This window comes from Podarcis vaucheri, assembly GCF_965113315.1.
Source record: "Podarcis vaucheri genome assembly, chromosome: 14".
Taxonomy (NCBI): Eukaryota; Metazoa; Chordata; class Lepidosauria; order Squamata; family Lacertidae; genus Podarcis; species Podarcis vaucheri.
In genome coordinates, this window is record NC_138752.1 from 3468459 (window position 1) to 3588655 (window position 120197).

The 120197-nt window shown below is 43.6% G+C and overlaps 3 protein-coding genes across 7 annotated transcripts in view; 2 read left to right on the plus strand and 1 right to left on the minus strand.

The window, feature by feature from the left end:
* The window catches only part of MPHOSPH10 (M-phase phosphoprotein 10), an 11559-nt gene extending 3034 nt beyond the window's left edge, over positions 1-8525 (plus strand). Inside the window, exons 3-11 of one of the 2 annotated variants that reach the window (XM_082199461.1) lie at positions 43-191; positions 817-997; positions 1588-1729; positions 2540-2607; positions 3369-3506; positions 4467-4577; positions 5717-5824; positions 6840-7067; positions 8318-8525. In XM_082199461.1, coding sequence (XP_082055587.1) covers positions 43-191; positions 817-997; positions 1588-1729; positions 2540-2607; positions 3369-3506; positions 4467-4577; positions 5717-5824; positions 6840-7067; positions 8318-8464 — 1272 coding nt within the window. In that variant the 3' untranslated portion in view covers positions 8465-8525. The remainder of the gene's footprint in view (positions 1-42; positions 192-816; positions 998-1587; positions 1730-2539; positions 2608-3368; positions 3507-4466; positions 4578-5716; positions 5825-6839; positions 7068-8317) is intronic. The other variant, XM_082199462.1, reaches the window with a different exon arrangement.
* Positions 8526-20512: 11987 nt separating this feature from the next.
* On the plus strand, positions 20513-47348 carry FAN1 (FANCD2 and FANCI associated nuclease 1). Of its 2 annotated transcripts, XM_082198018.1 has the most exons (13): positions 20515-22430; positions 26927-27067; positions 28613-28808; positions 31106-31339; positions 32655-32786; positions 35915-36023; positions 36897-37016; positions 37215-37379; positions 40211-40379; positions 42348-42451; positions 44081-44275; positions 45033-45161; positions 46431-47348. In XM_082198018.1, exons 1-13 carry the CDS (start codon positions 21113-21115, stop codon positions 46566-46568), a joined length of 3150 nt encoding a protein of 1049 aa, XP_082054144.1. In that variant the 5' UTR covers positions 20515-21112; the 3' UTR covers positions 46569-47348. The 2 variants fall into 2 exon arrangements, with proteins under 2 accessions (XP_082054145.1, XP_082054144.1); XM_082198019.1 differs by lacking the exons at positions 45033-45161; positions 46431-47348 and having other exon boundaries at positions 20513-22430; positions 44016-44146.
* Positions 47349-50402: 3054 nt separating this feature from the next.
* On the minus strand, positions 50403-112167 carry MTMR10 (myotubularin related protein 10). 3 transcript variants are annotated; one of them, XM_082198039.1, is made up of 16 exons: positions 112029-112167; positions 104999-105059; positions 83921-84057; positions 80620-80692; positions 77982-78136; positions 70308-70398; positions 69137-69293; positions 68542-68629; positions 66675-66763; positions 65821-65951; positions 63237-63306; positions 62466-62536; positions 61411-61580; positions 58111-58281; positions 56579-56761; positions 50403-52527 (listed from the first exon to the last, which is right to left on the minus strand). In XM_082198039.1, exons 1-16 carry the CDS (start codon positions 112080-112082, stop codon positions 51928-51930), a joined length of 2301 nt encoding a protein of 766 aa, XP_082054165.1. In that variant the 5' UTR covers positions 112083-112167; the 3' UTR covers positions 50403-51927. The 3 variants fall into 3 exon arrangements, with proteins under 3 accessions (XP_082054165.1, XP_082054166.1, XP_082054167.1); XM_082198040.1 differs by having other exon boundaries at positions 77994-78136; positions 112029-112166; XM_082198041.1 differs by lacking the exon at positions 112029-112167 and adding an exon at positions 105874-105945.
* Positions 112168-120197: the final 8030 nt, after the last annotated feature.

Consider the following 120197-nt stretch of genomic DNA (forward strand, 5'->3'; position numbering starts at 1 on the left):
CTCTTTGTAACCTCTTGCTGGTTTCTCTCCTCTTCTTCCCAGCAGATCATCAGAAGTGCTCGTGATCTTAAATATCAGGACTACTTTGATCCTGTGGGTGATTATGAAGACTTCGCAAGTGAACACAAGGATAGTGACAGTGACCAGATTGGGGGAAAGGAAGAAGAGGAAGAAGGCGACATAGATGATGAGTATGTGGCTGATATTTTGAGGGCAGTGCTAAGTGGATAATAAAATGAAATGACCAGTGCATGTTTACTCAGATGTTAGTTTCTTTGTACTCAGTGTGGCTTTCTCTCTGGTAAGTGTGCATAGAATTGCATCCCAAAGTTTTTTGGGGAGCAGAGGTAATCTTCTGTGAGGAGATAAATATTGTTGTGTTGTCAATACAATAGCATATTTCCTATCTGGAGAGCTATACTGCTTGCAGAGTCATGTATGAATGGTAACAGGGTCATCAACATGGTGTCTGGAGACGTACTCATTAAGGCCTTCCCTGGTTCCCACATGGCTCTTCTTTCCTCACTCTGATCCCCAAATTAGGTTTGAAATAAGCCTTCTCTTGTAGCCAGCAGAATAGGCTTCTCTCTCTCTCTCTCTCTCTCTCTCTCTCTCTCTCTCTCTCTCTCGTGTGTGTGTAGAGTCCATGACAGGATTTCCACTTTGCAGACGTGTCCAGAATGTTTTGTGAATGGATACTTTCCTCAGGGCACTTTTGTGTGGTGTCCCAGCAGGCTCATGTGTTTATGAATGAATCAAAAGCCTAATGAAAGTCCTTTAAAGGTCTCTTTTTCATGTAATGCTGTCTAACTACAGAGCTGAGGAAATGGATGAAATCAAACAGAAAGGAAGGAATGAAAAAAGCAAAGATCCTTCTAAACGAGTGACGTTCAGCTTGCCAAATGACAGTGACACAGAAGAGGAGATAGATATGTTCCAGGCAAAGAGAAATAGTTCTGCTGAAACAAAGTCGTCCTTTGAGAAAAGACAGGAAAAGGTAAACTTTCTGTTGCATCCCACCAAACCAAATGCGTTTATCTCATGCCATCTGAAACTAGCCTGTTTATAGCAAAAAAATAAGAACTTCAAGCATGAAAAAACAGAAAAGAGAATAAGGCAGTGTTTGGGATCCTAAGATAAGTTGACTTAAGGAGGTTTACAGAAGGAAAGTTTCATGTTTCCTCTTGCCTCCGGCAGACTCCATGCATCCTAAAAAGCTTTTTGTAGGATTGGGGCTCCTGGACATTGGGGGATGGGGTGCAGGAGACTGATGGGGAGAGGGGATGGCATCACCCAAAATTGATCTTGGAGCCTAAGATAAGGAAGTTCACAGAATGGAAGTTTCTCTTTTCCTCCTTCCAACAGCAGCCCCCACCCCTCAATTCAACATTTTTAGGAGGTTCCCTAGACTCTAGAGAGTCATTTTCAAGTGAGTGGGTGGGGGGAAGGTCACAGGTGGGAGAAGGGGATATCAACTGTCCTCCTGTGAATGTCCTTAAGTAAACATGTAAGATTGAAGCCAAGGGAAATAAAGTGGGATTGAAGCCATGGGAAACAAAGTGCCTTAAGAACTTTTTTTTTTTGCAGATGAGCGAAAAAATTAAATCGCTAGAAAAGGAACTGCTGATGGAGAAGCCTTGGCAGCTGAGAGGTGAAGTGACAGGACAAAAGCGGCCTGAGAACAGCCTTCTGGAGGAAATGGTTATTTTTGACCATGCAGTCAAAATGGGTAAACATTGCACTTCCTAGCAGCGCTTTCACTTAAATGTTCCTTATAGGGCAGGGCTTGCAGCAGCAGCAGCAGGTGACCCCCTGCATGAAGAGCTGGGAACTATGTTGGGGGTGCTGATGAGCTCTGGGCCAGGAGAAGTCACTGATGTAGAGGCACTGGCAGTTCTTTGTGGCAGCTGTGCCACTTCCTTCTGCAGTCAAGCACATTCTGGTCACCTTTTATATAGCTGTAGCACGGGGGCACTAGCTCTTACAAACAGCGCTTCTGCATGAGCAAGGGTAGCGCCAGACCTTTGTCTTTTTCCTCTTCCTGGAATTTTTATAAGCCTCCAGGCTTATGTTTGATGTAGAGACACTGTAATTTTGTACCTTTAATAGCTGGAAATTATGAAATCAACCTTCTAAGGTGGGCACCCTCTTCCCAGTCCCTCTGCTTTCCATCCATGGTTCTTAGCATGATGCAGACTTCCTAGAATCGGTCAGGCCATGGCTAAGGGGGACATTAATTGTGTATGTCTCCCAGTCTCAAGCAGAGACTGATCCCAGTCTGTCCCAGGAGCTCCTCTGCATTTGCAGCCAGGATCATCTCTGGTTACACTGCTGCCCTCAAACAGCCGGACCTGTGTGCACCCAGTTCATTATGACCTTTAGGTTTGGGTGCTGCTGCTGCTGCTGAATTGATAATGGTTCCATGTCTTTTCAAGTGGCAGCTGGCAATAGAGAAAGGAGCCTGCTCTTAACCCATAAGGTTATTTACAAATGCATTTCATTAAAAAAAATCCTGAGTTTGCTGCTTTTGTATTCTCAGCTCCTGTGATCACAGAAGAAACAACTCTGGAGCTTGAAGAGATTATCAAGAGAAGGATAAAAGATCAGGTTAATAGATCTATTTTCATGTCTTCATTGCTATTGGAGGGAGAATGGGAAAGGGAACTCAGCAGATTGTACACTGAAAAAGAACAAGAGCACAACTAATGTTGCTTAAGCTTTAAACAATGCCCTTTCTGTATCCCCCACTTATTGAAGGGGTGATAAATGCTTGGGAGTTCCTTATTGTCTCCCTTACTATTGAATATCTGTATGAAGTCACTGTAGGTGATATCTCCTACAAAATGAAGAGTCTGCCATCTGCTTATTGTATTGTTATCAATTAGATTGAAGAGGCACCTCTTCAGTATATGATGAAAGCTACATAATGAAGGTTTCAGAGTCAGATCTGTGGGAAGGGAATTCTGCAGTTTAAGAGGTTGCCACACACACAAAAAAAGCCTTCTGTCACATAATGGGGTGCAGAGTCTTCACTAGTGTGGCTCCCATTTTATGAAATCTCCTCCCCAGGGAAGCCAGTCATTGCTTCAGGACTGCCATCAAAAACTTAAAACCTTTTTCTTTAAAGAGCCATCCATTTGTAAGATTTCGTATTCTGTGATGTGTCGATTTGCAACTGTTGAGTTCTTAAGCAGAATGCAATCTCATTGACTACCCTTCTCTAAAACAAAAGACAGAATAGAAATGTTAAGGCAAATGAATGTGAATGGCTAAATTCCTTGTTACCTACAGAAAAGTCTGCTCATGTTTCTGTATTGTTTTTAATATAGCTGTGGTGGTGTTTTTTTTTAAAAAAAACTTTGTTTTAGGCTTGGGACGATGTGGTTCGTAAAGAAAAACCGAAAGAAGACCCCTATGAATATAAGAAGCGGTTGACTCTGGATCACGAGAAAAGCAAGCTGAGTCTTGCAGAAATTTATGAGCAAGAATATTTGAAGCTTAATCAGGTGCCTTTTGAGGGAGGTTGTACTGTATTGGTTGTTAAGGGTGCTTGAGGGCCCAACTTTATCTGTGGCAGTGGGCAGATGTAGAAGTAATGAGCTTCCCTTGACATGGTTTGCATTTTGTGGCACTTGAGAGCTTCAGCCTTGTTTTCTCTGACCTGAAAGGAGCAGAAGCTTTTAGGACAGAAATGGGGAACATGATATCCTCCAGGTGTTGTGGGACATCAGTTCCCATCAGTCCCAGCTAGCGTGGCCAGGAGTCAGGGAAGATGAGGAGGAGAGTTGCTCTAGAGTGAATTTGCATGTGGCTTCCATCTCAACTTCTCAACTCATAACTGCAACTCTACTCTTCCAAGCCTTTCTAAATCAATTGTTTGTTTCTTTTATTTTTTAAAAAATGGGCTTTAGAAATTTTCTGTAATTCACATTCCATGGTAATCCCATTGTTGAAGGATCCTGCACCACAGTGCATCATTTAGGCCCTGCACGATGCTGCCAGGGAGCCATTTTGGTCCTGAGAAATAAGCAGAGGGAAAGGAAGTGCAAGTCATTTTGTGTTTTCTCCTTCCTCCCCTTCAATGCTGATTCCATTTGAAATAGTCTCTTGTTTCCTTTGCAGCTGAATTATGCAGATGAAACTTGTAATATCTGTTGTTCTGAAATATAAACCAGGACTTGAAAAACTCATCATTTGGCAATTAGGAATGTTTTGGGGGGAGATTTTTTTTTAACCTTGTGTATTTTGTGAAGTAAGCCCATAGCATCTGGGTTTAGGGAAGGGCAAGTGAGCCTATAAATTGGTAACTCTTAGGGACCCCAGAAAAGGGGGTGCATGTAAAAGTAAATAAATAAACTTCCCCTTTCCTGGCCTCTAAAAGGCCAAAGGTAGCATTTGCTTTCTTTTGAGTGAAAAATCTTGCTTGGAAGTTGCTCTTGTCTAATCCCACATTGCTCTTAATCCAGAAAAAAACGGAAGAGGAAGAAAAACCTGAGCATGCAGAAATACAGAAAATGATGGACTCGCTCTTCCTTAGACTTGATGCCCTTTCTAATTTCCACTTCACACCTAAACCAGTAAGTATGGTAATGCAACTTTGTTTGCAGGATTGTGCATAAGAAACCATCTTCGTAGAAAAGGGTTGAAAACTGTTTTTTTTGCGCTAGCTGGATGCTCCAGATATTTTCCCTTGTTATTACGTGTACATCCTATTTCCTGCAAGTATCTCAAGTGGCATACATGGTTCACTCTCTCCCTGTTTTGTCCTAATAACATAGTAACAGCAACAGAGAAGCTGTAACAAATAAAAAAAAAGATATTCCTGGCCATGCCTGTTTGTATTTCTGCTGCACATGTCCCTGTCTAAGTGGGTTGTCTTTCTGTCCAGGCTGGAATGCAAGTTTGGCTCTTTAACCTCTGTAACAGAATGCTGACTCTGCCATCTTCACATCTAGTTTCCATAGGTTATGGCTTACCTATAACATCTCAAACTGCTTTACATACACCTGTTAGAAAACTTGCTAGAAAGCTGATTGCAACCCAGTCAATGTCTAAATTGCGGGTAAACCTCTTTGTATATGAGCAAGTCTTTGGTTGGTTAGTGTCTAATCCTTGAGATTTTCCAGGCTATATTTATGAATTAGACCATCAGAAAGCAAACTATTTGGAGTTAATTATTTTGGCTTTGTGTATAGTTACTTTTACAAAATTAAGACTTGGTGTTATGCCCTCTTCCTTCCTGGATGGTCGCTGTTAGAAATTACCCAGCCTATTAAGCAACATAGGTTAGGCTAAGAGCCAATGGCTAACCCAGTGAATTTCATGGCGGAGTGGGGATTTGAATCCAGGTCCCCAGGCCCTAGTCCAGTCTTCTAACCACTATACCATTAGGAAGTCTAGGGAGCCTTGTCAAATCCATATACCCCCATTGACCTAAGTGGAACTGAATCACTTCTTAACTCTGGGATATGGAGCCTCTTGCCCTGCAAATGTTTTTTGACTCCCTCCTCTTCCAACAACATGGCCAATGCTCAGGGATGTTGGGAATTGTAGTCCACCAACAAAGCCACAACTTCCCCCTCCCTGGATTAATGGAATTCAAGACCAGGCTTTTAGGGTTAGGGTTTGTCTACTCCCAGGTATGTGTGTGTAAGATTGCAGTAGAAGTCATTTAACACTGTTATCTAACATGCATAGCTTTTTCTATTTCCCTTAGCCTGTCCCAGAGGTTAAAATTGTATCCAATCTCCCAGCAATAACCATGGAAGAAGTTGCACCAGTGAGTGTTAGTGATGCTGCCCTCCTTGCACCGGAAGAGATCAAGGTAAGGCACTAATTCACAGCTCCCAGTAGCTTTCCACTTGGCCCATCATTTGCTGGGCAGCAAAGTACACGCCATTCTTGGGAACCCAGTTTCATTCCAGGGTCTCTGAAATCGGAGGAAACAAATGCAGTTTGATTTGGCTTGGTTTATGTAGGTTTTTCTCAAAATCTGGTGCTTTCCCCCTCTTGTGCTCTTTCAAGAGAATCTTAATGTTTATTATTAATATTAGACACTTGTGACCTGTTTTTTTCACCTTACCTGAGTGTCCAAAGCAGCTGATAAAAAGCTAACTTACGCATTTTTATCAAATGCAATGAACATAATCACAACAGTGGAGCCAGAGCAGGAACATAATAAAACAAATGCACCCACACCTCAAGTCCCTCTGGAAGACAAGGGCAATCTTGTTTTTAAGCATTTTCATGGTAGCTGTAGGCAACAAATTGTGCACAGGTGAGAAGGAACTGCTTCTGTTGGCCACTTGCATGAGGCTAGCTGCCTAGTTCCCCCTTTTGTCCCGTTCCTGTAGTGTTGTGCCTGGCTGTGGTGGAGCTGGTGCCAACTTGGCTGCTGGTGACTTAACCATTTCCACCCAGGCATTAGTCCACTGAATAAAGTGAGACTGACTTCTGGGTAAACTGCCTGCAGTTTCATTCTGTCCATCAGCAGGCTAGTAAATGTTGTGGGCTTATTTACAAGGCTGGAGAAAGGGTAAAGAGTTAGGAGGGAGGGGCCAGGGAAACATACTGGGGACAGAGTACCAAAATTTGACTGCAGTGGTGCAAAAAGCCCTGGTGTGTACTCAGCCCCCTAATACTCATAGGCAGAAAGAGTGAGCTGCTGAGGACCTAAGACAGGGGTTGGGGGGAGTTGCAGGCCAGAGAATTGTGGAGTGGGGTGCCAGCTTGGGGAAAGCTGCAGCCAGATAGCTGGTACTTGGATTTTGTATATTTGTGTGAAAGAGAGTTTTCTATGTTGCTTTTGGATCCCACCCTCAGTCTGTTCTTATTTTTAGGAGAAGAACAAAGGTGGGGATGTGAAAACAAATGCTGAAAAAAACCCCACTGACAAAAAAAGGGAACGGAGGAAAAAGAAGCTTGTTAAACGCCTGAAGCTGAAGGAGAGGGAGAAGCGGCAAAAACTCCTGGAGAAGAATTTGGTGCCGGGGGCTAGACTGAGCAAAAAGGCTTCGGCTGAGAAACTGAAGAAGCTAACCAAGGAAGGTAGAACCTCCTTGCTCAAGGTAAGGTTACTAAAGAAAGAACTGGAGAAATCAATCTATTCTTCTATCTATAGAAGCAGACTTTAGTCCAAGGCCTTTGTGTGTTCTGCTCCTGAACTTGGGGTGTGTGTGTGTGTGTTTGTTTGCCTAGGCTATCCTGGTTCCCTTCAGATGTTTTGGACTTCAGGCATACAAAACGTCTGCAGGGAACTGGGGTGGGGGAGCAAAGGCTGATGTACTACAACTTGCTTATTAGGCATATTTGGTTTGCAGGATCAAGTTTGTTGTTTATTGTTTGTTTTTGCTAGAAATGCTGAGATCCACCCAGCGGAGCCAGGTGTAAAATAGTGCTTGAGGATGGGGTAGGGGTGGAATAGTTAAGAAACAGAGTGCCTCCGAGCACGTGCTTAGCCCAGGTCGGGTATTTGTTTTCAGTACCAAAACTGAGCTGACAATCCGGTCACACAAAAATCCACCCTTGATTCTCTATACATATATACACACACACAACTCAGCAGCCTTTTTTTTTAAATTAAAAAAATCCTGAAAAGCAGCATTATGGGTAAACTGGAGGTCGGGTAGTGAGGCTCGGGGGGGGGGGATACGTTTCAGTGCTGAGGTGATGAAAAGTGTTGGAGCAGGACCCAGGCAGGCAGGCAAGCCGATGCCAGAGAAGGCAGGTCCTTCACTCATCTGGGGGCTGCTGTGTTTCTGTTACAAGCATAATAGTATTCTGAATATGATATCCGAGATGGATTTCTGATCATTCTCTGCACCTTCAGCCCAGTGGAACCGCAAAACAACTTGGGCATTATTTAAATGAAGTATATTATGGCAAACAAACCTACCTTCTGCTATGCTTTGTTGGTGAAACATAAGACCCTTTTTAAAGGATAGAGTGATTATGGTGGAGTAACTTGAAGGAATAATGTTTAAAATTCCACTGGGGCTCCCATTGCTCTTAGTCCTCGATTATAAAGGGATGCTTTCCTAGTGCTGCATGCTTATCTCTCATTAACATGCATTAAGCATGAGAGTGTAGATAACGCCAAGCCTCCCTTCCGCTTTCTGGATTTATTATGCTGCCAGAAAAAGGGTATTGCATAACATAACAGCTGCTGTTTGCCATTTAGTTATCAATCGGAATACAAATAGGGTCTTTCTCTTATGCATTCTGCTGGAACAATTAATTGGCTGAAACTGTGGGGCATTATTTTACTTTACATGTGCATGTTTCCATTTGTTCTGAAATAAATGTTGCTCTGCTACAGGATGATGGCAAAGACAAGGCTTTGAAGTCCTCCCAAGCCTTCTTTTCTCAGCTGCAAGATCAAGTAAAAATGCAAATTAAGGATGCAAAGAAAATCCAGAAGAAACCTAAGAAACGAGAACTCTCTGCCCAGAAGCTGAAACTGTAATATATTATGCATGTTGTATTTTATATAAATTAAAAACCAGGGTTCTGTTTTTATATTTTAAGCCTGTTTTTATTCTCTGCTTTGCATAAAGCTGTTTAAAAGGACAAGTTACATTGAAAATAACTCTTCCATTACTCAAAGCAAACCCACTTAAAAGAGGCCATTGGGCATGGGTTACACAGGCACGCTGGTAATTATCAAACGGCGGGCTCCACTGTCACACAGGCACTTTCAGGTACAGTCATACCTCATGTTATGTTTGCTTCATGTTACGTTGTTTCAGGTTATGTCCTGCAGCAACCCGGAAGTACCGGAAAGGGCTACTTACGGGTTTCGCCACCCGCCCATGCACACAAGCACTAAATCGCACTTCGCGCATGTGCACAAGCGCCAAATCGCACCGCACACCTGTGCAGATACGGCGCCTCGGGTTGCGCTATTTTCATGTTGTGAATGGGCCTCCAGAATGGATCCTGTTCGCAACCAGAGGTACCACTGTAATCAATATTTTGGCTCATGTACACAGAGACGCATCTTTTACCTTTTTTAATGCCCACTATTTTTTAAGGGGACACTAACTGTGTTGACATGCAATTCCAAATTGTAGTTTCACATTACACAAACAAGCATTTGGGTACTTTAAATACTCCCTCAATTTATAACAAACCATAGTTTGCCATTATAGTCAGATATGTAAGCTATAGTTTGCACTTTCCTTCCATTCTGGAATTGTAAACACATGGAGGAGGGCCAAACCCCTGACATCATTTGCCCTTCTGACTCCACCGCCAAAATTTTCATGTAGGCAGGAATGTTGAGTAACGCCCCTACCCACACATGGCTGCAGATGCTCTACATATGTGGTCAGGAATCTTGCACAGTCAAGTGCTTTTTTTTCACGGCTTCTGGTTGAGACACCGGAGAGCAGGGCCAGCAGGGTTGTACTGTCTCCTGCTTCCATGTGTTGGCTTCATGGACAAGGCATGAAAGACAAATGAGCAACTTCGCCTACCAGAGAAGCTGATCGACTGCCGAGATTTTGATTCACGTGTAGTGTATAAATTACTATGGACAATATGATTTGATATAAAAATTGGAGTATAGATGAATATGCAGTTGTAGATGTTTGAAATGAGACCCCACGGAGGGGATGGGGGAAGTCCTGAGATTCAGAGAATCTCTTTATATAGATATGCTTTTATTAATTTGTGTTTATTTGCATTTTGTATTTCTAAAACCAATAAAAATGATAACAGACACTATGAAGGAACTGAGACGAGCAGGGAAATGAGACATGAAACATCTTTTCAGTTACTCAGGGCTGCCACATAAAAGAGGGCTGCTTCTTCTTTGGCAATCACTAGTTTCCGAGTATGATTGTTTTCCATAAACACGGTTTTAACAATGAGTCCGTAAGTGACTGTGGAGGCCAATTCTGGACCCACATGTCTTTCCACAGTGGGGACATTGGTTTGCAGGCAGGAGTTGATCACGGTGTGGATTTGCCAAGCGTGCTTTCCTCTTAGCACATTTCTCCCTTGCGTCCTGAGTTTGAATGTCTTCAAAGTCCATGACACCTTTGGTAAAGGCTGTTCTCCAACTGGAGCACTCGCAGGCCAGTGTTTCCCATTGTCAGTGTTTATACTACATTTTAAAAGATTTGCCTTGAGACAGTCTTTAAACCTCTTTTGTTGATCATTACGCTTCCCATTTTTAAGTTCGGAATAGAGTAGTTGCTTTGGAAGATGATCATCAGGCACAACATGACCAGTCCAATGAAGTTGATGGTGAAAAATCATTGCTTCAACACTGGCGATCTTTGCTTCTTCCAGTACACTGGTATTAGTTCCCCTGTCTTCCCAAGTAATGTGTAATTTTTTTCGGAGACACCGTTGATGGAATCTTTTAGTTGGATATGGCATTGATAAGTGGTCCATGATTCACAAGCATATAGTAAGGTTGGTAATACAATAGATTTGTAAACAAGCATTTTGGTTTCCCTGTGAATGTCCCGGTCCTCAAACACTCTGCACTTCAATCAGGAGAAAGCCGCACTCGCAGAGCTCAGGCGATGCTGGATTTCAGCATCAATTTCGGCCCTTGTGGAAAGATAACTGCCCAGGTAGGAAAAGTGATCAACATTTTCCAACGTTGCACCATTGAGTTGGATTTGTGGAGCTGCAGAGGGGTTATTTTGCACTTTGGTTTTTTGGATGTTGAGTGATAGGCCAAGCTGTTCATAAGCTTCTGGGAAGATATTTAGGATGGTTTGGAGGTCATCCTCTGAGCGTGCGCACACTACGTTGTCATCAGCATACTGAAGCTCTATGACAGAAGTTACGGTAACCTTGCTCTTTGCTTTCAGCCTGCGCAGATTGAAGAGTTTTCCATCTGTTCAATACATGATTTCTATTCCAGTAGGGAGTTTCCCTTCAACAAAGTGTAGGATCATGGCAATGAAAATAATAAATAGAGTTGGGGCAATAACACAACCCTGTTTAACTCCTAATCCCACTATGAATGGTTCATTTTGAGAGCCATTGTTATCTGTGATTGTTGCTGTCATATTATCATGGAGGAGCTGAATGATTACAAATTTATCTAGGCAGCCAATTTTCAGAAGGACAGTGCACAGGGCATTATGATTTAGTCAGGTCAATAAACACCATATACAGGGGTTGGTTTTGCTCTCTGCATTTTTCTTGAAGCTGTCGAGTGGTGAAAATCATGTCCACTATCCCCCTAGAAGGCTGAAAACCATTTTGGGATTCAGGAAGGGTCACCTCTGATATTGTTAAGAGACAGTTGGCTAAGATCCTTGCAATAATTTTGCCAGCCGCATCTAATAGAGAGATGCCTTGATAGTTTCCGCAATCAGTTCTGTCACCTTTTTAAAAGAGATAGATAATTTTGGCATCCCTAAAGTCTGCTGGGATTTCTTCTCCCTGATTTTTTTGATGAGCTTATGAAGTTGTTTAAATTCAATTCCACCCACTTTGAAGATTTTGGCAGGTATCCCATGGCTTTGTTGTTTTTCATTTGGCTAATAGCTGTACACAACTCTCCCAGATTTGGAGATACTGCAAGCTGATCTCTAACTTGGTTTTGTGGAATTTGAGAGAGGACCTCAGCAGCTACGGGGGAGTTGCGGTTATGGAGATGTTGGTAATGCTCTTTCCAGCGCAGTGCAATAGCTTCTTTATCTTTCAGAAGTGTGGTACCGCCTGCTGAGCATAGGGGGCATACGTCATGATTTATTGGCCCATAGATGGTCTTTGTGGCTTTAAAGAAACTCTGTACATCATGAGTGTCGGCTAAGTTCTGGATCTCTTGAGCTTTTTTCATCCACCAGGACTACTCATGCCACCGGAACAGAGCCTTACTTCAAAGACAGCATGGACTGATCTACACACATGAAACAAATTCACGCACAGGCATCATAGAAGAGGGCAGCAATACATTTGCTGCTGCCCCAGAGAGAAGGGCCAGATCTAATTGGCTTGACATACAGGAGATAAATTTACCTAGTGGGGTGGTGGGCTCTCCTCCCCTGCTTTCTAGTCTTGAGGCAGAGGCTGGACAACCATCTTTCAGGGATGCTAAACTTGGGACTTCCTGCACAGAGGAACAGACTAGATGTCACTCCACCCCCCTTTCAGTGCTGGGACACCATGAAGCACTTTCTTCAACTTTTTAAAAAGAAGTAGGCTGGTCTATGTTTTGCAATCTTAAGGGAAGTCTGGCACAGTTGGCTTTTTGGATATTGGGCATTGATTACTATATTCATTTCATCAGAGCCTCAGTCAGAGATGTCAGCAGATCCCTTTCCTAATGCTATAGCTGTGCTTTACATGCTTTTTATTGATTTCTCTGCCTGCCTTCATAGTATCCATATGCCCTTTTGTAGTCCTGCATATATAATATGTAATCCTTTTGATTTTTGGCCTAGCTGCTGCTGCTACTCTGACTCCTAGAGGACAGTTAAATTCCCTCTTGGTAAAACCTGATTCCAAACACTGCTGCTGTTTGAACTTTTGTGGTGCATGTGTAGCAAAGGTCCTTAGAAGTAAATACCTCAGCCTTCTTTTGAGTGCCTTTGCTTGTAGGCGGGCACTCCAGCTTGCTGTTTGAAGTAGGACGCTTCAAGAGGCCAGTGGGATGTGAACGCTCCTGACACTAAAACGAATAAAACCCTGAAGTCCCCACAAGCAAAGTGTAACCCCACATGGAAGCAGCCAGTTGTTCTGTGAATCCTCAGGATCCTTGCAATCTGTCAAAATCTGTTTTGGGTTCTGTGTAACCCTTGTCGAAAGCATACTGTACCACGAGCAGTGAAAAGGAATGTGCTTTGGCTATATGCATTTATCGGGCTGACCTGGGAATAAATTTGCATGGTGAGTGGAGTGAGATCTAGCTCAGAGTAATGACTTGCTTTATATGGTTGTTGAGAATTAGTTTACTGTAAAATGCAATGTTGTTCATAAGCAGACCCCTCCATTCCACGCTTTGAAAATTATAGGAGGCAGGGCCTGGCCAGGAGGGAGTAGAAGAAGAAGAAGAAGAAGAGTTTGGATTTGATATCCCGCCTTTCACTCCCTTTAAGGAGTCTCAAAGCGGCTAACAATCTCCTTTCCCTTCCTCCCCCACAACAAACACTCTGTGAGGTGAGTGGGGCTGAGAGACTTCACAGAAGTGTGACTGGCCCAAGGTCACCCAGCAGCTGCATGTGGAGGAGAGGAGACTCAAACCCGGTTCCCCAGATTATGAGACTACCGCTCTTAACCACTACACCACACTGGCTCTTTGTACACTGAGTACAAAGCTGACCAAGGTTTCAGGCAGGAGTCTTGCCCATCCCCACCCAGAGATGCTGGGGACTGAACCTAGCCCCTTCTCTAGCCCAATGGTTGCCATCAATTTGATTTGAATAAATTTTATAATGGAATGATTTTAGAATGTTGTATTATTTTATTGTTGTTAGCTGCCCTGAGCCTAGCTTCGGCTGAGGAGGGTGGGATATAAATAAAAATTATTATTATTATTATTCTGCATGTACAGGAGATGCTCTACCCCTGAGCGATGGCCCGTCTCCTGAAAACCTGTTTTCTTTCACAAGCCCTCTTGATTCCAGCAAATGTCTGGGAGAAACTGTGGCTGCTGCACCTCTGAGCAAAGAACTTCCCCCAAAGAGCCGTCCCATAATAGATATTTGATTAACCCTCACAGCTGGTGTTTCTATCTTGCTGTGATGGTTAAACCACTGTCATCCCACCTTAAGGTTGGAGTTCGGCAAAATTGCTTGGGAATTCATGGCACCCATTCCCTGCTTGCAAAATTACCTTTCAGATCTATAGTTTGCCTTAATTGCCCCTTTTAAGGTTCCCAAGAAATGTATGTACTCTAAATGCATTACTGCAGAGTGTTGGGAAAGATGGGGGTGGGCTGCCCATCAAATGATGCCATTAAGTACCTGAAACAAATGCCTGTTGGTTGATTTAATAGGGCACTAAATATTTCTTCTTCTCTGGCCTCATAAATTATGTGTTCTTTGCAAATGTGCTTTGGGCGGAATTTGTCACAGTTAATTAAAGTCACATAGAGGGGAGAACTGCATTCGTTCAAAAAAAGTTTCAAGCGAACGCAAGAGACCACAATTATGGCTAATAGAGAGAGGCCTTAAGGTCACTATCTGAAAAATAAATTAAAAGACTCTACTTAAGCGAGTGATCGAAGGCACGGTCACAACAGTTAATGGAAATAGAAGGTAAATTCAGTTGATTTAGTGTGACAGAGGAGCAGCTATTCAAAGATTTTCTCTTGCCCCCCTCCTCCAATCTTGCCTGCAGAACGCTGCATGGTGCCATGCATTAATAGCAAGAGAACAAAGAACAGCAATAGGATTTCAATCCTTGCTTAGAAACATCAGAAGAGTCCCGCTGCATCAGACCAAAGGATCATCCAGCATCGTGCTTCACACAGTGATCAACTAGATGCTTCTAGGCAGCCCACGGGCAGGGGGATATCCCAGTCCTGATATTCAAAGGTAGACTGCCTCTGAACAGGGAGGGTCCATCTAGCCATCATGGCTAAAAGCCATTGCTTAACCAAGTCTCCCCCATGATTTTTAAAATCCCTCTTAAAGCTGTCTAAGACAGCAATCACCATCACATCTTTTGGCAACATATGCCATCAATTTATATTAAAATGCATATGCTGCCTTTCTACCCAAAAGGCCACCAAGGCAGCATGTCACATAACTGTTTAAGAATGCCAGTGAACAGCTGTCCAGTGTGAAAGTCCTGCTGGAAGAAGGAGATATTACCTGGCTTTCTAATGGTCAACAAGGACCAGGACTCAAGGAAAGGTGCTCCAGAGTTTGGGTGCCATTATTGAGAAGGCCCTGTCATATCCATGATCTGAACCTCAGGTGGTAGTTCATTGGATTACTGGCATAGCTCAGTCGGTACAGCATGAGACTCTTGATCTCTGGGTTGTGGGTTTGACCTCCACGTTGGGCAAAATATTATTGCATTGCAGGGAGTTGTACTTGGTGAGCCTTGGGGTCCCTTCCAACTCTACAATTCAATGATTCTAAAACAGGGGTCAGCAAACTTTTTCAGCTGTGGGCCGGTCCACTGTCCCTCAGACCTTGTGAGGGCAGGACTATATTTTTTTGGGGGGGAAATATGAACAAATTCTTATTCCCAACAAATAACACAGAGATGCATTTTGAATAAAAGCACACATTCTACTCATGCAAAAACACGTTGGTTCCTGGACCGTCCGCAGGCCAGATTGAGAAGGCGATTGGGCCAGATCCAGCCCCTGGGCCTTAGGTTGCCTACTCATGCCCTACATGCAGTGGAACTGCCACTAATGAGCTCAATGGGCAGGTATGGGTGTGGGAGAGCAGGGATCCTTTCAGATCAGGGATCACCAATGTGGTGCCTTCCATAAGTTGTTGGGCAATTGGACTTGGAGAGCATCAACCTCTGGAGGGCACAACAGAACTATCCCTCCTTTAGATACTCTTATGGGCTAGTTGAAGTCTTATATTTTGTTTGGCCAGAGTCTACTGGCAGTAAATTTCATTGGATAACCTCGTTCCAGTGTTGTTTGAGAGGGGAGGAAAGTTTATGGGAAAGTGGAATTTAGAGGGATTTCACCAAGGTGAAAGGCCCATCTGGTCCACAAACACAATTGTGTAAGCTTCCCCATCCCGTGGTTCTTCTCCTGCTTATGCAGGCAAAAACAGCACCGCAAATGGGGCATGTCAAAGAGGTCAGGAATTCAACAGCACAGATCGGCATTCACCACTCAGATTATGTAATGGGAACTGCTTCCTTGGAACTGTGCGTAGGATTGTGCTGTGTAGCTGTCAAATGTGCACAGTAGCAGAACTGAACCACTTGTGCAATTATTTCCAGCTCACGGAGGGCAGTTGATCTGTCACTAGTTAGGGTGTGTGTGTTTGTGTGTATTCACTGCTGCCATCAGCACAGCACTGGAGAATGCATCAAGACTTCCCATTTGGTTCATGAGCATAACCACCAGCTATTGGGGGGTGGGGCGGTGGCAGCAACCTGACATTTTTTCAGGTATTCATTTTACGAGCACAAGAGATAAAATATAGCTTTGGGATTGACCACAAAGCAAGACAAACTCCTCTGTCCAGCTTCCATCCTAGTAAAAAGCTCACATGCAGAAAGTCTCCTGTGGCCTATAGTTCTTTTTCCTAGGATGACATGATGCCATCCAGCCAGGTGAGGTGGGAAAAGGTCCACTCCTCTCCTTCTGGAAGCATCCTCAGTGTCACTATGGCAGTACATCTCACTCCTTCGGATGCTGGCAAGTGTACAGAGAAGCTGGTCTGACCAGTTCAGCAGCTTCTTCTACTAGATTCCAAACCTGCCAAGCCTAGAAAAGACTCCCAGATGCCATCCAGACCAACCCTGCTCCCTGCCCACAAATCCTAGAATATGTTTACTTCACAACATTTAACAGTTTAATGTTGATTTGGGATATGTATTGAAGTACTATATTTATACACCACTTTTCAGGTGAAATGAAGTGGTCTCCAAAAATATTAAAACCTAGCTAAATATACTTACAGTGTGTGGGTTGGGTGCTAACATCCTGTGAGTAAATTTATTGGCATATCTACTCAGAAGTAAGCTCCATTTAGTTCAATGGGACTTACTCTCTGGTAAGTGCATGCAAATTCTTCAGCCTTAATTTAAAATGATGTACACATTGTATGATTACCTAATTTAACTGCTCTCACTAATGATACCATGTTTGGAAAAGGTACTATTGTTTCTACTAGGAATGGTAGTTGTCTTTATTTGCTTATGATGACGCTTCTAAGCCACTGTTATCATTGTCATTAAACGATGGAAACCTTCTCAATGAGGCTTTCAGCTAAAATATAATAAAATCTATAACCGCACAAGCACAGCTTGCACCCGATGCACACACAGAATCACAGACTCATAGATCTGGCATCACGCCGTTTGGAAATATAGAAATCAACATGAAGAACTGTTTTAAAAAGTGGAGAAAGAGGGCAGCCCTGCCTCGCACCTCACGACCTCGTGGCAGACGAGGAAAGGGGTCGCCTCCGTCTCTGCCTCCCACGCTCGTCCTCGCGGCAACTGGGAATGCCGGGCCGCGCTTCGATCCATGGCTCCGGCATCGGCCACGCAGGCCTGGCGCGGGGATGGATTGCACTTGCCTGGCGGTGGGGCGCGGAGCAAGAAGGGCGCGCGCGAGGAGGGCGGTGGGCGGGGCCTCTGCCGTGTCTCCTCTTCCCGCCGCCGCTCAGGTTTGGGGAGCAGCCGCTTCTCGCTTCCTAGCCTTGGGGAAGGAGGGCCGGAGGCCTGTATTTATTGAACTGGCGCTGAATTCCGCCCGCGGCTCGCAAGATAAGAAGACAAGACGGTTTCCTGCCGGTTGTTCAAGTGTTTGAATTCAGCAGCGCTCACTGTGGAGTGTTTACCCTTCCAAGTATTGGGGGCATATGTCATACTCTCTCCTCGTGTTTTATCTTCACAAGAGCCCTTTGAGGTAGATTAGGGAAAGGGAAAGGGACCCCTGACCATTAGGTCCAGTCGTGGCTGACTCTGGGGTTGCGGTGCTCATCTCGCTTTACTGGCCGAGGGAGCCGGCGTACAGCTTCTGGGTCATGTGGCCAGCATGACTAAGCCGCTTCTGGTGAGCCAGAGCAGCGCAAGGAAATGCCGTCTGCCTTCCCGCCGGAGCAGTACCTATTTATCTACTTGCACTTTGATGTGCTTTCGAACTGCTAGGTTGGCAGGAGCAGGGACCTAGCAATGGGAGCTCGCCCCCGTTGCAGGGATTTGAACCGCCGACCTTCTGATCGGCAAGCCCTAGGCTCTGTGGTTTAACCCACAGCGCCACCCGCGTCCCACTTGAGGTAGATCAGACTGAGCCTAATTCGTAGTCCTGTGCCATCCAGTGTGTGTCATGATTAAGCCAGAATCTGAACCTGGGTTCAAACCCTTCAGTGAATTGATTCGTGTCTCTTATTTAAAAAATCATGGCAGTCTGCATCTTTCCCTTCTGCCTCGCTTTGATTGAGTGTCTTGAATGCTGTGGTGCAGTAGTGTCCCCCTTTGAAATACAAGGATAAATAATTGGCTTATTATAAGCCACTAGTGGTGGGAGAGAATCCACTAATCTGGTGCACAGGCCCATCAATTGGTTTCTGAAATGGGGATTCTCAGGCCCTTTTTGCAACTAACTCATTGCAGGGCTGTAACAAATTGTGAGAGGTTAAAAAATGAAAAGGCAAATGTGAATGAATGTGCCCAGTTATGTTAAAATAAATCAGTTTACTCATTTTCCTCTTAATTATTGACATGAGTGGGAAATGGGATAGTACTGTAGTTCTTTTAAAAAAATAGTTCTAAGATTGATCACTTTCTTAATAGCATATTGAAAACTTAACATGTTTTCATCTGCTTATATTGGAATCATTAGGGCATCACTGAAGCATTTAAGAGGTCTTGTACTTTGTGCTTTACCGTAGGAGTGAGCAGAAAAGGTAGATCAGGTTCAGCTGATTTGCAGAAGAATGGCAAGGAAAGCTCAGTTACTTGACAAAGGCTGCAACAAAGAAACTTTACAGTGGTATCTCTGGTTATGTAATTTCGTTGCTGAAAGGAAAAATGCTTTTTGGGAAAACCAGGAGTGGACTTGTGCATGAAAGTGTAAAATTGCTTCTAATCCTGAAAACAAATTCCTGGGCAGGGCTTGTGCTCAGAGGCACCTGGCCCATAATTCTAAAGGTCTGCCTGACCCACCAGTTTGCATCTGGCCCTGACTGATGAATCTCAAGGTACTTTTGCAGAAGCCAAATAGATCCGTCAAGCCTGAAGTCTGTCCACCCATGTGTACTTTACAAAATGCTAACATGACTAAAAATATGGTTCCTCATCCCAAGATGCTTACAAATTATTTTTTTAGAGAGTGGAACAAGAAAAAAGAAGGCAACGGCAGCAGTGGAAGAATATGGAAGAAAGAATTGCATATTTCTGGTTTAGTATTGATGGGGAAACAACTAAGAGGTTGAGACAAAAATAAAAAGGCAGCTCAAGCAACCAAATATCATATTAAAAAAATTATTACTAACTTGATACTTGCTAATCTCCTTATTAAGTGTACTTGCTTTTACTAACTTGGACACTTTCTACATTAAATCCAGTTTGGAATAAAATCTGGAAGAAACTAATAGCCAAGTTTAAATTTTGCATCACTACTAGTCAGCATGGATTTCTGAAAAATAAGTCATGTCAGACTAACCTGATCTCGTTTTTTGACAGAATTACAAGCCTGGTAGATGAAGGGAACGCAGTGGATGTAGCCTACCTTGATTTCAGCAAGGCATTTGACAAGGTGCCCCATGATATTCTTGTAAAGAAGCTGGTAAAATGCGGTCTTGACTATGCTACCACTCAGTGGATTTGTAACTGGCTGACTGACCGAACCCAAAGGGTGCTCATCAATGGTTCCTCTTCATCCTGGAGAAGAGTGACTAGTGGGGTGCCACAGGGTTCTGTCTTGGGCCCGGTCTTATTCAACATCTTTATCAACGACTTGGATGATGGACTCAAGGGCATACTGATCAAATTTGCAGATGACACCAAACTGGGAGGGGTGGCTAACACCCCAGAGGACAGGATCACACTTCAAAACGACCTTGACAGATTAGAGAACTGGGCAAAAGCAAACAAGATGAATTTTAACAGGGAGAAATGTAAAGTATTGCACTTGGGCAAAAAAAATGAGAGGCACAAATACAAGATGGGGGACACCTGGCTTGAGAGCAGTACATGTGAAAAGGATCTAGGAGTCTTGGTTGACCACAAACTTGACATGAGCCAACAGTGTGACGCGGCAGCTAAAAAAGCCAATGCAATTCTGGGCTGCATCAATAGGAGTATAGCATCTAGATCAAGGGAAGTAATAGTGCCACTGTATTCTGCTCTGGTCAGACCACACCTGGAGTACTGTGTCCAGTTCTGGGCACCACAATTCAAGAGGGACACTGACAAACTGGAACGTGTCCAGAGGAGGGCAACCAAAATGGTCAAAGGCCTGGAAACGATGCCTTATGAGGAACGGCTAAGGGAGCTGGGCATGTTTAGCCTGCAGAAGAGGAGGTTAAGGGGTGATATGATACCCATGTTCAAATATATAAAAGGATGTCACATAGAGGAGGGAGAAAGGTTGTTTTCTGCTGCTCCAGAGAAGCGGACACGGAGCAATGGATCCAAACTACAAGAAAGAAGATTCCACCTAAACATTAGGAAGAACTTCCTGACAGTAAGAGCTGTTCGACAGTGGAATTTGCTGCCAAGGAGTGTGGTGGAGTCTCCTACTTTGGAGGTCTTTAAGCAGAGGCTTGACAACCATATGTCAGGAGTGCTCTGATGGTGTTTCCTGCTTGGCAGGGGGTTGGACTCGATGGCCCTTGTGGTCTCTTCCAACTCTATGATTCTATGATTCTATGATTCTACTAAATCCCTTAAGATACCCTAATATCAATAGTACTAATAGCTTCATTGGCAAATTGTTCCAGAATCTAGGTGATACCCAATGATAAGATACTCAGAGTAGTCCCATTGACTTCTTACTTAAGTAAGTTGATTGCATCTGGTTATGACTTACTTGGATATCACTCCATGTCCTTAAGTAGGTCCAAGTGTTGTGTAGTGGTTAGAATGTTTGATTAGGGAGACCTGGGTTCAATCCCCACTTGGTGATATAACTCACTTGTTGACCTTAGACCAATCAGCAGTTCTCAGCCAAGCTTGCCTCACAGGGTTGTTGTATTGATAAATTGGGGGGAAAGGACCGCATATGCCTCCTTGAGCTCCCAGGAGGAAATGTGAGGTGTGCATGTGATTGATAATTAAAATGACAAAACATTTTTACCTTTTTTCATAAGCCTACCACCTATGAATTTATTGTTGTTATTGTTGATGCAAAACTTAAGCCATCACTTCTGCTGTTTATTCATTGCAGGCAAGGCCATGAAAAATGCTTTTGATAACTTGACGTGAAGAGTTTTTTTTCCATTTGCATGAGGCGGCTCCTACATTCACCTTATCTTGGGTTCCTGCAATGGCAGAAGAAGAGCTCCCAGGAAATAAAAGGCCTTGTAGAAGCTCAGCCCTCAATAGGAAGAGGATAAAACCTGCCAGGAGGAAGCAAGGGACGGGTGTGGAAGGGACACTGCCTTTATCTGCATCCTCTTTCTCAATTGCTTCATTTTTCAATAATGTCCCCCCTGCCAGGGTTGCCTGTCCTTTGTGTGGGCAGATGGTAGCAAGATATGGAATCAACCAGCACATTGATGAAGTGTGTCAAAAGAGCCGGGATGATGATAGGATTCTGGTTGGTTCGGCGCCTGACGTGGGTGCAGGCCCTTCAGTTGAAAATGTGCCTGGTGGTTGCAGTCCGTACTTTGCAAATAATGCCTCGACTCCAGAGAAGTTAGTAGGTGACAACTCTGAAACAAAACCTGAGGTGGGAGGACAGGTGAGCCCATACTTTAAGAAGGGCAGCGGTCTCCTGCTGGGCAATGGTGAGCCAGAGGTTCAGGCAGTTGGGAAGGTCTCCCTGGGAAGGCTGTCAACCAAATTGTCCAGGAAGCATCGTGCTGAAGGTGGCAGCATCTTTTCTTGGGATGCTAAGTCTCGACCAGCTCAAGATGTGTGTGACAGCTCTAGAGAGGAGAATCCAGAAGGCACCACTTCTTCCCAGAAAGAAAACTGGTTGCCCTTTTCAAGGCTTCAGAGACAACCTAGTCCAAAGGAAGGATTCGAAGGCAAACGAGAAACCCTGGATCCCACATGGGAAGGTGGCGCACAAACACTCTTGGGTGCTGGTGATGCTTCTGCTCCTGGATTGTTTCCATCTGATCATCTTGCTTGCGGTGAAGTTGGGCTGCCAACAGAGGACAACAAGGAGCAAAATACTCCTAAGGAGGACTTGGATTCTGATATTTGCAAGCTTGCAGTATGTTCAACAGCTGATAGTAAAGAAGCACCGTCAGACTTGGAAACCACAGACCTCTCTTCTGGTGAACAGGCTCTTTTGCCCAATGTGAAAGGTATTTGTTGCAATCAGACACAAAATATCTCTTTTGTGGGGGGTGACATGGAAGTACTTCCTATGGAAGATCATACAGACTTAAAAAATGAAGTGGTTGATTGTGTTGGTTTGGGACCTTTGGAAAACATGAATTCTCAGAGTCCAAGCAGCAACATTTTAGAGGTGGTTCTCAGTGGACTCAGCCGTGGAGAAGACCCAGGAGGACAACCATATTATCTTCAGAATTTTCTGATGGTCCTGCAGGCTGTGCTAGAGAATGAGGATGATCAGAGGCTGTTTGATGAGAATGATTTGGACACCATTGTGAAGTTCTACCAACTCTCAGGTAGCTAATATTATATTCCATATTCTAATGTTGATCTCTATCAAGCCCTCAAGGGTTTCTGCCTATCTAGAATCAAAACCACACTGCACAAGAAAAGTAAGTCTCAGCAGACTTGAGGTAAACCCAGGATTTGCAGAAGTACAGTGGTGCCTCGCAAGACGAAAATAATGCGTTCCGCGAGTCTCTTCGTCTAGCGTTTTTTTCGTCTTGCGAAGCAAGCCCATTGACGGATTAGCGCTATTAGTGGTTTAGTGGATTAGCGACTATTAAAGGCTTAGCGGCTAAAAGGCTATTAGCGGCTTAGCGGCTTAGAAAAAGGGGGGAAAGGCAAAAAAAAATCGGAACACTCGCAAGACGTTTTCATCTTGCGAAGCAAGCCCATAGGGAAATTCGTCTTGCGAAGCAGCTCAAAAACGGAAAACCCTTTCGTCTAGCGGGTTTTCCGTCTTGTGGGGCACCACTGTATAAAAATCTCCAGGGGTGACCCTCACATATACAGTCATGGGAAAAAGAAAGTACACCCTATTTGAATTCTGTGGTTTTACATTTGAGGACATAACAATAACCTGTTCTTTAGCAGGTCTTAAAATTAGGTAAATACAACCTCAGATGAACAACAGCACATGACATATTACACCGTGTCATTATTTATTTAATCCTGGGCTAGATGGACAAACAATCTTGCCTGGTCTGAGGCAGCTACCTGTGCCCCACCTTTGGGTAGTTGGAGGTTGCAGCAGCTAACCTCTGAAGTAATATCGCGACAGGTGTTGACTATCCTCTTGGGTTGGGATGCGGGGAGATGACTACATGCACATAGAGTAATAAACAATAATATACACCATTTTGAAAAGCACCTGCTGTTTTCTAAGCTCTGCACATATGTTAAAGTGTGAGGCAGTTCTTTCTCACAGGTTCACAGTCTTAATAGGCAAAATGAAGAGGAGGAAGGAGGAAGCCAGTACCGGGGCACCTGCAGTTTTTGAAATTAGCCAGGCACATTTTGCACCTGGCTATCAGTCATTTGTGACCAAGTGAAGATGCTTAAGTGCCAGAATGGCACCTGACACACAGCAGCTTTTTTCTCTCTGCGGTGCTATGGCATGAGTCAGATTTTAGCTGGAGCTGACAATATACACAATTCATTTTCAGCTTTGTAATCTTACAAAAAAACAACAACCCAATCACACGCCTAGACAGGCACCTAAGCATTCTGTTAATGTACCTGACTGTAACCTAGGTTTAAGGGGCCATATGGCAAATAGCTTTTATATCTCAGTTTCTAACACTGGACCTGTCCCTCCCTAGCTGATCGATGGGGACAGGTTGGCCTCCCCACTTGTCCTAATTTTTTTTTTTTACTTGAGAGGGAAGAGGGGCGACCCTTCATGCCCTGCACATCTAGTGGGATTTGGATTTAAGACAGTAAGCAGAGCACATTAATTTGCCAAGCAGACAGCTTCTGTTTGGTTCCTGTATGCAGAGATGTTAAGCCGTGCCATTAGATGAGCTCTTTGCATAACTTACATGCTCCCCAATTGGTTGGCTTCTGCTAAGAGGCAGATACAATTTTTTACAGCTCTATGAGCCTTTGATGTTGGGCTGATGATAAGCACCTGGGAAAGAGGCTGCACCAGGGCATGATCACTCTGCTTGAGCAATAATTTCTGCTTTGCAAGTTGGGGCTACTGGGAAGCAGGGCTTCTGCGTGATCCACAGGGACCTATTTGAGCTATAGGAGAGTGAAGTTGATTTTGGATAAAATGGGCATCCAGTTCTCTCCCCCCGCCCCCATGAAATCTTTCCTCCTCATCAAGCCTAATCTTTGATAAACTGCTGGGCCACAACATTTTTCTCTTCTTAGCTCAAATTAGCCTTCTGTGGCCTAAAAATAAAGCTAAGTCTTCTCTATCTGATCCCCTGGAGGCGATCCTTGCTCTACTCAGGTGATAAAGCGAATGGCTGTTTTATAAGCCGTGTGTTTTGAAATGCAGTTGGAAGTGTTTCCCAACTCAGAACCGATTTGCCAATGTCTTTTGTTACCTGGCCCACATGGATTTTAGCAGCTGAAGGACTGAGCTCTCTCTGCAGGGTCCCTCATCTCTTGCGTCCATTGCCCACTTCCATCTTGATGTTTCAGCATTTTTAATGTACTTCATCTTTTTGACAGCCGCTTTGAACTTTTGGGAACCATGACCTGAAATGTTTTAAACAAAATCTCAGTGAGAGTTTGTAATTAGCCCTTCACCTAATAACCTTGCTATACTTTCATTTTGCCATAAAGATGCTGTTCCCAATCTTGGATGCCCGGATGTTATTGGACTGCAGCCCCCATCGTCACCCACCAGAGAGGCCAATTGGCAAGGATAATGGGAGTTGTAGTCCACCAATGTCCAGGGACCCAAGGTAGAAGGATGATGCTTTAGAGAGGAGCACTTCCCAAACTTAAGAAAAATCGCTTACTCCTTTGGAGAGTTGAGTCATATCCCTCCTCAGGTGATTATAATGTGGGGTACTTATAAGAAACACTGCTTTAGAGCTTTCAAAGCTGTTCATGATCACTGCCTGTCTTCCAATACTCCCTCTTAGGTATGCAAATAATATTTTCCCCATGTTACATATAAGGAAAACTGAGGCTCAGGGAGAAGGGATAATCTAAAAGCCATCTAAGTGAGTTCATGTCCCAAGGTGAGATCTGAGGAAAGGTGAAAGTGCATTTGCTTGGAATGCAGAAGGTTGCGGGCTCAATCCTGAAATCTCCAGGTAGGGCTGGGGAATACCCCAGTCTGGAATCCTGGAGAACCACAAAGAATCAGCGTAGATAATATAGAACTAGATGGTCTGCTCAGACTTAGCTTCCCAGGTTGTGGCCTTCCTAGAGGCACCTGGATGACTTTGGGAAGCAGGCCTGATCCTTGTAAGCTGGTGACTTTCTGTATGTTTTTTGGTATGTCTTCCTCTCAGGTAAGCATGTATCCTGATTGCCACTTCAGGTCTCCCGTGATGAGCAGGAATCTGCTCCAGCAGGGTTCTTTCGCAAATTAGAAAAGGATGTTTTGCTTTACTGTAATATTGGCACTGAGTTTGCTTTTTTAAAATAGCAGGACATAATGGTATATTAAATCTTAAGTGTCTCCCGCACCTATCCACCACCGCTGAAGGGAGAAGTAAGAAAGAGGGATGATGATCTGTAAAATCAGCATTATTTCTGGCTTTTTGACTTGGGAAGTATCAGAGGGAGAACATCAAAGGATCCTCATCCCCACTGGGAAAATGACAACCTGGGCTTTGAGTATATTTTTCCTCTTGGTAGAAGGTTGCATGAAATTCTCTTTATTGTAACACCCTGGGGTGAAGGAAAATGTTGGGGAAAAGTGAAGAAAGTTTAAGAACCCGAAGGGAAAATGAATTAGTAGTCATTTTCTGACTTAAACGCCCCCTCCCAACCTCATGTAAAACCAAGGAGCAGACGGATATGAATGGCAAGATATAACAAAACCCCAGGTGTAAGTGAATAAAGCAACCTAAATAAATCAGGGATGTGGAACAGGATGCAATGGCAGATTAGACCCTGAGCTCCTCACCCCTTGCTGGTCAGTTTGACAGATGGCAAGGGCCTCCCACTTGTCAGTTACAGATGTTCGCGTGATGTCAGATGACCTGGCTTGAAAGGCAATAATTGGGATCCCAATTCTTTTCTTTCTCCTGCTGCATCCTGGGCTGGAACCAGAAACCTCAGAGTGCACTCCTGGTTGTTGCTTTGCAAGCAGGGCTTGTATTGGGTGCCTTTTACATTTGGCGCCAGGTGCAGTCTCCACTAGGATAGGCTCCTCTCAGAAGCTCCCATTCAGAAGCTCTTGGTGTAGCCAATCAGGATTTGCAGCTGATCGGCAGTGATGCGATTCCCGCTTTCCGATCTCCTGAGCAGGGCCAATCCCAGTGTGCTTTGCAGCCACCCTTCTTCAGCATGTTTTTTAAAGTCACATATCAAAAGAGTTGGGGATGCGTTTGAACTTTGATCAGGGCCAGCTGATGTGCGTTTGACAGCAAAGCTGCCGTGTGTCTTCCAAGTATTTTGTAGTGGTTCCCAAAGTGGGTGGTGTCTCCCCTGGGGAAGTGGAATTACCTAGAGGGGCACTAAGAGGCAAGTGGATGTTAGGATAGCGGTGAAACTGTAAATGACTACCAGAAGAAGAGCTACGACCACTGCATCAAATTCATCTGTTTCATTGAATTAATTTAACTAAATAGTTTTGATTGGATTTTGACTAAATGTGCCATTGATTGTTACTGTTTTGAATTTTATTGAGCTATTCTATGTTCTGAATAATGCTTTCTGTAGGGTGGGAGGCATTGGGGATGAGTTTAAGGAACTAAGGGGGCAGGAGCCTGAAAAGCTTTGGGAACCACTGGTGTAGATGTGGATGCAATTCCAGACTTAGAAAGCACCTTTAGAATTTTCTCTGTCCTTCTCCTGGTTTATGATGCCACTGCAGCCAGCGCTCAGAAGTTATACGTCAGACTTTTCCAACGCAAGCTGAGTTGGATAAAAACGAACAAGATAGTCTACTCGGAGATTGCTGAGGATCTCTCATCATACATCAACGAGCTTGTTGGAACAGGATTCTTGCAGTCAGGTATGTCTGTTAAAAGTTTGCATGACAGTTATGTGGAATAAAATAATGCGATAGTTCCATTTCTGAACTGCACCACTGCAGGTGGGGGTTTTTTGGTGCGGGTGGGAGTAGATAAAAAAAGTAGCCCCGTATGAAAAGGAAAAACAAAATATTGATGTAAGTAGCATATCAGGGAGAGGGAGAGGTAATAATGCTTTCCGTAAGATAGGAGTTTTGGGGGTTGTTTTAAACATGGGCAGCATTCAAAAAGTTGACCTCCCTGCATACACTCTGGAATGGTACAATCCAGGAAGATCTCAGCCACTCCTGCTCACTTGTAGAGATAGCGTAGGCCTGGGATGATTTGTGCCTTCAGTTTTGTACTGCAGGTAACTTGCAACTTTGGGTGGTAAATAAATAAATAAATAATAAAAAATGGGGTGGAAAGGGAACAGACGTCTGGGGGAAAAAAGACTTTGGCAATCTCACCCACCACTGAACTCAGGGTGTTTTTGCTATATGCAATTTTTGCTTTAGGCGTGATCCAGAGAGCCAGTGTGGTGTAGTGGTTAAGAGCGGTAGTCACGTAATCTGGGAAACCGGGTTTGATTCCCCGCTCCTCCACTTGCAGCTGCTGGGTGACCTTGGGCCAGTCACACTTCTCTGAAGTCTCTCAGCCCCACTCACCTCACAGAGTGTTTGTTGTGGGGGAGGAAGGGAAAGGAGAATGTTAGCCGCTTTGAGACTCCTGAAGGGGAGTGAAAGGCGGGATATCAAATCCAAACTCTTCTTCTTCTTCTTCTTCATCCCTGGAACATAATCCCTGTGTAAGTTGAGAGTTTCCTGTATTTTCTCTCCTTGAGAAAATAGACCCTTCTCAGGGTCTTGTTACCTGCCCCAAATCTACAAGGTGGGAAGGACACGGACACAAGTAAATGTAAAATGCCCCTTTGCTGTTTGCTGGATTTCAGCTTAAATTTTAGGCAGGAGACTCTGCATACTTTGTGTGTATAGCATCTTGGGTTCAGTCCCTGGTATCTCCCACTGTAGGATCAGATAGCTGGGGAGAGGGGTTTGAGTACAACAGTAGCCCCGATGAAGAGGCAGATCTGCTGCCTGGTCCTTCCCATGTGGGATCTGCTAGCTTCAGAGCCTGCATCTCATTCCCTGCACACCAGTCAGGTGCCTCTGCCACCAGACTTGAATGACTGGGCCACAGCCTCCTCAGAGGATCAGGAGAGACCTTTAAAGCTCCCCCAAAACAGCCCCTGCAGCTTCTGCTCTGTCATTGTTAGCATCTCTTGGTCAACTTATCCTTTGTAAATTAGTCCCTCCCTGCCCCTCCACCACACGTAGCTTTTTAAATTTGTGGTATTCATAGCACAGTTTATAATATGTGTGGTGTGTGTGTAATAAGGCAGTAAAACCTCATGCTTTAAGCACAGGATGTGTCGTAACTTACACAATGACTGTGTGACATTCTTTGGAATTTCATGTAGCAAAGGACTTGGGTATCTATGGGGAGTCCCTTTCATTATTCTTGCATTTTTCCCTGTGTACCTGCAGAGGCAGAATTAAAAGATCTGTCTGAGGCTCTTGACTTGCTTTCTGCCCCTGAGCTGAAAACCTTAGCAAAGGTCTTCCACCTGCCAAACCCAAATGCACAGAAACAGCAGCTCCTGGAAGATTTCTTCCAGTTGTCAAAGCAGCGCTCAGTCTTCAGCAGGAACCAAGCTGGCATTGGGAATGTGATTCTGAAAAGGTAACTTAACTTTTGAGTGCCTTCCCTTCTAAAATGATGAAATAAAAACATCAGAATTCTGCATCAGGGCCACCCAGGCAAAGCTAGATTCTGCAACCTCAGTAAAAGATGCCAATTAACTACGTTGCAAAACTTTCTGTTGTTAAAGACTGATAGATGAAAATCTTGTCCTTTCAGTCGTTAGCAGAAAGTTTTGAGATTGATTCTCCAAGAAACAAGGAAATAAGGCATTTCTGTCCATAAGACAGTTGGTGTATTGCAGAAATAAAGAGCCCGTCCTTTCAAATGGCACCTGTGAGATATATCTCTTTCCTGCATTTCTGTTTTTGGTGCATTTTCTTTCAAAAAAAAGAAAGGAATGAGATTGCTACTTCTCAGGAAGTTGAATTCTGTTCCCAACAGAGACAGGAAACTTGCCAGTATTCTGTGTCTCCATGATTTGCTCCCACACTTTTTAAAGCCTCTAGAAAGGTGGAGGCTAGAGGATATTTGGTTTTGGCAAAGCCTCTGTTCTTTGCTTCAAGAAATGCTGTGCTTTCTGCTCCACTGTAATCCAGTTTTCAACAGCTGCCGTAAGCACAGCAGGCACCTTTCAGGAGACTCTCCTTTTTATAATTCACTCTTGAACTATGCACTGGTTTTTAAGCAGATGAATATCCTGGTTGATGTGTGTGTGATTTTGGAGGAGCATCTCAGCACTTCAGCTGCATTGTCATATCCATTTTTGCAGGTGGCAGGGGAAGAACGTAAAGCTCAGGGAAATTCTATTCCTGAGCTGATGTTGTTTAAACATATTCACTTCGCTTTCATACGCATAAAAAGGGTGAACATAAATGAAATGGAACTTTCTGATTGAAAATTACAAGAAATCAATATCACTGATGCATGGACAAGGCCATTGCAATACGATGGTACAAGGAGCAAAATAGACGGTAGTGCATTTAACCAAGAGTTGTTAGCCATAAATTGCCATGTGTTTGAGGAGATATAAAATTTTTGTTACATGCAAATTCAATGAAACGGTACCATAGCTCACCAAATTTGTCTGTTTGGTTTCCTTTTCTTAGCGCTTTCACCTTGTGTGTTAATTTTTTGCATCAGAGCAACAAACCAAATTTCTTGATAATTTATGTGTAGTAAATTTAGATGTGGTGTGTTCCATTGCCTTGCTGAATTTAGCCCAGCAGCTTCCAGTTGCATGATTTGAGATTATTATATTGTTGCTGAGTAAAGTTTGCAGAGCTGTTTGCTTTAGGAAAAGGACCACCTTCAATCCAAAGAACCTGTTTGCAAGGAGCATGCAGTAACTGTTCTAGAAGCGGGGGAACAGGGCAGTGACTCAAAAAATAGATAGTTAACTTGGTCCAGTTTCAGTTGGCATCAAGGCTTAAGGGATCAGGCAGTGGCTTCATAGAAATGGGGGGGGGGGAGGGTCCTGAGAGAGAGAAGGTTGTCCTATGTCACTTGGCATTTCCCAACCTTGGTGCCTTCTGGATAATTTGGACTGCAGCTCAACATTGCCCATTCCTGTTGCCTGGCTCTGATGTTCGTCTAGTGGGTTGAGGATGGCTGATGTTAGAATTCTTGGAAGAAGTTCACAGATCTCAGGGGCCACGGAGGGAAGGGAGGAGTCACTTGAGAAGGCAGGAGAACTTGGACATTTGGATTCACAGAATTGTAGAGTTGGATGTGTACCCCACAGGTCAACTAGTGCAGCTCCTGCAATCCCATGGGGCATGTGATGATGATGATGATGATGATGATGATGATGTTTTGTTTTGTCTACAAGTCTTTCTCAATTCTGTAAGAGGCACTAACGTTTTGGAAAGTGCTTGCTTCCTTTTATCCTTATGTATGCTTTGTGATAAATACATTTACACCCACATCCACATTCGCCCTCCCATCAATGGAATTAGACTAGAAAGAAGCATCCTGTTGCAAGCAAATAAATAAGGTGTGCTGTTTACTGGGTTGCAGACGGTGAGTTTGTGGGGTCCAGGACAATGCCTCCCATCTGCAAATGGACCCGTAGGCCCAGAACGGTTGGCAACCCCTGGCCTAAGCTGTGAATATCCCCAGCAGCCTAGTAATCTGCCAGAGAAACAGTTGAAAAAAAATGGTTTAGGGGCTAAAATCCTTTTAAAGAGCCTCGCCCTTACAAAAGAGTCGGCCCCATTGGACATTGTGGGACATAATTCTAAGCAAGTGTTGGACCATGTGTCTCTGTAGAAGACCTGAGGGTGTTTAGTTCATTTTGACTTTTCTTTTCCTTCTTCTTGTTGTTGCGTACTCCTCAGAGCAAAAGATGTGGCTGGCAGATCTGTCAGGGTTCATAAAGTTCCCCGGACAGTCTTCTCACGGGTGCTGCTGCTCTTTTCCCTGACTGACCCAGTGGAGGATGAAGAAGCTGGAAGTGGCGGCCAAGGACAACTTTCCACAGTCCTCATGGTGAACATGGGCCGCATGATCTTCCCCAGTTACACAGTCAACAGGAAAACCCAGATATTCCAGGATCGGGATGATTTCATCCGGTAGGGAGGCATCCAGAAGGCCCTGGATACTGTTTTCCCCCTTCTTACTGTAGTTTTTCTTCTTCTTCTTCCTTTTTACAGAAGGAGCCCTGCTGGACGAGGCCAGAGACCCACCTAATCCAGCATCCTGTTCTCATAGTGCCCAACCAGGTGCCCAGGGGAAGCCTGCAAGCAGGACCTGAGGGCAACACACTCTTCCCACCTGAAATTCTGCACACCTTAGATTTTTAACCTCTGTGAAAGTTTTTATACATTTTGTTAGTTTTTGTATAGTACTGCCATGCAGTGGCTTCTGGTCTTATTATTGTCGACATGTTTCTAATGAATTGCTACGTTTGCTTTATGATGAGTTTAAAATGTGACAATGTTCATATAATCCAACTGGGTTGTTTTTTGGATTGTCAGGGAAGAGTGTTCTGCTGCTCGGATCCTGCTTGCGGCTTTCCCACTGTGAGAACAGGACGCTGGACTAGATGGGCCATTGACATGATCCATATGTTGAGATTTTATGATTTAAAATGGTTTGGTATTTGATTGTTCTGACAGTGATGCAAATTAAAAAGCTGCATGCAAATTTAAACATTAAATCTTTGAAACCCACGGTATGTGGAAAAGGAAAGAACCTTCATAAGTTGAGGTCCACTTACCCATCCACCTCTCTTGATATAAATATAGACCCTAAACTTGGAGTGGGGAACCTGTGAACTTCTGAAAAAAGATGTGGGGACTCAGCTCACAGGTTTGGGAGTTATGGCATGATGCCATGATTCCACATTTAAGAAATTCTGTTCTAATTGGGATTTGGCAGGTGGTACTTTTACCATAATTGTAGGCAGTCTTCCCCACCTGGTGCTCTCTAGATGCAGGTCAGACCGTGTCAGCGAGGTCTGATGGAAGTTGCTTCCTAAAGCCCCTGAAGGGCCACTGGCTGGGGAAGGTGGAGCTTACAGCACTTAGTAGGGTGGCTGCTATTATGGTGGCACATCATTCTGTAACTCTGAGGAATTACCAGGCTAAATGCTGTTCTAATTCGATTGCTGGCTGCTGCTATAGTAGTAATCTTTATTGTTAAGTAGGTGTTTTAAAACTATCTTTTAAAATATGTTGTATGAATTTGCTTAATAATGCTATTGTGAGGCACCTTAGAAGAAAGGTTTCATCTCTAAAAGCTGGGATATAAATCTACTGCATAAACAAATGCTACAGCATAATCTGTTCTGAGATGGTGGCCTTCATCTTGAAATCATTGCTTTAAATTATTATTATTATTATTATTATTATTATTATTATTATTATTATTATTATTTCTTATTAGGTATGCCAGTGCTGCGTACTTGTCAAATGACATCTCTGTGGCTGTGACTCATGGGAACTGGAAGGAGGCACACAGACTCTATGAGGTGGCCAAGGAAATCTGGCAGGAGTTGAGGGAACACTTTTCTTTGTGGTATGAAGGCTGAGTAGAGCAGGAGGAGGCAAGGGGGGTGATCTGCAGTGAACACATGTGTGGGCTAGGGCTTGATGCAAGTTGTACTCAAAAAAATGGAAGGGGGGCTGAAAGTGTGATCTCATTTCTGCTGTATTATTATTATTATTATTATTATTATTATTATCCCACCTTTCTGCCAGAAGCAGGACTCAAGGTGCCCCCCCCCCCCCGATTAATCATGGATAAAACACCAAAAGTTCAAAACATATAAAATACAGTTTAAAAAGTCATTAAACTATAATAGCATTTAAAAGATGTAAAAATAGCACAGCACTATTAAAAGCCATTTCCTTAAAAACAGTCATTTCCCCAAAGCTTGCAGAATTAAAGCAGTCTTCACCTGATGGAGGAAGGACAAGTAGGGAGCCAATCCAGTTTCTCTGGAAAGGCATTCCAGAGTCTAGGAGCAGCCACTGAGAAGTCCCTCTTCCCATGTCTGCACCAGATGTGCCTGGGAGGGAGGTGGGACTGAAGAGCTGGGCAGCTTCATGTGGGAGAATACAGTCCTTCAAATAGCCTAAGCCCTAAGGGCTTTATAGGTCATAAGCAGCACTTTGAATTGTTCCCAGAAATAGCCAGTGGAGAGCTGCTATAATGAGGGAGTCGTGTGCTCCCTATAACCAGCCCTGCTCCACAGTCGGGCTGCAGCTCCTTGGGACAGCTGAAATTTCTGAGGACCTCTCAAAGGCAGCCCCACGTGTTACAGAAATCCAAATGGGATGTAACTAAGGTGCGTGTCACTCAGGACAGATCAGGCATCTCCACTGGTACAGTGGCTTTAACTCTGCAAAGGCAATCCTGGCCACTGCAGAGACCTGGGCATCCAGGATCAGGGCTGAATCCAGGGCAGGTGTAGCCTGCCTTTGACAAGTAGCTCATGTTCTCTGCTATAAATAAAACCAGAGTCTGTTTTGTTTGCAGCTTTGGTATTATTCTAGGAAGCATTGATCATCAGGGTTTATTTGTTACAGTTCCACGTTTTTGTTCCTCAGCTCCGCAGAGGTGAATTGGAAAAAAGAGCTTGCAGGCGAATTTATTCTTGACAGTAAAACCCTTGAATAGCTTAGGGTATTGTTCCTGGCCAGAAATTCAAGAGAATAATAAAGGGCCTCATTTTACAGTTTATAGTTCATAGTTTAAAAGATTCCTTTGAGAAGGCTAACATCTATTGTGGCATAAGCTTTCTTCAGTATACTGGCGAGTCTTTGTTGTCATGAGATTTGGCCATGTGGGAGGCCTTTTGCAAGACCTCTTTACCCTGCGCATATGGCAACCAGCCTCAGGTTGACTCTTCCGCTTCCAAAAGGATTCTGTAGAGTTACAGTGAACTGCTCTGGATATTCGGCCGACTGCCTTCAAAATGCACTCCAGCCTTCCGTCCTTGTTTCTTTTTTGCGCAACACAGACAATTCTTTTATTTTAGATTCAGGTCGGTAGCTGTGTTGGTCTGACGCAGTCAAAATAAATATTTTTTTAAAAAAAATATTCTGTGGCACCTTAGAGACCAACTAAGTTTGTTCTGGGTATAAGTGTACATGCACACTGCTTCAGCTATCACATGAAAGCATATGCCCAGAACAAACTTAGTTGGTCTCTAAGGTGCTACTGGACAATTCTTTAATGTCTTTTATTTTAGAGAGCTGAAGGCCGTATGCCTCTGAATCCCAGTTGCAGGGAATTGCGGTGGGCGGTGGGTGCTGCTGGTGCACTCAGGTTCTACTTGCTGGTTTCCCATAATGAGCCTTTGGTTGGACTAGATGATCTAGCAGGGCTCAGATAATTTTGTTGTCGTATGCATTCTCATCTCACTACTGTTTCCACTCAATAGCTCCTCCCCCTGCCCTTGCTGGACTTCATAGTGAACCATCTGGGATGACTGGCTGCAGGAAGCGGCCTTAGCCCAAGCCAGACCAGTGTTGCATCTTGCTCCCTTTTGTCTGTGCTTCTGGCAGTGGCTCTCCAGGGCTTCTGGTGGGACGTTTTCAGCCTGACCTGGAGATGCCTGGAATTGAACCTGGAATCTTCTGTGTTTAAAACAGATGCTCTTGCCATTAAGCCAGTGGCTCTCAAAATATTTTCTTTGGGTCACACTTTCAGAATAAAAAATTGCTCAGACCACACTAAAAAAATTTTATTGATAAGAAATACTTTGGAAAACAAAAAAGAAATGACTCCTGGGACGGCTTGATTTGTAACATAGAACACTACTGCTTTATAATATGATCATGGAACATCCAGAAAATATATAACAATGCAGCTATGTAAGAACATGAATCCTTCCCAAAATATAATTATAAAAAGCCTCTTGCATATGTATCTTAACTCAATGAGAGGTGTGTGTGTGAGCTTGCTTTTGCCAGGTAAATCTCATTTGTATTAGGCCTAATTTGAGACAAACAAACTCTTGTCTCCTCATCACCACAAAGAAGTCTTTCTCTTTTTTGATCTTTCATATTTGTCAGAGTTGAAACTCCCTGTTCACAACAAGATGTCATAGAGAACTATAGAAGAATAGCCAAGGCTCTTGAAGAGAGGCATGGATACTGTTTCTGGCTGTATATCCAAAAAGAGTCCGGTGCATGCTACACACTGAAATGTTGAGTGTTTCTTTGATTGTCCCTGAATCTTGCTGCCACACATGCCATCCTGTCCTGACACACCTGTTGAGAACCCCCGCACTAAGCTATAACCCCTTCCTAGAAACATGGAAGGCTGTGCGGTACTGTGCCAGGCTGTTAGCCTATCTAGATCAGTAATGCCTATACTCTAGGCAGGATTTCAGGCAGGGGTCTTCCCCATCTCCACCTGGAGATGGCAGGGATTGAACCCGGGACTTTCTGAGCTGTGATTCTCCCCAGACATAGCAATAGGAGGGATACCTGTACATTGCAGGAAATGGTGGCTGTCTTACAGCTTTTGCTTCTCCCAAGCAATTGCCCATCTCCAGCCTTTTTCATAGAATCATGGAATTGGAAGGGACCCAAGGGGTCATCTATTCAAACCCCATGCAGTACAGGAATCACAGCTAGAGTGGGTAGTTCCATGGCAAAGACTTCCTGTGTGTTTTGTCCCCCCCCCCTTTACAGGTACCATGCAGCCCTCCCGGAATACTTGAGGCGTTTCACCGTTGGGTGGGTGTACACGCGAATCCTCTCCCAGGGTGTTGAGATCTTGCAGAGACTACATATGTATAAGGTAATAATAAATAAATAAATAACTTGCCTTTCACCAGCAGGTCCCAGGGCAGGTTACAGCAATTAAAAAATCCAAAATTAAAAATGTGGGCCCTGAAAATGTATGTCTCAGAAAAGGCCAGGGCACAGAGGTGTGTCTTCATCATTCCCGAAAAGCTGTGTGGTGAAGAAGCCAGGCATCGCAATGTGCAGTGTGTTGGGGCCAGGGAATGCCGGACAACAAGCACTTGTTTAGCAAAGTCATAAAGCCGACGGGAAGCTCTGAAAGGACCAGCCTGTCCTGGCTGCAAATGGTATCAGATTCCAATGTTCAGGGTATGTGGCCAAAAGGGCACTATCCATGCAAAGGGGGCAGGTGTCAACGGGCTTGGTGGAAACCCTGAAGATTGCTAAAAGTACAAACAAAACACTCAGGCAATTTTTGTTGCAGGCCACTGCCACGTTTTACTACTAAGCATTTCTGTATTGCAGTTTAAAGTCTTTGAAGTGCTTCACATACTTTCCCTTGCCATAATCCTTACAACAGGCCCTGTAAGACAGGCCTCTATTACTTGAGTGCACCCATAATGCAGATACAGAAAGCTGGCGTTCCAGCTTATCCAGAGCCACCTAAAGAGCTCGTGGCAGAGGCAAGGAGTGAGATAGGAGTTTCCCAATTTACAGCAGGGTCCAGGAACGGTCAATGTGGTCCCCTGCAGATGTTGCTGGATATCTAAACTAGCATCATCTTTTGACCATTGACCATTCTGACCAGGGCTGGTGAGATCTGGGAGTCCAGCGTGGTTTGAGGGCCACAGGTTAGCTATCCCTGGCTTAGTCCCTTGGTCACCAAGCTACACACCTTTTTTGACCGTTGGCTTCATGTCTGCCCTAGGAGGCAGTGGAACAGCTTCAGGATCTTTTGGCCCAAGACGTTTATTGTTCTGACAACAGAGGACGGTGGTGGGATCGTCTGGCTCTTAACTTGCACCAGCACTTGAAAGACACAGAGGAGGTAAATGCACCCATCTCTGCCCCCTTTGCACCTTGCTTGGAAGGGTGATGGCTTCTCTCCTTGCTCTCCCACAAGCACCTTCCGTCTGGCTGTCAGCCCTGGATGGGGCAACTTGTGCTTGAGGACATCCACCTGCCCCTCTTGGTTTGGTGGGGGGTCCGTTTGCTCACCTCTCTGCAATGCTTGCTTGTCTGCTAGGCCATCAGGTGCATCAGGAAAGGTCTCCAGGACCCATTTGTTCGCACAGGCCATCGACTCTCCCTGTCCCAGCGAGCCCAGAGGATGAAAAATTCCTCAGCGTGTAAGAAGATAGGGCATCTCCTCCAAGATCTGCCACTTCTTTCCGTGGAAGATGTCGCCCATGTGAGTAGCTAGTGGATGTCTGGAGAAGCCTCTCTTTTGTGGTCTGGTGTACATTTATAAATTGGGAATGTGGGAAGGTGCCAGACTGTTTTGTTTTTCTTTTTCATCTTGGCTTCTAAAATGGTTCACACCCAGTTCATACATAATGCCAATCCATGGTTTGTTTAGCCAAAGGTGCTGCATTTGTACATGTGAACCTAGCAGGTGTCAGGGACTGGCCGGGCACCGAGGAGTGGGTGGCAGAGGCTGTAGGGCCAGAGTCTGACTCAGGGGAAGGGAGCAGTGGTTTATGGGGTTTTGTGCTTGCTGCAAGGCAGGAGCCAGGGCTGAAGGCAGGGGAAGAGTCTGAGCAGGAGGAGCTAGGGGAGGAGATGCAGGATACAGGGCAGGAGCCGGACCAGGGAGGCGGTGGAATCCCCTCCATCCCCTCCACCACTGTCCCTCAGGACCAGGAGGGGCTTCAAGAGACAGGCACAGCAGCAACTTCTGTGTAGGAGAAGTCACAGGTTGCTTGTGTGTGCCCCTTTAGACGAAGGTTGTACAGTTTGGGTGAAGGCATGGTCATGCTCTTGCTCCAGCAGTCCAGTTCAGCGCACAAGCTGGGGGAGGGGGTGCCAGCTACTTGGTCTCCAGAAGAGTGTGTGTGTTCTGAACAACTTAGGAGCTGGCCTTAAGTGCATGCTTCGTCAGTAAAGAGTTAAACTACCAGCCGGTTGTCCTCCTTGCACTGGGTATGTTAAGGACAGCAGGCTAACCATGGTTTGTTTTCTGGCAACAGGCCAGTGTCAAGCCATGGTTTTTTGGTGGTCTTAACTGCGGTTGGGCATTATGTCCAAATCCAGCAGCCCTGCTTAACTGTGGTTTGTTGAGCTACTCCACCCTGGATGTTCGCCAAGCTTTGACGAAACAAGCTGTGGCTTCTTGGCTTGTCTGCCGCTGGTTGTAGAAACTGATCAGAACAAACTAGGGGTTCACATTCTGCGTCGGCCATTCATGAGCTTTTATTGTCACAATGCAGGGTGGTAGCAATTCTTTGATGCAAACTAACACGATCCCAGAGGAAGTGTTTTTGTGTGTGGCACCTGCTCTTTGCATGCAGAAGGTTCCCAGTTCAACCCCTCGTGTGCCTGCAGTTAGAAAAAGAATCTCCCTGGGAAGGTGGGTTAGCAAATAGTCTGAGTTGGTATAAACCATCTGGTTATATTGAGTTTTACTATATGTAGGAGCCCTAGCTCAGAGACTGAGCAGCAGCTTCTCATGCAGAAGCCCCAGACGCAGTCCTCAGCGCTGCCAATTAGAACAATCTCAGATCGCAGGTGATGGGAAACAACTTTTCCCCTTGGTGAGCCACTTCAGCTGATTGGCATAGTGGGCATGTGCCAGCTGATCAGTCAGACAGTCCAAACCATTAATAAACTGCTGGCCTTCTTTGTCTGCATGAATGATTGTGATGCATTTTGCAGATTGCATTTTAAATTGTTTTTCTTTTTGAAGCAATTCTAACCATCCTTTCTCTGTACTCCTCTATTTCTCCTCACTGCCTACCATCCTTATACTTCTCAAAATGATGCTTGAGTTGCCACTTTCTTGAATGTGTTTTGCCCAATTGCATTCTTTCTCCTGCAAGAGCTGCCATTAGAGCACTAGCCTCTTGCGTCTTCCCATGTCTCATTTAATACGCTTCGGAGGCCTCTGTTCCCTTCTGTGCTGTTCTCCTCCTTTGCTGTCCCTACCTGAGAGCTGCTTCAGCAGCTGTATGGGGCTTCCTTCCTACGTGTTCAATGAGACGTGCAATGTGAGAACAAATTTCCAGTCCTGACACCAGCCCCATTTGTCAGTCCCCAAAATGAGTCAAAGGGCTGACAAGGAGACAGCACTTAAGCGCTGGGTGGTCTTATTTTTAGCTTGTCACTTAGCTGGTGTTAGCAAAGTTTAAGTAGCAGCCTCTCTTCCCTCTCACCCCCCACTTCTCTCTCATTATAATTTAGAGTTCTGTAAGTGAGAAAACCTTGCAATGCACAGTGTTCTTGTCCAGGGTGCCAGCCAGTCAGCAGTGCCCAGTGGCAGGATACTCCATTCCATTCCTCTCCTCTCCTCTCTTCTCCCTCGCCGCCTGGTCACCCAACACTGTTGCTACTGAGCATACTCAATATTTATTGGGCTAGTTTTGGATTTTTACCACTTTGCAGGTTTTTCTTTTCCCTAAAGGTTCTTTGTCATTCTGCAAACTTTGGATTTCATCTCCCAAGGCTGATGATACTCCCTCTTTTGCATAGGGGGTATATAGAGGATAATAATTGATTTCTGCACTTTGATTGATTGTTTTTTATAGAAAAGATTTTTAAAAGTTTTTTCAAACAAATATGGGGGAAAAAATATTAAGTTTTCCCCAGTCACCTCCCTCCCCCAGGAACAGAAGATGTATCAGATTTTAGCATAAGCTTGTGTGCAAACTGACTGATTATTTTTCATCAGGATGTGAAATCCAGCCTTTCCCACCTGTCCCCCTAACTGTTTTCTATGCAGTAGCCCTCTCTCAGTATACTATTATTACACACCCTTCACCCCAAGGCCTCTCTCTCTGTGTGTATAGTGATATGATTTAATTTGCTCCTTCTCCCTCCTGACCCCCCCCCCACCCTCTCTATGGGGCCTGTGTAAAGTTTTCACCATTTCCCTCTTGCCCTAGTCGCCTTCTGCAGTCTCCTTTTGTTTATTTTGAACATACTTTTAAACCATGCTCTCACAGAAAATATAGCATGGGGGCACACTGGGTAAAAGCATGGTGTTGTAGCAGCAAAAGTAAAAACACCAGTAGTTTTGATTTGCAGGTTACCATCAAAGGAAAGCTGTGCCCACAGACCGGAATGGGGAAGTCCATGTTTATCATGGAAGATGTTGGTGCCGAAGACCCAGGAGAAGACCTTGAGCCCTCCACTGTGGTGTGCTCTGTCGAGGAGCTGGCATTAGCCCACTACAAGCAGCATGGCTTTGATCAAGGTAATGGCTGGCCGTTGCTATAGAAAGCCATCAGCCAGCACTCTGCCCCTCCCTCCCAATGCTCTGCCACACTGCCATGTGACCAGGAAGCAGCCAGTGTGGCTTAATGGTTAGACTATGACCTGGAAGACCAGGGTTCAAATTCCCACTCCGCCATGAAGCTTCCAGACTGGGCCCTAACCTCAGCCTCATTTAAGCATGCTTTACAGTTATCAAACCTGAAGGTAACCATTGTTTGAACAACTTGCAGTCACGTTATCCTAGTCCAGGAACCATTGCTACTGTTTCACCAGCTGAAGCTGGTTAAAAATGCCCTACAGTCAGGTGGTTTTGTGGATTCTGCAGTTTCAGTGCAGCTCTTTCCCCTCCTCCACAAACCCTGCTCCCTGTCAGATAATTTCCTCACAGAATGGAATCACCAAGAAGTGGTAAATCATGGCCGACTTTCTGTTCATAAACTTTCTTAATCAATAATAAGGCAAACTTTTTGCTTTGTTTTGCAGCCTTTTGCTAATGCCTCTTCTTACGTAGTAATCAGCTTGTGTCCTGAAAATTAACTGGCAGATAGGTCACCCAAGTTGTAATTGCTTCCAAGTTCTAAAGTAGTTGAAAGAAGGTAGGTTTTGCAGACCTGATGCCCTGAAGGCTAACCTTGAGGGCTATTATGTCGCATCTGGGCACGATGGCGGTTCCTCGCTCCTAAGATGCTCCTCCGCATCTCAAACCTTTTTGTCTCTGGGGACTTCCAGAGAAGGTGGTGGCGGACTAGGCATCAACTGCTGACACTCCTGTCAGCAGAGATAATTATTCAGTAATTTAAGATAACTGGGTTATATATCTTGGTTACCAAAACTCCCTTATGAAATAAGAGCGTTAGCCTCACATGCTTAGAAGGTCATGCCTCATTCTCTCCCTCCCCTCTGCCTGAACTTCTTCACAACCCTCAGAGGGACTGGAAAGAACAGCCACCGTGGAATGTGGGTGTTGGCCAGAAGACCTCTAGTGCAGTCAAGAGTTGTTGGAATTCATCATATTAGATTGGAGAAGGATTGTGACTGACATTTAATGATAATAAAAATTGAAGAGCTTCTTTTAGTCGTCTTTTGGGTGGAGGAAGGTGAATGTGAGAGGTCTGGGAATGAAGATTAAGGAAACATTGCCTAGCAGATGGAGAAATAGCTGGACACTAATAGAGCCTAAAGTTATACTGGAGTGCATACTTCCAACATTTTCAAATAATTGTTATAAATCAATAATATACATAATTGGCAGAGAACTGGAAGACTTTCCTTTTTTAAAAAAACAAACCAAAAACTTTTTAAATCTTACTTATGACTTCTTCCTCCCCCCCCCCCAGCCCCAATTATCCTTATGTTTTGTTCTGCAATTTGAAGTTCCTTATCTTTTATCAAGGAAGATACACGCAGGAAGGTAATGGATTGAAGATGGAGGGCAGAGAAGAACTCCCAGGGTGAGAGGCTGGGGGAAGACTTAGTAATTTCCCTTTTTCCTTCTTTTCCTTCTTTCCTTTTTTTATTCTCTTCCTTTCCTCATCTCCCCCCCTATTTTTATAGTATCTTATGTGGAAAACCTTCAGTAAAAATTGATTACACAAAAACTTATTGTGTCCAGTGTGACAAACAACTTTCTTCAGAGCATGTGAAGATAATCTCAGGTCTCACTATCTCACAAGGGAGGGCATGACAACCAAGATTAATGTCTTGGTTATCGTTAATCACCACATAATTATCTCTGCCAATGGGAGTGTCTGCAGTTGACATCTAGTCAGTCATCTTTCCTCCCAGAAGTCCCCATCATTGCCGATTTTCAAATAATTTTGAGTTGTACTCTGTGCATCTTTGAGCTTTGTGTTAGTGATAAACTGGGTGTCAGAGGTAACAATTTTTGGTTGGCAGCTTAAATATCCTGCAGTGGCTTCATGATTGTGATGCTGTGATAATTCCTCAGGGATTCATGGCGAAGGATCTACGTTCAGCACCCTCTACGGCCTCTTGATGTGGGATACTCTCTTCATGGATGGCGTCCCTGATGTCTTCAGGAATCCTTACCAGGTATGTTTGCTTGTTTTTAAAGTGCTTTTTATTCTTGTGGATGATGTTTGAAAAGGATATTCAAAACAGCTTCTTTTAAAGTCGCAGAATTCTCCCAGAGAAACGCCTCAAAAACAATTTTGGGAATTTTGTTGCAGAATACACAGCTTTTGGGGAGCATACCTGCGCACGATGGATTTGGCATTTGCTGGCTGTTCTTGGAGTAGGGCTGGTGGCCTTGAGTTGCATCTTCATTATTCTCTTTAAAATAACTATAAGGAAGAGGCAGTTATGGGAACGCATTGGCTGAGCAGGGGCCACAGAACTGTGATGTCTAATTTGCACAACAGCTTGCCAAAAAAGTAATAATAATTTAAAAAATCATTTTTATCCTTCACTCCCTCTCTCTTTAGTTACATACATCTTGTTTGACCCTCAAGAGTCCTGTGAGGTAGGCAGGATGGGGTCAGAGATAGGAACTGCCCAAGGGCAAGAGGCTGGAGCAGTTCCCCCAGGAGAAAAGAACCTGAGCAAAGGGAGGCAGAGCGGAGGTGTGTCCAGGTTCAAGCATCACGTGCAGGGAATGGATAGAGAAGTTTTACTCCCATCTCTTATCCCACCGGACCTTGTGTTTATTTAATGAAGCTGAAAGGTTGGAGATTCAGGACCGAAGAATGTTTCCTCAAAATGTGCAGTTAACCTGTGGAATTTGCTGCCACCCACTTAGATGGTGGCTTTACTGCTCACATTCATGGAAGATCAGGCTAAGGCTGTGGCTCTAGCAGGGGCTGCACATACTAGCCAGGAGCGCTCTCAGCTACATCCAGGATCAGAGGCGGAGCTGGGGAGCAACAGCACAGGTGGACTATTGCCATCCTGTGCTGCTTTTGGGCTTCCCATAAGGGGCCTCTGGTTGCCCTCTGGGGATGGGGTGCTGGAACATCTCATCTTACATTTTTATGTCCAGGTGGGTTTCATGGCTGAGTCAAAAACGGAGCTCCTGTTTCCTTATCACTGCATCAGGATAATTACCAGGTGTTCCCAATCATATTCCAGGAGCCATTACTTCTGTGGCTCCAGAGAGCAAAACTCACGTGTGGCCTGGGGTCAGCTTGATGACATCCAGACACAGTTGCAAGCCGGAGTCACTGAGGAAATGAAGTGGAGATCTGGAGGTTCTTCAGCCAGCCGTTTTAGCCCACAGAAGGCAAAGAACCCACCTGGATGAAGTGTGCAGTGGGGGCCTTTTTGGTGGTGGCTCTTTGCATGTGAACCTCTCTCCCAAACTGAGATGTGTCTGCTCCCATCTCTTCATAGTTTTAGGTGACTGGTTAAGATGCATATTTTCTGTGGGTGTTTGCGGAGGAGAGACCCAGCTGGATATACGGATTAGTTGCTGCTGCTAATAGAAAATCATTCGGAGTTGTTGTTGTGTATTTCAAGGACTGTGTTACTTTATGGATTGCTTTATTTCACTTAGGAGGAGGACAGTGTATTAAGTATCCAAATAAGCCCACAAGTGGTAGTTTGGGGCCTCTCTGCCTTTTACTGCACCCTGGCAACTTAAGGCGGTTTGTGTCGCCAGCCTCTTTCTTGCAGGGGAAGCAGTAGGTGAGGGATGGGGCCACACTGACAGTCCGTTTCCTGCAGACCTCCCCCCTGGATCTCTACACTGACAGCTTCTATGAGAACCGGAGGGAGGCCATTGAATCCAGGCTCCGCTTACTGCATGAGGCTTCGCCTGAAACCCTGGAAAAGTGGATTGCGGATGTCTGGAATGCTCAGGAGGGCAAAGCGGCAGCGTTAATCAACTGGGACCGATTCTCTTCCCTCCAGCAGGCCCAGGTAGGCGTCAAAGGCCCTTTGAGCTGCCCTATTTCCCTTCTTACAGGAAAAGGGGAGGTGTCCATCTTGCTTGATACTTCAGTTTAATTTGAGGCCTTGTGCCTCTTCTATAGTTTACTGAAAAAAAATGGCATTTGAGGTATATGAGTTACAAAATAATGTTTTTGAATTGCTCTGAACTTAAGGATAGAAAGCAAGCAAGCAGCCATGGCATGGCAGGAAACCCTTCTGGAGGAGGTCTGGGGGGGGGGCACTGCCTGAGGAGTTTTGTACTAGTGGATTTTGGCAAGCGACATAATAATGTGGCAATATTTATTCACTGCACTCTTTTCGGTGCCTGAATAAATTTTATGAAATTAAACAAAAAACAACAAATGAGGTTGTTGCAGAAGTCAGTCAGTGCTCATTGGTGTACGATTACAACCGTTATATGTGCTGCTTCTCATACACACATCCATTTGCTCATCCATCTACTCTGTAGTTAACCTGTAGCCTCCCCAGGGGAGGAGATGATCTTTGTGGGGGTTGCAGTGCACAGGGAGGGGTTAACCCTTCCCGTCGGACCCTCTTGGCAGTAGTAAGGTTTCTCAAAATTCTTCCATTGTGCCAAACCTTTAAAAAAACAAAAACAAAAAACCCCCTATCATTGGAGAGTGAAGTTGGGGGCAGAGGGGCTCATGAGCCAGAGGTTCCCATCCCGTCTTCTAGCCCCTTGCAGTTTGGGAGAAGGGAGAAAAAGTGGTCTTTCTTTTTGTAGCACCTGGCGTGTTGCTTTGGGGGTCCTTTCCTGAGTGGAGTTTGCCGACAGCTGAGCAGAGATCTGCGTCACTGCAGGGGCGGCCTCCCTGATCTCGTCGTTTGGAGAACGGAAGATCACCATTTTAAGGTTTGACCCCAGCTGCATTGTTCAAGTTGCAGAGTTTACAGGTCAGGGATGTGATGTATGAGAGTGCCCAACAGGTGGAGCCAAATAAAATCCCCCCCCCAACTTGCAGTCATCAGTGTAAATGATATCTGAGCAGTTTATATCAAGAAATGAGGCTGATAAGCAGCAGTTCTGCCTGGGGCTCTGAGCATCGACTGCCTCAGGCTAGTTGGAAGGTGGCTGGAGCCAGGCTGGAGTGTTTTACTGTTGAGCATGAGCTGCTTTGGAGCAAACGGCATCTCCTGAATGTGGAGGGAGCAGCGTTAGGTTGGAGCAGAACCTTTTCAGTGGTTGCCCCAATGCGGTGGAACTACTTGCTCCTCAGAGAGGTTTGGCAGGCACAATTCGCTTGGCAGGTTTTTTTTTAAGTGTTCTTGGGTTTGTTTCTTTGGAATTTTATTGATTCTGTGGTCTTACATTGCATACTATTATAGGTAGCACTAGTAGTTGATGAGATATCAATCATTATTCTCTGGAGGAACCTGCAAGTCTTGAATAAAAATCCTCAGAATAATGATTTTGCATCCTGTTGGTTGTTGTTTTTCTACTAAACAAACTTAAAGATCCCAAGGTTGCAAAACTTGTGCGCCTTTAGGAAAGCGCACTTGTTTTTATTTTCCCCTTGTGGGAAGAACAAGACACATGCTTTGAAACTGGCTTCATCAGGCAGCCATTGCATCTGAATTTTTCAGTGATTCAAAATGCAGATCCAAGTTGGACTGCTTGGATATCACCTGTAACAATTCAGTCAGGTAATTGAGTTCTGCATCCCATCTCCTTTTCTCTACACAAACCACAAATAAAGAAACCATGTCGTCATTTTTTCTGATGAGTCTACAAAAGACTACATCAGAATCAGCCTTGTGCTAAAAGTGTTTTTAAGAGCCACTATAATTGCTTTCCTCTGGTTGGAGCCAACAGGCCACCTGGCTTGCGCTCATTTGCTCTGGTTTGATTTGACACTGGCTGCAAATCTTTGCACCTTGCAACTTCTGTTTAGGATGGAAATGTAACTAAAAAGAGTTGGCTCTCCTTAGGGACCTAGAGCTTAACATGGCAGATTTCATGTATGTGATTTAAGTGGGAAAGGCTGAGGGCAGGGCTCAGGGCGTAGGATGTAAAAAACCAAATGGATGCAAACCCTTAGTCCTCCTTCAGCCCACTCCCTTAAAGCAGTTCTTTGAAACCTACTGAGAAACTACTTCTTCTCTCTCTGAATCGTCTTTTCAGCTGGTGGAAGTCAAAGGCCCCAATGATCGCCTTTCTCACAAGCAGATGATATGGCTTGCCGAGTTGCAGAAGCTGGGTGCAGCAGTGGAAGTTTGCCATGTGGTTGCAAGTGGATCTAAAAGTCAACGCTTGAGCTGAGACTCTATTGTGGTTGCTGGGCTCAAGGCCAGAGTAACAAAAGCTGGACACATTTCTCGTTCCTTTGGCATGCAGCTGCTAAGACAACACAAATTCACTTTTCATTTTCATGGGAATCCTCTGAATTAAGTTAACTTCTGCACCCTTTCTTGCACATAGCAGCCCTGGCTGATTTTCCTTGTTCCAACAGCCCTCTAGAAATCAAGTATTGCCTCAGCTAAGCCTGGCAGCTGCCTGCGATCTCATGCTAGGAGGAATGTCTCAGCTACACGGGTTTGGACAAAATGCAGCAGGCTTGTGTTTTCTTTCTGGAAACAACACTGCTCAGCTCAATTCAAAGTGGTAGTGGTGACCTTGACGTCACACCATGTGGCTCATTTCAGCCTGGGCTGCGCATTGCCATTCCTGCAAAAGCCCTGGCCTTTGTAGTTCGCTGGGACAACCACAGCAATGGGCTCTTGGGTATGTTTAACACCCTTACTTGCCCTTTTCCTAAATACAAGTCAAAGACACTCTTCCAAAAGAGTCTTTAATTATTATTGCATTTTTCTGCAATTGCCAAAATCAGACTGAGCTTAGAGGGGGGGGGGGAATAGCCATGACTTGCAGTCCCCCTCTTTGCAGGGCAGTCCAACCTCTCGGACCAAGTGAGCTGCAAGAGTACTTTTGACAAAGAACCCGTAGTTCACTCACTGAATTAAATTTCCATATTGTAAATTAAAGTGTAATATGTCCAATTAATTGCAAATTTATAATTAAAGGTACAATTCATGGATTTGATACATTTATTAAGGAGAATTTAATGCAAATATTATAGTAAAAGGCTATGTGCTGCCTCCCTGCCCTCCGCAGAACATGCAACCGTTATGGAAAGGCTGGGAGAAAGGAACAGGAGAACCAACAGCAGTGGTTGCTGCTGCCACTGTGACTCCAGCGCCCCCGCCAGGCTCCTGCTCTGCCCACCTGCTGCCCTCCAGATGCTCCTGCTCCCGCCTCCCATCATCCTCATCAAGGACTGACAATAAGTAGGGATGACAGACCAGCTTTTGGAGAGCGTTGTTGTAAAGGTTACCTATTGAACTTGTACTTGTTTACTAGGGAGTAAGTCCCATTTATTCCAATGGGTCTTACTCCAGAGTAAGCATGCCGGGGATTACAGCCTATGTGGCCTTAACAAAAGTTCATCCATGGTGCCTTATGATAGAGAAGCAGCCCAAAGGGTCTGCATGAGCATGCACAGCCAACTGTTTTGCCATCCCGCTCTCTCCCCTCCACTTACCTGAGCTGCTCTTGGTTCAAGGATGAAAGCCACCCAGAAGCCACCCACCATGCTGCAACAAACAAACAGCAGCCCATGGTACAAGTCATAAACATGGAACTTTGGTTGCTGTACAGCGCTGTGCCGGAAAGGAGGAAGAGGAGACATGTTGTCCTGGAAAAACACTACTGGACTTTATGCTGGTGGACGTAGGGAATGTTTAAGCCACTTCATAAATTCGTTGCAAAAAGGCCACTTAAATGTTCTTCAAGTGCACTGAACATATTTAAACCTTGTTCTCACATAGATATGTCCCATTACTCAGGTACATATGGATGGTAACTGTACTATGTAAATTAATGCACACCATTCTTGAAAAGTCGCAAGTTCCACACCAACAAAGACTACACCGGAAGGTTTGTTTGTTTTTAATTACGTCTTGATTTACTTCATATTCACAACATTGACAGGTTGGGGTTTTCTTTGTGTGTGTTCCTGTCAGCTCTGCTTTACTCATGTAAGGCATTGTTTTCGGCATCAAGGCTTTAGATTCCGTTTCAAAAGGGGGAGGGGCTCTTTCACCCTCTGAGTTGCAGGGGGTCCTGACTGCTGCAGTCAATTTTCTGATTAACAACTTCAGCCTTTAATTAAATAAAATTTTACAACAGGTTTGGTTTTAATGTATACCTTTTCTTTGGAGATTTAACAGCTAAACTGAAAGAGAATCTACAAAAACAACCACTCTAGAAACAGGATTCCTTCTGCCAATGTGAAACGCACACTTTTCAGTGGTGTCTCTTTGGTTCACAACCTGCACAAGGGGTTAAATATAATTGCACTTCCATGATAAGTTACGTAACAGTCAACTTCCACTCTGCAGTAACTAAAAGGCATTGATTTCTACGTGGACCATAATCCATTTAGAACTCCGTATACCAACCCCCCTGCTTTTTTAAACAAAAAATATCCTTTAATAATTGCAGCTGCATTTTGCTTGTTGCTAGGGTGAAAAAAAATACAAAAATAAGCATCTATTCTTTTCTACACTTACAAAAAATTCCTAAAAAGGTACCTGGTTTTAGAAAGTACAATCCCTGTGGATTGTGCCCACCTACAAGCCCCCTTTTGAACTGAGTGAAGGCATTGCATATAGCAGAGGGGGCTGGCTGAAGCCTGACATTTCATAGGCAGTTCATAGCCCTTTAGATAAGCAGTGGAGCCTGGATTTCCTCAATCAAGGACTTGCTGCAATCTGCCTCGGGGTTTTGTGAAGGTTTAAATGTCTCCTGCTTCCCAGAAGGCAAGTCAGCTGTCTTCCACCCTGCCCTGTGGTTCCGCTGCATCAAGAAACGTGAGTAGCCACTCCCAGCCCACTTCAGTCAAACCAGAGACTTCTCTCTATGTCGTCATATGACCGGACAGGAGGGGCAACAACTCCACCATAACTATGTGATTACAAGACTGTGCAAGGCTAGATCAGAAAGCACTGCTCACCAGCCCCATTCCACTACTTCCTTGATTTCTGATTCTGATTGTAGGACTCACAGCATTTTGCCCAGTTAAAAATATCACAGGCCCGGTACTCCAAAGTTCAGGCTCTCCTGCGAAACGGGCTTCCTTCCCAGTCTCTTTCATTTACAGTAGTACGAACCTGGGCAGCCACCCAGGCACTGTTGGCCTGGAGTTAACCGTATAAACCGTATAAACCTCTCTAGTCTTAAAGCCATTTGATCCAATCCATTGGGTATGGACAGTTTATAGGCAGCAATTCTTAAAGGCAAAGTTCAGTAACATCAAAAGGATAAAAAGGGCACAGGCTACAAAAATGCACTTAAAAAAAACTCCTGTAAGGAAGGGACACATGTCTCAAACGTTAAAACACCTTACTCAGTAATTCTTGCAAAGTATATTCACCCAACTTTCAGTTAATTAGCAAAATTTGGTACATCTGAAATGTAATTAAGACTATTAGGCATTAAGTAAAAATCAATATAAAGTCACCTTAATAAAGTCTATGATCTGGTACAAAGAGAATTGGTATACAAACTGGACATGGGATGAAATTTAACACTAGGGGAACAAAGCTTTGTCCATTCTAACAAGACACTAAACTTGTGAAGAGAATCGCCTTGGACAGGTAGCCAATACTGATCAGCCCTTGCCTGTTTTCCAGTGAAACTAGTCTACCTGACTTTCACTTAGTGGAAGCTTGGTCAAGTGTGCAAAGGGGTGTGTGTTTACAGTATTTTACAGACACCCAATGCAACTGGAGACTATAGGTGCTCAATGGGCTGGGCATGCTGAAGATGGCACTGCATGCCCAACATCCCAGTCTGATCCAAGTCTTTTGCGCGCGCGCTCTCTCTCTCTCTCTCTCTCTCTCACACACACACACAGAGCTCCTGTAAACATAGAAGCCTTCTGATCTGCAGCGAGTGAGGCTGCCCGGCTTTAAACAAGCCCTAAACCCTGCCAGACAATTGAGCAGCAGAAGGGCAGTTTTTCACTTGGCTTTTGCATGTATGTTTTGGATCGGGGCAGAATGTGCAAAAGCTAAGAGACCTGGAAGGATGTGAATCTTAGTCCACCTTCATGACCACGTGTGAAATGAAGCAACAGTATGGTACTCGGTAAGGAAACTGGGATGTTACTGGCATGGGAATAAAGCCCAAAAAACTCTTATTATATCAAGGTTTTCTAGTTAATTCTTTCATACACCACTATCCCACACATTCCGCATGCCATTTTGTTTTGGCCATTAAAAAAACCCAGCATCCACTGAGCACGAAACTTGACCTTAAAATAAAAATTTAAATACAAGTACAGGCATTTTCTTTGAAAGACATTTTACAGCAATCTTAATTTGGGCCTAAGATCTTCCACCTAATATTCTGTACCCATTGAGTTAAATATATACTTCAGAGGTACTCTCATTAAGTTTTCTATTCCTGATCACAAGGTCAAAGGTTAAGATGCTTTTGGAAACGTCCATAAATTGTGGTATGAATGAGATTCTGGAAATGGATACTACTAATGTGTAGCCTATTAGCTTGCCACATTAGAGTAATTGAATTCCATGATGGAGAGAGAAAAATCTTACTTCAAAAGCAAGAAAAGGCACTTTTAAGGCTATAATTGACTGACATTATTTTGAGGTTTGTTCAGCTGTAATGACACCAAACTATGGTAATGAGATTGGCAGCTAATTCTCCTCTCCACTTTAACTATGGTTAGTGCTACCAAGGACTCCTTTCAACCTAGCGGATGGAACTGACACCTACTTTGAAACCACAGCTGCTGATCCTAGGTGAAGGGGGAATCCTTTAGGCCAAGCTAACACAGCTGCCAGTGTACATCTTAGCCACAAGTTAAAGCAAACCCCAGTAGAGGGACTGGGGTAGTGAGGTCAGCACACGTTGTCCTATAGGCAGATTTTGTAAACTAAAAGGCAGTTTCAGATACAAAATGAAAAGAGGAAAAATGCTCATGGACTAAACTAGATATCTCCACCATTCCCATAGCCAACCTGATCAAGATGAACACTTTAATTTATTTCAATGGGAAAGGTGCTTTTATAAAGTACCATTGAAATAAACAGGATTTAAAAGTCCCTACCCTCAGCTGAATCATGCCATGAATTTGAAATGTGACTGACAAAATTTATGGCTCTTATATCTGTACCAATTGTAGCAATCAAATTTGATGGAGCAACTTTTTTGACTCTAATGTCTGTCTTCACCTGTTAATTCATCCAAGCTGACAAGAGACGTGCCTCAAATCAGCAGCAGGGAATAGTAGCTGTGGGACACAAACAAAACACAATCAGACCTTAGATTGTGGTGTGTTTGTGGAGAGACTAACCTCAAATGGTATGTGCCTTAGTTATTGGACTGCTGAAGAAAAATGAAACAATACCCAAATAAAAATAAAAATTGTGCGATCTGAAAGCATGACACAGCTGCTTTTAAATACTTTGTGCAAAACATAAGTAACCTTAGTATATAAAGCTATTACAGTTTCTGGTGCTGTGGTTAGCAGTGTGCTGCAAAAAATGATGTGTCCGTCTCTCCTGCTTGTCTCCCTTCTTTGTCTCTAAAGACATCAGTCTTCATTGGCAAGTGTCTCTGTGGACAACCAGATTTTGGCACCACTTAAGAATTTGCTCAGTGGTGTTCCCAAAATACTCCGTCGGCAGAGATTCCCTACAGGAGAAAATGGGAAAGAGGAAGAAAGGAAGTCTGGGGTTGTGGAAGAATCATTGAGCCCATTTGCTCTAAAGTACATCCGGCTTTGATCGAGTTCAGAAGTGTTAGTGAGCAAAGGTGGGGTACCGCTGTGTTGCCTCAGACACCGGTTCAGAACATCTACTTCATCTGCTAATAAAGAGATTTTATGGAAGGCAGTAATGAAGCCACCACTGTTGATCTGGGCCTCAGGGATCCAGCGGAAGTAGCAGAGTTTCCAGAGTTTGATTTGTGTTCCAGAGAGATGGGGCAGGATTACACCATGCAGGTCGACTGGCTTAGAAAACCACTCTCTGAAATATTGCTCCATGCCATTGGTGGTGGTATCCGTATGGTGAAGAAAGTCTGGTTTCAGTTTTAGTATTAGGGAATTTCTTCTTGGAAGAAAGTCTTGCTCGCTGATAATACCGTTCTTCAGGGAGGGCGGGAGGCCCCTGAGCGTTGAACTGTAGTTCTTCTGGGAAGGGAAAAGTTAGTAAAATACCTTCAGTTTCCCATCAGGTTCAACTTGATCTCCACGGAGCTCCAGTTACAGTTAAGTAGACCCCACCCCCATCCCTGGAATAATTACTTTTAGATACTATTAACATAGCCCAAAATGATGGGCTATATTACTTCTATTCTTCCATGAATTTGTCAAATCTCCTTTGGAAAAATCAGCACAATTTGTAATAACAGATGCCATATAATGATGAAGTACTTTCTGGGGCCAAAAAGGTAATGAGACAAAGCTGCATGTGGAAATGAGAAACTTTCCATTAGCAAGAGCATATGCAATCCTTCACCAGCAGTAAGTGCTTCATTAGTTTGGATGAAATAGTGGATAATTCCTGGTTATATGGAGAGCAAACCTGATTATCTATGCAAGTATTTTAGTCACTTCCACTATTTTTTTCTAGTAGAGGGTTCTAAAAGATAACCACACTAATATGGAATTTCATGCAGGTCAGTGTTTGAAGTGCTCTGCCTAATCTGTCTGCTTGCAAAAAAATGGTTCCGTTATTTAAAAAACCAGACATGTAAGTTAAAAACTAGCTACCCTTTTATTATGTCAGCAGAAGATATGTGTGAACTTGAAAAATCATTGGTCCATTACAATTATCTTCCTTATTTTTCTATTATCCCATGACCTGAGAAACAGTTCTGGGAAATAACTTTGCAATAAATGCAGTACTCACACCAAGAAACCTTGAAAATAGGGCCCTGAAAGTAACTTCTCTACTGGATGTGGAAGACGAGGGCTCCCTTTTCCGGCAGGCTGCTTGTTTCTATGCTGGGTGCAGAGGAGGCAGGGAGACACCCCCCCCCCCGCAAGCTCATTCACTTACAACATGGGCTTTGGTGTGAGCTCTGGCTGGTGGACTACTGCATAAGAGGCAAGACTGCTCTGAAAAATCACTGAAACCAGTGCTTTTTTCCTGGGGGTACTCGGTACCTGCCCTTAAAAACAGAAGAAAAGCACTGACTGAAACACTGCAAGGAAACACCCGCTGGCCCAGCTCAAGGGCTTCTGAATGTATTACGACATCCCACCAATCGGGACTGAGCGATTTGGGGAAGCCACCCATCAGTTTCCTTCTCCCTCCTCTAACTATATTCTCCTAGCAGACATTGTCAGTAGGTAGCCAGCCCCCAGATTCCCTCATTCACTATCTCTGAATCATGTGGTGATTCATCATCATCACGGGGTGATTGGAGGCAACCAAGCATATACTGCTTTCCTTGGTAGTTAAGGTCAAAACCACTAACCATGTTAAGGGTGGGGAATCACCTGCTAGAAAACTGCTTTACCTGGAAAGTTGAAGCAGAGTTCTCATGAACAATGTAGTATGAAATAAATGAAAGTATCACCACTTGATTACCTGAAGATCCTACGAGAGGACAAAGACTTGTTTGTTCTCACCTGCCCCAGAGGGCAAGGTAAGATCTAATGGACTTGTTTCAGGACAGGATTTGAGTTGAACATTGGGAGAAGCTTCTTGAGCCAGTTACATAGATGGGATCTCCCTTACTGGAGATTTTCAAACGGCGACTGGGCAGCCCAGTGCTGGGAATGTTCTCATTCTGGATTTCCTGCATTGGCCAGTGAGTTGGGACTAGATGTGCTGCCCCTAGAATCATAGAATCATAGAGTTGGAAGAGACCACAAGGGCCATCGAGTCCAACCCCCTGCCAAGCAGGAAACACCATCAGAGCACTCCTGACATATGGTTGTCAAGCCTCTGCTTAAAGACCTCCAAAGTAGGAGACTCCACCACACTCCTTGGCAGCAAATTCCACTGTCAAACAGCTCTTACTGTCAGGAGTTCTTCCTAATGTTTAGGTGGAATCTTCTTTCTTGTAGTTTGGATCCATTGCTCCGTGTCCGTTTCTCTGGAGCAGCAGAAAACAACCTTTCTCCCTCCTCCATGTGACATCCCTTTATATATTTGAACATGGCTATCATATCACCAGCAAGTCATATGCCAGCAAGTTTGGAAAACTCAGCAGTGGCCAGAGGACTGGAGAAGATCAGTCTACATTCCAATCCCAAAGAAAGGCAGTGCCAAAGAATGCTCCAACTACCGCACAATTTCACTCATTTCACATGCTAGCAAGGTTATGCTTAAAATTCTACAAGGAAGGCTCAAGCAGTATGTGGACCGAGAACTCCCAGAAGTGCAAGCTGGATTTAGAAGAGGCAGAGGAACCAGAGACCAAATTGCAAACATGCGCTGGATTATGGAGAAAGCTAGAGAGTTCCAGAAAGACATCTACTTCTGCTTCATTGACTATGCAAAAGCCTTTGACTGTGTTGACCACAGCAAACTATGGCAAGTTCTTAAAGAAATGGGAGTGCCTGACCACCTCATCTGTCTCCTGCGAAATCTCTATGTGGGACAAGAAGCTACAGTTAGAACTGGATATGGAACAACTGATTGGTTCCAAATTGGGAAAGGAGTACGGCAAGGCTGTATATTGTCTCCCTGCTTATTTAACTTATATGCAGAATTCATCATGCGAAAGGCTGGGCTGGATGAATCCCAAGCCGGAATTAAGATTGCCGGAAGAAATATCAACAACCTCAGATATGCAGATGACACAACCTTGATGGCAGAAAGTGAAGAGGAATTAAAGAACCTTTTAATGAGGGTGAAAGAGGAGAGCGCAAAATATGGTCTGAAGCTCAACATCAAAAAAACGAAGATCATGGCCACTGGGCCCATCACCTCCTGGCAAATAGATGGGGAAGAAATGGAGGCAGTGAGAGATTTTACTTTCTTGGGCTCCATGATCAGTGCAGATGGTGACAGCAGTCACGAAATTAAAAGACGCCTGCTCCTTGGGAGAAAGGCGATGGCAAACCTAGACAACATCTTAAAAAGCAGAGACATCACCTTGCCAACAAAGGTCCGTATAGTAAAAGCCATGGTTTTCCCAGTAGTGATGTATGGAAGTGAGAGCTGGACCATAAAGAAGGCTGATCGCCGAAGAATTGATGCTTTTGAATTATGGTGCTGGAGAAGACTCTTGAGAGTCCCATGGACTGCAAGAAGATCAAACCTCTCCATTCTGAAGGAAATCAGCCCTGAGTGCTCACTGGAAGGACAGATCGTGAAACTGAGTCTCCAATACTTTGGCCACCTCATGAGAAGAGAGGACTCCCTGGAAAAGACCCTGATGTTGGGAAAGATGGAGGACACAAGGAGAAGGGGACGACAGAGAATGAGATGGTTGGATGGTGTTCTTGAAGCTACTAGCTTGAGTTTGATCAAACTGCGGGAGGCAGTGGAGGACAGAAGTGCCTGGCGTGCTCTGGTCCATGGGGTCACGAAGAGTCGGACACGACTAAACGACTAAACAACAACAACAACATCATATCACCCCTTAACCTCCTCTTCTCCAAGCTAAACATGCCCAGCTCCCTTAGCCGTTCCTCATAAGGCATCGTTTCCAGGCCTTTGACCATTTTGGTTGCCCTCCTCTGGACACGTTCCAGTTTCTCAGTGTCCTTCTTGAACTGTGGTGCCCAAAACTGGACACAGTAGTCCAGGTGAGGTCTGACCAGAGCAGAATACAGTGGCACTATTACTTCCCTTGATCTAGATGCTATACTCCTATTGATGCAGCCCAGAATTGCATTGGCTTTTTTAGCTGCCGCGTCACACTGTTGGCTCATGTCAAGTTTGTGGTCAACCAAGACTCCTAGATCCTTTTCACATGTACTGCTCTCAAGCCAGGTGCCACCCATCTTGTATTTGTGCCTCTCATTTTTTTTGCCCAAGTGCAATACTTTACATTTCTCCCTGTTAAAATTCATCTTGTTTGTTTTTGCCCAGTTCTCTAATCTGTCAAGGTCGTTTCAGTTCTTTGATTTTCTCCAGCAGGACACTGCTGGGCTGCACAAGGGCACTGGCCCAGTGCACTGAAAATGGATCCCGTTCCAACAGCAATGAGGTACCATCTTTGCAGCAGCTAAACTGAAGCACCACTGGCGTAGCTGGACTGCCTCACTGGTCCATTCTTACCTTTGATCGCTTGAAGTATTTCACAGCCCCATTGTGGACACACGGTGCACTCTTCCCAATGTACAAGGGGTTGTGGAATAGCATACGATCCCTCACAGTGTGTTGAAGAGACCAATCCCAAACAGAAGGAAATCTGAGGCCCTTCTCATCACCTAGCTGGATGTTTTTGCTTATGGCAAATTCCTGAAAGAAAGAAAATTCAGATAAGTTCACATATATACACACACTCAACCCCACTTCACCAATAAATATAAAACCCTTTATTTGCAGAAAAATAAGATCCTGCATTCTCCCCTCTCTTTATGGTAATGGAACACAAAGGATTTTTTTGTGATGCTTTGCTTAATGATTTATTGGATTTTGATATGCACTGATTCTTTTCATTGTGAATTTATTATTGTAGCTTCTGTGAACTGCTTAGAGATTTTGTTATATTTATATTAATTATTAAAATGAATGAGGCCAAACATTGTGGCATCTATGGACATCTGAGGAGAGAGAAGAAAGCCAAGTTACTGGGTGATGCCTTAAAAGAATTTTGCCAGAATTTAAACACAATTCTTCCAATTGCTAAAGCCTTCTTGAAGCAGGTTAATGAAATTCTTCAACTTTGAAACAGTCTCTTATGCTCTTTCCAATTTATGATATTACCTTCAACTGAATGACCTCCTTGAAATCAACAGCAGGCAACCTAACAAGCCCCTTTTGGCTTCCTCTAGAACCAGACCAGTATATTGTCAAATAAGCCTTCTCCCTGAGGAATGCTACTTTCCCTTTCCCTGTCTGTTCCAGAGCGGAATTGCAATGTGACAAAGCCTGTTCCTTGCTTCTCCTCCCCCAGATCCAATGGCACAGCTATAGCTGCATACCCCACCTCCCACTGTCTGTGTGTGTTGCGTGTCGAGAATAAAAGGAAAATTACAGAAATCATGCACAGCATTAGGGAGGAAGTGCCTTGCAGGCCTCTGCATTGGAGACTCCAGAACTATTCAGACAAAATATTTTCCACGGTTCCCCAGTATACAAATGTGGCTGTGTCTCAACCTATCCCATAAGAATCCTAACTTTAAAAAAAGGTAATTTTGCATTTGTGCTCGAAGAATTCTAGAAAAATGGTAAGGAACAAAGGCAAAATAAAACCCAAACTTTCTACCTATATTGAAATCTATTGATCATAATGGCTTTCTCCCAGGTGGTTTTGCTGAAGGTTTCTCTCAAGTTGATGGTTAACAATCTAGGGCAAGAATACCACAGGACCAAAGTGCAACTTGTTCCTTGCATGTGGCGTTATCGATGCTGATGACGAATACCACTACTGTTAATTAAAACTCAATATACAAATAAGAAATCAGCAGAGTCTATTTTTTGGTCCTTAATGTGCCAACTGCTCTTCCATCTCATAGCTGTGAGCTACAATCCCTTGTTGGCACAACAGTTAAGAGGCTTCCACCTTGACTACTGGAGGTGGTTTTCCAGCTTCCTAACCATGTGTTGCAGCTTCTACTTGAGGTCAGACAATGTTTAGCACCCACCGTGCTTTGCTTCACTCTCTGATGTGGAGAGTTGAAGAGGAAGGTACCAAACAGCGAGATCCGCGTGCTGTCGTACAATATCGTCAAGTAAGCTTCAGAAAATTCAAAGGCTGATGGGTATTGCTCAAGCAGTTGCCAGACACAGTCCAGGAACATCAAAAATAAGGGAGACTGGAGTGGGAGGGAAATGATAGGAAGATGTTACACACAGAAGACTTATGCAAGTTTGCTCAAGCCCTACATTTACTGCAGTCACCATTAAATCAATGCTGAGATTATTATTACAAAATATAATGTACTACAAAGCAAGTGTACAAACTGGAGTAACACATACGGAAATGCCTACTTTACATTCAAGTACCTCTGACTAGAGCCAGTAGTCTGTAACTTAGCTGTGTGAACTATAGTGAACCATGAAATGTAGTCTTCTGCCTGGCAGACAGCTCTTCATTCAGATTTTTTTAGAGGACATAAATATTTCCTTAAATTAAGATTCTGTCTGTCATGGTTACAGAAAATATATTTTTTTTAAAAAATGTGAAAATAGTGCTTGTTGAAGCCTATGCTAGGAGTGATGTCAGATTTCTCATGGCTTGGGAGGAGAGAATTTTATTTCAAAGCACCAATGTACTAGGGTCCCAAATCACTCTTCCCCTGATTTTAACTAGCTGCATTTTAAATTTCCGCTAAACCACTGTTTTAGCCAACACTGGGCTTTTAGGCTCTATTTTGTAATTCTCTGCCTTGCATGGCTCTAAGATTAGCTGCAACAAAGCTTATACCTAGCTACCAATTCCGTTAGAACAAAAAGTCTAGTTCTAATCCCACACGATTCTGTAAACTTCAGGACTTTTGATTCTTCAAAGGCTTGCTTGTACAATCTATTATTGTGCACAGCCACTTCTGAAACAGATTTGTTTAAAATTTCATGAAACAGCTGAAAACTTTTGGTAAGATAAGACACCAATGAGCATGTCAATAGTTACAGGGTGGAATTTGTAGTCCCACAGAAACCATAAGACTCAGGACAGTCAGAAATAGGAAAACACCCTGAAATTCTTTGCTTGTGTCGACAGGGGGCATCCAAGATAAAACCCTATAGTACCAACCTGAAGGTAATAATTTCTGATTCTGATTGTGTAAATCAAACCCCAAATTAGCAATGCTTGTTCAAGGCTTTCGATACCATCAACCACAGTATCTTTCTAGAGTGGCTGTCCAAGATAGGGGTGGGTAGCACCGCTTTGCGATGGTCCGATCCTACATGGATGTCATTTCCAGAGGGGAATGCTCTTTGGCTTCAATGTGTAGCCTTCAATGTGGAGTTTCTCAGGGTTCATGTTGTTTAACATCTACATGAAACTGCTGAGTGGGGTCATCAAGAGTACATTGGCAGCAATATGCTGATGACACACAGCTCTACGTCTCTTTTACATCTGCCAGTGTGCATGCTGGACCATTGTCTTGCCTTGGTAATGGACTGGATGAGAACCAAAAAACTGAAGCTCAATCCAGATAAGACTTGGAGACTGTTAGTGGGAGATTTCCTAGACTGGATGGCCGAGAGATTGCCTGGTCTTGATGGGGTTACACTGCCTCTGAAGGAACAAGGATGTAGCTTGGGGGCCTTCTGGATCTTTTGCTGTTGCTTGAGGTTCAGGTGGCCTCAGTGGTGTGGAGTGCTTTCCATCAGCCCTTTGGCTGGTGGCCCAGGTGCAACTCATATCTAGACAAGGATAGCCTAACTTCTTTCATCTATACTCTGGTAACTAGGGCTGGGTGATATTTGGTTTTCAACACCAAGATATATCACCAGCTGAGGATCACAACATACTGATATATCACGATGTCTGAAATAAGGATGGAGCTATGTAGAGGCATTGGCTGGCTTCATGGTTTTTCCTGCATCGTGATTTTTGCATGCACACAAATACGATTCGCAATATTGCCAGGTCAAAAATTATGAATCCGATATCACATTGTGGACTTCAAATGGTTTACTCCCTACCTCTAGGTTAGATTACTGCAATGTGTTATATATGGGGCTGCCTCTAAAGATGGTCCAGAAACATCAGCTAGTGCAGAATTCAGCAACCAGGTTGCTAACTGGAACAAGACTGTTTCAGCGTATTACACCGATCTTGGTCCAACTGCACTGGCTGCCAGTTAGTTTCCGGGCCCAATTCTAAGTGCTGGTTTTGATCTATAAAGCCTTAAACAGCTCAGAAGAGCAATACCTCAAGGACAGTCTCTTCCCAAAGAAGCTGACCCAGACCCTGCGGTCATCATCTGAGGCCCTTCTTTGTGTGCCTTATTCACGAGAGGTCTGGAGGGGGGCAGCACAAGAATGGGGCTTTTTCTGTTATAGTTTTATGTTGTGAACTGCCCTGTGATATTCAGATGGTGGTATGCCAAGACAATAAATAATAATAATAATAATAATGTTCACTTGAATAAAACTGGGAGAAAATGTTGTTGGCCCCTCAATGGGGTTTCTAAATACATTTCAAACATACTCACTGGAGGGAAGTTTCTGTACTACTGACAATAAATTTTAAAAAATCTTTTAAAGGGGGGGGGGATTTGTTTCATTAAGCACAACGCTCGTAACATGGTGCTATGCATCCCAAAAGGAGGCCAGTTCTCCCTTGCTTTTTTGCCAGCCAGAGCTGCCCAAGGTAGTTGGGGTTTCAACTGTATTCCTGACCTGAAGGCACAGTCCAAATTCTGACAATTCAAATAATCCCCTTCAACACATTCCAGCATGTCCCAAATTTAAAACCAGTTCTCAAATAATTACAGCCCTGAAAGAAAAGTGCATCATCTCATCTCTCTGTGCATTTCCCAATCCATCACTCTTCTGGCCTCCTGCCCTCAGAGATTTCCCCAAATCCTGTTATTTCCTTGGAAAAATCCATTTCAAATGTATAAAATAGGTAAAGGTAAAAGACCCCTGACAGCTGAGTTGTGGACGACTCTGAGGTTGCGGCGCTCATCTCGCTTTACAGGCTGAGGAAGCTGGCATTTGTCCACAGATAGTTTTTCTGAGTCATATGGCCAGCATGACTAAGCCGCTTCTGGCGAAACCAGAGCAGCGCACGGAAACGCCGTTTACCTTCCTGCTAGAGTGGTACCTATTTATCTACTTGCACTTTGACATGCTTTTGAACTGCTAGGTTGGCAGGCAATGGGACCAAACAACGGGAACGCACCCCGTCGCGGGGATTCGAACCGCTGACCTTTTGATCGGCAAGCTCAAGGCTCAGTGGTTTAGATCACAGCCTTAAGTACCTCAATTACCTCTTTGTCAGATTTCTTCAGGTGGTTACACCTATCTAGAAACGGGTACCCTGCCATGACCCACTCCTTCTGAACCAGGCTCTGGAAACCAGCAATGGTCCGGAAATAGGGATCCAGCATCACTTGAATGAGCGAAGCCACACAGCAGCTCAGGTCACGCCCTTCTTCCTCTGTAGTTGGCATTTGTAACAGTGATATAAAAAAAGAAATATGAAGTGAGCGGGGGGAAAAGATGTTAACAACAATACAAATAGCACAGGGTCATGTGCTTTGTTTTTATAATGCTTTTCGAACGGATCTCAAAGCCACTTACAAAGTATTATCAATGCTATAAGCATCAGTTTTAGAAGGTTACAATAAAATGGTAACACACGTGCTTGCTCAGAACTGTGTTTATTTAGTTGTGAATCAGCACAGTGTTTGTTTTTGTAGAAGAGGAGGTCAGTAATGGGCTGCCTATATTACCAGCACCTCTTCAAGCTCAAGAAGGGTTACCTTTTTAATACCACCTCTGAACAGTAAAGTTTCCAAAAATCATAAAGGCAAAGCCTCCTATTCTAACCTGCTACTGGGTTCTGGGAGCTTTTTAAGACCATTGCGGACAATATGGCAGAAAAGGCCTCCCTGTGAGGGGAATGGGAGTCTGCCTGCACAGCTGCCTGGCAGGCACAACCCACCTATTGCACTGCTCAGGTCATGAAGCCACAAGGCCAAGGCACACCAGACAGGGACCGGGAAGGGAACTGGCCAAGAGGAGGGAAGAGGAGGGGGTGGAGGTTATTGGTTTTGTTCTGTTCATATTTTTATTATGTATTTTGTGTTTTTTTATCTTGTATTTTTATCTTGTAATCCACCCTGAGATATATGAAGGGCAGTATACAAATTTAATAATAATTAAAAAAAAGAGTTCAGAGATAAACACAGTGGAAAGGATAAATTTAATAATGGTGTCCACACTTTGAGTAGTGGATAACAGCTACTACAGTTATTCCTAAATATACTGGTATAATGTCTGCAGCAGCATCAACATGCTTAAAAACACTTGAGCAGCTTACCATGTAAAACTACCGAAACATGCTTACAGTCCAACATGTATACAAGCTCTGCGGAATGCTTCAGGAAAAGTCTAGACCAAGACAAAAAAAAGCCTATATTAATTTATTTATATTATTTAGAACTATTCAATACTCAAGCAAGTCCACTATTAGCCTTATTTTGGAATAAGCTGTGCACTGCAAGATATTTGTAGAGGCAAACTCACTTTAAATCTCTAGTGAAATTTAGTTTCCCAGAATCATATATGTCCAAGAACAACATTTTTTACAAACTGTGTAGAGAATCTCATTGAGTCTCTCACTTCAAAGTGACACAGTGATTGTCAATATTTTATCTTCTGTACATCTAGGACAGGGGTCAGCAACCTAAGGCCCATGGGCCAGTAGTGGCCCACGAGGCTTGTCTAACCGGCCCATGGTGACCCCTGCCCCCCCTCTTACTGGTGCTGTGACCGACTTCCAGGTTGATGGTGCCTGTGCGCATGCGCATGGGCGCTCCTCCGACCCGGAGGTGCGCTGGAAATAGTGTGTGGGACAGAGAAGTGCCCGTGCGCATATGCTATTTCTGGCCCACTTCCAGGTCAGAGGAGCGCCGGAAATAGAGTGTGCGCATGGGCGCTCCTCAGACCCGGAAGAGCATGCATGCGCACACACCCTTCTCCGACGGTCGGAACGTCGACCGGCCCATCCTCGGATAAGGTTGCTGACCTCTGATCTAGGATGCAAATAAATCTGTCAACAGAGATTTTTAATTCCAGCTTCTGCACATACCTCACATACTCTAGCCAGTGTGAATTATCCAGTGAAGACAACCATTTCTCCTCCGTTTCTTCAAAAGGTTCTGTGACCAGAAGAGAAAAGAAGTAAGAAATCATGCTCCCCATATTTGAAAGATGAGAGTCGTATAGTGATATTACTGTCTTTAGAGGAGTAAACTCCCAGCAGACTCAAGCCAATTGCCCATTCTCCATTCCTCACTTAATCAACACCTCCTGTTCACTCCCAATGCAATCCCATGATGACAAAATGTCAAGGTGTGTTAAGGAGATATGTGCCTTCCCTGGCAGGGCAAGCAGGCCAGGATGCAATGATCTGCCCCTTCTTTCTATGATCTAATAAAACCCATACTCTCAATACAGTATCTTAAATGACAAAAACAATTACATGGGTTGAGTGCCAGGAGGGTGTGGAGGCTTTCTAGTGTTTTGCACTGTGTCACATGTAGGACTCTCCCTGTCGGAGAGAAACCGTGGGTGTGTCTGAGGTGCAATGAGGGCCTGGCTGTGCAGGAACAAGTTCATTGAGGCCACAGTGGTAGACTTAAAAAAGCTAAGGGAGGCAAACATCCGGTTAGGGTTGTTATAGTTGCATCCTACTTCACGACAATCCCTCCCTTCCCTACTGTCAGGGAGAATGAGCGTCTTAGGCAAGGAGAGCGGCACTCTTGAAGAGGGAAATACTCCCCTTAGAAGGGAACCATTCATTGGGGACAAACTAGTATACTTCCGGAAACCAGTTGCTGAGAATCAAAGGAGTGCAGTGCACTGTTCTGCTCAGGCCCTGCTTGTAGCTCCTGTGAGAACAGGTTACTAGGCTAGCTGGGACACAGGACTAGTACAGTAGGGAGAGATTCCACATGTCTCTTAACTATGGTTAAGGCATCAGGGATGGGCTACCTCCCCTCAAAGGTACAGCACAACCTCTCCCACCATTTATCCACAGTTTGCTAATTCTGCCATTAATTATCACCATGCTAATTAGGGTTTTCTAACCAGCCTAAAGTCCCTATTCTACTCCTGAAATGTATGAACAGCCTTTTAGGCACAGACAGTATTCTCCAGGTCTTCAGAATTAAAGGTCCCTAGGAAGCTGAAGAGAAGACTCCCTGGAAAAGACCCTGATGTGGGGAAAGATGGAGGGCACAAGGAGAAGGGGACGACAGAGGACGAGATGGTGGGACAGTGTTCTTGAAGCTACCAGCATGAGTTTGACCAAACTGCGGGAGGCAGTGGAAGACAGGAGTGCCTGGTGTGCTCTGGTCCATGGGGTCATGAAGAGTCAGACACGGCTAAAGAACAAGGAGAATGTGTAAATAGGTGTGTGACAATCTGAACCTTTTCTGTGGTTTATTATTGTAGATCATGGCAGGAATAAAGGTAGGCATAGCTTAATATGCAAGGGGGGGGGTCCTCATTATGAACTTTTCTTGACCTTGGTACCAGTCTATCTCAAACATGTTCTAGAAGGCATTGACGAGACATCCTGAACTCGTAATGTAAAGATCAGCACATGTAATCTAGTTACCAGCACCTGTAAAAGAATGGTTTCCACACAGATAATAGTAAAATAACTTTAACAGGAAACAATCAAGGATAACCAGTTTAGTCATCACTCACTAGGATTAGATTATTTTAAGTTTCAATCAAGCAAGAAGAATAAACAAAATGGGAAATAGACAGGAAACTCTAGGAAGAGACAACAGAAATATTGGAATTATAAGAATTGCTCATCTAGGTAAAAGTTCAACCCTGCTTAAATTGTAATTTTGATGTCTGAAGCAGCATTAATATATTCAGTCACTTTCATTTCATGTTATAGACCAATCTTTTTCCCGTTTGTGTGAGAACTGCTTATGGGCTTTTCTTGTGTGTTAAGGGTAAACACATATTCATAACGAGCATGTTATAACTCTAGTAAGAGATCCTAAACAGCTGGATAGTGTGTGAATGAATACATGTTAGTGAGGGACATGCATGTGAATTCAGACACATACATTGTACCAGATGTATTTAGAAACACGTCCTACCCATTGCTTCTTCTGAAAAAGTTAGTGCTAGTGTTCTCAATGCAGGGCCTGCAAGGCTTTGTATTCTCCTGGATATCCTCATCCAAGTGGACGGCAGCACAAGTCCTTCACCACAGGAGCATTGGCTCTTATTTTCAGGATGCAGCCCAACATCGGGTCATGCATTTTGGATGGATGGGTGTTAAGATGCGCACCTCCTCACGATGATGGGAGCCACAGAGCTCCTTGGTTAAATGCAGGGGACAAGGAGGGATGTGTCGCTGCCAAGGACCTTTGGGCAACTGGGTCCTTGGTGGAGGGTGAGCTCCACTTGACAGGCATCTTCCTGCCTGCATCTTTTCCCTTACACTTTCAACTTTATGGAGACATAGAGAAGGCACTCTGAACATTTTGAAACCAGTCACCCCCACACATGGCAGCTATTCCGGCTGCACCTACAAACAATTCTTAAAATTTTAGATGTGCTCACAGACCCTGAAAGGTTGGGAATTCCTGTCTTGAGATACCCAACTGCACACTTTTTACAGAAAAAAGCAGCCAAGAACATACCATTGACACATAATTGCTTGAGTTTGAGAAAGGCAGCCTGGATTTCTTGGATATTTGGCAGACTCTTGTCCAAATCAGATTTGTAAACATCACTTCTTTGTGGATGGCTTCTAGTGACAGCATTGCAAATCCTAGCATAAAAAAAGTACTGAAGCAAAGTTGGTCATGAAGGGAAAGTTTGTGTCCTAAGAGTATTTCCTTCCCCTGCTGATCCTCTGGCCTAAAAACTGATAACAAGCATTTTTACCAGCTGACTGGGCATGGTTGCTGGTGTTCTTTGCAATGGCAAGCTGCTGCTTTCCTATTTTGTGGGGGTATGAGATATGAAAGAACCCTGTAACCAGGGAACAACTGGCATGATGATGCCCTCACCTATGGGGGCCAGAAAGCACAACTACATACCTTCATATTAGCACCCCCCCCCCATCTCCACATAGCCTTCAACAACAACAGAGAATCTGATCTTGATGACCCAAGTTAAAAATGCTTAAGAGCAACTAGCTTATCTAACTCAACACTCAGGGATATTCATCTCCTCTGTCAACAGAATATGAGATAGTAGATGTGGCACACGGTGCAGAATTTGATCACTAAGTTCTCTGCAGAAAGGTGAGTTTTTAAGGGTCACAGGCAACATTTGCCAAAGGTCCTACTGTTAGGTGAAAGGACGTCGGTTCTGCCCCACAGATACTTCTCACAAAGCTTAGGGATCTTACCCTTCACTTGCACCTTAACATATTTCCTACTTGCTTCTATGCTACATTAAGAACATACACATTTCCCAAAAATCTCCAAACTCTGGGTCAAAGGGAATCTGATTTTGCCCACTAAGCAAACAATACTGCCATCTTTACCGTTGGTCTATTTTTCGCTGTTGCAGCTGGTCTTTAATGCTGGCCATTCTCACAACTGCGCTTCCGTTGGAGTGATTCCAGCACCACATCTAGAAGAAAGTGAATCCTTTATATTGTGGATTCAAGGCAAGGTTCAAGTCATGCAAAGGACTATATTCAACAAGCCTACAGCACCTCTAAACGACCACTATCTCACTATCTTTGTGTTCATGAAGGGAAAGTCACAGGCTGCTGGTTGTAGCTGCTGAAGTTCCAGAAAGCAAAATTATCTTCAGCATTTAATTTAAAGCATTTCTATACCATCTTTCATTTTAAAAAATCTAAAGGTGGTTCACAATAAAATTAGCATGGTATTAACAATATCTTAAAAGATAGCATTCAGGAGCCAGGGAAAAATACAACCGGGTATTAAATGTAAAGGGACCCCTGACCATTAGGTCCAGTTGTCGCCGACTCTGGGGTTGTGGTGCTCATCTCGCTTTACTGGCTGAGGGAGCCAACTTACAGCTTCCGGGTCATGTGGCCAGCAGGACTAAGCCGCTCCTGGCAAACCAGAGCAGCACATGGAAATGCCGTTTACCTTCCCGCCGGATCGGTACCTATTTATCTACTTGCACTTTGATGTGCTTTCGAACTGCTACGTGGGCAGGAGCAGGGACCGAGCAACAGGAGCTCACCCCGTCGCGGGGATTCGAACCACTGACCTTCTGATCGGCAAGTCCTAGGCTCTGTGGTTTAACCCACAGCGCCACCCAAAAAGCATGCTTTTTGCAAATGCCAGAAATACATTAACATTGTGAAGTGTAGCCTTCACAAGGCTAAAATATCCAGAATAGTTTCTAGGGGTGTCCCTCCTATCCTATGGCTACTACCACCCACCCTACAGAACTCTATTCCCTTCCTGCCCTGTCCATCAAATCCAGCATTCTGTTCTCAGTGATCAGCTAGATGCCTATGGTTAACCTGCAAGCAGGACATGAGCACAATCACACTCCATTAGCTCTTTTATTGCTATGATATCCTCATCTGCCACCTCCCCTCCCTATACTTCATTTGGGTGGAAAGGGGGATTTTTCCCCTCCATCTCCCATAACACTAGAATTCAGGGTCACCCAATTAAATTGATAGGAAGATGATTTGAGACAGACTGAAAGATTTCTTAATCCAAGAAATAATTTATGAAATTCATTGCCACAAGATGTTGAAATTTATTCCTCCTTGACTCTTGACTTTCCACGGTTAGCTATGATGGCTATACAGTGGTGCCCCGCAAGATGAATGCCTCGCAAGACGGAAAACTCACTAGACGAAAGAGTTTTCCATTTTGGAGGTGCTTCGCAAAACGAATTTTCTATGGGCTTGCTTCGCAAGACGACAATGTCTTGCGAGTTCCTGGTTTTTCCCCCTCCCCCCTTTTTCTAAGCCGCTAAGCCGCTTATCAGCTGATCCGATCAGCAGATAAGCCGCTAAAAGCGCTAATCCGTCAATGGGCTTGCTTCGCAAGACGAAAAAACCGCTAGACGAAGAGAATCACAGAACGGATTCTTTTCGTCTTGCGAGGCACCACTGTATGAAATCTCCAAATTCAGAGGCAGTGTACTTCTGAATGACAGCTGCTAGGGTGCAATAGCAGGGAAGGCCTTGTGTCCTGGGCTCTAGGCTTCCAGCGAGTCTGACTGCCCAGTGAGTCCTCAATCTGATTCACCGGGGCTGCTCTTACACTTTCCTTGAACCTTTCCTTTCTGACCCCGAAGAGTTTGGAACTCAATAGTTGCAGATCCCTTGCATAGTTGTGTAGCGGAGTGGGCTGCACTCTGGCAGGGATGTAACACTACCAATTAAGCAGCAATGTCAGCTTCACACTTACTGGCATCCGTCTTCCAGTGAAGGAGTAGGAGTACTGCTTGAGATCTTGATCCGCCAAAGATGATGGCACAACAAAGTATTCTGGAAGACTTGGGGCCAAGACAAAATACACTCATAATAGTTACTTGGGAAATGTAATACAAGTAAAGTCTTTTTATATGCAGCATTGATTAGAATGCTAAAGCCAAGAGTTGAAGTGTCAATGTTTTCCTTTTGTTTAGAAATCAACCATAGAAATCTTAAGATTAATCTGGTCATTATTATCTCTAATGACAATGCAGAGCTAGCTTATTCTTTACTAAGAAATGGAACCTAAACTGCATTATTTCAATTGCAATCTGAAAAAAACCATTTCCTCTTGCAAAAGCACTAGAGTTTTACCAGCCAGTGGCTCACAGACAGAGTGGTTAGCTATGTACCAATGCAATTCATAACAACAGCCATGGCAGTGTTGTTTTCACAAACTGCTTCAAAATCCGGTTGCAAAAGATCACTGAGAAGAGGCTCATTGCTAGGGAATGGAATTGTGCCCTGAGGCCAACTCTGCCTCTCAATCCCAGTGTGGTTTCCTGGCTATAAAAGAAAAGCAAACTTACCAGGTAGATATCATGTAGCCTTCATTCACTGAACATACACGCCATTCTGATGCTCCTGTTCTCTTGATCTCTCTATCCCAGTCAGAGTATGTCTCAAACAATGGAGTCAGCTGCCCACCTCCTCCTCCTCCAGGATCTATTCCATTCACTTTTTTTGCTAGAAGAAAGTGATTTTTAAAAAAGTTCTTTCCAAGTTGTGCCATGCAAATAAACAGATGTACAATATCTTGCAGGAAACAAACAGACCTCCAAACTTCCAATGCTGCTTTATATAAAACTGTTAAGTTATCTTGAAAATACAGCTGTGTAGGGGCCAGAGCACCCCCAAAGCATATTATTTTCCATTGTGTGTCTGGCCAAGTTTTGACAGACTAAATGGGGAAACAAAGAGAAGTTCTGATCTGCCCCTACCATATGTCAAATTAATTTAATGTGTTTAATCTATCTGTGACAACACGTTATGCCATTTTAAGGAATGCCTCTGTTAATGCAAACTTTCATAAGTTTCAATGGATTTAGGATTAGATTCCCACTATTTCGAGGCTAAACCAACTACCATATTGAAAACTACCACTCCTTTCTTCAGCGGTTTAATTCTTGAGAGGTTCTTTAAATGAGCAACCTTCAAATACTTCCCCCTACAGATTACTTTGCTACAAAAAGTCTATGTGGAAGTGACTCTAGCCTCATTAGTAGAGCTTGGTGTTGCAAATCTATTATCTCACTGCGGCCAAGGAACCAAGACTGGGAAGAAAAGGTAGGAAGGGCACCATTGTAACACTCCCATGTGACACAAGCTGGTTCTTCTTTTCCAGCCTGACTACCTTGAACTCCAAAACTCCGTTGAGCATAGCTTGTTTCTCCTCTGGCAAACCCAGAACACAGCAAGGGGAGATGAAAGCTCAGCCTTCATGGTGCATATTGACGAGCAAAGGGCTCTCTTCTAGCTTCAGAACTGCAATCCTCCCCCAGCACACTTAGGCACAGATACATTTCTAGCGAGCTTTTCTATGCATGTAAACATGTACTACCTACCAAGTAGGACTGCTTATATGACACCCTCCAAAACAAACCCCTGGTTGCACCAAAAAGCTCCCATAAAAGTGGCAGCCATGCTCTCACCCAAAAGGCCCCTCCAAGGGGTATGAGGCAAAGTAAATGTCTGCATTACCTGGATTGTGGTATTTCTTGCCCACATATTCAAATGCAAAGAGGAGCTGAAGATCTGCTGGCTGGGAATAATGAGCTATTGCAAGGCACACCTGAACAGAGGAAAACAAAAAGAACTGGGGTGCATTGAGCTGCTTCCAACCACTTTTTACTAGAAAATACTAGACTGCATGAGGAAATGGCGGACTAGAGAAAGCAAAACTATGTGATTTTGTCTAAGGAAGGGCGAGCTGTATCCCTCCAACTTCCAAGTGCCATCACTTACTTTGGCTTCTACTAACAGTGATCATGATCAAAAGAGCTCCTTAGGCATACTCAAGGGCTGTGCCATACCCAGAGGACACCATACCCAGAGGACACGTCGTAAAATAAACCATGACACAAGCCTGAACCCTCCCTGGGTGAAGAAAACTGCTTATGCAGTTATCTGAATCCCAGCTTTTGTCACTAATGTGCTTTCTAAAATCCAATTTCCAATTTCATTAAACAGAAAGATGACTATGTTTTTTTGCTAGGCAGCTAGAGTCAGCCATGACTTATTCTTGGCTCTCGACATTTTTCAGAGGGAAGCATCACTCCTTTATCCTGAGGATCCTCTGTGCAACTTGATATACAGTTTCAGAAAGGCTTGAAGTTGCAGGAAATTGAAAATAAAAAACTTTTAAGGAATCTGGGGAACTAGTTTACATATTCACAATATTTCAAATATAAATTTACTGTGTTACTTCAAGAACACGTATATAATGTATATAGCCTGGGGGAAATGTACTGTTTACTATATTTATGAAATTAACATGGATAGGTCTCTAGGTTTTATTCAGCAATAACCAGCATACCAAGTGGCCATGCTATGCCATGATGCGAATGAGTAGTAAAGCTGCAATTCAATGAACCTACCTAGGAATAACCCCCACTCTGGGACTTGTTTCCAAGCAAATATGGGTGGTGGTGGTTGTTTTGCATGTTTCATATTGCCTATAGACAATATTAGCTACCCTGATGCCATGTTCATTTGTTTTATATTGTGTTTCAGCCCAGAATATAATCTCCATTTGAAAATACCAGCATAAGTTTATTTTTCTACTCAGAACTGATACCTAGGTAGATGCTGCAGCAATGCTATCATTATCTCTGAATAGATTTGCAGTTGTGTGAATTAGCTGCATTACCATATTATTTTAAAATTCCATTTTAAACATATTACCATTCATTCTGAAAGAGAAGAAATGTTGCCCATAGTTTCCATTTCAGGCATTGAAAAAAAAAATTCCATTGACTTAAAAAAAAATCAAATTGCTAACTTTATCCCATGGAACAGTTCTAATCTGCACGAAGTCCATTCATTCTCACCTTGACCAAAGCAACATACAGACAAATATAAAAGGTAAAGGTAAAGGTACCCCTGCCCGTACGGGCCAGTCGTGACCGACTTTAGAGTTGCGCGCTCATCTCGCTCAAGAGGCCAGGAGCCGGCGCTGTCCAAAGACACTTCCGAGTCAGGTGGACAGCGTGACGAAGCTGCATCTGGCGAAACCAGCACCAGCGCCGCACATGGAAATGCTGTTTACCTTCCCGCTATAAAGCGGTCCCTATTTATCTACTTGCACTTAGGGGTGCTTTCGAACTGCTAGGTGGGCAGGAGCTGGGACCGAACGACGGCAGACAAATATAGGCAAGGCCTAATGCCACTGCCTTGTTATTACACGTGTTGCACATTTTCTTCCCCTATAAATCCTTACTTGCATTTTAACAAGGGGAAAAGAAACAGAAACAGTCCACAGGATTTTGTTGAAAACAATGGCCACATGGATTTTTTGACAAGAGAAATTACTATCTACCTGGAAATCCTGATTTATTTTTCTACAAAACGTCTGGTTTGTTTGCTATTTATGCCTAGAACAGAAACTACACATAGTGGTGCCATTGTCCAGGGCTTTAATGAAAGCAGTTTCTTAATGCCAAATGGTAAATTCCTTGAACTTACACGGAACGTCATGGAAAAGGAGAAAGTTCAAGATTTTTCTGTCTGCCATGAGAAAACATTTCTCTATTTCATTGCACACACTGCCCCACCCAAGTGCTTAGTGTGCAAAGAATAAACTTTTAGGATACACAAGCTAAAGCTCTTGAAAGCAGCTCACAGTGCAGCAAAAGCAGTGCTGAGGTCTGCTTTCATAAGGCCCCTCTTCTCCCTAAATCCAGCTACCTTCACCATGTAGCACTGAACATACAAGATATCTATGTATAGGTTACCTTTTGTTGATCCACACTGCTTAAGGTTTACTGTACTGCCATGTGGCAGATGATATATGCTACCACTGCCCGCCCTTTTTCTGGGAGCATTTTTGTTAAACAAAAAATAAGCAAGGGTTGGATCCAAAGAACCCCCTACCCTTTCTTGCTACAGCCGCCTCCTGAAGTCATTCCTGAGGGTTGGGGAACCCTTTAAAAATGTGTGGAAGCAGCATGGGTGATAAAATGGTGAAGACACACTTGGAGCAAAGCCAAATATAGAGAAGTCATAACTCTTCTTGGTAAGACCACTTTCCAAGCAATCCTATACAGTATATATGTCTGCTGAGAAATAAGCCCCACTGAGTTCAATGGGTTTGACTCCCAGGTAGGTGCCCAGCCCTATTACCAAATCAAACCAATGGTCCATCTCTCTCAGCACTGTCTAAACTTTAAAAACTCTCCCAGCTCTACTTGGAGACCTTCTGCATGCAAGCCAGCTTTGATGTCTTCTACTGACAATGTGCTTTTGGGAAAAGTAGAAGAACAGCCATCAAACACCCCACAAAAACTAAATACAGATTTTGCGTAAGTCGGACAATCACTCTTTCCCATCCTACCCAACTGATTCTTCTGTGTAATGATGCTCCTCTGCTCTTCCTCTTAGAAACTAGCAGAGGAAGGTTTTTATCTTCAACTGCTCTCACATCAGAGAATGGGAAGAGATCAAGAGCACCCTGTATAACAAGCAACATTGTTTTTTAAAAAAGAGTTTCCTGCTCGAGACAGGCAGTTTTGTCAGGCAAAGCAGGGCCGCTGGAGAAATGGCCACAGCCAAAAAACCCACAGCTTCCTGGCAGTGTGTACGATAACATTTGCACTTTGCTACTTTCTATAGAGGGACACAGGTGGCGCTGTGGGTTAAACCACAGAGCCTAGGACCTGCCATTCAGGTCGGCAGTTCGAATCCCTGCAAGGGGGCAAGCTCCCGTTGCTCGGTCCCTGCTCCTGCCAACCTAGCAGTTCGAAAGCACGTCGAAGTGCAAGTAGATAAATAGGCACCGCTCCGGCAAGAAGGTAAATGGCGTTTTCCGTGCGCTGCTCTGGTTTCGCCAGAAGCGGCTTAGTCCTGCTGGCCACATGACCCGGAAGCTGTACGCCGGCTCCCTCAGCCAGTAAAGCGAGATGAGTGCCACAACCCCAGAGTCGGCCACGACTGGACCTAATGGTCAGGGGTCCCTTTACCTTTACCCTTTACTTTCTATACAGCAACCTGTATAACCCAAGCAGATACAGGTGCTCTCGAAATTTAAAATGCAAGGAATAAAATAAAAACTAGTTTTCTGATATATTAGTCATTAGCCCATGCCAAGGTTAAGAATTTTTAGCTGTAGTACCAATCTCAGATAACCATCTCCCCAATTTCAATAGAAACTGTTGCTTTGGACTGCAACTTAAAAATGCACCATTTCCTTTGAAGTTGCTGACTTCTTCTAGTTGCTTCCACTTATGTTCTCCTTCCCCTCCCTTCACTTCCTCCCACACCCACCTTATTTGTCTTCCTTGAGAATTTTCAGCTGTAGTTTGACAGCAGAAACAACTGAATAACAAACTTAAGCAACACAGAGTTTTGTGTTGTCCCTCCACCCCTATTTAGTCACCACCTTATAGCTCAAGCTAATTAGTCACTATGAACATGTACACATATGGTCAGGGAAACTGAAAACAGAAGGGCTAATTCACTGCAGATGGATTTTATTATTATTCAGTAGGTTATGGGACATTGTCTCCTATTCTTTTAGTATGACAAGAAAAAAAATAAAGCAAATATAGTAGAAGTTATTTTCTAAATCTTCATGTTCTAATTTGCTTTTAAATAAAGGGGCTCTGGAGAGGGAGGAGGCAAGACTGCAACCCCCCCCCCGGCTGCAGCATGCAGATGGTATGCAACTAGGCTCACCCATTTTGATATGAAGGGCAGCAGATACGGAAGATGCAGTCTGCTATCCCACACATACAGCCTTTATGATTTGACCAGGGAACAATAACACTCCCTTGGCAACTACTACCGGGGATTCTTCCCCATGTCACATTCCAGAGGAGAGACTCAGGAAGGAAGCAATGGAAGATTTGACGTACTTTTGGAGACTTGAACCAAGTGTGCAAACACAGTCAGCTTTATTTGTAGAAAAGAAAAACCATTAGCATTCCTCTTCTGTCTTCCCACAGATTGTAACAGGGACCTCCTTCCAGACCGGTTAGCTTTGTTTCAGCAGAACAGAAAAAAAGCTAAGGAAAATTACCAATAAATATTTTGGATCACTTTATTAGTCCCAGGCAAACAGCTACAAAACTTATCAGGAATTCTTCTGCAACAGAGAAAAGCCTAGGGGGCTTCCTCCGTTTTCAGAAGGAAATAGGAATGTGATTTTAAAACTCAAGGCTACAAATGCTTAGAGAGAAATACTATGGTGAAAGCTGTAGAGATCAGCCCAAACACGGGCCAGTTCCCCAAATCTACATCTGCCTGTTAAGCGAGAAACTGTAATCAATACCAACCAAGAAAGATAGCAGCATGAACTGGCTCCCACCATTGGTCCTATGCAACCCCTCAACTTCTTTTTAAAAAAAAAACAAAACTGAAGAAAGATGGTAAAGGCTCAGATGGTGCAGATTTTAACATTTCTGGCCCCCTAAACTGTGATTAAGGTATCAGGAGCAGATTGTGGGCATTCACTGCTTCCTTCTTATAGCGCAAATTCTTACCTCTGCTGGCTGACGCTAACAAGCATTGCTTTTGTAGCCAAACCAGGGTTGGAAGTGGCTTTACATGCCTTGGGTACAAAAGAATACCTACAATACCATATTTAGCACTAAAATAACATAATGCTACCTTATGGTTAAAGCAAGCTGAAGAATGGGACGGGCACAGCTAAGTGGCTTTTCAGCCTTTGGCATGTTCTTGATCTTAAGAGATTCGACATTCTGCATCTTACTATCAATGTGCTGGTCATGTTGCTCCCTCAATCACACATATACAAAATTTGAGTCCCAAATCATGCATTTCAAGTACAGATTCTGCTAATACTATCAATATAAGCAATGTTTATATTGCAATGTATATACTGAGATATTCAAAGATCTCAAAGTCCAAATGTCTCCTAGTTACTTCTTATGGGAATGAAATTTTAAGCATTTCATATACAAAAAATACCAGTGTGCTGCACAAGAAAGCATGCTTAAGGCTGATTCAGTCTCTGTATTGGTTTCTGGATATTAAGTATTTACAGTTTTCACTTGAAATTTGTGTTTGAGTAAAGCCCTTAGCTCTACATATAGCTCTATGAGAAATTTAAAACCAAAACAGCAAAAATAACAGCAGATGCCACACTGAATGGACTTCTTGTTCTTTCTTTAACCAAGCCTAAATATTCATCCAGTAGTTTTTAAAACAAGTGCAAAATGCTAAGCATCTGCCAGAGAAAACTCTGACTTCAACTTTCCAGGAGCTATGTGTAAATTTTCATGTCCTAACCTTCGACTACTGGCAGCTCAAAGGACAGCCACTGTCAGCATAAAGCAAACGGTTTCCATTTCTAGTATCAACAAAACCACTACTGTGAAGTCTCAGGGGGTTTAAAATGAACCATTAGAGTATTTGAGTCTTCAATCCCTACAACTTTCAAACTGTAGTTTGAAATGGGGTGCATTTTAGATTGGGCGATGACCCAGAAGTGGGTTTTATTGGCTGAAGACTAATGCACTAAAACTAGAGGTCAAAGTAGATGTAGGAAACCTATGACCCAGATTACCTACCTGCTTTCTTTCTTTTAAATTACCATGTCCATGCAACTGCTTTGACAAACGGGGAAATAAACCTAGATAAATACAACTGCTATTTTTTACTAAAGCGGAAGGTTCTGGGCAATCCCATCATGAACTCATACTGCATCTAGTTTGGCTCTCAGCAGTTTAGGGAACAGACACCAAAACAGATGGTGGGCCTTAGGTCACAGAAGGTGTGTGAGTGACATTTTAGAAGGTGGACTCAAGCCTGAGTGAGAGGAAACAAGTGTTCATTTACCTGAATTGTGGTTCCCAAAAAACAGAAGCCCCTTTTATTGTGTATTAAACATTTAAGGAACAAAGCTATTAGAAGACTGGTTGCTGCAAAGACAGGCAAGGAATACATTCTGCAACTGCAAGAACCAGAAAAAAACCTAATATGGTGGTGATGAAAAATATTTTTCAAGGATTAGAAAAAACACAGAGGCCTGGTTTGGATGACTGTATTTTTGTGTTTGCTTATGAAATGGATACACAAGTCTTTTGCTCGAGTGCACCACTCCTTTGCAGTGCACAGCAATCAAACCATTAAGTCTTTAATTAACCATGGTTTCTTCTTTTTTTTACAAACAATACTTTCTTTTCTTACAAACAATAGTTACCAACTTTGGAACAAGCCAGGATATAACACAAACTTATTGGTCTGGCTGCTACACACCATGAAAGATGGAGCAAAATGACTGTATATGCAGGCAAATGGCTTGCAAATATATTGGCTGAATAAGCCAGTATATGTTTTTCCAAATGCCACCAGCATTAAAAACACTACCCAAAATCTTTCATCTCCTATTAAGTGACTTGGCTTAGCAACTGCAGGATTCATGAAAATGATACGCAAGTTACATTTAAGATAAACAAGGAAATTTATTTGGCCATAAGCCTTAACATTACATTAAATGGGCTTAAGTGCTAAGCAAGATTTTACCACTTAATTACTTGCTTCATGTCTATATGGGATACAGTAGAAATAGTTGTGCATATATAGGCTAGAGCTAGCTAGCTCCTCCTCAGAATCAGCCTATGATAAGAGTTACTATTCCTACCTTGTAAGCCAAATGTGTATAAATGTGAGTGAAAGGGATTAGGACCCCATGACCTCGTTCTCACTGTGGTCTGGGTTGCACCACTGGTGTTGGAATACAGGTGGGGGGCCACAAGATTGAATCTCCCCCAAACCAATTCCCTCCAAGGGTTCAAGCTTAGCTTCTCCCTGATGTGCTATGTGGAAGGAATTTTTTAAAATACAAAGGTACATTCCATTATGCAAGTCCCCATCTGCAGAGGCAAGTATTATAGTTCACACACAAATCTACCACCTCAATGAGAGCCAGGTCTACGTAAAAACACATTTCCATTGTCACTTCAAGCAACTTCAAGATTCTAGCATGTAACATCATCTTACTTCTATAGTTTCAAAGTTATTTACTGATGTTTATGGTGGTAAATGGAACGATTAACCCATGGATGAAACACAAGTAACCAGTTTCAGATACACCAGAATGGTATTTAATTATTTGGCAGGTTTTTATTTTGAAAGAAAAACCATAAATTGTTGGCTAATTCTCCATCTAGACAATATTCAAGACAAATATCAGACCTGCTGCAATACCTTCTTTGCACTTTCGGGTCCCGCTTCATCAAAACGAAATCTGACGATACGAAAGTCTTTGCAGTAAATTATTAATTCTGTTGGGTTAAATTTAAGCTTTTGGTTGGGGCCGAGAACTTTCTGTTTCCTCTTTGTGTCATTTACTGCAAGAGAGAATTTTTTTTAATAAAAAGGAGACAGTTATGCATATAACAAATAACCATGTTATGAATGCTTAACAGAAACAAACTGATATACAACAGCTCCCATCTGAAGAGTACATTGACCTGCTTACTATTTATTTATATTGATTTAATTAGAAAATGTATAAATAACTTGATAAAAGTTTTCCAAATGGTGTACAAATAAAATTTTCCAGCAGGTGTCTACAACAATAGGGCACCTGCCTAATGGCAATAGACTATCCTGTTTGTATCCACTTTATCCTCCCAGGAGTTCAGAGCTTCACAGCTTTGTAGTGAGTTCTGCAGCTGACTTGTGTTTCCTTCATTCAATTTCAACACTAACAACTGCACCTCTGGTCAGAATCTAACCCACCTCTGTACTATTGTGCACAAACAATGGCATAATTTGGAACTACTGGCCCAAGAGTCAACTATACATGCTGTCCAAACCACGGAACTCTTACATGGTGTCCCTGTTGCTTTGGGTTACAAATGCTTCCTATTTCTTAGTTCAATTTCATTTAGAAGGCATGCATTTTTTGTGACTTCCCACCCTACTTCCTGGATGCGTCCATAGTTTTCCCTGTTGCTGCATTATATTGTATATTTACTCAAATTCACATTCCATTTCTTAAAAATAATATTTTTTCATTATCCATCAGCTGTCCATTTATCAATTTATTTATAATATACAAATAAATAAATGTATATTTATTTAACAATTAGATTTCCAATATCAACAAGTGAGGTCATTAATCCCTTTACATCTTGCATGTATAGCAACCTGGCATTATCCTTTCCCTAGTTGTTCCCCTTTACTTTCCAATTCCATAGTGCATTCAAGCAAAGTCCTTTCCTGTCTGAATCCTCTTTGGTGTGTGGTATATTTTCACATCACAAAGCTTGTAATCTGTTGTTACTTATTGTGTTGAGTTCTCAAGGACAACCATCTGGCTCACCATCTGGCAATCCAACAATCATAATCACAAACATCAACCCAAAGAACCAAGGGAGATGTACTGTAATATCCATAGCTGTCAACTTTTCCCTTTTCTTGCGAGGATTCCTATTCGGAATAAGGGAATTTCCCTTAAAAAAAGGGAAACGTTGACAGCTATGGTAGTATCTTGAAAACTTTATAACCAGTACAAGCCCACCTCTCCCCTTTCACATCAAATCACAATTCTTGCACTCTACCATTAGGAATTCCAGATTACCTTTTAGGCAAATAGATCTGCTCCTTCTTTGCAGGGTTAATTATATTCCAACAATCTTTGTCTATAGTAAATACACTCAGTTTCAACATCCCAAATTTCAATTGTGCCCTTGAGATCTTTGTTAACCAAAGCCATTTCCTGTCCAAATCATCACTGGTGTAAGATATATTTTCATATCACAAAGCTCGTGGTCTGTTATCAATTATTAAGTTGAGTTCTCAAGGACAACCATCTGGCCCACCATGCGGTCTAACTAAAATCATCACAGATATCGACCCATGAAGCCAAGCGGGGAGGGGGGTATACTGCAATATCTTGAAAACTTCCATGCCCACCTCTCCCCTTTCATGGTCAAGTGCACAAATGGATCCACTCCTTCCTCACAGGGTTCATTGCATTCCCTTCCTTTCTCACAGTTTTTAAGTATGTTCCAACAATCCTTGTCCACAGCAAATGTGCTCAACTCCAGTGTCCTGAGATCCTTATTTACTTTAAATTCTTTATATTTCAACATTCTTAGGTGAAGTAGGGAGTGTTCTCTTGGTAAAGAAAAAGAAAGCAGATCGTCCCTTCCCCATTGCCATTACTCCACCAACTCACATACACAGTTTCTTTCCAACCAAATCCCAGATTTATTCTCTTTTGCTAAAAGTTTACTAGACTTGTTAACTTTTATTCTATTAATCAAGAGGGCATAGATGCGACAAAAAGCTTGCACACCTTAATACAAAATATAAAAATCCACCCCTCTGCGCTTCCAGCTCTCATCTACGGCAGGAATTACCTTCTTCACAAAACCTCAGTTTTAACAGCCAAACTGTTTGCAGCTTACTGTTCTCATCTTCTCCATAGGGTGCCTTTAACTTATATCCAAGTATCCGAATTGAAAAAGAAATCTGTCATTTGCCATGGCAGACATGGAGGCTGACTCTGTGATGGAAAGCTTAAGACCCAGCGCCTCACCCCTCCCTGTCCCTCATGGAGGCAGGGAGCAGGCACAAATGGGGACCACAGATCCCCTGGAATTTTCTCGAAGCGTTTTGGGATGCATAGCACCTCAGTTATCCCCCCCTCCACTCCATCAAAGCTTCTCTTGAGCCCCAGAGAGCCGCCACCATAGTCGCAGGGCAGAACTGGAAGCTGGGAATTCTGACTATTCTGTTTTAATTTCCTAAATATAAATGTACCCCCTCCAAAGCAAAAAAAAAAAAATCTATCTTTCATATCCAGCTCCTTAATACGTACCTGTCACTATCTGCTCAATGCATGTTAGAGCAACATCATGTTCTCCCAGGAGAAGGTTCCTGTAATGGAATTTCTGGAATACAGGAGATAAGTTCATGATAAATACCACAACTCACTTTATATTTTGGCCTAATAATTGTGAAGATGAAGTGTGATGTATGCTTTGTTTGGTTAGATGCAATCATCTTGAGGGCTGAGGGTCAATATTTTATTGCCACTCAGCGTAACATTAAGCTAAAAATATTCTCCTGCAAACTACATTAGAGAAACCAAAGGAGGGAAGGAAGCAATCAGTAGTAGCAGCAGCTCCCAACAAAATATTAAAAACACAATAAAACATCAAATATTAAAAACTTCCCTGTACAGGGCTGCCTTCAGATGTCTTCTAAAAGTCATCAAGTTGTTTATCTCCTTGGCATCTGGTGAGAGGGTGTTTCACAGGGCGGACACCACAACTGAGAAGACCCTTTGCCTGGTTTGCTGTAACTTCACTTTTTGCAGTGGGAAACCGCCAGAAGGCCCTCAAAGCTGGACCTCAGTGTCCAGGCTGAATGATGGGGGTGGAAACGCTCCTTCAGGTATACAGGGCTGGGGATGTTTAGGACTTTATACGTCAGCATTAACACTTCGAATTGTGCTCATGCCTTTAGGACCAGCATTATATGGTCCTGGCAGCCACTCCCAGTCTAGCTGTTGCATTCTGGAGAGTTGTAGTTTCCAAGTCACCTTCAAAGGTAGCCCCACGTAGAGCGCATTGCAGTAGTCCATGCAGGAGATAACCAGAGCAAGTACCACTCTGGCAAGACAGGGTGCAGGTAGGTAGGGTCTCAGCAGTCATACCAAGTGGAGCTGGTAGACAGCTGCCCTGGACACAGAATTAACCTGCACCAAAGAACATGGTAGTGTGCTTTTTTAGGTCAGTATCTCATTACTATCATCTGGCAGTTTTTAAATTTCATTTGGTCTTAGTTCTTATTTGTATATTTTTAATGTCCATATAAGCATTTTCAACATTTGGTAAGATATCTGCTGTCTCTTTCCTTCTTTTATTGATATTGTAATACTAGTTTTAAGCTACACTGTGCAACTGTTTTTATAGTACAGTGGTACCTCGGGTTAAGTACTTAATTCGTTCTGGAGGTCCGTTCTTAACCCGAAACTGCTCTTAACCTAAAGCACCACTTTAGCTAATGGGGCTTCCTGCTGCCGCTGCTGCACGATTTCTGTTCTCATCCTGAAGCAAAGTTCTTAACCCGAGGTACTATTTCTGGGTTAGAAGAGTCTGTAACCTGAAGCGTATGTAACCTGAACCGTATGTTACCCGACGTACCACTGTATTATGCTAGATATGTTCACTATTTGGAGTGCTCTAAAAGAACTTTAATTCATAATGCACTGAGCATATTTTTGTGTACCTTTGGAATTTCATTCCAAACTATTCCTATTTTCTTGTAAACTAAAACAATAATCTAGATGTATGACAATAACATTCCCCGCTAAAATTTCAACATGCAAGTAGGCAAATCAGCAGGACCGGCACCATTATCAAACTCCAGTGTCTACTTTTAAGTTTATAAACAAAACAAGACTACATTTGCAAAATAAGCCATGTAAATTGTGATCAAAGCCGGGGCTTGCTGTTCTCTTCTAGGAAAATGCTTTTTGCACACGTGGCGATTCCCCACTTTGTACACACCAGACATCTACCTCCTCATGTAAGAAAACCAGGAAGCCCTGGTGCACACAAGAGCTGATGAATGGGAACCACTGTTGCTGAAGCGCATGGCGAGTTACATCAAATTTATTTTCATTCCAGGCATTTTGTTTTGCACCGATTTTCAAATTGAGAAATTGGTTTTGCACCATTTCTAACTCTTTAATAGCACTCTCATAATTTTTATTCAGATTCGTCATGGCCAATGGCTAGTGCAATAAAGTTATTTGGATTGGATTTTCAAATTCAAAGAGTATGGGAAAGAACTGATGCTTCAGCAATTATTTATCTTTTCTTTTAAAAAACAGAGAGGGTGTGCCTCTCTGAAGATGCTGAGCACATGGTGCACAGTAAGAGTTGGGGCACTCTGGCTCTTCCCCTCCAAGGCCGCTTCACCTGGTAAGTAAGACTTCTATAACCTGGCCTACAGAGAGGCCTTTTAAGTAAACCAGAAGGGCTCTTCTTATGTTAGATACATTAATCTTTATTATTATCAGAGCAGAAGCATTCTTCAACAAGGTCAGGAACGAGCAGTGGCACATCTCTCAACCAGCACCACCCCTCATTGCCAGGCCAGGTCCCTGTTCTCCAGCTTCTAAGCCGAGCTATCTAAAGAAGCCAAGTATGCCTGAGTATCAATCTTGTTATTTATTATGACTATGACAGATCAACATGGCTATCCACCTGAATCTGGGTATCAATGGGCTACCTAGCTCTCAGTGGATGTGCAAAGCCACCAAGGGAAGTGCCCAGTACTAGGAAGCAGATCCATCTGCTTCAGCCTTGTCTTTCCCTGGTATTGCACACTGCCGAGGCCATTAAAATGACAGCCAAGCAATTCAGAGATGTGCTGCAATTCCATGTTTGTTGTGGAACCCACAACTTTCTGTCCATTAAAGCAGCTGCAGCCAAGTCAAGGAAAGTGCATCACCAACAGTTTTGGCATGAGCTGGCAGTGGCCAGTAAGAAGAGGATGGATGTGAGGGTACTCCTTGAGGTCACTCATTTATCATATTTTTACTCACACTTTCCCATCACAGAAGCCCTGTGGGGTAGGTTAGGCCAAGTAATTGCAACTTGTTCAAGACCACTTAGCAAGGTTTACCGCTGGAAGCCAATATGAACCTCGGTCTCCATGCAAATTCAACACTCTAACACACTGGGGTCAGGGTAAGCAACATATTATTAAGCATTCAAAATCTGGCACATTAGGGCTGAATGAAGAATCCAGGAGAACATATGGTAGCTAACATCAGGAGGAGCCCAGTAGACCTATGTGTGGCTATTCTGCTGCTTCTCCCTGCCTACACACCCCTCCCAGCAAATGCAGGTAATTCTGAGCCAAGGTATTAAGCTTGGTTCAAGATAAGGAACCTGGAATGGTTCGGGAAACTAAAAGGCCTACTCCTGGAACATGTATGGACTCAGGATTGCAAGTGTGCTGGCTACAGATGAGTCCTGCTGCAGCAGAAAATTTAAGCAGGAGGTCATGGGTACAAGGACCTCCACAATGGATGTCTGTCTCTTGGGTCCTCTTGTCAGCCAAGGGCAATTGTATTATAGAACTCAATAGGCATAGAAACCAACCTGAAGTGGCATAGGATCATCTGTAATGAAGGATATCTTGAAGTTGCTGCAAACCAGCTTTCCCCACAAATCATACTGACTTGTATTTGTTGCAATGCATTTCCTCACGAAGTTCACTTCATTCACCACAATTTCACCTTTAAAAAGGGGGGAAAGCAGATTAAAAGAAGATTGACTCAATGTCTTAATCACAGCAACCTGCAAGGAGAAAATTCACACCCATGAATCTGTGATTTTATGAAGTAATTTTTTTGGGGGGAGGGGGAACTAGTTGTGAAGCAAATACTGAATCTCCTTTGTGAGGAGCTTAAGCTTTACTTCAATGTATGTATTGCTTGGGTCATGTCATGGTTCTTAAAAGGAAAAAATAAAGAATTACTAAATAGAACCTATTAATCAAGTAATCCCAAACTGGAGAATAAAAAGCTTCATGATACCCAAGTATCTTTACACAGGTGTGGGGGAACCTGTGGTCTTCCAGATGTTGGTCTCCAGCTACTATCAGCCCCAGTCAATGTGTTCAATGGTCAGGGATGATGGCAAATGGAGTCCAGCAACACCTGGAAGGCCATAGGTTCCCCACCTCAATCCATTGCAAAATCTGAATTTCAAGGTGTTCATCTCCAGTTACTAAAAACTATTTTTCTCTTCTATACACCAAGAGCCCTCCAAATATTTTAAACGGCATCCTCATCATTATATAAAATTTATTTAAATATATACATCATCTTTCAATGGCTGTTTACAATAGCTAATAAAAAAGAAGAGGAGAGTTCCTATTCCTTTCACAACACTGTTCCTCTCAGGTCATTCTATAAAGCCTTTCAACCCTTGGATCATTCCATCCCTCTAGACAGTCACACCACTTTTAATGGGTTAATTAATCCAGATCTGAAGACTTCAATTTCAAAGAAGAGATCATCAGATTTGTTTAGAAATATACTGACAGATACAACCACAAAACCACAGCAGAGTATGCAGAGGTGGCAGTGAAAAGTACTCTGCATTGCTTGCTGCCAGACTAAAGAAAAATGGCTTTTGTGTCTATACCCCCCCAACAGAAAATGACAATAAGAGACTGGACAGGGGAGTATGGTCATCCTCCATCCTTATTTGCAAGGCTGGGGGAAGATGTTTGATTTTCTATTCAACCAGCAAGGCCAAAAAGGTAGAAAGAACATGGGTCACTTGTTGTCCTACTCTCCCATCCCAAACCTGCATGATCCAGCAAGCGATAAATTGACTTGCAATAACCACTCAAAAAACCCCACCAACCTTATTTATTTGCCAAACAATACAGTTCAGGAGTTTGGCTTCACTAGGAAAAGGTAAGCAGCAAAGCTGGTATTTGCTCTCTATAATGTTTAAAGTGAGCAACAGTGCAGTTTCCTTCACTTTCCTTTTCCATGGCATAAGCTGTTCTGAGGGCAGAACGACAGTCACTTGTGTGTGACTTGAATAGCCAAAGAGCAGAAACAAGAGACGACTGCCAAGAAACTAGAAAACAACCCACCCACCACATTACTGTGAAGACATTCACAGAGACATGCTCACTAATCCAGCCAGAGGATTACATCCAAATTACATTCTCTCAAATTTGAGTTACATTTCAAATACTTTCAGAAAAAACATGCAACAATTTGATTTCATTAAAAGATTCTGTTTAAAATACACCCATGAACACTTTGCTAGCTGGCATCTTGCTCTAATGTCAACTTACAATATCTTATACATAGCTTATCCTCAGTTCACTGTATGAAAGTGAGCACTGTATTTTTCTGAAGTGAGGCAGCATAAAATGCTAAAACAGGAAATATCACTATGCAACAGCATGCTATAAAAAGATGGGGAGAGATGGGGGAGGTCAGAAGAAAAAGTATGATTTTAGGTTCCAGAAACCAACCCCAACACTTGGGCTTCCACCTCAATCAAGATTTATTTTATGTTGTCCACAGTTAAGGTTTGTTTGTTTTTATTTCAATCTGATATTTTCAATATATACTACCTCTCTCTCTCTCTCTCTCTCTCTCTCTCTCTCTTCTCAACATGTTAACAGCCAATAGAAAAATAGTATGAAAGCTTATTGTTTATTAAACAGCAGAGACATAACACTGAAAGTCACTTCACATAGTGAGCACTGAAGCCACGTAAATTCTGTACTATGAATGACTGAATGGGACACCTTTAAAAAAACACACCTGATCGTCAACTGTTTGTTGGAGATCCCTTTCCCCATATCTATGTTGCATTGTATTCTGATGTTTTAGGGTTCTGTGTTTCGGTTTTGTTGAGCAAATTGCCAGCAAAATTAACTGGTTACAAAAGCATTGTAATGTAATAAGTCTACTTAATGTGACAAAAACAGGAAGGAAGTCATGTAAGTATCAATGAGAAATGCAACCAAGAAAGTCAAGTAGGAGCAAAACTCAACAGCTGCATCCTGAACATGGCTTGTCTTTCTGAAAGCTGGGCAAGATTTTCTTTTAGGCTGAAGGGTGGGTACCATATTGCTTTTAAACACGTGCTTATGTTTGCTGTAAAACTTCAAAATCTTTGACTAAGAATTTTTTTTTACTGCACATTTCTACAATTGGATTATTTCTGATGTAAAAGCTCATTTGTTCCAGTACATTTTAGGAATCCAGCACCAATGCATGCACTCAGCTGACATGGGAAATGTCCTAGGATATATTCTGGGGAAATGATATAGGCACGTGGAAAAATAAGAAGTTGTAGTATTGAATTGGAGGTTGGCCCTATGATGCCTTCCTGCCACTATCAGAAGCACAGATATATAAGCTTATCTCCAAATGGCACCTTAAACCTAGGTTGCTGTCACCACAACGGAATGTCAAGGCACTCTTTCTGTGGTGGCATTTACATTATTTATCATCATCATCATCATTTCTATATTGCTCAATATTTTAAAGAAAACCATCTCAAAGCGGTTTACAACACATTAAAACATCAAATAAAACAATCCAGAATAAATCAATATACCATTACTGCCACAAGAGAGTTGTAGCTTGGGGGAGGGCGGGCAAAAAAGTAGTGAGGATCAGAAATAGTGGTTTGCTAAGGCCACCCATGAAGTGAAGTGACTTGAACTGGGAACTTCTAGCACATCATCCCAGCAAATCTTTCAGTTTTACCTAGGACACAGGACTTCTCTAGGGAAAACTCTCACAATTTCTCCCAGCAACTGGTGCACTTATGGTACAGCAGCAGTAGCTTATAGCATATTTAGATGGATGTAGTTCTCAACCATATAATGGTTTACACTGCACTGTACATAAACAGATACCCAGAGAGCAAACTAGTATATTAAACTGAAAAAAACCTTGAATAAATTTGCTTTCTGACCTGATTATGGTCTCACAGCATTTTCAGTCACATAAGTTCTTACTGAAGAGTGGAATATTAAAACAGAATGGGTTCATTAGCATGCACCAAGCATTTATATGTAAATTTCCTCTAATCCATGTTTAAATGAATCTTCTGTTCAGCTTGCTCAGTAGCTATTTTAAAGTTCAAAAGGGAAAAAAAACTGCATTCTGGTGAGATTCTATTTGTAAACTCATGAAGTGCTTTTTGACAAACCTTTAAGGGAATTTTCATGAGCTCTTACAATGTGTTAGTGGTCCCACAAGAGATCTAGAAGTAATTGCATGCTGTTATCTTAACTGTTGCCACCTGTTCAGATTTTATTCAATATCCTTCCCTGTGAATTAATACTTAAGATGCTGACACTAATGGCAGATTACATGGAGCTAGGCTCAAAATGAGGCAATTTTATAATTAAGAATGGAAACCAAAGTATTTGGACATTGCAGAAAGAGTAACAGTTTACATTGTTCAGTAGGATCTCTTGATATGATGGCTTAAATTTTACAGGAATGAGAGAGAAGTGATTACGATGGAAGTGATAAGAATGAGCAAAAGAGTAGGGCTTTTCAGACTGGTCACAAAAATTACTTTTTAATATTATGCAATGTTGATCGCTGCCCCAGGTAAGTCAATCATTTCCCACAACACACAACAAACCAGAAGACGTACATAAAGCAAACCCCTACTTTGAAGTTATAATGCCATACCCCAATGAGACACCCACAAGGCTCCCCAAGCTTTCATCTTCCCTCATCCCCTCACCTGCCTAATGGATCAAAACAAGTCAGCAGCCTTTTCTTAGCAGCTCCCATAGTGTGGGATTCCCTCCCAAGAGAGATTAGATTGGTGGAAAATAAAACCCCAAGGTGGCTGTCACCAATGGAAGTAAAAGCCCAGAAAAAGCTCAATATGGAGGTCAAATGGCCAAAATATTGGGAAATTTTGGAACAAGAAGGAGATAAATTGAAACTGCAGAGTTTTGAGAAACTAAAAAACAAAGTGAGAGACTGGCTCCATTATTACCAGATAATGGAGGCTTACAACCAGGATAAAAGAATTGGTTTCCAGATGGAAAAATCTAAATTGGAAACAGAACTGTTAGAACCTAAAGCTAAGATTTTGTCAAAAATGTATAACTTGCTGTTGAAATGGAATACTCAGGATGAAACGTGTCAGGGAACTGACATCAGAGGAAAGGGAGTTGGTAGGGCTCCCAGAGACTGGGAGAGAGTCAGCAGCCAAAGCAGGGACCAGCAGGGGGAGCGAGGGGTCTCTGGAGGAGGATCTCAGTAATGCTGAGAGAGACGCAGCAGCCAAGGCAGGAAACAGCAGGGGAGAGAAAGGGGTGAGAGACACGTCCAGCGAAAATAGCGGGGAGGTGTCAGAAGCAACTGTAGGGAGACCCATACTTCGCCGGAAGCTGCCACGTCGTGAGTCCAGGAGACGCGTTTCCGTTAAGGAGCTTCTTTGCTGGAAACGCTTCCGCAGGCAGCCACTGTCAGACTCTACTAGTGACTAGAGCAGACATGTCTGAGGAGCTCTGTCACACACAGAGGTTTGTGGAGCCGCACAAACTCTGAGGGGGCACAATTTTAAGCACAAGCAGCTAATCATCCCCTCACAGCAGTCTGACAGTCTCTGTACGCTGCCTGTGCAGGAGAAAGCATCATGAGCAACCCAGCCGGAACCGGAGAGGCAGGGGTTGGAGCTGGTCCAAGCTTGGAAGAAAGGTATCAAGCTCTGGAGGTCCAACTTGCGCTGCAGACGGCGAGGCTCGAGGAGAGAAGGGCTCAGGATGCAGACAAAAAGGGGAGAACCACTCAGTTCCCCAGAAAGGTACCAGGATTGGTGCAGAAGTTTGGGGGGGACCCCAAGGATTACCATGCCTTTAGGACAGAGATGCAATATGCCCTTAATGTGCAGTTTGATGAGTTCCCTGATGAGGAATCGCGAGTTGCTTTCGTAATTGGGCATCTTGAGAAGGGGGCGCGAGACTGGGTTCGACCCCTGATGGCAACGCACAATGATATCCTAAAGGACACTATGAAGTTCTTTCGTGCAATGGATATCATGTTTTCCAGCGATATTGAGGAAGGGGTGGTGCGCAGACAGCTAATGGCTTGCAAGCAGGGAAGCAGATCTGTCCGTGAGTACTGGACTGAATTTACCATGCTGATTCACAGATTGGGGTGGGATTTATCGGCGGCACCCATTCAGATGCTATTTGAAGAAGGTCTTTCTTCGGCTGTGAAAGACGAGCTGTCCCGGAGCCCCAGGGCGGTGTCTATGGATCAGCTGACCAAATCTGCGCTGACCATTGGAGCGCGCCAGGAGGCAAGAGCCTTGGAGAGGCGGGAAGGGAGAGGGGAACGTTGGAAGGAGTTCCGCATTCCAGACATTCCTGAGCCAGCTTTCCCGCCGGCAGAGCCGATGGAAATCGGAACAGCCCGCGCGCGCGCAGTTTCAAAGCCCAGTGAGGGGGCTAAGAAGGAGGGAAAAGGAGCCCGGAAATGTTATCTCTGCCAACAGCCAGGCCACTTTGCCAGAGTCTGCCCCCAGAGGAAGGAATGGCAAGGGATGGTGGGAGCTGTTGAGGGGGGAGAGCAGGGAGAAACGGAGCAGGTAAAAGCCAACGCCTGGTTGCCACCGTCAGGGCACTGCAGCCAGGCCAAAGAGCAGTGAAAGTGCCCGTGCCAGAAGCTCCTCGACCTGCTCTAGTGATTGAAGTGTCGCTAGAGCTGCAAAATGGACACCCCCTAAAAATAAAGGCGCTGTTGGACTCAGGCAGCTCCTGCAATTTTATGAGCAAGGAGTTTGCTGCTGAACACCAGATACAGACGATCCCTTTAAGCAACCCCCTGCAGGTGACCACTATCGATGGCAGGGAACTGTTGGGAGGAGGAGTCAGCTTGCAGACCGTCCCAATGATAATGAGGGTGGCAAGGCACACAGAACTGATAGCGTTTAATGTGGCCACCTTGGGAGGCGCTCCCATTATTTTGGGAATGAGCTGGCTAGCCCTACATGATCCGCTGGTGGGCTGGCATCAAAGAGTGGTTTCCTTCGGTTCAGCACATTGCTTAGAACACTGCAGGGGGGAAAAGGGGTCAGCAGGGGCCCAAGCCACCCTGGCAGGGACTGAAGTAATGGAGAAGGGGAAGGTGCCACCACAGTATGCTGATCTCAGCGACGTGTTCAGCGAGAAGGAAGCTGACCAACTACCCCCGCATAGGCCCTTTGATTGCCAGATCAATTTACTCCCTGGAGCACAGCTTCCTGTAGGCAAGTTGTATGCCATGTCAGACAGGGAAATGCAGGAGTTGCGAGAGTTCATTGACAAGAACCTGAAGAGAGGCTTCATCAGAGAGTCCAAGGCAGCGGGGGGTAGCCCAGTGTTTTTTGTGGATAAAAAGCACACGGACAAGCCGAGACTTGTATGTGATTTCAGGCGGTTAAATGCAGTGACAGAGCCGGCGGCTTTTCCTATGCCCAGGATTGATGATATTTTGACCAGGGTGCGGAAAGGAAAGATTTTTACAAAGCTGGACCTAAGGGGGGCGTACAACCTGATACGTATAAGGAAAGGGGATGAATGGAAAACCACCATGTTCACCCCTTTGGGGGCATTTGAATACCTCGTTATGCCTTTTGGATTACAAACAGGCTCCGCGTGTTTTCAAGCCTTCATGAACCACGTACTGGGGCCTTTGCTCTACAAGAATTGCATGGCCTTCCTAGATGATGTGTTGGTGTATTCGGAGAATGAGGAGCAACATGTGAGAGACGTCAGAGAAGTGTTGAGCAGGCTGCAAGCCAACAGGCTGTGGGTGAAACTGGAGAAGTGTCAGTTTCATACCAAGGAGGTTGAATTCCTGGGGTACCGCTTGTCAGACAAGGGGTTGGCCATGGACCCCGGCAAGGTTCAAGCAGTGCTGGAATGGAAAACACCCAAAACCAAGAAGGATGTGCAGAGGTTCCTAGGGTTTGGAAACTTTTATCGTAAGTTCATCCGAAACTTCACCCACCTGACGGCGCCCATCACGGACTGTCTCAGCAGTAAAAGGAAGTTTGTTTGGACGGCGGAGGCGGAGCGAGCGTTTGAGGAACTGAAAAGGGCCTTCGCCTCTGATGAACAACTTCTGCATGTGGATTTACAAAAAAAGCTGAGGGTCGAAACAGACGCTTCTGACAGAGCCATAGGGGCGGTGCTTCTTCTGCAGCCGGGGAAGGAGGAGTCAGAGTGGCGACCGTGTGCCTTCTTTTCGCGAAAGCTGAACAAATCCGAGAGGAACTACACGGTGTACGACCGGGAACTTCTTGCGATTCATGAGGCTTTCCGGAGATGGAGGCACCTGCTAATTGGTGCACAACATAAGGTGCAAGTGTGCACGGACCATAAGAATCTAGAGTATTGGAGAACTGCGCGAGTGCTCAACCAACGGCAGTTGAGATGGGCCCAGGAGTTCTCCAAATTTAACTTTGAGATTTGTTACGTGCCAGGCCCAGAGAACGTTAGGGCGGACGCTCTCTCACGCAAACCTGAATATTTGGAGGGGGAGGGTGCACCCGAAGAGACCCATGTCATTCCAGAGGACCGCTGGGTGTGTGGGGCGGCATTGGTGGGGCAAAGGGAACTGGTAGAGGGAACGGTGCAGGATGAATACGCCCAGGACAAACTCAGGGGTCTCAGGAGGGAGGGAGACAAACCCGGGGGTTTTGAGGAGAGAAACGGGGCGTTGTACTACAAGGGAGCGTTATATATACCTGAAGGGGAATTGAGGGAAAAGGTACTCAAGCAACTGCACGATAGCCCCACAGCAGGGCATTTTGGGCAACACAAAACCATGTGGCTGGTTACCAGGGAATTCTGGTGGCCCAAGGTCAGGGAAGATGTGCGGGAGTATGTGAGAGGGTGTGACCAATGCCAACGAGCCAAGGGGGAGAGGCGGGCACCGGCAGGTTTATTAGAACCACTACCCACGCCGGAAAGGCCATGGGAGGCAGTGGCAATAGATTTCATGACTGATCTGCCAAGGTCCAGAGGGAAAACAGCCATCATGGTTGTGGTAGACCTGTTAACCAAGATGGCCCACTTTATAGCCTGCTCACATGCGGTCACAGCGGAAGAAACCGCTAAATTGTTTGTGGAAAATGTGTTTAGGCTGCATGGCGCCCCCTTGAGGGTGGTTTCTGACCGAGGGAAACAATTTACTTCCAGGTTCTGGAGGAAGCTCATGAGCTTATTGCATGTAGAGGTGAATTTCTCAACTGCCCGTCATCCAGAAACCAACGGGCAGGCGGAAAGAGCTAATGGTGTCCTCCAGCAATATTTGAGGTGTTATGTGAATGACAGAGAGAATGATTGGGTGGAGAAGCTGGCGTTGGCAGAATTTGCCTACAACAATGCAGAGAACGTGTCCACGGGGATGAGCCCCTTTTTGGCTAATCACGGGTGTCATCCCCGAGCCTTCCCAGGGGGGGAAGGGGAGAACTGGAGCGTTCCAGCTGCAGAACAGTTCGTTGAAGAAATGGAAGCGATCCATCGCCAGCTCCAACTTAACTTAAACAGGGCTAAGGAGGAATATAAGAGGCAGGCAGACAAAACCAGAAGGGAAGGGGAAAGCATTAGGGTGGGGGACCAGGTGTGGCTGTCCACCCAAGGGTTACCATTCAAAGGGGGTTGTAAGAAGTTAAGACCCAAAAGGCTGGGCCCATTTGAAGTCACGCAGCAGGTCAACCCAGTGGCTTTCAGACTCCGGTTACCGAACCACATGAAGCTGCACCCAGTGTTCCACAGGTCGTTGCTGTCACCGTATAAAGGGGACAGAGAAGGGAGGGTCAATAGGGGACCAGCTATGGAGGAAAAAGAACACAGCTACCATGTAGCGGAGATTCTCGATTCCAGGTGGAAGGGAGATCAAGTAGAGTATTTGGTAATGTGGGAAGGGGAGCCGGAGTCGGAAAACACCTGGGTCATGGCAGAGGATGTAGATGACGAGGTTTTGATAGAAACTTTTCATCAGAGATTCCCTCGTAAACCTCAGCCAGTGGCGAGGTTCCGGAGGGAATACTTCGCCACCACCGACGAAGAAGAAGAGTTGGAGGGGTTCTCTGATTCCGAGGCGGAGGAGGATTCAGCGAGCCGGAACGAAGACCGATGGAGGGAAATGTTCGAGACGTCTGAAGATGAAGAGGATTCTTTTCGGGGTTTTAGCTCCTCACCGCCCAGAGGAGAGAGTAGGGGCGGGGGGGAAGGGGGCCCTGGAGGGGAGGTGGATGTCAGGGAACTGACATCAGAGGAAAGGGAGTTGGTAGGGCTCCCAGAGACTGGGAGAGAGTCAGCAGCCAAAGCAGGGACCAGCAGGGGGAGCGAGGGGTCTCTGGAGGAGGATCTCAGTAATGCTGAGAGAGACGCAGCAGCCAAGGCAGGAAACAGCAGGGGAGAGAAAGGGGTGAGAGACACGTCCAGCGAAAATAGCGGGGAGGTGTCAGAAGCAACTGTAGGGAGACCCATACTTCGCCGGAAGCTGCCACGTCGTGAGTCCAGGAGACGCGTTTCCGTTAAGGAGCTTCTTTGCTGGAAACGCTTCCGCAGGCAGCCACTGTCAGACTCTACTAGTGACTAGAGCAGACATGTCTGAGGAGCTCTGTCACACACAGAGGTTTGTGGAGCCGCACAAACTCTGAGGGGGCACAATTTTAAGCACAAGCAGCTAATCATCCCCTGACAAAACGGTTAAATCGGTCATGATTAAATGGGCACAAGATGTTGGTCATAATTGAAAAATGTTGGTCAGAAATTAAAAAAGATCTAGAAATATGGTCAAATTTGAAATTGTCAATGTTAGGCCGAATTGCAGTGATAAAGATGAATGTATTGCCTAGAATGTTATTTTTGTTCCAAGCTTTGCAGATTCTCGACAAGATGGACTGTTTCAAGAGGTGGCAGAAAGATATTTCGAAATTTGTCTGGCAGGGCAAAAAGCCCAGAATTAAATTTAAAATACTGACAGATGCTAAAGAAAGAGGGGGATTTGCCCTGCCGGACTTAAAATTGTACTATGAAGCAGCAGCATTTTGCTGGCTGAAAGAGTGGATGCTCCTTGAGAACACAGACATTTTGGATTTGGAAGGTTTTAATAACGCATTTGGTTGGCATGCATATCTATGGTATGATAAAATTAAGGTGCATAGGGCCTTTAAAAACCATATTGTTAGAAAAGCATTGTTTAATGTCTGGATAAGATATAAAGATCTGTTGGAAAACAAAACCCCTAGATGGGTCTCACCCGTAGAGGCTAAGGCAGTGAAGAAACTCAATATGGAGGTCGGATGGCCGAAGTATTGGGAAATCTTGGAACAGGAGGGAGATAAATTGAAATTACAAAGCTATGAGAAAATGAAACCTAAAGTACAAGATTGGCTTCAATATTTTCAAATAATGGAGATCTTTAAACAGGACAGGAAAATTGGCTTCCAGGTGGAAAAATCAAAATTAGAAACTGAACTGTTAGAACCCAATACTAAGAACTTGTCAAGAATGTATAATTTGCTGCTGAAATGGAATACACAAGATGAAACAGTTAAATCGGCTATGATTAAGTGGGCACAGGATATTGGTCATAACATCATGTCTGCTGACTGGGAATGGTTGTGGAACACCGGTATTAAATTTACGGCATGTAATGCCTTAAAGGAAAATATTATGAAAATGGTTTACAGGTGGTACATGACCCCAGTCAAGCTAGCAAAAATTTATCATCTGCCTGATAACAAGTGTTGGAAATGTAAAGAAACTGAAGGTACTTTCTATCACCTTTGGTGGACATGCCCGAAGATTAAGGCTTTCTGGGAAATGATATATAATGAAATGAAAAAGGTACTTAAATGTACTTTTCTTAAAAAACCAGAGGCCTTTCTCTTGGGCATTGTCGGCCAAGTGGTGTCAAAGAGGGACAGAACTTTCTTTATGTATGTTACAACAGCAGCAAGAATACTCATCGCAAAATATTGGAAGACACAAGATTTACCCACCTTGGAAGAATGGCAGATGAAAGTGATGGACTATATGACACTAGCTGAGATAGAATCATAGAATCATAGAATCATAGAGTTGGAAGAGACCACAAGGGCCATCGAGTCCAACCCCCTGCCAAGCAGGAAACACCATCAGAGCACTCCTGACATATGGTTGTCAAGCCTCTGCTTAAAGACCTCCAAAGAAGGAGACTCCACCACACTCCTTGGCAGCAAATTCCACTGTCGAACAGCTCTCACTGTCAGGAAGTTCTTCCTAATGTTTAGGTGGAATCTTCTTTCTTGTAGTTTGGATCCATTGCTCCGTGTCCGCTTCTCTGGAGCAGCAGAAAACAACCTTTCTCCCTCCTCTGTGTGACATCCTTTTATATATTTGAACATGGCTATCATATCACCCCTTAACCTCCTCTTCTCCAGGCTAAACATGCCCAGCTCCCTTAGCCGTTCCTCATAAGGCATCGTTTCCAGGCCTTTGACCATTTTGGTTGCCCTCCTCTGGACACGTTCCAGTTTGTCAGTGTCCTTCTTGAATTGTGGTGCCCAGAACTGGACACAGTACTCCAGGTGTGGTCTGACCAGAGCAGAATACAGTGGCACTATTACTTCCCTTGATCTAGATGCTATACTCTAGATGACTGGCAGAATCCGCGATCGGGGAAAGGAGACGGCGGAAGAAGAATGGAAGAAATTTAAGATTTACCTTAAGGACTACTATAAACTCGCTGAATGTTAGAATGTCGAGGTTTGAGTAAGAAAGGGTTACAGCGAAATAAGATTAGATGAAGAAAAGAGTAAGAGGACAGAGGACCGACAGATGTACTTAGAGTTGCTAAAAACTTTTGGACATTGGGATGCAGAAAGGGGAGGTATGGGGAAGTCGGAGAAACACGGTTTATGAAAAAAGGTTATGAAACTATACGTGTTTGTATGTCTTTTTATATGTTTGTATTGTCCTAAAAAATCTGTAAAACCAATAAAAAAAATTTATAAAAAAAAAAACAAGATGTTGGTCATAATATTATGTTTGCTGACTGGGAACAGTTGTGGACCACCGGAATGAAATTTACGGCATGTAATGCCTTGAGAGAAAATATTATGAAAATGATATATAGGTGGTACATGACCCCAGTCAAGCTTGCAAAAATCTATCATTTGCCCGATAATAAATGTTGGAAATGTAAAGAAACTGAAAGTACATTCTTTCACCTTTGGTGGACGTGCCCAAGGATTAAGGCTTTCTGGGAGATGATATATAATGAACTGAAAAAGGTATTTAAATATACCTTCCTCAAGAAACCAGAGGCCTTTCTCCTGGGCATAGTCGGCCAATTGGTGCCAAAGAAGGATAGAACTTTTTTCATGTACGCTACAACAGCAGCAAGAATACTCATCGCAAAGTATTGGAAGACACAAGACCTACCCACTTTGGAAGAATGGCAGATGAAGCTGATTGACTGTATGGGACTTGCAGAAATGACTGGCAGAATCTGGGACCAGGGAGAAGAGTCGGCAGAAGAAGATTGGAAAAAATTTAAGGACTATTTACAAAAATATTGTAAAATTAAGGAATGTTGAATGATGCTGGATTGAAATTAAGTGGTTTCAAGCTGTAACTATGATAAAACGACTTTCTTTTTGTAAGCAAGAATTTAAAGCTACAATAATTTAAGATGTTGAGATAAGGATTTGCTGTATAAACAATTTAAACTGGGTATACAAGAAGGGGAGGTATGAGGAGGTCGGGGAAATAAGTTACAAGAAAATAAGTTGTGAAATTTAAGTGTTTTTAATATTTTTATGTTTGTTTTTTCTTTTGTCTGTAAAAAATTGGAAACTTTAATAAATATCTTTAAAAAAAAACAACAAGAGAGATTAGATTGGCTCAAAGTTTGTTATCCTTCTGCCGGCAAGCTAAGACCTCAGTGGCGTAGCGTGGGGGGTGCAGGGGGGGGCCGGCCGCACCGGGCGCAACATCTGGGGGTTAGGGGGCGCAAATCCACGGGTTATGGGGCGCAAATTACTTGCCTTGCCCCGGGTGCTGACAACCCACGCTACGCCACTGTAAGACCTTCCTGCTGCAGACGATGCTGATCACTTGGCTATCAGGCCAAACTGTTTTTCTAATGGGTCTTGATGTATTTTAACTACTGTTTTTAACTAGTTTTTTTAAAATAAATAAAAACTTTGTATTTGATAATACTACTTTAAAATGTTGGAAGCCACCTTGAATTCCAACCTGGGAGGAATGTGGGATATTTTATTTTGTTTATTTATTAAATTTCTATACCACCCTTCATCCTAGGATCACAGCGCAATTTACAACATAAAATTCAAAAATACATATCATAGTAACAAACAAAAACAATTACCCCCCACAGTTTAAAAGGCCACAGATTATTTTATTAGCCAAATATACACATGATATAAACTCATGAAATAGTAAGATTAATAATCATTTTCTAAAATGTCCACTCAGAAAACCAAAGCCCCAGAAGGCTCGCTATTACACACACCGTTCTTGGTTTTCATGATCTTCTTTGCTACCCTGAGCATGTCCTTTAACTCCTTGTCTCCTAAAGCTCTGATCTACATTTGGTTGTGCCAAGTAAGAGCTTGTTCCAGCACAACCAAAGAAGCAAACCATGGCATACACTAACTGGTATCCCAACCGGGTCTGCTATTGACCATTCATTGGCTCAGATGAGAACAAATGCACCTTTCCAAGCACTTGTAAATTAACCAACCATCATCTGCATGTCATTTAAGGTCAGGATCCCCACTATAAATATGCACAAAGAACCTCTCAGTTCCAAATCCAGGCCACAATTAGTTGCATAAAATATGTATGACTCCTCTCATCTGATTGAAGAAAGAGGTTCCCAGGTTTAATAGTAGACAAAGGAAAAGAACCACAGTAATCTGAAAATGGGTTCAGTTTCAGTCAAAACTTTTGTTATGGGTATCTTCCATATGTCTATAAAAATGAGTTATATCAAGTATACATTAAATAGGAACATGGGTATTCTCAGATAATACAGTGATTTGTACTAGTCCAAGCTTAGCTTAGAGATGATAGCTCTTACCTATAATTTTACCCATCTATGCATAAATGCAACCTCCTCTAACAGAGCCTGCATAAAAGTTTTAAACATAAAGGGTAGAATGTTAGCACATGAATCATTCCTAACTCAGAACAACCAAAGCAGTCATTGAACTTCCTGCACTGAACCACAAATGTAAGAAATTATTTTAGTGCTTAATATAGAACTAGACACATGCCATACCAATGCTTCTGAAATTAAACTCTCCTTTAAATGCAAGTGTACCATCTTGCATTTATGACCAACACATTTTTATTATAAATGTAAAAAAAAATAGCATCACAGAAACCAGGTTTCCTGAGGTTTGGGGTGGTTGAAAATATAGCATAACTCAACTGTATACATACTTCTAGAATACTGTGATTTGTGTTTGATGGTGCATCTAGCAACTGATGGGGAAGGAATATAAAAAGAGAGAACGTTCTAAATCTGTGCTTTTTAAAAACATACAACCCACAAAAACACTACCAAAAACTTACAGCAGTACAACTCCAACTTGGCTTAAAATTTCATGTTTTGGGGTTCAGTGTTTAACATACAGAAATCCACACTGTTGTTATGAATCTAGCACTACCATCTTGACAATGTGGGAAGAAAAGAGGGGTGAGAGAACAGTAAATAAAGGACATTTCGTTGAACCCACCCACACAACAGAAGGAAGTAGTGTGTGTGAAGAAAGGGCAACAAGAGATGAACATTTATTATCTGAATTTACAAAATGTTGCCTATCAAGACATTCTAACCAATTAACTAAACTACATACATCAGTTGGTTCTGCCCAATTACATTACGTCTTTGGGGGTAGGAGAACAGCGCATGTTAAAGAGGGACAGTGACTAACTCACTTCTGATCAGAACAGTAATACAAGCAAGCAGGATGTAACTAAACTTGCTGAGGTGTGTCAGCAGCAGAGTTTACATCTTTTCAAGATGTTAGCAAGGACAGTTGCAGAGTTCTGATAAAATGGGCAAATTTCAGAACGTTCATAGATAGAAAGTTAACGAAGTTTATTCTTCAAATATTCTGATTTAGAGATAGAGAACTAAGCATAGAATAAGTAATGGGATGTAGCTAGGACAAAATTAGAAGATCTAGCTGGGAACAATGCTACCTGCCTGCATCCTGAATTAGCTGATTAACTATGCATTCTGTACACTGGTTGTGAAAGATGAAACATGAAAAATAACTGAGGCCTCTTTTTGGCCAAAGTTTGTTAGGACTTTAGCAATAGCTTTCCCATGGAAATGCCACCCTAAATTTCTGCAGAATTCAATAGAAACTGTGTTGTTACAAGTCACAGTCAATATGCCTATTTCACTTCTATGCTGTCAGCAATATCAACTCACTGGAGGGTAAGCTCCTACTAACGATGACCAATTAAGTCTCATACCTACCATATTTTTTGCTCTATAAGACTCACCTTTTTCCTCCTAAAAAGTAAGGAGAAATGTGTGTGTGTCTTATGGAGTGAATGCAGGCTGCACAGCTATCCCAGAAGCCAGAACAGCAAGAGGGATCGCTGCTTTCGCTGTGCAGCGATCCCTCTTGCTGTTCTGGCTTCTGAGATTCAGAATATTTTTTTTCTTGTTTTCCTCCTCTAAAAACTAGGTGCGTCTTATGGTCTGGTGCGTCTTATAGAGCGAAAAATATGGTACTTCCTACAACTGGAGGGAAATGCCAAACTTACACTGTATTAATTTGCTGTCTGGAAAGTGAGGAGAAAATGGGGCTGAAGCATTAAAAACCTTCCTCATTGCTATGATATTCTTTCTAGTACAGACAAAAATGAAACGTGAACCTCGGGTGTGGTGGGCCAGTTATATCTGACTGACCGCTTCTGGGCCAAATTTAAAAAATTTACCCACCCACCAAGCACTTGACATTACAGGCAACCCCCGATTTGTGTGGGTGTTGCATTCTGGGTAACTGCATGCTCCACCCCACACAGCCACTGTTCTGCACCCTTTTCTGGCCACTTCTGTGTCACCGCAATGTTTGTGTGCAGAGTTGCAAGTCAATTGGACACAAGTAAATTGCTTGTTGCCTGTAAAGGTAAAAGGTAAATGACCCCTGAACCAAAGGTGACTATAGGGTTGCAGAGCTCATTTCGCTTCAGGCCAAGGGAGCCAGCGTTTGTCCAGACAGCTTTCCGAAGCCTCAAGGAGGCTTTGCTCTAGGAACACAAAGGGGTTTGCAGTGAAACCTCTGCTAAAATTGAATTTTTCTCCTCCACTGCAGCTGGTTTCACTGCACACTCTTTCAAGATCCTGGAGCAAGGTAAGTTGCACTGCCCATAAGGAAGGGATGGGGGGGGGGGGAGAACGTGCCATACTCCAACAAAGAAGGGCCTAGCAGGCCAATCTGGGATTCATGGAGGGCCAATGTTACCTGCCCACAAGCTGGACATTCCCCTACCCCTGTTGCGGCTGCATTCAACAGGATAGAGAACTATCACACAGAGGTGTAGCTCCTTTTTCCTCCTCTAACAGGGAAGTAAGACACTGTTGTACTCTGGACACACTCCCACTATACAGAGAATGCAAAATATTCACTATATATCCTAACAGTATATCAATCTTCAGTCCCCCCACACTTAAATTCTCTGTTTTCTGATGTGACATTCTAATTCCTCTTTAGTCAGACTGTCCTTTGCAGAATCAGCTGGCCTCAATAATGACTCATTCTTCAGCCCACATCAGCAACTGCCTCCCATGTTGCTTGCAGTTTTAGAATGTTTCACAAAAATATTCCATGGGTCAAAGCTTCAGTGAAAACACACACCGAAAGTTATGCTGTTATTTTAATTGGAAAACTGAATTCTGATAACTTGGATCTGAGGCACTTTTAAGCTTGTAAGCAGAGGAGGTTGCTTTATCTGTTTGCAATGTATGCTTAAATAATCTGGGAACAGCTCCCGGGGGGAAGGGGGGCCAGTGTGCCGCCTCCTGTATTATATTTATTTATGTTCTCTGCAGTTCATGACAACTATTCCTACCCTGCAAGTAGGTTGAAACAGCAAGTCCGTTGCCAAGTGTGGAGAAATCTCAAATACCAATAAATCATGAAGTGTGGAAAACTAAGCTTTGTGCAACGACTATGGTAGAATGCAGTTGAGCTGCGTGCAGGACAAGCCAGCATCTCTCTGTGCTTCTGACTGATAAAAGAAAGACCCATTGGGCTGTAAACCAAAGTTCAGCACAGAATTAGTCAAATTAAGAGACCATCGTTACTTTAGAATACTATACCCACAGATGGGGCACTGCCAGTTATCTTTTACAGATTTAATAGTTACATGTTTTATACAGAGTTTTAGACAATTCAGTGGCGGTCCTGGACTGAGTGCATGTCACTGGTACTGTACAGACAACATAGGAACAACATCATTGGAAGCTGCCTTCAACTGAAGCAGACTACTGGTCCAGCTAGCTCAGTATTGTTCAGAACGACAGGCAGCTGCTCTCTACAGTTTCAGAAAGGATGCATTTCCAGCCCCTTCTGCAGACTGAACCTGGGACCATTTACATACAGGTGCTCTACCATGAATTTCTGGCCCCTTCCCACACAATACATGAGCAGCAAATACGGATCTAAACTCTATGTGCAAATCTACATGAGCCCCATTGTATTTTAAACTTAGAGAGGTCAATGAACACATATCTTATTTTAATGATTTGACTTTTGCACAGCTTCGAAAAGCTTTTACAGAGCTACGACTAAATACAATAAGCTCTGCTTATAGAGATGGGAGACACAGAGGCATACAAAAAAACGAACGTGTTTGCATTAGGGGATGTTCTGAAGTAGAGGACCTTATGCATTATATCTTGCACTGTTCGTTATATAATGACGCAAGGAAAAGATTTTTGGTACCTCTAATGACAGGGTCCCCTGACCAGAACCCCCTTGACATGATGTTATATCTCCTTGCAGGCACAGATAAGTATGTGACCTGGCGGGTAGCACTTTTTGCAACTGCTGCTAGGAAAATTAGAGCAAATTATATAGCCAAGGTAGCCATTAACTGTAAAGGAGATGAATTTATTTGATCCTATCTATCTACCTCAGGCTATGCTCTATCTTTGTCACCACACTCTGACTATAAATTGCACACTGTATTAATTGATACTGTTTTTAACATTAGTGACCATGTGATGATTTTATCTTATTGTTTAATGTTTTTATTTGTACATTGGGGTAATTTTATAGCTTTGTTTAGAGTACGTAATGTTTTAATAATACAAATGTTTTAAGTCTTTTTTTACCAATTCAGTATATTTTCTTTTAATTGTCAAATAATTCTGTGTACATTGCGGCAGCCTTTGGCTGTGTGCAATAAAACTGACTGAGACTGAGACTATACCACCCTTTGTATCGTGATACCTGAAGAGAGCTAATTTTGCCATTATTAAGAAAATTACCTGGCCGCTCTGAAGAAACCTATATTAAATACTTTCTTGCCGACAACTATCTGAATATCACCAGGCCTGTCACAAAATTCTGTTCTATGGCAACAAGGACAAGATAGTGTGGTGACAGTGATGGCTGACGAATGAGCACTGATTTTAAACTTTGGAACACAAATTTTAGTTGAAGGAGTGTTATTTTTTAACATAAACATGTTTATAGGGAATTTTTAATTACATCCGCCACTTGATGCTGATGAAGCGTACGTTGCTGCTGTTAATTTTGCTGTCTGGTCTTTGACCACAATAAAGATTGATCAGTTTCTGCCCTTATGGATAATAGACTTTAATAGCAAAGTTGAGGGTTATAAGGCATCCTTCTTTTAACAATATGTACTGAGCTAGGTCAGCATCTCTTAAAATCTAGGGGTTGAGTCATGACTTTTAAATGTGGTTAAAAATGCATTTTAGTACACACTCTGAAAGCCTAACTTATTTACTGAGAGATTCACATAATTTTACGTGTTTTCTGCAATTACCTTTAAAGTAAAACAAATAGGGATTGCAATAGATTCTCTCCTCTTACTGGGTGAGTTACATATTTGCTCTCTCATTAAGCAGAGGCTGTTAGATCATGAAGACTATCCTATTCAGCCCTCTGTATGTACATCTGCTTACTCAGGTTTGCAGCCTTGTCATGGAAAGATACCCCACTACTTTTATAATTTAGACACCCCTTTGTATCATAAAGCTTTTTTTGTTAGCCCATTCAAACACCCCCCCTTTGTACTGTCTGGAACGTTCCAAAAAATACCCTTCCAGAATAGACTTTGCTCTTGTGGTATGAATACACCAGATACAATATACAGTGGTACCCCGCAAGACGAACGCCTCGCAAGACGGAAAACCCGCTAGACGAAAGGATTTTCCGTTTTGGAGGCGCTTCGCAAAACGAATTTCCCTATGGGCTTACTTTGCAAGACGACAGCCCATAGGGAAATCTCCGGGACAGCGGGGAAGCGCAGCGCGTCTTCCCCACTGTCCTCGGACCTCCTCCGAAGCCTGGCGGCGGGGCGGGAACACCTCCCACCGCCGCCCGGCTTCGGAATGATGCTCCGAAGCCGGGTGGCGGGGCCGCGAAGCCTGGGCGCGCTGATCTTCGGCTTCGGCATGCTGGCAACTCTCCGCAAGCAGCGGGAGAGGTCCACGAAGCCTGTCCAGGACAGCTTTTGAAGGCAGGGGGGGAGCAAAGACTTTCGCCCCCCGCCCGCCTTCAGAAGAGGTCCAGGACCTCTTCTGAAGGCTGGCGGGGGGCAAAAGTCTTTGTCCCCCCTGCCTGCCTTCCCAGGGGCTTTTAAATCGCCCCGGACAGCGGAGAAGTCCTCCGCTGTCCCGGGGCGATTTTAAAATGCCGCCCGCCAGCATTTTAAGATCGCCCCGGACAGCGGAGAAGTCCTCCGCTGTCCCGGGGTTTTTTAAAATGCTGGGGGTGGGAAGAAAAGCCCTTGCCCCCCCCCCGCCCTCAGAAGAGGTCGGGGACAGACTGTCCCCGGACCTAGTCTGAAGGCGGTTTCCATAGGAACGCATTAATTGATTTTCAATGCATTCCTATGGGAAACCGTGCATCGCAAGACGAAAAACTCGCAAGACGAAGAGACTTGCAGAACGAATTAATTTCGTCTTGCGAGGCACCACTGTACCATATAATTTTGGGTTGCCCTCTCTTCAACATTATTCAGGATATTTAGCCAAGATTTTTAAAGTCAAATTTAAAACTACTTGATTTTACTTTATGGTGGCTACTGAGTCTTTTATACGTCTTATATGTTTAGTATGTCTGGGTTACCAATGTTTCATGCATGATTTCTCTCTCTTATGATTTTATTGTCTAAATTATGCCAATAAAGGCTGAATGAATGTTTGAATAAAACAAACAAATAAAAAGTATTGCTGAATTTTTTAAAAATGCAACTAGACATACTATTTTAGTGCTCAGGTTGGGGCAAATAGCCTTTTTACCCCAGTTTCTAACACCGAGTAGAACAGGATCAGATGTCAGAATAAGGAAGAGGTATCTTAAAGATTGACAAACATGTTCCTGCATATACCCATATGGGCCCCAAAACACAGCAACAGAAAGAATGCTTACCTGGCAAAAGAACTGGCTCCAATTTTTTAAGTCTAGGCTCCGGTGCTATCTTGTCTTCAGTCTGAAACACAATAGTGATAAAAGAGAGATGTAATATACATGAACTAATCTAAATTGCTTGTAGAATCCTAGTCTGAAATACAGTACATATTCTAACCTAACCCATAGCTCTCTCTCGTTCTGTGTGTGCGCGTGCAGAAAGATGAAAAGGACCAAGAGAGACAGCAAATGAAGAGAAGGAGAGGGGATATTAAAGAAAGATAAAAGAAACAAAGGTAGCCGCTCTTAGCTCTCAATTTGAGACTGTTATGGCACAGACATAACTGTCTGTAGCAAATACAGTGCATGACCGCTGCTGTATAAACACTATGCTTTCAACAAGGCTGGCAACTATCTGCAGTATCAGAACAACTGGCTTCTATGCAAGTGGGTTAATATGGGAAGTAAAGTCTTATCAACTTTGCATGTGCAACTGCACATGCTGCAACTGTGAGAAACCCTCCTGGACACCTTGCTGCAGCATAAAGCATGCCATGAAGATTTAAAAAAAACTTTCTCAGGCATAAGAAGAGGGTGTAAGCCCTTTGGAACAGCCTCACTTTTACTGGGATTTTTTGGCATGCTGTTTTTAGTCACATGTTCTATTTCTTTGCATTTTCTTCCACAGTTCTTACAAGGATTTTAAAAAATCTATCTTTTAAAAAAGCTTAATTCCAAAACTGAGTAAAAATGTAAGCAAATGCATTTCAATTGTGCTTGGCCAAAAGGAAAACAAATAATTTTGATTAGCAACACAATGGAGAAAAGAAGAAGCTTTATGTCAAGAAGTGGGACACAGATTTTTTTTTTTAAAAAAAGTAATTACGATGGTTAACCTTGATCCAGGAATGGGTAATTGGCAGAATTCAATTTTTTGTGATATCAGGGGAGTTTTCATCAGAAGCTCTGCCACAGCAACATGGTGTTGTCACATGGTGCAAAATTAGAAACAATATTCCACAAGATCTATCATCTGCCAGGAAGAGATGGCATCATGAGAGTGAGTTCCAGGGAATGGCATTGCTATGTGTACCATACAATTCAGAGGCAGCATGCAACTGAATGCCATTTGCGGGAAAACAATAGAAAAAGGGGGCTATTGCCTTCATGCTCCAAACTACAAGAAAGAAGATTCCACCTAAACATTAGGAAGAACTTCCTGACAGTAAGAGCTGTTCGACCGTGGAATTTGCTGCCAAGGAGTGTGGTGGAGTCTCCTTCTTTGGAGGTCTTTAAGCAGAGGCTTGACAACCATATGTCAGGAGTGCTCTGATGGTGTTTCCTGCTTGGCAGGGGGTTGGACTCGATGGCCCTTGTGGCCTCTTCCAACTCTATAATTCTATGCTGGGGGGGGGGGCGCTTCCCAGATCATCTGGTTGAACTAAGTTGAACTACACTGGCCTTTTGTCTCATGCAACAGAACTCATGAGACAGAGGCAGATGAAGCACACTGCCAGGGCCCTCTCTATGTGATAGAGGCAAGGGAGCTAACATCCCCTCCCTGTTGAAGACTTTGGTTCACTCCTAAGGGTGGGAAAGTAGGTAAGCAGGTTTGACAGACGTATGTGTCAGCTTTTCTTTTTCCATTCATTTTCTGGTTGTGTCCATCCATGCATGTATGAAACAGGACTCACCCTATTTAAAAATGAGCAACCCCCACCCCAAGGGTTTTTTCTTTACTCACCAATTTATCTGATGTTACGTTGAAAAAATAGTAACTTCTCCCAGCCCTTTAATTTCACTAACCAACACCTTTTTGCTTCAGGAAGTCAACTTTTAAGTTTAATGGCAAATCAGTTTTGAAAGCAGGGTATTTCACATTTGCTAAAAAGCTCCTGTTTAAAATACAGTTTAAATTGGCTGTATCAGAGTTAGGTAAAGGTAAAGGTAAAGGTACCCCTGCCCGAGCGGGCCAGTCTTGACAGACTCTGGGGTTTGTGCGCCCATCTCACATCTATTGGCCGGGGGCCAGCGCTGTCCGGGGACACTTCCGGGTCACGTGGCCAGTGTGACAACGCTGCTCTGGCGAGCCAGAGCCGCACACGGAACGCCGTTTACCTTCCCGCTGGTAAGCGGTACCTATTTATCTACTTGCCCCCGGGGGTGCTTTCGAACTGCTAGGTGGGCAGGCGCTGGGACCGAGCAGCGGGAGCGCACCCCGCCGCGGGGATTCGAACCGCCGACCTTTCGATCGGCAAGCCCTAGGCGCTGAGGCTTTAGCCCACAGCGCCACCCGCGTCCCTGTATCAGAGTTAGATGTACCAAAAAAATTAACCTCAGATCTCTCAGTAACATGAATCAAGTAGCATTTTAACTTTAATCCTTCAAACAGGAATTTTAAAAAGAAAAAAAATCAGGCTAGTTTTTTATATAATAATAAAAAATAAGAAAATAATAATAATAATAATAATAATAATAATAATAATAACAACTATTATTACTATTAGGCAGCAGCCAATCTGACTGGGTTGCCCCAGCCCCTCCCAACAAACAAACAAAACCAGTGGTGCCCCGCAAGACGAATGCCTCGCAAGACAAAAAACTCGCTAGACGAAAGGGTTTTTCGGTTTTGCGTTGCTTTGCTAGACGAATTTCCCTATGGGCTTGCTTCGCAAGACGAAAACGTCTTGCGCTTTTTTCTTAAAGCCGCTTGAAGAGGCGCAGTTGCGACGGACCGTGCTTCGCAAGACGAAAAACATCGCAAGACGAAAAGACTCGCGGAACGAATTATTTTTGTCTTGTGAGGCACCACTGTAGTAAAAGCACAATACAACATCACACTAAAGACTTCCCTGAACAGGGCTGCTTTCAGATGTCTTTTAAAAATCACATAGCTGTTTATCTGTTCGACATCTAGTGGGAAGACGGGAGCGACTCCCCAAAAAGCCTTCTGCCTGGTTCAGTGTAACCTCACTTCTCACTTCAGAGCTGGATCTCAGTGTCCAGGCTGAAGTTCATTTAACGAACAGCTAAATTTAAAAATAAGTAAGAAATACAAGATACAAGCAATGTTATACTCAAATTGTTGTACTTTGAAGGCAATTTAAAGTAGCTCCAGGGTTGATATTTTTTGTCTTGCTAGAGTGTGTGCCTTCAGCACTTAACAGGTGCAGGTTTTATTCAACTTCAAGATACTGTGATATAAAATTGTGTACCTGTTGAGCTATTAACAGCAAGTAGTTGCTAACAGCAAAGAATGTCTAATGATAAAAAGGTGATTAAAGTAATCCCTATAAACATATTAACCATTCCTCCAAGTTATGAACTGGACATTTAAAAGCAGGGATAGTCTGAGGAGAGCCAGACAACTCTATTTCTTGTTGTAACACTGAAATACAAATTTTGCCAAGCATATAAGAAGGCCACATATTTAAACTAGTTGCCAAATAATGGGGAAAGGGAAATATGCAAAGAGGCATTATACACAAAAAGAGGTGACAAAGAATCATAGAAGTGTAGAGCTGCAAGGGACCCCAAGGGTCATCTAGTCCAATCCCCTGCAATACAGGAATCTCAGCTAAAGCATCCATGACAGAGGGCCATCCAACCTCTGCTTAAAAACTTCCAAGGAAGGAGAGTCCACAACCTCCCTCGGGAATCTGTCAAACAGCTCTTAACTAACAGAATTTCCCCCCATAGATTTAGTTGGAATCTCCTTTCTTGCAACTTTAAGCCATTGGTTTGGGCCCTACCCTCCAGAGCAGAAGAAAACAAGCTTGTTCCCACTTCCATGTGACAGCCCTTGAGATATCTGAAGATGGCTATTGTATCTCCTCTCAGTCTCCTATTTTTCAGGCTAAACACACCCAGCTCCTTCAAGCTCTCCTTGTATCGCTTAGTTTCCAGACCCTTGATTATCTTGGTCACCCTCCTCTGCACATGTTTGAGCTTGTCAATATCCTTCTTAAATTGTGGTGCCCGGAATTGGACACAGTAGTCCAGGTGTGGTCTGACCAAGGCAGAATAGAGTGGTACTATTACTTACCTTGTTCTGGACACTATAATTCTGTTTATGCAGTCTAGAACAGCATTAGCTTTTTTGCTGCTGCATCACACTGCAGTCCACCAAGACCCCTAGATACTTTTCACATGTACTACTAGCAAGACAGGTGTCTTCCTACCCAAGAGCTGAACCTGACATTTGTTCCTATTGAAATTTATTTTGTTAGTGTCACCTCTCCAATCTGTTAAGGTCATTCTGATTCCAGATTCTGTCTTCTGTGGCATTAGCTCCCCCATCCCAATTTGATGTCTTCTGGAAATTTGATGAACATCCCCTCAATTCCTTCATTCAAGTCGTTTATAAAGATGTTGAACAACAACAGGCCCAGGACAGAACCCTGTGGCACCCCACTTGTCACTTTTTCCAGGGTGACGAGGAACCATTAATGAGTACTCTTTGGGTCTGGTCAATCAATCAGCTACAAATCCACCTAACAGTTACCTTGTTCAACCCTCATTTTACCAGCTTCCTCACAAAAAATATCTAATAGGGGATTTTGTCAAAAGCCTGACTGAAATCAAGATACCATATTTCCACAGCATTTCCCTGATCCACCAAGCTTGTAATTCCATCAAAAAAAAGAAATGAGATTCATCTAACGTGACTTGTTTTTGAGAAACACATGCTGGGTTTTAGTAATTAAAGCCTCCTTTTCTATGTGCTCACGGATTGTTGAATTATCAGTTCTAGGACCTTTCCTGGACTTGATGTCAAGCTCACTAGTCAATAGTTACTGGGTTTCCCCCCGCCATTTTGAAGATAGGAACAACACCTCCAGTCTGCTGGGACATCACTTCTTTTCCAAGAATTCTCAAAGATTAAAGTCTGTGTTCATTCTGAGCTTCAGTCTGCCTGACCCTGCAACTGTTGGCTCCTTGTCAGTGCTCAAAATTAGCCAGACACCAGGTGCATTTTGCACCTGGCTATTGACCATTTGCAACCAAGTGAAGATGCCTGGGTGCCAGGATGGCACCTGACATCTCTACCATCTGGTGGTGCATGTCTAGGGATCATTGGATCTTGACTGTTTTCACACCATATCCTGTAGAATTCTATCCGTTATATTTTACATGCACAATCAGAATGAATTTCATGAACCAAAATGCTTTTTCTGTAAAGCCTGAGCAAGAGCAGTGTTGTAGCTTGTCTTCACTTACTCCACGGCCGTGCTCAAAGTTGTGAAGAATATTCTTACATTGTGAATGGGATTGTCACCATTAAGAAAAAGAGGTGGGAATATATGTGGACTGTCCCTGGATAAAGTGATTTTTCTTCTTTCAGTTCTCAAAGTTCTTAACCTAGTTCAAGGTTGTCACCTGAACTAGCCAGATGTTTAACTGATAATCAAGCACAGCCAGTGCATTATTTGAAAAACAAGACTTTAGAGCCGTCCTGCTCAAAAATTGTAACTAGACATTCCATTTTGGCGACTGTAACCTTGGTTTAAGGAGCCATTTGGCTGCTGTCCCATTTCACTAACTACAGGAGAAAATTGGAGCTTTACAGAAAAGAAAGAAGTTAGTTGTGATTTTTAGAGAATGTGTTATTCTGCCACTTTCATGGGGATGATACAGAACCAACAATCCTATTTTTCTTCCAAATTTGGCATGATTTTAGTACTGTATTGCTTGAATTAAGAGTTTTCCATCAAGCTCTGTATATATTTCAGAAACATTGTATTTAAAATTATTAGCACAATTCTTCTTGGAATCTCCACAGCCCACTTTCTGGGAAAGTGGGACTGTGATACAGTGGTACTTCGGTTTAAGAACAGTCCAGTTTAAGAACAATTTGGTTTATGAACTCTGCAAAACCGCAAATAGTGTCTTGGTTTGTGAACTTTACCTCTGTCTAAGAACGGAATCCAAACGGTGGAAGGGCACCGCCGGCGGGAGGCCTCATCAGGGAAAGCGTGCCTTGGTTTAAGAATGGTTTCAGTTTAAGAACGGACTTCTGGAACGGATTAAGTTTGTAAACCGAGGTACCACTGTACTTTGATCCTTCAGGCTATTAACAACAAGCCCACACAGACTGAACACAATGGAGCTTGCTTCTGAGGAAACAGTAAAACAAACTGCATGCCTCACACAAGGCCATTCTATGCATGCCTATGCAGACTCAAACCCCAATGGGGCTTATTCCAAGAAGAGGCATGTGTAGGATAGCATTCTTTACCAGAAAGCAATCCTAAACACGTTAACGCAAAAGTCAATCCCACAAGACTGCAAGCTGGTTTCCTAGACACACTTTCCTCAAAAGTTAAGTTGCACTAAGGGAAAGGAGGGAAGTGGGCGCTTTGCAAAGTAATGCATTAGGACTGCAAGGGGACAGCCCTGCTCCAGGACACGTTTCCCCAGAAATCAGCCCGTGGAGTTGACTTGCTGCCAAGGAAGCTTCCATACGTGCAGAGAATGCTGCTGCACTGGAGCCTCTCCCACCTGCTACATTTCTGCAATATTAAGTTGTTTATTATTTACTATTATTATTATTAAACTTGTGCATTACTCAGTGTTTCCTCAAGTCCCACCAAGCAAAGACAGGAGCGGGTGACTTCAGCTGTAAAAAAGCCCAAACCAAATCATGAAACCCACTGAAACAAGTCCCCCGGAGCTCAGTTCGAATTGCACTTATTGTTATTGTGCGACATCGAAACACGCGCATGCATGAATCTAGGCTTCCTATTATCATCGCTGTTATTTCTTGGATTTGCAGACGGTCCGTCATCCGCTTAGGACCCCCCCCCCCGCAAGACACAAGGGCTGCGCTCTTCTACTACGGGGCCCCGCGGAGGTGGAGGGGGAGCCCTCGCTCCTGCCCGAGACTCGCGGGGCAGCCCAGCGTGCAGCAGCGGCAGCAGGAGGGCGAGGGCGGCGGCGGCGGCGGTTCCCTCCAGCTCGAGCCGGAGCTCCGAAAGGGGCTTCCTCGCACCTCACAGCCGAAGGGACTCCGGAGGGGGAAACAGCCGCCGCCCGGGCGCGCGCGCCTTACCTGAGGCAAGAGGTAGGACTTGAAGGTGGCCTTGGGGGGCTTGAGAGGAAACATGACCGAGCCAGGCCGACCCCGCTCGCCGCTCGCTCGCTCGCTCCTTCTCCCTCGGAGCTCCGGGCTCGCCTCTTGGCCCCACCTCACGCCCGCGGCGGCGGCGGCGGCTACTACGCCGGAGAAGCCACGCCCCCGGCGTCACGCGCTCGCGCTCCCTCCGCTGCCGTCGTCGCGTCGGCTGCCGCTGCTTGCTCCTCCCTCCCCCCTGACTCCGCCTCCGCCATCCTCACGCCGCTCTGAAGGCTACCAAGGCGGGAGTTAGAGGCTCCGCGGCGCCCCGCCCCGGAAGGGGAGGAGCCGCAGCTCACGGGGAAGGCCAATAGCACGAGCCAGACGCCGAGGGGCGGGGCGTGAGGGGGAGGGCGGGCAGCCGCTTCTTCTCCTCCCACCCCGCCCTCCCTCTCGCCTCTCGTCTCCTAGCAACGCTCGTTGTGAAAGGAGGGAGGTGTCGGACGGTGGGGCGGAGGGTCAAACGCGGTCGCTCCGCGAGAACGGAGGCCTTCCCCACCCGGGCGAGGCCAGCGGCCCTTCCCCGAGGCGTCGGTAGGGCTTCCTTTTAATTTTTTTAAAAAATAAAGGCAAACATTTATTGAATAAATAATCGTGAGGTTTTTTTCCTTTTCAATCGAGGCAGACATTGCTAAGGCACGCATGCATTGAATTTAGGGTTTTTTATTTTCAACTATTTTAATTTTTTAGGGCAAACATTTGTTGAACCAAATAATCATAAGGGTTTTATATTTTCCATTATTTCATTTTTATAGGCAGCCATTTATTGAATTACATGGTCGTAAAAGACATTATTTTTATTCATCAAATAAATTAAACCTTAACAAAATGCATTAAACATTTTAAATCCATCGATGATATGTTTTATTATTCCATAATTTAAGGGGGAAATGTATCCAGAAAATAAAGCAAGTTTCTGCCTCCTCAGTTGGGGGCAGGGCTGCCTGCCAGCTCCCCTCTAGTCCACTGTGTAGGGTTTATTTCGTAGCCTAGGAGGTCACACTCCCAGTGTTTTTTGATTGCGTTGAGGGGGCTTGTTGGATTCTGGGGCAGCATTCTGTATATTGTGGATACAGTGGAACCTCCATTTTTGAACATAATCCGTTCCAGAAGTTCGTTCAACTTCCAAAAAGGTCGAAAACCGAGGATCAACGGGCTGGCTGCAAAGTCAATGGGAAAAAATGAAAAACGTGCCTCAGAAGCTGTTCAACTTCCGGGGCAAGTTTGAAAACTGAAGCATTCACTTCCAGGTTTTCGGAAGCATTCGGCTTCCAAAACATTTGGCAGTCGAGACGTTCGGAAACCGAGGTTTGACTGTACCAGCCCCTCGCCGTGTCCCTCTGCTGTTCGGAGGAGGTTTTCTGCGGTGGTCAAGGGCCCAGTGGCAGCTGATTTAACTGCTGGGTTGTCTTAAGAAGGCGTGCAGTTGGTGGTGTGTTAGCCAGGGTATTTGGGTGTCCCTTAGTTTGTGTAAACCTGTTCAGCGTTGTGGGGATTTTCCTTTGTTTTGGAGGAATGGGAATGCTGTGATGGGGGTGTTTTTGAATACAGTGGTGCCTCGCAAGACGAAAAGAATCCGTTCCGCGAGTATCTTCCTCTTGTGGTTTTTTCGTCTTGCGAAGCAAGCCCATTAGCGGCTTAGCGGATCAGCTGATAAGCGGCTTAGCGGATCAGCTGATAAGCGGCTTAGCGGATCAGCTGATAAGCGGCTTAGCGGCTTGGGAAAAGGGGGGAAAGGAAAAAAACCAGCAGGAACTCGCAAGACATTGTCGTCTTGCGAAGCAAGCCCATAGGAAATTCGTTTTGCGAAGCACCTCCAAAATGGAAAACCCTTTCGTCTAGCGGGTTTTCCGTCTTGCGAGGCATTCGTCTTGCGGGGCACCACTGTATCCACTTTATCCTCCCAGGAGTTCAGAACTTTGTCTCTCTCACAGTGGACTCATTGTTTTATCCCATCCTCTAAAATGTATGGGATTATGTGGTGCACTTGGTTGGCAATGTAGTTCTATGCTGGGAATTCCCCATCTTCCTTCTGAGGAAAGGAGATGCAGATATTTGGAGCTTATTCTTGGCTTTTTGTGCGAGAAAATAAACGAGTGTAGTTTTTTTCTACCATCTACAGAGTTGGGTTGGGGGAATCCAGATTGGGAAGGTTTGGAATAGGTAGGTTAAATTTGGAGTGTGATCATTATGATCATGGCTATTTTGTCTGAGAGGGTGAAGTTGGTGTTGTTCCATTTCCTGAAGTCTTTGTTAATTTCTCGCCACAGGGGCTTGTAATTGTGGATGTATAGTTTGTTGAGGTTTTTGGTTATATGTACCCCTAAGTATCTGAATTCAGTGCAACAAAAATTTATCTTTGTGATGTGAATTTTCAAACATTAGAGAAGCAAAATGAAACAAAATTCCCTTTACTACCTTTTTATTCATTTCTTTTATTACATTTATGTTTATTGAGGAAAGTGTAAAGATTAGAAATGCCAAAATTAGACATTTATTTTCTTGAATTTCTTGAATTTACTGGTATGTGTTGTTTTTGTAGTGTTAAGACAAATATTGGCTTCAAAAGCAGTGCACTTTCAGGTTGCTTATTAGTCAGTATGAACACAGCGGATAGCACAGAATTCACCCCTCTGTTTAACGGTTAACTGGAGGTCTCCTTGGATTAAACTTCGGCATATAGGCCACATTTCACCTTCATCCTGTGTTTTCTCATTAAGAGTTTTTGTTTAACAGTTTTAAACACACAGCGGTAAATTATCCCTTTCCCAGTTTCTCCAACCTTTGCCCTTTTAGGCTTCAAACCTTTTTTATTTTAGGGGAGAAAACTATCTCTGGAAGAATGCTGGCTGTTGTGATCCTCATTCCACAGAAAAGAATTACCAGAGCCTTTCCAGAGTAGCATGCGGGGAAGCATTTTTCTTATGGCTGTACTTCACAAAGTGTGGGAGGGGACATGGCAGAAAACACTGGCTGGGTGTTTGCATGCCTGGGTGAGGGTAAGGCATTTTCTTCCTAGCTAAACATAACTTGTGCTTAATAGTCAGTTCTACTACAGTGGTACCTCGGGTTACATATGCTTCAGGTTACATATGCTTCAGGTTACAGACTCCGCTAACCCAGAAATAGTACCTCGGATTAAGAACTTTGCTTCAGGATAAGAACAGAAATCGTGCTCCGGCAGCAGCGGGAGGCCCCATTAGCTAACGTGGTGCTTCGGATTAAGAACAGTTTCAGGTTAAGAACGGACCTCCGGAACGAATTAAGTACGTAACCAGAGGTACCACTGTATTAAGCAGATGAAGGCAATGACCTCAGGTGGCAGATGCTGTGTTTGGCAGCCACTACCCCTTGCTCCTTTAGTTCCTGTAAGCTAGCCTGCTGTGCTTAGGTACAGTGAAAGAAGAACTCCCATCACCACTGTTAAATTCTACCAGTTTGGCCAGATTCTGTTTGTGCATTGGGGAGAGAGCAATGTCTTCCCTGCCACAATGGGAGCTTCCATGCCCTCTCCTTCCTCCTTCCTCACCTATTTTTAGCCTGAAGCCTGGAGAACTTTGATATATTTTTCCATATACTCTTTTATCTTCCTTCCCTTCAACATCTAGTTAAGAAAACAAAGTGAGTTGTGATTTTCCATGACAAATTTTTAAAAACAAAATGTGAATTTATTAAGATGCTATTACATTTTAAAATACAGTCCTTACTTAATATATATTTTTTGTTTAAAATGCTTCACACAAAAATACAAAGATAAGAAAAGGTGTCATTTCAGAGAGTTCCATATTATTCTTGGATTAACTTGTATGACAATCATTTCAGTACCAGAAACAAAGGATCAAGGCTTAGTTAACACATCACTTCATAATGATGCTGCTGGGTTTGGGGTTTTGTTTTGTTTGTTTTTTGCTGATGGAATACAGGCATACAATGAAAGGCATCTGCATATTATATCAAATAGCATCACCAGACATGCAATGCCAAATGATCATGTAATTGCACAAAACTGTTATGCAAAAGTAAACTGTGAATGGCAAGGCTACCAAATTCTATTACATCTCATTGTTGTAATCATGACGTTGTAAACAACTTCTGAGATAATGCTTAAAAAGGAGTCTCAAAGAAAGCCTTTGCTTCACTATACCAGTGGGGTGTGGGTGTAGGTATGTGAAGCCAGTTTCTGGATTCCATTGTGAGCACACTCTCTAACAGCCTGCCCTGACCTGATACCCTCCAGTTGCTCTGATGGATGTTGTAGTCCAAAACACCTGGAGGGCGCCAGATTGGGGAAGCTTTCCCTTTCATGTGTCTGGGTTCCTATTTTTGTCTTTTTGCTTTTTCTGCTGGGGAAGAAGGGGCTTGCAGATTGACTTGCCTCCTTAGGGGAATCAAAATGCTAAGTGTAGGGAGGAGACACAGAGTGACCACCAAAAAAAACCCCTTGGTCCGTGGGAAAGAGGGATTCTGCATACAAAGCAACTCAGGATCCCGCTGTAATACTTTTAAGCTTATTGTACGTAATAGGACTACCAGGAGTTAAACATAAACCTTTGACCTCTGTGAAAAATTAACTTTTCCACCCCAATAGCTGAAATCCTCTTTTACTTAGGTAATGTGCTTAATGGTTTGATTAAAAAGAAAAAAACCTCCACCTTTGCAGGGGGGAAAGCAGCCTCCTGGAAAGAACAGGAAGAACTTCCGTTACTCATAATAGAATGCTGTTCACAAAATGAAATAAATTATCATATATTATTTAGTTGTAATGCTACAAAGCTAACCTTTGGATAAGTAACTGTGCTGTTCTGTGCTGAAGTTCAGGAGGCTACAGGATTCAGTGGCCACTGTGCTACACCAGCAATATGCCCGTGTAGGAGCACATCCAACTCAGTCCCAGTGCACAACTTTGAGACTACAGGGTGCATATATGTGCACCTTTCATGGAAGACTCCTGCAAGCTCTGCTAAGACAAGGGAGAAATAAAAATCAATTTTTTTAAAAAAAAAAGTAAGGTTTTTAAATTTAAGAAAAATAGATCAGATTTTCAAATTTTTAAATCTGGTTTTAGTTGTTGTTTATTCATTGTTAAATGCTAAGTTTCTCTTAGAAATAACAATATGAATATGAAATAATCTAGATTTTAGCATGTTGGTTCTACAGTGTATGTGCAAATTGAATCAATGTCTCTAGCAGCTGTAGTAAATTAAAGGCTTTTCTCCATAAATGAAGAGTGCTTCCAGACAAGGGTTTATTGTGGGATTAGTGTTATCTTGCATGCACGTTTTTCTCAGCGTCCACATGAACATCATTGCCAGCCCAGATTTCCCCACATTTAATCCAGATTTACTCTTTCCACAAAAACATCCAGTAAGTTTTTTAAAGAAGAAAAAACCACTTGCCAGCTCCCCATTTGCTGTATCTGAATAACCTGTACAACCCGGGGGCAGAGCTCAGTGGTGGAGCAGTTGCTTTGCATGTAGGAGGTCTTGGGTTCTGTCTCCAGCATCTCCAGGGAAAGCTGGGAAAGACTCCCTGCCTGAAAACCTGGAAAGCTGCTGCCAGTCAGAGTAGACCACCCTGAGCTAGATGGTCTGGCTTGGTATGAAGCTTCATCTTCTTTTCCTCCTGTGTCATAAGGGTGCAGAGCTAGTTGTGAATGGATTGTGCATTTCTGGTGTGTGCAAAATGGAAATGCTTGCAAAAGCAGGTTTGTGGGGTACGTATCATCTGGTTCTCCAGCACACGATTCTGCACCTGCTGGTGTTTGTCACATTGGCACTGGGAGCTAGATGCAGGAGGGAGGGGAAAAGGAACACCCACCACTCCGTTTAAATTTCTCCCAATTCCCAGCATTTCTGTGGGAGATTCTGGCAATTGACTTGTAGATCAGGGAACAATGCAGCTGCTATTTCTTTTCTTGAGCAGGTCTCATAACTTTCACCTGCTTCTATTCATAAAGCAAGTTTCATTTCCTCTTTCGCTGCTTCTGCAGTCATTGAATACAAATGTCCCTTAAGCAAGTCTTCAATTTTCTCCCTTAGAGTCTACCTATCCACCCTTACTGTAACTCAAAGATAGCACCACCGCCACCGCATTTGGAGTGCTCTGAAGCAGTCCCTTCCTATCAAATGTCCATTAACAGTTTTTCCACAAGGCAGCAGCACCCATGTGATGCTATCACTTAAGGCAATCACCTCTGTTCAACATAATTTGATCAGGAACTATAGAGACCTACAGGGTACATTAACAAATGATTTTTATGAAGGTGCAGGAATTTGGGGCTATGCCAAACAGATAATACAAGACTGTGAAGGCCAAGACATGTGTGCAGACGTGTAACAGTAGCCTGATGTAGGGGTGTGAGATATTATTATTATTATTATTATTATTATTATTATTATTATTATACCGCATCCATTTGGCTGGGTTTCTCCCGCCACTCTTTGCAGCTTCCAACACATAAAAACATAATAAAACATCAGACATTTAAAACTTCCTGATACAGGGAGGAACTTTTAGATGTCTTCTAAAAGTTGTAGTTCTTTATCTCCTTGACATCTGATGGGAGGGTGTTCCACAGGGAGGGCTCCACTGCCTAGAAGACCCTCTGCCTTGTTCCCTGTAGCTTCTTGCAGTGAGGGAACTGCCAGAAGGCCCTCGGAGCTAGATCTCTGTCCACTCTGAATGATAGGGGTGCAGACACTCCTTCAGGTATACAGGGCCAATGCCACTTAGAGCTTTAAAGGTTAGCACCAATACTTTGAATTGTGCTTGGAAATGTACTGGGAGCCAGTGTAGATCCTTTAGGATTGGTGTTATATGGTCCCGGTGGCTACTCCCAGTCACAAGTCTAGCTGCTGTATTCTGGATTAGTAGTAATATCTTAATTAGATATCTTAATCCACGATTTCTGAAACAATACACAAACTGAAATGTGGCCTTCCTTAGAAATTAACACTTCTCTGAATTTTGCAGTGTGATTCTCTAGCCAACCTATGTTTACAAAAATGCATGTACAGTCGTACCTTGGTTTTTGAACAATTTAGTTCTTGAATGTTTTGGCTCCCAAACGCTGCAAACCTGGAAGTGACTGTTCCAGTTTGTGAACTATTTTTGGAAGCCGAATGTCTGATAGGGCTTCCTCAGCTTCCAATTGGCTGCAGGAACTTCCTGCAGCCAATCAGAAGCCACACTTTGATTCCGTTCAAAGGTACGACAGTACTAAAACGTGCAAAAAAATGCATGGAATAGTGAAAATAGCACACAATAGAGTATATTTGGGGAAACCTTCACAAAAGTGTGTATTTTAGGCATACAAAGATTTGTATTTTATGATAAATTCACACTGAAATACTGCTGAATTTTCATAAGGACTAATAAAAAAATGCTGGTGTGTGTGTGGAGAACTGAATTTAAGAGTGGAAAAATTAGAAACCAAGAGAAGCCAAATCAGGCAAATTTGTGCATTCCTACACAGGTGTTGCTGTGGTCTCTAAACCACATTGCCTAGGCCTTGTCGATCAGAAGGTTGGTGGTTCGAATCCCCGTGACGAGATGAGTTACTGTTGCTCAGACCCTGCTCCTGCCAACCTAGCAGTTTGAAAGCATGTCAAGTGCAAGTAGATAAATAGGTACTGCTCTGGCGGGAAGGTAAACGGTGTTTCCGTGCGCTGCTCTGGTTCACCAGTCATGCTGGCCACATGACCCAGAAGCTGTTTGCGGGCAAACGCCGGCTCCCTCGGCCAGTAAAGCAAGATGAGCGCCGCAACCCCGGAGTCATCCGTGACTGGACCTAATGGTCAGGGATCCCTTTACCTTTACCCTGATGCCCCTTTTTGAGCAGAAAAAGCAGCTTTTCAAAGGGCAGTTGGGACTGGACAAGGTTGCTCCCCCGCCCCATTATGCTGCTGCAGATCACCTCCACCTTGGATTTTCCCCCTCATGGAAGTTCTAATGTCCATTTGCAATGGCATAGATGCAGTTGGGAAAGTTGTAGAGAGAGGACATCATTTGAATCAGGGGTGTGAGTTAAGTTTCTCCATTTCTCCAATCTTGACTGCATTTCCAGAAATAATCTTTTCAATATAAAGAGGGCCACCCGAGTAATGC

What these genes read in the sequence shown, in the direction of transcription:
- FAN1 (XM_082198018.1), top strand. Translation starts at nt 21,113, where the DNA reads ATGGCAGAAGAAGAGCTCCCAGGAAATAAAAGGCCTTGTAGAAGCTCA. An exon ending in ACTTGAAAGACACAGAGGAG is followed by an intron (nt 37,017 to 37,214) that starts GTAAATGCACCC and finishes CTTGTCTGCTAG; the next exon opens with GCCATCAGGTGCATCAGGAA. An exon ending in CTTCCCTCCAGCAGGCCCAG is followed by an intron (nt 44,276 to 45,032) that starts GTAGGCGTCAAA and finishes TTCTTTTTGTAG; the next exon opens with CACCTGGCGTGTTGCTTTGG.
- MTMR10 (XM_082198039.1), bottom strand. Translation starts at nt 112,082, where the DNA reads ATGTTTCCTCTCAAGCCCCCCAAGGCCACCTTCAAGTCCTACCTCTTG. An exon ending in GGCTACATGATATCTACCTG is followed by an intron (nt 68,630 to 69,136) that starts GTAAGTTTGCTT and finishes CTTGGCCCCAAG; the next exon opens with TCTTCCAGAATACTTTGTTG. An exon ending in TCACTGGAAGACGGATGCCA is followed by an intron (nt 66,764 to 68,541) that starts GTAAGTGTGAAG and finishes ACTTTCTTCTAG; the next exon opens with ATGTGGTGCTGGAATCACTC.